Consider the following 144,179-nt stretch of genomic DNA (forward strand, 5'->3'; position numbering starts at 1 on the left):
CACAATCGAAGCGGAAACTAGTTCTAAGCGAAAAATGTAGATTTACATCCGATTCAATTCCAAATATTTATACAAGCCCAAAAGTACATAAACCAAAACCAAAACTAAACTATACAAGATGTACGCCATCCAGCCACACAAAGATCCAAATACAAGGTCTTCCTTTACCTCGATCCCTGTGGGGAGAAGAAGATAATAGGGGGTGAGCTAGAAGCTCAGCGAGTGACCAGTAAAATCAACAGCCAAGTATATTTCACAATAAAGCATTAATATGATGTCATGATGCAGTAATCAAATGTTCATTTATTGCTCATGTGAGCCAGTGAAGTTCTTGTACTTAAATATCCAATGCTCGTTTAGATCATGTAACCATGAAACAGAAGTAAGGAGCCATCGTGCTCCAAAGAACGTGTAAACAATAGTGGAGACATTGGTTCTAAGCACAAGACTTTCCAGGAACTCATTGGAGCCAAATTATGTCATGGCACACACCCGAACCCCCAAATGATATGCAATGGAGTAATAAATGCAAGAATTAGTTCAAAAGTAACTTTGGGACAGTCGAGGGATCACTCACACAAAATATAGTGCTTCAAGTATTCACGTTCAACTATACTCCAGGTTTGAAGTCCAGCTCTGCGATAAAAATCCAATTTGAGAACTTGAAACACGAGTAAGATTCGAAACTTAAACGTTCCGTTCATTAAGAATCAACCAATTGAAATTCATTTGAAAGGCATTCGTGAAACACTTGCTCGCTTTTCAAATCATAAGGTTTTGTAGTATAGATACTTGGAAATAACACTTGAGTTGAAAGTACAAGGAAATACAAGTTTACATTGGCCATTATGTCTTTTCCTCAAGGGTACAAGTTCGGCCAAGTCCTAATGTATAACCCTCGATAAACAAAGTAGCAAAGGTGCTTGCTAGTTCAAGTAATAATCACTTAACTTTACACAAGTTACAAGTCTCGTTTCCTAGTCCTCGAGTATAAATTCGGGCAGCATGCCCTTTGTGTTTACCTAATTTTCCAGCCTTTTAGGCTTCATTGTTTTTCTCAAACACAACCCAACATCATACATATCAGCAATTTATGTCAAGAGCCGTTCCATAGGCTCACAATATCATAATAACAAGAATCGCATTAAGTACAAGTGCAGAAATTCAATTTAGTTCAAGACAGATTTGACGTACAAATGCGGAAATAACATATCCGAGGCTACGCTTATCGGATTAAAACGAAACCTACGCCGTTTCGAAGCTAAGACACAGAGCTACAACATTCATGAAGGTCACTTAGTCCAGTTCCTAATGTAACTTAGTCAAATTCTCGAATTACTAAACCAGAAACCAATTCGTCGGCTGTTTAAATGCAGAACACTGTAATGGACATAACTCAGTGTACAAAAGTCCAATTCAGGTGTTCTTAGAGGCATTTTAAAGCTACTTCAGAACACTACAACTTTCATGTTTTGACCCAGAGCTAAATCAGAATGGATCCTGGTCAAAAAATGCGATAAACTGAACTTAGCTGAAGAAACGGACTGCTGGGAAACAATTAAAACAGTAGGGGTATTTCGGACTTTTCATGACCTACGTTGCTCCGATTGAGCTGAAATTTTATAGGCACCGATAAAATACCATTCTCTACAACTTTCCTTCTTTGACCCAAGGCCAAATCAGCCTCTAACATACAGTTAAAATTTCGGACAGAAAGTTGGCAATAATTTTCCAGATTCTGAAATTTTCGGTTTCTAGTGAATCTTTCCTTAATTTCTTGGTCTAATCACTACCACAACACCTTATGAAACCTCAATTGCAACATATAAGCATCTTACAACAATTTGGGCAGAATTTCCCCAAGCCCTAGTTCATCAAATAAGAAAGGGGAAAACTACTAAAACATGTTAATCATCCATGATTTCACCGTAAAATCAAGTTACCAAGCTTAATTGAACAAGATTGAAACTAAAACTTGGAGAGATAAGCTCTCTTACCTTGGTTAGAGATCACTAAGGGCAGCCCCAAGCTTTCCCTTGCCAAACTTTCACCACCAAACACTATCTAACCCCTCAAAGACAAGATTAATCGGTTTAGTTCTTTGGATTCCTCACTTTGTAGCTTGAATCAAGAAGAAATGAAGAAAGCTCACTCTTGTTCTTCCCTCTCCCTCTCTCGGCTCCCTTGGCAGAAAATGAAGAGAAATGAAGCTGATTTTTGTCTTATAAGAAGTAAGAAGGTTAGAGTTAATTAAGACCACAATTTGGCTAACACTTGGACAATTCTTAGCCACTAATTTTTTCTCTTTCTTCCCCTTGCTTATAAGCCACAAATTTCGGTCCCCTTAGCTGTAATATAAGAAGATATTTTGGCTCAAATATCAATAAGCTTGTGGTGCAAGAAAGTGGTGGTCCAGTGGTGCGTTCAAACGGTAGTGCGCGGGACCCGTCGGTTCGCGCCGTTTTCCTTAAAAACACCCGCACTAGGGTTTTTACTTCCCATTCACTAACTTTATTTCATTTCTCCTAATCACATATTATTTCTCACTTAAAAGTCACTTTTATTCACCAAATTTAATCCTTGCTCCATACCGAAAATTCATCCGGCGAGAAAATCGAGAAAACCTAATTTTGCTCAATTTGAAACCGAAGTGAAAAATCCTATTTTCTAGGTTCATTGGCACTTATTGTGGGGTGATTGAGTAGTATGGCCATTATAAAGTGGTATTTGTCAAAGAAAAGGGAATTTTAAGAAAAATATAAGGAATTTGCACGGCTTCTGGCCGGATTTTCCCACAAAACTCTATTCACCAGAAATTTTTCCCTTTTCTTCTGCCTCGGGGCGTCACAAATAATGCCGGAAACCCTGGAAATAATCTGGGCAATCATGAGGGAGTGGACCGTGCCTTAGAACGGTTTCAAAAATTTGCACCCCCGAAATTCATAGGTGGACCAAGCCCTGACTTAACTGAGGGATGGATGGACCCGCATGATGGATATATTCGCTGCGCTCGGGTATCCAGAGGAACGGCAAGTATCTTTTGCTGTCTTCCAATTTGAGGGACCAGCCCGAGCATGGTGGAATGTAATAAAGGCTAAGTGGGAACGAGAGCAGACCCCCTGGACTTGGGTCAATTTCACCCGTGAGTTTAACGATTGTTCAAGAAAGGCGGGAAGAGGACTTTATCCGCCTGCGTCAAGGGCCGTTAAGTGTGGCAGAGTACGAGACACAATTTACCAAACTCTCTCGTTTTGCTCCAGAATTAGTACTAACAGACCGAAAGAGAATTCGTCGGTTTGTCCAGGGTTTAAACGTGGAAATACAAGAGGCACTGGCGGCTGCCCAGTTGGATACATTCAGCCAGACCCTGGAAAAGGCACAGCGAATAGAGACGGCAAGGAGTCAGGTGAAAGCTTTCCGTGACAAGAAGAGAACACCATCTGATACCTATACCTACACTGGTGGGCAAAGCTCGGGAAGCGAGCCACCTAATAAGAGGAGTAAGGAAGCCGATGGTACACGACCAGTGGGGACTCCGAATCAAGGTAAAACAAGGGAAGATCAGGTAGGAAAAGGGCCCCAAAGTGGTGTCTCACATGGGGAATCGATGTTCGGAACCAGAAGAGTATGTGATGTCTGTGGGGCCACTAACCATACGGAAGATACCTGTTGGAAAAAAGAGAAAAGTCGGCGATGTTTCCGATGTGGAAGCAATGAACACCTAGTTGCTCAGTGCCCTCAGAAGTCGAGGGGAGGAAATAAATCAGGGACGAAGGGAACCATTTCTAGGCCGATCAGGGACACCAAAAGTATGAATTTCGAGGACGAAATTCTTCTAAGAGGGGGAGGTTGTGAGATCCCGATTCGTCCTTAATTTTGAATAAGGATTATTAGTGCTAAATTTTGCTATAAAATTTGATTTTAAGGATGATGGTAATTCTTTACATGTGATTTTGCTTTTAGAATCGAAAAACCTTAATTTGGAATTTTATTAAAACCCTAATTTCGCCAATGTTATAATGGTTGTTTTATTGTTTTTATTATGGAGAAAGTATGATTAAGTATGGGAGGTTAAGATAATAAGGTGATTAGTGAAATGATTAAGTGTGACAAAGTATGTTGGATTAGAATAAGTTGTATCCTATAGAGTTAAGTGCAAGAGTTCCAAACATTTGTGGGCAAGAGTGTGAGAAAACAAAAAGGAAGTTGCAAGGACTAGGAAGTGAATAATCATCTTTTATGTGATTGGTTGGTGGAAAATATCTACTAATGGTCTTGACTAAGTATTAATTCTAGAACATTGCTTGGAACGCTTGAATGATTCTTGCGGGATGTCTTGACTTGTTTAGTACAAGATGGAATGTCGAGGATGACATTCTTTTAAGGGGGGAGATTGTGACGCCCCGAAAAGAATGGTTTTCATTTTATGTATATTTTTGTTGGACGAGCGGAGGAGCACAGTTTTTAAATTGGAAAAGAAACAAAAAATTCTGTGAAAAGCTGAAGGGCCAAATCCGGTCGCAAATCCGGCCGGATCTTGGCCGGATTGCCTGAGGATTTTGAAAAAAATGGGTTTCGCCTCTGGCCAGAATCCAGCCGGATTGTGACGTGTCACAGTCGGTCAGAGGCTATGACCGGCTGTTTCTTTCATTACTTATCCTATTTTGGCCAAAATATCTTCATTTCTTTCCTGGTTCATCCGTGCCTCTTGAGAGAAAAACAAGAAAAGCTCTTCATTTTTCCATCTTCAATTTCTACTCAAATCTTGAGTTTTAACCGATGGTTTTGGAAAATATTTCATGCAAGGGCTCACTATGGTGGTTTAAAGCTGTTGATGGATTGATTTTGGAAGGGAAGCTTTAAGTTGATAGCTTTCTTGAGTTTGAGGTAAGTTGGCTAAACAAGTTCCCTTTTGTTCTAATATTGGTTAATTAATGGTTGTGGTGGTTAAGTATGTTGTATTGTGGAGTATTTAATGGGTTGAAGGAATTTATGGTGAATTTCTGATTTATTAGGGGATTTTCTGATTTTATATTATAATCATGGATTGGTCTTGAATTGATGGATTGTTATGGTGTTAAATGGACTCTTTATACGTTAATTGCAGTTGTTTGCGGAAAATTTCCGCTAGTGGTGTGAATTTCCGGTTTTAGGGTTTAATTTGGGGCTTTCTTATAGATTGGTTATTAAGCTTCTAATTGGCTTGATTGAGGGGTATTGTGGCCCTAATTGGATATGTTTTATCGTTTACGAACCGTATGTGCAAGTGTGGTTAATTGCTATATGATTGGGTATTTGATTGTAGGTTGGACAAATAAAGAAATTAAGGGGAAATGCTGTCCGAACTTTGAAAGTGTTTGATTGCTTTGAGGTTGTGATCTAGGGTTTGGATTTAGGCAAGGCAACGATATGTGATGGATGGTTCCTGAGCCGCGGAGGTGAGTAATCCCAAAACTGTTCCAAAGTTACTTTTGAACGTTTCCTTGCATTATTTACTCGTTTGCATATCATGTGTGCCTGCATGTGAGTTCATGACATGATTTGGCTTCAATGAGTTCTTGGGGAGTCTTGTGCCGAACACCAACGTCTCCACCACTACTCACTGTTCATGTGGAGCAGCAACGGGCTCCCTCTTACTGTTTAACGTTAAATGATCTATTTGAGCGTTGGGTGTTTAAGTGCAATGATCTCACTGGCTCACGAGAGCAATAAACGTACATTGGATTTCGGATTCATAACATCATTAAAATGAATGATTGTGAAACTGATTTGATAACTGATTTTACTGGTTACTCGCTGAGCTTCTAGCTCACCCCAAAATGTTTTATTCCCCTCCACAGGGCTCGAGGCGAAGGAAGCCATTGTGTTAAAGTTCTCTGGGGTCATGATTGGATTATCTCCTGTTCAGTTGAAGTTAGTTTTATCCTGTGTAATAGTTGAGACTGCGATTGTACTTGTAATTATGTGAGAATTGGGGACCTTTGTTTTATTCGGGAAATTAGTATTACTTTTATCTCTTGAGGTTTTAGTTTGTAATGCAATGTAAAGTTGTGGAACATTGATGTAATATTTGAGATTTATATTGTAATTTAATTGAGGACTGTAGTGAACGACTGAGTCCCGGCGAGAGCTGGGCAGACGGTCCGCCGAACCATTTGGTTCGCCTTAGGGGGAGGTGGGGCTGTCACAGTTGGTATCAGAGCTTAGGCTTCAGATCTCTGTAGTGTACCCTGTGACGGCCCCACCTCCCCCTAGGGCGAACCAGAGGGTTCGGCGGGTCGCCTGCCCGGCGCTCGCCGGGACTCAGTCGATCACTACAATCCTCAAATATATTACAATAAAAATCTCAAATTACACATCAAATTCTCCAATAATTACATGTCATAAGCGAAGCGGAAACTAATTCCCAACTATACATCAAATGATTCCAAATCCAAACTATACATGATATCAGCCATCCAGTCACGTGAATAAGCACTACAAGTCCTTCCTTCGTCTTGAGCCCTGTGGGGGGAAAAAAATAGTTTTGGGGTGAGCTAAAAGCTCAGCGAGTAACCAGAAAATCAGTAATCAAATCGGTTTCACAATAGTTCATTTCCATGATGTCATAAATCAATGATGTCATAAATCAAATGATAAGTCCAGAAACAATTACAACTTTTACAAAACATTAAATATGAAGTATCAATAATTCAAGAAACATGTACAATGGAAAGCGATTGTAATATTCATGAAAAGGATACGTTCGTTCTCCTGCCATTTCCTTTCTTTTTCATTTGAAATTGCATTTTTTCCATTCAACCTTTCCCGGACATCGTCCAGGCTCCACCAACCTCCACCAACCTACAAAGGTAATACTCGAGTATACCAAACGTTCACCCAGGTCCCTAATCGCCCGACCGAGTCCGCTTCTGGCTCGAGACGACCGGTAACAAGGGGCAATGGCCAGTTCAGCCCAAAAGGCTTACATTCATGTGCAAGTAGCATTTAATCATTAATCATGAAAATTTCACATTTATTTAGGCCGAGTGCGATAAAGTACACACTCGCCCAGAAAACTCGTTTTAACAATCATTGAAAGCACTTAACACATTATCAATCCATAATAACAAGCCAATAAGTCAAGAAAATATATCAAACAAGGAACACTCTCATATAAGCACGCATGATATGCAAGAAAACAGTTCAAAAGTAACTTTGGAAACAGTTCAAAAGTAAATAATGCAAGAAACGTTTCACAAGTACTTTGGAAATAGTTTAGGGTCACTCACCTCCATGGCTCAGAAATCATCCATCAAATATCATTGCCTTGCTCAAATCCAAGTCTTAGATCACAAACTCAAATCCTTTAAAAGTTCGGACAGCACTTCCCCTAAATTTGCTTACTTTTCCAGCCGTCATGGCTTCATGATTTCCTTATTCCAACCCAAAGGTACACACACAACAACAAGTTCATCCAATAGCCATTCAGCAAGCTCCAAGTAGTACAAAGACAAGTCAAGCTAGGAAAAAGTCTGGAAATGAAAGTTAAGCTCAAAACCAGAAAAATAGGCTTTGACGTCATTTTGCGGTAATGGTACCAACGGCGCTACGATTGTCGGATGAAGGTACAAGATACACCGTTTCGAAGCTAAGAGATAGGGTTACAATATTGCAGAAGGTCACTCAACCCAGTTTCGAGTGTAACCAGGTCAAAAATGCAAGATACCATACCAGAATCACAAAAACAGATTCACAAAACGTATTCTAGCGGAAACATCATAACTCAGGCTCTCCGAGTCCAAATCCAGAAATTCCAAAACCAACCGAAAGCTAAGAAACAGGGATAAATTTCATCAGAAGGCCTCAACATCCAATTCGGAAGCAATTCCAGCCAAAACAACCAATTACAGTCGCAAATCCCAATTTCGGGTAAACCAGAACAGAAATAGTAATTTCGACTTTTCTCACTCTACGCTACTCCGGTTGACCTGAAATTTTGTAGGCACCTCTAAAATGTCATTCCCTACAACTTTCATGTTTTAAGCTAAGGCCAATTACTCCAAAGGAAAATCTTTCATTTCATCTCCAAATCCAACAAATAAGTGAGGAATCGAGCAAAGTAAACCGATTAAACTTGTTTTCTAGTGACTAGCTAGTGAGTTGTGGAGTGATTCTTGAGGGGGAGAGCTTGTGCTACTCTTGGTGACTTTTATTCAAGGTAAGAGAGTTTATCTCTCCAAGTTTTACTTCTAATCTTGTTATATTAAGCCTAGTAACTTGATTTTATGGTGAGATTATGGATGATGAGCATGTTTTAGTAGTTTTCCCCAATTTATTTGATGCACTAGGGCTTATGGAAATTCTGCCCAAATGATTGTATGATATTTATATGTTGCAATTGAGGTGTTATATGGTGTTTTGGTAGTGATTGGACCAAGAAATTGAGGAAAGATTCACTAGAAACTTAAAATTTCCAAAATCTGGAAAATGGTCTTAACATTCTGTCCGAATTTTTATCTATATGTTAGAGGCTGTTTTGGCCTTAGGTCAAAGAATAAAAGTTGTAGAGAATGACATTTTATAGGTGCCTACAAAATTTCAGCTCAAACGGAGCAACGCATAACATGAAAAGTCCAAAATACCCCTACTGTTTTAAGAATTTCCCAGCAGTCCGTTTCTTCAGTTCAGTCCAGTTTATCACGATTTTTGACCCGGATCCATTCTGATTTAGCTCTGGACCAAAACATAAAAGTTGTAGTGTTCTGAAGTAGCTTTAAAATGCCTCAAATAAAACCTGATTCGGACTTGTGTGCACTGAGTTATGTCCATTACAGTGTTCTGCGTTTAAACAGCCGGTGAATTGGTTTCTGGTTTAGTAATCTGAGATTTTGACTAAGTTACATTAGGAAATGGACTAAGTGACCTTCATGAATGTTGTAGCTTTGTGTCTTAGCTTCGAAACGGCATAGGTTTCGCCTTAATCCGATAAGCGTAGCCTCGGACAAGTTATTTCCGCTTTTATACGTCAAATCTGTCTTGTGCCACATTGAATTTCTGCACTTGTACTTGATGCAATTCTTGTTGTTATGATATTGTGAGCCTAGGGAACGGCTCTTGGCTTGAATTGTTTTATGTGTGATGTTGGGTTGTTGTTGAGAAAACAATGAAGCCTAAAAGGCTGGAAAATTAGGTAAACACAAAGGGCATGCTGCCCAAATTTACGCTCGAAGACTAGAGAACTACTTGCAACTTGAGTAAGGGTTAAGAGTGATTATTGCTTGAACCGTCTAGGGTACTTAAGTCTTCTTGTCCCAAGATATATAAATAAGGACTTGGCCGAACTTGTACCCTTGAGAAATGAAATAATGATTGCTCAAAGTACGTTTTCCTTGTACTTTCGACTCGCATGACCATTTCAAGTATAAATGTTACAAAGTTTTATCATTTAAAAAGTGAGCGAGTATTTCACGAGTATTCTCCAAGTGAATTTCCATTTTTTGATTCTTATTGAACGAAATGTATAAGTTTCGAATTCTAGTCATGTTTCAAAGTTCTCAAACTAAGTTTTATCGCAGATTTTGAACTCCGAACCCGGAGTATAACCTGAAAGTGACCAGTGAAGGCACTATATCTTTTGGTGAGTGCTTTCAAATACCGAATTGAACTTGATACTTGAACTTGATATGTGACCAATATGATTACCTGTTATATACGTGAATTGTTAGGGCAAGAGTGTACTTTATCGCACTTGCCCTTACATGATATACACTTGTTTATGGTTGCAATTGACTTGACATACTTGTTATGATGCGCGCACTCCCTGGAATTCCAGAAACCCTGTGGCGAGTTACTCTAGTCGAGCCGGCAAGGGCTTGGTCGATTGGGTAACGAACCCTGGGTCTCTTGTATTGTCGAGTGGAGTGATATCTCCTCGACTAATCGGTATACTCGAGTATTACCACCCATCTTTCTTGAGGATTTTGGGCCCAGCTGGGGGTTTGAACGGTGGACGGAGAGTCGTGTAAGTGGTGTTCTACTGGATTGGTTACTTACTTGAAAGTTGACGGAGTGTCAACTACTACGTGATCAAGCTTCTGGTAATGCAATGGGAATTTGGCTCCTGAGAGCCATCCGTATCCTTATACTTTGGAGTGATTATTGTTTATTGGATTATTATTTCTTTTGAAAAACTTCTACACTCGCTCATTTTAAGATTGCTACTTGACGTGTTATTGCTCACATTTATGAACTCTTCGTGCTCGTTACTTTGCTATATCGAAAACTTGTACTTATAAATAATGGTCAATTTGCTATTTGGAACCTCACTGGGCTTTTAGCTCATACCACGCTATTTGTTTTCCTTACAGGGGGTACGAGTGACGCGTGAGACTTGTAAAAGACTAGCGTAGCCTTTTGTTTTGACTTTTGACTTTTGGTCTTGTACTCGCGCTATTCCTCGAATGGAACATGTTGTACTTGGATTGTATAGGTTTTGAACTAGTTTGGTGTATTGAGGCTTTGTACCTCGATTTCTATCAATGTAAATTATAAGCTTGAATTGCGGATATTATTTATGGTTCATGGATGTGTGTACATGACTCGATTGAGATAGTGAGTGAGTCCTGGCGAGAGCTGGGCAGGCGCTCCGCCGAACCCTTTGGTACGCCTTAGGGGGAGGTGGGGTCGTCACAAATTCGGCCTCTAACCATGAGATACAAAACCGGACAGAATTGGGGATATAAAACCCTAACTTTCTCAAATTCCTTCCAACCCCAAAATTGGTTGCAATTACCAATCATTTACACCTACTAGAGTTATTACACATCATTTCCAACCATCATGGACAGCCACAACATCATGATCAAATTAAACCAGAAAAATCATCAATAAATTAAAAACTTCACCAATTCATCTCAAACCAAGAAATAAACCACAAATTTCAGCACTTTAGCTCCCACTAGGCATAACTTAAGCTTCATTAAGTGTAGGAGGAAGTTCAATCACCACTCACCTTAGCAATAGAAGAGAGAGAACAACTAGGCACCTTAACCTTCCAAATAACTCCACCAAGAGCTTCAATCTTCCTTAGCTAGCAAGTTTTATGGAGTGATTTGCAATTTAATCGGTTGGAACTCAAGATTTGAGCAAAAATTGAAGTTGAAGTTGAAGAAACTCTCTCTTGTTCTTTCCTCACCAAAAATTTCGGCCAAGACAATAAAAATGGAAGAAATTGGGTCAAAATTTGGTTTAGTAAAGGTTAAGACAAGTCCAAGTCAAAGTCAAGGTCCAATAGTTAGGTGACAAATGGTCCTCTAGGATTTTAATCTTATCCTTTTGTCTCTCCAAGATTAAGTAACCTCTAATTATCTCTTAGCACCTTGTAAAATAATATCACTTAATACAAAATTCCAACAAGTTGTCAAAAATATAATGCATTTACCGCACTAGCGGGTCCCACGTCCAAAATACGCTTTTAATTTCTCAAAAACTAACCGATACTAGAAAAATCATTTTAAAACTATTTTTGCTCATAAACTTTATCTGGGAAATTTTTCTAATCAAGCAAATGTAGAAAAGGCGGGCGTTAAAAAAAATAAACCCTAGAAAATTAGAAAATTTCCGGGTTCTCAAACTCATTTTTTTCGGGGCGTAACAATCTCCCCTCCTTAAAAGAATGTCGTCCTCGACATTCCATCTTGTACCAATCAAGTGAAGACATCCCGCAAAAATCTCTCAAGAGTCAAATCAAACCCACAGTCCGGCATCCTAAACTTCAAGGCTGGGATACACTACCGAGATCTGAAGCCTAAGCTCTGATACCAACTGTGACGGCCCCACCTCCCCCTAGGGCGAACCAGAGGGTTCGGCGGGTCGCCTGCCCGGCTCTCGCCGGGACTCAGTCGATCACTACAATCCTCAAATATATTACAATAAAAATCTCAAATTACACATCAAATTCTCCAATAATTACATGTCATAAGCGAAGCGGAAACTAATTCCCAACTATACATCAAATGATTCCAAATCCAAACTATACATGATATCAGCCATCCAGTCACGTGAATAAGCACTACAAGTCCTTCCTTCGTCTTGAGCCCTGTGGGGGGAAAAAATAGTTTTGGGGTGAGCTAGAAGCTCAGCGAGTAACCAGAAAATCAGTAATCAAATCGGTTTCACAATAGTTCATTTCCATGATGTCATAAATCAATGATGTCATAAATCAAATGATAAGTCCAGAGACAATTACAACTTTTACAAAACATTAAATATGAAGTATCAATAATTCAAGAAACATGTACAATGGAAAGCGATTGTAATATTCATGAAAAGGATACGTTCGTTCTCCTGCCATTTCCTTTCTTTTTCATTTGAAATTGCATTTTTTCCATTCAACCTTTCCCGGACATCGTCCAGGCTCCACCAACCTCCACCAACCTACAAAGGTAATACTCGAGCATACCAAACGTTCACCCAGGTCCCTAATCGCCCGACCGAGTCCGCTTCTGGCTCGAGACGACCGGTAACAAGGGGCAATGGCCAGTTCAGCCCAAAAGGCTTACATTCATGTGCAAGTAGCATTTAATCATTAATCATGAAAATTTCACATTTATTTAGGCCGAGTGCGATAAAGTACACACTCGCCCAGAAAACTCGTTTTAACAATCATTGAAAGCACTTAACACATTATCAATCCATAATAACAAGCCAATAAGTCAAGAAAATATATCAAACAAGGAACACTCTCATATAAGCACGCATGATATGCAAGAAAACAGTTCAAAAGTAACTTTGGAAACAGTTCAAAAGTAAATAATGCAAGAAACGTTTCACAAGTACTTTGGAAATAGTTTAGGGTCACTCACCTCCATGGCTCAGAAATCATCCATCAAATATCATTGCCTTGCTCAAATCCAAGTCTTAGATCACAAACTCAAATCCTTTAAAAGTTCGGACAGCACTTCCCCTAAATTTGCTTACTTTTCCAGCCGTCATGGCTTCATGATTTCCTTATTCCAACCCAAAGGTACACACACAACAACAAGTTCATCCAATAGCCATTCAGCAAGCTCCAAGTAGTACAAAGACAAGTCAAGCTAGGAAAAAGTCTGGAAATGAAAGTTAAGCTCAAAACCAGAAAAATAGGCTTTGACGTCATTTTACGGTAATGGTACCAACGGCGCTACGATTGTCGGATGAAGGTACAAGATACACCGTTTCGAAGCTAAGAGATAGGGTTACAATATTGCAGAAGGTCACTCAACCCAGTTTCGAGTGTAACCAGGTCAAAAATGCAAGATACCATACCAGAATCACAAAAACAGATTCACAAAACGTATTCTAGCGGAAACATCATAACTCAGGCTCTCCGAGTCCAAATCCAGAAATTCCAAAACCAACCGAAAGCTAAGAAACAGGGATAAATTTCATCAGAAGGCCTCAACATCCAATTCGGAAGCAATTCCAGCCAAAACAACCAATTACAGTCGCAAATCCCAATTTCGGGTAAACCAGAACAGCAATAGTAATTTCGACTTTTCTCACTCTACGCTACTCCGGTTGACCTGAAATTTTGTAGGCACCTCTAAAATGTCATTCCCTACAACTTTCATGTTTTAAGCTAAGGCCAATTCGGCCTCTAACCATGAGATACAAAACCGGACAGAATTGGGGATATAAAACCCTAACTTTCTCAAATTCCTTCCAACCCCAAAATTGGTTGCAATTACCAATCATTTACACCTACTAGAGTTATTACACATCATTTCCAACCATCATGGACAGCCACAACATCATGATCAAATTAAACCAGAAAAATCATCAATAAATTAAAAACTTCACCAATTCATCTCAAACCAAGAAATAAACCACAAATTTCAGCACTTTAGCTCCCACTAGGCATAACTTAAGCTTCATTAAGTGTAGGAGGAAGTTCAATCACCACTCACCTTAGCAATAGAAGAGAGAGAACAACTAGGCACCTTAACCTTCCAAATAACTCCACCAAGAGCTTCAATCTTCCTTAGCTAGCAAGTTTTATGGAGTGATTTGCAATTTAATCGGTTGGAACTCAAGATTTGAGCAAAAATTGAAGTTGAAGTTGAAGAAACTCTCTCTTGTTCTTTCCTCACCAAAAATTTCGGCCAAGACAATAAAAATGGAAGAAATTGGGTCAAAATTTGGTTTAGTAAAGGTTAAGACAAGTCCAAGTCAAAGTCAAGGTCCAATAGTTAGGTGACAAATGGTCCTCTAGGATTTTAATCTTATCCTTTTGTCTCTCCAAGATTAAGTAACCTCTAATTATCTCTTAGCACCTTGTAAAATAATATCACTTAATACAAAATTCCAACAAGTTGTCAAAAATATAATGCATTTACCGCACTAGCGGGTCCCACGTCCAAAATACGCTTTTAATTTCTCAAAAACTAACCGATACTAGAAAAATCATTTTAAAACTATTTTTGCTCATAAACTTTATCTGGGAAATTTTTCTAATCAAGCAAATGTAGAAAAGGCGGGCGTTAAAAAAAATAAACCCTAGAAAATTAGAAAATTTCCGGGTTCTCAAACTCATTTTTTTCGGGGCGTAACAATCTCCCCTCCTTAAAAGAATGTCGTCCTCGACATTCCATCTTGTACCAATCAAGTCAAGACATCCCGCAAAAATCTCTCAAGAGTCAAATCAAACCCACAGTCCGGCATCCTAAACTTCAAGGCTGGGATACACTACCGAGATCTGAAGCCTAAGCTCTGATACCAACTGTGACGGCCCCACCTCCCCCTAGGGCGAACCAGAGGGTTCGGCGGGTCGCCTGCCCGGCTCTCGCCGGGACTCAGTCGATCACTACAATCCTCAAATATATTACAATAAAAATCTCAAATTACACATCAAATTCTCCAATAATTACATGTCATAAGCGAAGCGGAAACTAATTCCCAACTATACATCAAATGATTCCAAATCCAAACTATACATGATATCAGCCATCCAGTCACGTGAATAAGCACTACAAGTCCTTCCTTCGTCTTGAGCCCTGTGGGGGGAAAAAATAGTTTTGGGGTGAGCTAGAAGCTCAGCGAGTAACCAGAAAATCAGTAATCAAATCGGTTTCACAATAGTTCATTTCCATGATGTCATAAATCAATGATGTCATAAATCAAATGATAAGTCCAGAGACAATTACAACTTTTACAAAACATTAAATATGAAGTATCAATAATTCAAGAAACATGTACAATGGAAAGCGATTGTAATATTCATGAAAAGGATACGTTCGTTCTCCTGCCATTTCCTTTCTTTTTCATTTGAAATTGCATTTTTTCCATTCAACCTTTCCCGGACATCGTCCAGGCTCCACCAACCTCCACCAACCTACAAAGGTAATACTCGAGCATACCAAACGTTCACCCAGGTCCCTAATCGCCCGACCGAGTCCGCTTCTGGCTCGAGACGACCGGTAACAAGGGGCAATGGCCAGTTCAGCCCAAAAGGCTTACATTCATGTGCAAGTAGCATTTAATCATTAATCATGAAAATTTCACATTTATTTAGGCCGAGTGCGATAAAGTACACACTCGCCCAGAAAACTCGTTTTAACAATCATTGAAAGCACTTAACACATTATCAATCCATAATAACAAGCCAATAAGTCAAGAAAATATATCAAACAAGGAACACTCTCATATAAGCACGCATGATATGCAAGAAAACAGTTCAAAAGTAACTTTGGAAACAGTTCAAAAGTAAATAATGCAAGAAACGTTTCACAAGTACTTTGGAAATAGTTTAGGGTCACTCACCTCCATGGCTCAGAAATCATCCATCAAATATCATTGCCTTGCTCAAATCCAAGTCTTAGATCACAAACTCAAATCCTTTAAAAGTTCGGACAGCACTTCCCCTAAATTTGCTTACTTTTCCAGCCGTCATGGCTTCATGATTTCCTTATTCCAACCCAAAGGTACACACACAACAACAAGTTCATCCAATAGCCATTCAGCAAGCTCCAAGTAGTACAAAGACAAGTCAAGCTAGGAAAAAGTCTGGAAATGAAAGTTAAGCTCAAAACCAGAAAAATAGGCTTTGACGTCATTTTGCGGTAATGGTACCAACGGCGCTACGATTGTCGGATGAAGGTACAAGATACACCGTTTCGAAGCTAAGAGATAGGGTTACAATATTGCAGAAGGTCACTCAACCCAGTTTCGAGTGTAACCAGGTCAAAAATGCAAGATACCATACCAGAATCACAAAAACAGATTCACAAAACGTATTCTAGCGGAAACATCATAACTCAGGCTCTCCGAGTCCAAATCCAGAAATTCCAAAACCAACCGAAAGCTAAGAAACAGGGATAAATTTCATCAGAAGGCCTCAACATCCAATTCGGAAGCAATTCCAGCCAAAACAACCAATTACAGTCGCAAATCCCAATTTCGGGTAAACCAGAACAGCAATAGTAATTTCGACTTTTCTCACTCTACGCTACTCCGGTTGACCTGAAATTTTGTAGGCACCTCTAAAATGTCATTCCCTACAACTTTCATGTTTTAAGCTAAGGCCAATTCGGCCTCTAACCATGAGATACAAAACCGGACAGAATTGGGGATATAAAACCCTAACTTTCTCAAATTCCTTCCAACCCCAAAATTGGTTGCAATTACCAATCATTTACACCTACTAGAGTTATTACACATCATTTCCAACCATCATGGACAGCCACAACATCATGATCAAATTAAACCAGAAAAATCATCAATAAATTAAAAACTTCACCAATTCATCTCAAACCAAGAAATAAACCACAAATTTCAGCACTTTAGCTCCCACTAGGCATAACTTAAGCTTCATTAAGTGTAGGAGGAAGTTCAATCACCACTCACCTTAGCAATAGAAGAGAGAGAACAACTAGGCACCTTAACCTTCCAAATAACTCCACCAAGAGCTTCAATCTTCCTTAGCTAGCAAGTTTTATGGAGTGATTTGCAATTTAATCGGTTGGAACTCAAGATTTGAGCAAAAATTGAAGTTGAAGTTGAAGAAACTCTCTCTTGTTCTTTCCTCACCAAAAATTTCGGCCAAGACAATAAAAATGGAAGAAATTGGGTCAAAATTTGGTTTAGTAAAGGTTAAGACAAGTCCAAGTCAAAGTCAAGGTCCAATAGTTAGGTGACAAATGGTCCTCTAGGATTTTAATCTTATCCTTTTGTCTCTCCAAGATTAAACCATCTAAGTAACCTCTAATTATCTCTTAGCACCTTGTAAAATAATATCACTTAATACAAAATTCCAACAAGTTGTCAAAAATATAATGCATTTACCGCACTAGCGGGTCCCACGTCCAAAATACGCTTTTAATTTCTCAAAAACTAACCGATACTAGAAAAATCATTTTAAAACTATTTTTGCTCATAAACTTTATCTGGGAAATTTTTCTAATCAAGCAAATGTAGAAAAGGCGGGCGTTAAAAAAAATAAACCCTAGAAAATTAGAAAATTTCCGGGTTCTCAAACTCATTTTTTTCGGGGCGTAACAATCTCCCCTCCTTAAAAGAATGTCGTCCTCGACATTCCATCTTGTACCAATCAAGTCAAGACATCCCGCAAAAATCTCTCAAGAGTCAAATCAAACCCACAGTCCGGCATCCTAAACTTCAAGGCTGGGATACACTACCGAGATCTGAAGCCTAAGCTCTGATACCAACTGTGACGGCCCCACCTCCCCCTAGGGCGAACCAGAGGGTTCGGCGGGTCGCCTGCCCGGCTCTCGCCGGGACTCAGTCGATCACTACAATCCTCAAATATATTACAATAAAAATCTCAAATTACACATCAAATTCTCCAATAATTACATGTCATAAGCGAAGCGGAAACTAATTCCCAACTATACATCAAATGATTCCAAATCCAAACTATACATGATATCAGCCATCCAGTCACGTGAATAAGCACTACAAGTCCTTCCTTCGTCTTGAGCCCTGTGGGGGGAAAAAATAGTTTTGGGGTGAGCTAGAAGCTCAGCGAGTAACCAGAAAATCAGTAATCAAATCGGTTTCACAATAGTTCATTTCCATGATGTCATAAATCAATGATGTCATAAATCAAATGATAAGTCCAGAGACAATTACAACTTTTACAAAACATTAAATATGAAGTATCAATAATTCAAGAAACATGTACAATGGAAAGCGATTGTAATATTCATGAAAAGGATACGTTCGTTCTCCTGCCATTTCCTTTCTTTTTCATTTGAAATTGCATTTTTTCCATTCAACCTTTCCCGGACATCGTCCAGGCTCCACCAACCTCCACCAACCTACAAAGGTAATACTCGAGCATACCAAACGTTCACCCAGGTCCCTAATCGCCCGACCGAGTCCGCTTCTGGCTCGAGACGACCGGTAACAAGGGGCAATGGCCAGTTCAGCCCAAAAGGCTTACATTCATGTGCAAGTAGCATTTAATCATTAATCATGAAAATTTCACATTTATTTAGGCCGAGTGCGATAAAGTACACACTCGCCCAGAAAACTCGTTTTAACAATCATTGAAAGCACTTAACACATTATCAATCCATAATAACAAGCCAATAAGTCAAGAAAATATATCAAACAAGGAACACTCTCATATAAGCACGCATGATATGCAAGAAAACAGTTCAAAAGTAACTTTGGAAACAGTTCAAAAGTAAATAATGCAAGAAACGTTTCACAAGTACTTTGGAAATAGTTTAGGGTCACTCACCTCCATGGCTCAGAAATCATCCATCAAATATCATTGCCTTGCTCAAATCCAAGTCTTAGATCACAAACTCAAATCCTTTAAAAGTTCGGACAGCACTTCCCCTAAATTTGCTTACTTTTCCAGCCGTCATGGCTTCATGATTTCCTTATTCCAACCCAAAGGTACACACACAACAACAAGTTCATCCAATAGCCATTCAGCAAGCTCCAAGTAGTACAAAGACAAGTCAAGCTAGGAAAAAGTCTGGAAATGAAAGTTAAGCTCAAAACCAGAAAAATAGGCTTTGACGTCATTTTGCGGTAATGGTACCAACGGCGCTACGATTGTCGGATGAAGGTACAAGATACACCGTTTCGAAGCTAAGAGATAGGGTTACAATATTGCAGAAGGTCACTCAACCCAGTTTCGAGTGTAACCAGGTCAAAAATGCAAGATACCATACCAGAATCACAAAAACAGATTCACAAAACGTATTCTAGCGGAAACATCATAACTCAGGCTCTCCGAGTCCAAATCCAGAAATTCCAAAACCAACCGAAAGCTAAGAAACAGGGATAAATTTCATCAGAAGGCCTCAACATCCAATTCGGAAGCAATTCCAGCCAAAACAACCAATTACAGTCGCAAATCCCAATTTCGGGTAAACCAGAACAGCAATAGTAATTTCGACTTTTCTCACTCTACGCTACTCCGGTTGACCTGAAATTTTGTAGGCACCTCTAAAATGTCATTCCCTACAACTTTCATGTTTTAAGCTAAGGCCAATTCGGCCTCTAACCATGAGATACAAAACCGGACAGAATTGGGGATATAAAACCCTAACTTTCTCAAATTCCTTCCAACCCCAAAATTGGTTGCAATTACCAATCATTTACACCTACTAGAGTTATTACACATCATTTCCAACCATCATGGACAGCCACAACATCATGATCAAATTAAACCAGAAAAATCATCAATAAATTAAAAACTTCACCAATTCATCTCAAACCAAGAAATAAACCACAAATTTCAGCACTTTAGCTCCCACTAGGCATAACTTAAGCTTCATTAAGTGTAGGAGGAAGTTCAATCACCACTCACCTTAGCAATAGAAGAGAGAGAACAACTAGGCACCTTAACCTTCCAAATAACTCCACCAAGAGCTTCAATCTTCCTTAGCTAGCAAGTTTTATGGAGTGATTTGCAATTTAATCGGTTGGAACTCAAGATTTGAGCAAAAATTGAAGTTGAAGTTGAAGAAACTCTCTCTTGTTCTTTCCTCACCAAAAATTTCGGCCAAGACAATAAAAATGGAAGAAATTGGGTCAAAATTTGGTTTAGTAAAGGTTAAGACAAGTCCAAGTCAAAGTCAAGGTCCAATAGTTAGGTGACAAATGGTCCTCTAGGATTTTAATCTTATCCTTTTGTCTCTCCAAGATTAAGTAACCTCTAATTATCTCTTAGCACCTTGTAAAATAATATCACTTAATACAAAATTCCAACAAGTTGTCAAAAATATAATGCATTTACCGCACTAGCGGGTCCCACGTCCAAAATACGCTTTTAATTTCTCAAAAACTAACCGATACTAGAAAAATCATTTTAAAACTATTTTTGCTCATAAACTTTATCTGGGAAATTTTTCTAATCAAGCAAATGTAGAAAAGGCGGGCGTTAAAAAAAATAAACCCTAGAAAATTAGAAAATTTCCGGGTTCTCAAACTCATTTTTTTCGGGGCGTAACAATCTCCCCTCCTTAAAAGAATGTCGTCCTCGACATTCCATCTTGTACCAATCAAGTCAAGACATCCCGCAAAAATCTCTCAAGAGTCAAATCAAACCCACAGTCCGGCATCCTAAACTTCAAGGCTGGGATACACTACCGAGATCTGAAGCCTAAGCTCTGATACCAACTGTGACGGCCCCACCTCCCCCTAGGGCGAACCAGAGGGTTCGGCGGGTCGCCTGCCCGGCTCTCGCCGGGACTCAGTCGATCACTACAATCCTCAAATATATTACAATAAAAATCTCAAATTACACATCAAATTCTCCAATAATTACATGTCATAAGCGAAGCGGAAACTAATTCCCAACTATACATCAAATGATTCCAAATCCAAACTATACATGATATCAGCCATCCAGTCACGTGAATAAGCACTACAAGTCCTTCCTTCGTCTTGAGCCCTGTGGGGGGAAAAAATAGTTTTGGGGTGAGCTAGAAGCTCAGCGAGTAACCAGAAAATCAGTAATCAAATCGGTTTCACAATAGTTCATTTCCATGATGTCATAAATCAATGATGTCATAAATCAAATGATAAGTCCAGAGACAATTACAACTTTTACAAAACATTAAATATGAAGTATCAATAATTCAAGAAACATGTACAATGGAAAGCGATTGTAATATTCATGAAAAGGATACGTTCGTTCTCCTGCCATTTCCTTTCTTTTTCATTTGAAATTGCATTTTTTCCATTCAACCTTTCCCGGACATCGTCCAGGCTCCACCAACCTCCACCAACCTACAAAGGTAATACTCGAGCATACCAAACGTTCACCCAGGTCCCTAATCGCCCGACCGAGTCCGCTTCTGGCTCGAGACGACCGGTAACAAGGGGCAATGGCCAGTTCAGCCCAAAAGGCTTACATTCATGTGCAAGTAGCATTTAATCATTAATCATGAAAATTTCACATTTATTTAGGCCGAGTGCGATAAAGTACACACTCGCCCAGAAAACTCGTTTTAACAATCATTGAAAGCACTTAACACATTATCAATCCATAATAACAAGCCAATAAGTCAAGAAAATATATCAAACAAGGAACACTCTCATATAAGCACGCATGATATGCAAGAAAACAGTTCAAAAGTAACTTTGGAAACAGTTCAAAAGTAAATAATGCAAGAAACGTTTCACAAGTACTTTGGAAATAGTTTAGGGTCACTCACCTCCATGGCTCAGAAATCATCCATCAAATATCATTGCCTTGCTCAAATCCAAGTCTTAGATCACAAACTCAAATCCTTTAAAAGTTCGGACAGCACTTCCCCTAAATTTGCTTACTTTTCCAGCCGTCATGGCTTCATGATTTCCTTATTCCAACCCAAAGGTACACACACAACAACAAGTTCATCCAATAGCCATTCAGCAAGCTCCAAGTAGTACAAAGACAAGTCAAGCTAGGAAAAAGTCTGGAAATGAAAGTTAAGCTCAAAACCAGAAAAATAGGCTTTGACGTCATTTTACGGTAATGGTACCAACGGCGCTACGATTGTCGGATGAAGGTACAAGATACACCGTTTCGAAGCTAAGAGATAGGGTTACAATATTGCAGAAGGTCACTCAACCCAGTTTCGAGTGTAACCAGGTCAAAAATGCAAGATACCATACCAGAATCACAAAAACAGATTCACAAAACGTATTCTAGCGGAAACATCATAACTCAGGCTCTCCGAGTCCAAATCCAGAAATTCCAAAACCAACCGAAAGCTAAGAAACAGGGATAAATTTCATCAGAAGGCCTCAACATCCAATTCGGAAGCAATTCCAGCCAAAACAACCAATTACAGTCGCAAATCCCAATTTCGGGTAAACCAGAACAGCAATAGTAATTTCGACTTTTCTCACTCTACGCTACTCCGGTTGACCTGAAATTTTGTAGGCACCTCTAAAATGTCATTCCCTACAACTTTCATGTTTTAAGCTAAGGCCAATTCGGCCTCTAACCATGAGATACAAAACCGGACAGAATTGGGGATATAAAACCCTAACTTTCTCAAATTCCTTCCAACCCCAAAATTGGTTGCAATTACCAATCATTTACACCTACTAGAGTTATTACACATCATTTCCAACCATCATGGACAGCCACAACATCATGATCAAATTAAACCAGAAAAATCATCAATAAATTAAAAACTTCACCAATTCATCTCAAACCAAGAAATAAACCACAAATTTCAGCACTTTAGCTCCCACTAGGCATAACTTAAGCTTCATTAAGTGTAGGAGGAAGTTCAATCACCACTCACCTTAGCAATAGAAGAGAGAGAACAACTAGGCACCTTAACCTTCCAAATAACTCCACCAAGAGCTTCAATCTTCCTTAGCTAGCAAGTTTTATGGAGTGATTTGCAATTTAATCGGTTGGAACTCAAGATTTGAGCAAAAATTGAAGTTGAAGTTGAAGAAACTCTCTCTTGTTCTTTCCTCACCAAAAATTTCGGCCAAGACAATAAAAATGGAAGAAATTGGGTCAAAATTTGGTTTAGTAAAGGTTAAGACAAGTCCAAGTCAAAGTCAAGGTCCAATAGTTAGGTGACAAATGGTCCTCTAGGATTTTAATCTTATCCTTTTGTCTCTCCAAGATTAAGTAACCTCTAATTATCTCTTAGCACCTTGTAAAATAATATCACTTAATACAAAATTCCAACAAGTTGTCAAAAATATAATGCATTTACCGCACTAGCGGGTCCCACGTCCAAAATACGCTTTTAATTTCTCAAAAACTAACCGATACTAGAAAAATCATTTTAAAACTATTTTTGCTCATAAACTTTATCTGGGAAATTTTTCTAATCAAGCAAATGTAGAAAAGGCGGGCGTTAAAAAAAATAAACCCTAGAAAATTAGAAAATTTCCGGGTTCTCAAACTCATTTTTTTCGGGGCGTAACAATCTCCCCTCCTTAAAAGAATGTCGTCCTCGACATTCCATCTTGTACCAATCAAGTCAAGACATCCCGCAAAAATCTCTCAAGAGTCAAATCAAACCCACAGTCCGGCATCCTAAACTTCAAGGCTGGGATACACTACCGAGATCTGAAGCCTAAGCTCTGATACCAACTGTGACGGCCCCACCTCCCCCTAGGGCGAACCAGAGGGTTCGGCGGGTCGCCTGCCCGGCTCTCGCCGGGACTCAGTCGATCACTACAATCCTCAAATATATTACAATAAAAATCTCAAATTACACATCAAATTCTCCAATAATTACATGTCATAAGCGAAGCGGAAACTAATTCCCAACTATACATCAAATGATTCCAAATCCAAACTATACATGATATCAGCCATCCAGTCACGTGAATAAGCACTACAAGTCCTTCCTTCGTCTTGAGCCCTGTGGGGGGAAAAAATAGTTTTGGGGTGAGCTAGAAGCTCAGCGAGTAACCAGAAAATCAGTAATCAAATCGGTTTCACAATAGTTCATTTCCATGATGTCATAAATCAATGATGTCATAAATCAAATGATAAGTCCAGAGACAATTACAACTTTTACAAAACATTAAATATGAAGTATCAATAATTCAAGAAACATGTACAATGGAAAGCGATTGTAATATTCATGAAAAGGATACGTTCGTTCTCCTGCCATTTCCTTTCTTTTTCATTTGAAATTGCATTTTTTCCATTCAACCTTTCCCGGACATCGTCCAGGCTCCACCAACCTCCACCAACCTACAAAGGTAATACTCGAGCATACCAAACGTTCACCCAGGTCCCTAATCGCCCGACCGAGTCCGCTTCTGGCTCGAGACGACCGGTAACAAGGGGCAATGGCCAGTTCAGCCCAAAAGGCTTACATTCATGTGCAAGTAGCATTTAATCATTAATCATGAAAATTTCACATTTATTTAGGCCGAGTGCGATAAAGTACACACTCGCCCAGAAAACTCGTTTTAACAATCATTGAAAGCACTTAACACATTATCAATCCATAATAACAAGCCAATAAGTCAAGAAAATATATCAAACAAGGAACACTCTCATATAAGCACGCATGATATGCAAGAAAACAGTTCAAAAGTAACTTTGGAAACAGTTCAAAAGTAAATAATGCAAGAAACGTTTCACAAGTACTTTGGAAATAGTTTAGGGTCACTCACCTCCATGGCTCAGAAATCATCCATCAAATATCATTGCCTTGCTCAAATCCAAGTCTTAGATCACAAACTCAAATCCTTTAAAAGTTCGGACAGCACTTCCCCTAAATTTGCTTACTTTTCCAGCCGTCATGGCTTCATGATTTCCTTATTCCAACCCAAAGGTACACACACAACAACAAGTTCATCCAATAGCCATTCAGCAAGCTCCAAGTAGTACAAAGACAAGTCAAGCTAGGAAAAAGTCTGGAAATGAAAGTTAAGCTCAAAACCAGAAAAATAGGCTTTGACGTCATTTTACGGTAATGGTACCAACGGCGCTACGATTGTCGGATGAAGGTACAAGATACACCGTTTCGAAGCTAAGAGATAGGGTTACAATATTGCAGAAGGTCACTCAACCCAGTTTCGAGTGTAACCAGGTCAAAAATGCAAGATACCATACCAGAATCACAAAAACAGATTCACAAAACGTATTCTAGCGGAAACATCATAACTCAGGCTCTCCGAGTCCAAATCCAGAAATTCCAAAACCAACCGAAAGCTAAGAAACAGGGATAAATTTCATCAGAAGGCCTCAACATCCAATTCGGAAGCAATTCCAGCCAAAACAACCAATTACAGTCGCAAATCCCAATTTCGGGTAAACCAGAACAGCAATAGTAATTTCGACTTTTCTCACTCTACGCTACTCCGGTTGACCTGAAATTTTGTAGGCACCTCTAAAATGTCATTCCCTACAACTTTCATGTTTTAAGCTAAGGCCAATTCGGCCTCTAACCATGAGATACAAAACCGGACAGAATTGGGGATATAAAACCCTAACTTTCTCAAATTCCTTCCAACCCCAAAATTGGTTGCAATTACCAATCATTTACACCTACTAGAGTTATTACACATCATTTCCAACCATCATGGACAGCCACAACATCATGATCAAATTAAACCAGAAAAATCATCAATAAATTAAAAACTTCACCAATTCATCTCAAACCAAGAAATAAACCACAAATTTCAGCACTTTAGCTCCCACTAGGCATAACTTAAGCTTCATTAAGTGTAGGAGGAAGTTCAATCACCACTCACCTTAGCAATAGAAGAGAGAGAACAACTAGGCACCTTAACCTTCCAAATAACTCCACCAAGAGCTTCAATCTTCCTTAGCTAGCAAGTTTTATGGAGTGATTTGCAATTTAATCGGTTGGAACTCAAGATTTGAGCAAAAATTGAAGTTGAAGTTGAAGAAACTCTCTCTTGTTCTTTCCTCACCAAAAATTTCGGCCAAGACAATAAAAATGGAAGAAATTGGGTCAAAATTTGGTTTAGTAAAGGTTAAGACAAGTCCAAGTCAAAGTCAAGGTCCAATAGTTAGGTGACAAATGGTCCTCTAGGATTTTAATCTTATCCTTTTGTCTCTCCAAGATTAAGTAACCTCTAATTATCTCTTAGCACCTTGTAAAATAATATCACTTAATACAAAATTCCAACAAGTTGTCAAAAATATAATGCATTTACCGCACTAGCGGGTCCCACGTCCAAAATACGCTTTTAATTTCTCAAAAACTAACCGATACTAGAAAAATCATTTTAAAACTATTTTTGCTCATAAACTTTATCTGGGAAATTTTTCTAATCAAGCAAATGTAGAAAAGGCGGGCGTTAAAAAAAATAAACCCTAGAAAATTAGAAAATTTCCGGGTTCTCAAACTCATTTTTTTCGGGGCGTAACAATCTCCCCTCCTTAAAAGAATGTCGTCCTCGACATTCCATCTTGTACCAATCAAGTCAAGACATCCCGCAAAAATCTCTCAAGAGTCAAATCAAACCCACAGTCCGGCATCCTAAACTTCAAGGCTGGGATACACTACCGAGATCTGAAGCCTAAGCTCTGATACCAACTGTGACGGCCCCACCTCCCCCTAGGGCGAACCAGAGGGTTCGGCGGGTCGCCTGCCCGGCTCTCGCCGGGACTCAGTCGATCACTACAATCCTCAAATATATTACAATAAAAATCTCAAATTACACATCAAATTCTCCAATAATTACATGTCATAAGCGAAGCGGAAACTAATTCCCAACTATACATCAAATGATTCCAAATCCAAACTATACATGATATCAGCCATCCAGTCACGTGAATAAGCACTACAAGTCCTTCCTTCGTCTTGAGCCCTGTGGGGGGAAAAAATAGTTTTGGGGTGAGCTAGAAGCTCAGCGAGTAACCAGAAAATCAGTAATCAAATCGGTTTCACAATAGTTCATTTCCATGATGTCATAAATCAATGATGTCATAAATCAAATGATAAGTCCAGAGACAATTACAACTTTTACAAAACATTAAATATGAAGTATCAATAATTCAAGAAACATGTACAATGGAAAGCGATTGTAATATTCATGAAAAGGATACGTTCGTTCTCCTGCCATTTCCTTTCTTTTTCATTTGAAATTGCATTTTTTCCATTCAACCTTTCCCGGACATCGTCCAGGCTCCACCAACCTCCACCAACCTACAAAGGTAATACTCGAGCATACCAAACGTTCACCCAGGTCCCTAATCGCCCGACCGAGTCCGCTTCTGGCTCGAGACGACCGGTAACAAGGGGCAATGGCCAGTTCAGCCCAAAAGGCTTACATTCATGTGCAAGTAGCATTTAATCATTAATCATGAAAATTTCACATTTATTTAGGCCGAGTGCGATAAAGTACACACTCGCCCAGAAAACTCGTTTTAACAATCATTGAAAGCACTTAACACATTATCAATCCATAATAACAAGCCAATAAGTCAAGAAAATATATCAAACAAGGAACACTCTCATATAAGCACGCATGATATGCAAGAAAACAGTTCAAAAGTAACTTTGGAAACAGTTCAAAAGTAAATAATGCAAGAAACGTTTCACAAGTACTTTGGAAATAGTTTAGGGTCACTCACCTCCATGGCTCAGAAATCATCCATCAAATATCATTGCCTTGCTCAAATCCAAGTCTTAGATCACAAACTCAAATCCTTTAAAAGTTCGGACAGCACTTCCCCTAAATTTGCTTACTTTTCCAGCCGTCATGGCTTCATGATTTCCTTATTCCAACCCAAAGGTACACACACAACAACAAGTTCATCCAATAGCCATTCAGCAAGCTCCAAGTAGTACAAAGACAAGTCAAGCTAGGAAAAAGTCTGGAAATGAAAGTTAAGCTCAAAACCAGAAAAATAGGCTTTGACGTCATTTTACGGTAATGGTACCAACGGCGCTACGATTGTCGGATGAAGGTACAAGATACACCGTTTCGAAGCTAAGAGATAGGGTTACAATATTGCAGAAGGTCACTCAACCCAGTTTCGAGTGTAACCAGGTCAAAAATGCAAGATACCATACCAGAATCACAAAAACAGATTCACAAAACGTATTCTAGCGGAAACATCATAACTCAGGCTCTCCGAGTCCAAATCCAGAAATTCCAAAACCAACCGAAAGCTAAGAAACAGGGATAAATTTCATCAGAAGGCCTCAACATCCAATTCGGAAGCAATTCCAGCCAAAACAACCAATTACAGTCGCAAATCCCAATTTCGGGTAAACCAGAACAGCAATAGTAATTTCGACTTTTCTCACTCTACGCTACTCCGGTTGACCTGAAATTTTGTAGGCACCTCTAAAATGTCATTCCCTACAACTTTCATGTTTTAAGCTAAGGCCAATTCGGCCTCTAACCATGAGATACAAAACCGGACAGAATTGGGGATATAAAACCCTAACTTTCTCAAATTCCTTCCAACCCCAAAATTGGTTGCAATTACCAATCATTTACACCTACTAGAGTTATTACACATCATTTCCAACCATCATGGACAGCCACAACATCATGATCAAATTAAACCAGAAAAATCATCAATAAATTAAAAACTTCACCAATTCATCTCAAACCAAGAAATAAACCACAAATTTCAGCACTTTAGCTCCCACTAGGCATAACTTAAGCTTCATTAAGTGTAGGAGGAAGTTCAATCACCACTCACCTTAGCAATAGAAGAGAGAGAACAACTAGGCACCTTAACCTTCCAAATAACTCCACCAAGAGCTTCAATCTTCCTTAGCTAGCAAGTTTTATGGAGTGATTTGCAATTTAATCGGTTGGAACTCAAGATTTGAGCAAAAATTGAAGTTGAAGTTGAAGAAACTCTCTCTTGTTCTTTCCTCACCAAAAATTTCGGCCAAGACAATAAAAATGGAAGAAATTGGGTCAAAATTTGGTTTAGTAAAGGTTAAGACAAGTCCAAGTCAAAGTCAAGGTCCAATAGTTAGGTGACAAATGGTCCTCTAGGATTTTAATCTTATCCTTTTGTCTCTCCAAGATTAAGTAACCTCTAATTATCTCTTAGCACCTTGTAAAATAATATCACTTAATACAAAATTCCAACAAGTTGTCAAAAATATAATGCATTTACCGCACTAGCGGGTCCCACGTCCAAAATACGCTTTTAATTTCTCAAAAACTAACCGATACTAGAAAAATCATTTTAAAACTATTTTTGCTCATAAACTTTATCTGGGAAATTTTTCTAATCAAGCAAATGTAGAAAAGGCGGGCGTTAAAAAAAATAAACCCTAGAAAATTAGAAAATTTCCGGGTTCTCAAACTCATTTTTTTCGGGGCGTAACAATCTCCCCTCCTTAAAAGAATGTCGTCCTCGACATTCCATCTTGTACCAATCAAGTCAAGACATCCCGCAAAAATCTCTCAAGAGTCAAATCAAACCCACAGTCCGGCATCCTAAACTTCAAGGCTGGGATACACTACCGAGATCTGAAGCCTAAGCTCTGATACCAACTGTGACGGCCCCACCTCCCCCTAGGGCGAACCAGAGGGTTCGGCGGGTCGCCTGCCCGGCTCTCGCCGGGACTCAGTCGATCACTACAATCCTCAAATATATTACAATAAAAATCTCAAATTACACATCAAATTCTCCAATAATTACATGTCATAAGCGAAGCGGAAACTAATTCCCAACTATACATCAAATGATTCCAAATCCAAACTATACATGATATCAGCCATCCAGTCACGTGAATAAGCACTACAAGTCCTTCCTTCGTCTTGAGCCCTGTGGGGGGAAAAAATAGTTTTGGGGTGAGCTAGAAGCTCAGCGAGTAACCAGAAAATCAGTAATCAAATCGGTTTCACAATAGTTCATTTCCATGATGTCATAAATCAATGATGTCATAAATCAAATGATAAGTCCAGAGACAATTACAACTTTTACAAAACATTAAATATGAAGTATCAATAATTCAAGAAACATGTACAATGGAAAGCGATTGTAATATTCATGAAAAGGATACGTTCGTTCTCCTGCCATTTCCTTTCTTTTTCATTTGAAATTGCATTTTTTCCATTCAACCTTTCCCGGACATCGTCCAGGCTCCACCAACCTCCACCAACCTACAAAGGTAATACTCGAGCATACCAAACGTTCACCCAGGTCCCTAATCGCCCGACCGAGTCCGCTTCTGGCTCGAGACGACCGGTAACAAGGGGCAATGGCCAGTTCAGCCCAAAAGGCTTACATTCATGTGCAAGTAGCATTTAATCATTAATCATGAAAATTTCACATTTATTTAGGCCGAGTGCGATAAAGTACACACTCGCCCAGAAAACTCGTTTTAACAATCATTGAAAGCACTTAACACATTATCAATCCATAATAACAAGCCAATAAGTCAAGAAAATATATCAAACAAGGAACACTCTCATATAAGCACGCATGATATGCAAGAAAACAGTTCAAAAGTAACTTTGGAAACAGTTCAAAAGTAAATAATGCAAGAAACGTTTCACAAGTACTTTGGAAATAGTTTAGGGTCACTCACCTCCATGGCTCAGAAATCATCCATCAAATATCATTGCCTTGCTCAAATCCAAGTCTTAGATCACAAACTCAAATCCTTTAAAAGTTCGGACAGCACTTCCCCTAAATTTGCTTACTTTTCCAGCCGTCATGGCTTCATGATTTCCTTATTCCAACCCAAAGGTACACACACAACAACAAGTTCATCCAATAGCCATTCAGCAAGCTCCAAGTAGTACAAAGACAAGTCAAGCTAGGAAAAAGTCTGGAAATGAAAGTTAAGCTCAAAACCAGAAAAATAGGCTTTGACGTCATTTTACGGTAATGGTACCAACGGCGCTACGATTGTCGGATGAAGGTACAAGATACACCGTTTCGAAGCTAAGAGATAGGGTTACAATATTGCAGAAGGTCACTCAACCCAGTTTCGAGTGTAACCAGGTCAAAAATGCAAGATACCATACCAGAATCACAAAAACAGATTCACAAAACGTATTCTAGCGGAAACATCATAACTCAGGCTCTCCGAGTCCAAATCCAGAAATTCCAAAACCAACCGAAAGCTAAGAAACAGGGATAAATTTCATCAGAAGGCCTCAACATCCAATTCGGAAGCAATTCCAGCCAAAACAACCAATTACAGTCGCAAATCCCAATTTCGGGTAAACCAGAACAGCAATAGTAATTTCGACTTTTCTCACTCTACGCTACTCCGGTTGACCTGAAATTTTGTAGGCACCTCTAAAATGTCATTCCCTACAACTTTCATGTTTTAAGCTAAGGCCAATTCGGCCTCTAACCATGAGATACAAAACCGGACAGAATTGGGGATATAAAACCCTAACTTTCTCAAATTCCTTCCAACCCCAAAATTGGTTGCAATTACCAATCATTTACACCTACTAGAGTTATTACACATCATTTCCAACCATCATGGACAGCCACAACATCATGATCAAATTAAACCAGAAAAATCATCAATAAATTAAAAACTTCACCAATTCATCTCAAACCAAGAAATAAACCACAAATTTCAGCACTTTAGCTCCCACTAGGCATAACTTAAGCTTCATTAAGTGTAGGAGGAAGTTCAATCACCACTCACCTTAGCAATAGAAGAGAGAGAACAACTAGGCACCTTAACCTTCCAAATAACTCCACCAAGAGCTTCAATCTTCCTTAGCTAGCAAGTTTTATGGAGTGATTTGCAATTTAATCGGTTGGAACTCAAGATTTGAGCAAAAATTGAAGTTGAAGTTGAAGAAACTCTCTCTTGTTCTTTCCTCACCAAAAATTTCGGCCAAGACAATAAAAATGGAAGAAATTGGGTCAAAATTTGGTTTAGTAAAGGTTAAGACAAGTCCAAGTCAAAGTCAAGGTCCAATAGTTAGGTGACAAATGGTCCTCTAGGATTTTAATCTTATCCTTTTGTCTCTCCAAGATTAAGTAACCTCTAATTATCTCTTAGCACCTTGTAAAATAATATCACTTAATACAAAATTCCAACAAGTTGTCAAAAATATAATGCATTTACCGCACTAGCGGGTCCCACGTCCAAAATACGCTTTTAATTTCTCAAAAACTAACCGATACTAGAAAAATCATTTTAAAACTATTTTTGCTCATAAACTTTATCTGGGAAATTTTTCTAATCAAGCAAATGTAGAAAAGGCGGGCGTTAAAAAAAATAAACCCTAGAAAATTAGAAAATTTCCGGGTTCTCAAACTCATTTTTTTCGGGGCGTAACAATCTCCCCTCCTTAAAAGAATGTCGTCCTCGACATTCCATCTTGTACCAATCAAGTCAAGACATCCCGCAAAAATCTCTCAAGAGTCAAATCAAACCCACAGTCCGGCATCCTAAACTTCAAGGCTGGGATACACTACCGAGATCTGAAGCCTAAGCTCTGATACCAACTGTGACGGCCCCACCTCCCCCTAGGGCGAACCAGAGGGTTCGGCGGGTCGCCTGCCCGGCTCTCGCCGGGACTCAGTCGATCACTACAATCCTCAAATATATTACAATAAAAATCTCAAATTACACATCAAATTCTCCAATAATTACATGTCATAAGCGAAGCGGAAACTAATTCCCAACTATACATCAAATGATTCCAAATCCAAACTATACATGATATCAGCCATCCAGTCACGTGAATAAGCACTACAAGTCCTTCCTTCGTCTTGAGCCCTGTGGGGGGAAAAAATAGTTTTGGGGTGAGCTAGAAGCTCAGCGAGTAACCAGAAAATCAGTAATCAAATCGGTTTCACAATAGTTCATTTCCATGATGTCATAAATCAATGATGTCATAAATCAAATGATAAGTCCAGAGACAATTACAACTTTTACAAAACATTAAATATGAAGTATCAATAATTCAAGAAACATGTACAATGGAAAGCGATTGTAATATTCATGAAAAGGATACGTTCGTTCTCCTGCCATTTCCTTTCTTTTTCATTTGAAATTGCATTTTTTCCATTCAACCTTTCCCGGACATCGTCCAGGCTCCACCAACCTCCACCAACCTACAAAGGTAATACTCGAGCATACCAAACGTTCACCCAGGTCCCTAATCGCCCGACCGAGTCCGCTTCTGGCTCGAGACGACCGGTAACAAGGGGCAATGGCCAGTTCAGCCCAAAAGGCTTACATTCATGTGCAAGTAGCATTTAATCATTAATCATGAAAATTTCACATTTATTTAGGCCGAGTGCGATAAAGTACACACTCGCCCAGAAAACTCGTTTTAACAATCATTGAAAGCACTTAACACATTATCAATCCATAATAACAAGCCAATAAGTCAAGAAAATATATCAAACAAGGAACACTCTCATATAAGCACGCATGATATGCAAGAAAACAGTTCAAAAGTAACTTTGGAAACAGTTCAAAAGTAAATAATGCAAGAAACGTTTCACAAGTACTTTGGAAATAGTTTAGGGTCACTCACCTCCATGGCTCAGAAATCATCCATCAAATATCATTGCCTTGCTCAAATCCAAGTCTTAGATCACAAACTCAAATCCTTTAAAAGTTCGGACAGCACTTCCCCTAAATTTGCTTACTTTTCCAGCCGTCATGGCTTCATGATTTCCTTATTCCAACCCAAAGGTACACACACAACAACAAGTTCATCCAATAGCCATTCAGCAAGCTCCAAGTAGTACAAAGACAAGTCAAGCTAGGAAAAAGTCTGGAAATGAAAGTTAAGCTCAAAACCAGAAAAATAGGCTTTGACGTCATTTTACGGTAATGGTACCAACGGCGCTACGATTGTCGGATGAAGGTACAAGATACACCGTTTCGAAGCTAAGAGATAGGGTTACAATATTGCAGAAGGTCACTCAACCCAGTTTCGAGTGTAACCAGGTCAAAAATGCAAGATACCATACCAGAATCACAAAAACAGATTCACAAAACGTATTCTAGCGGAAACATCATAACTCAGGCTCTCCGAGTCCAAATCCAGAAATTCCAAAACCAACCGAAAGCTAAGAAACAGGGATAAATTTCATCAGAAGGCCTCAACATCCAATTCGGAAGCAATTCCAGCCAAAACAACCAATTACAGTCGCAAATCCCAATTTCGGGTAAACCAGAACAGCAATAGTAATTTCGACTTTTCTCACTCTACGCTACTCCGGTTGACCTGAAATTTTGTAGGCACCTCTAAAATGTCATTCCCTACAACTTTCATGTTTTAAGCTAAGGCCAATTCGGCCTCTAACCATGAGATACAAAACCGGACAGAATTGGGGATATAAAACCCTAACTTTCTCAAATTCCTTCCAACCCCAAAATTGGTTGCAATTACCAATCATTTACACCTACTAGAGTTATTACACATCATTTCCAACCATCATGGACAGCCACAACATCATGATCAAATTAAACCAGAAAAATCATCAATAAATTAAAAACTTCACCAATTCATCTCAAACCAAGAAATAAACCACAAATTTCAGCACTTTAGCTCCCACTAGGCATAACTTAAGCTTCATTAAGTGTAGGAGGAAGTTCAATCACCACTCACCTTAGCAATAGAAGAGAGAGAACAACTAGGCACCTTAACCTTCCAAATAACTCCACCAAGAGCTTCAATCTTCCTTAGCTAGCAAGTTTTATGGAGTGATTTGCAATTTAATCGGTTGGAACTCAAGATTTGAGCAAAAATTGAAGTTGAAGTTGAAGAAACTCTCTCTTGTTCTTTCCTCACCAAAAATTTCGGCCAAGACAATAAAAATGGAAGAAATTGGGTCAAAATTTGGTTTAGTAAAGGTTAAGACAAGTCCAAGTCAAAGTCAAGGTCCAATAGTTAGGTGACAAATGGTCCTCTAGGATTTTAATCTTATCCTTTTGTCTCTCCAAGATTAAGTAACCTCTAATTATCTCTTAGCACCTTGTAAAATAATATCACTTAATACAAAATTCCAACAAGTTGTCAAAAATATAATGCATTTACCGCACTAGCGGGTCCCACGTCCAAAATACGCTTTTAATTTCTCAAAAACTAACCGATACTAGAAAAATCATTTTAAAACTATTTTTGCTCATAAACTTTATCTGGGAAATTTTTCTAATCAAGCAAATGTAGAAAAGGCGGGCGTTAAAAAAAATAAACCCTAGAAAATTAGAAAATTTCCGGGTTCTCAAACTCATTTTTTTCGGGGCGTAACAATCTCCCCTCCTTAAAAGAATGTCGTCCTCGACATTCCATCTTGTACCAATCAAGTCAAGACATCCCGCAAAAATCTCTCAAGAGTCAAATCAAACCCACAGTCCGGCATCCTAAACTTCAAGGCTGGGATACACTACCGAGATCTGAAGCCTAAGCTCTGATACCAACTGTGACGGCCCCACCTCCCCCTAGGGCGAACCAGAGGGTTCGGCGGGTCGCCTGCCCGGCTCTCGCCGGGACTCAGTCGATCACTACAATCCTCAAATATATTACAATAAAAATCTCAAATTACACATCAAATTCTCCAATAATTACATGTCATAAGCGAAGCGGAAACTAATTCCCAACTATACATCAAATGATTCCAAATCCAAACTATACATGATATCAGCCATCCAGTCACGTGAATAAGCACTACAAGTCCTTCCTTCGTCTTGAGCCCTGTGGGGGGAAAAAATAGTTTTGGGGTGAGCTAGAAGCTCAGCGAGTAACCAGAAAATCAGTAATCAAATCGGTTTCACAATAGTTCATTTCCATGATGTCATAAATCAATGATGTCATAAATCAAATGATAAGTCCAGAGACAATTACAACTTTTACAAAACATTAAATATGAAGTATCAATAATTCAAGAAACATGTACAATGGAAAGCGATTGTAATATTCATGAAAAGGATACGTTCGTTCTCCTGCCATTTCCTTTCTTTTTCATTTGAAATTGCATTTTTTCCATTCAACCTTTCCCGGACATCGTCCAGGCTCCACCAACCTCCACCAACCTACAAAGGTAATACTCGAGCATACCAAACGTTCACCCAGGTCCCTAATCGCCCGACCGAGTCCGCTTCTGGCTCGAGACGACCGGTAACAAGGGGCAATGGCCAGTTCAGCCCAAAAGGCTTACATTCATGTGCAAGTAGCATTTAATCATTAATCATGAAAATTTCACATTTATTTAGGCCGAGTGCGATAAAGTACACACTCGCCCAGAAAACTCGTTTTAACAATCATTGAAAGCACTTAACACATTATCAATCCATAATAACAAGCCAATAAGTCAAGAAAATATATCAAACAAGGAACACTCTCATATAAGCACGCATGATATGCAAGAAAACAGTTCAAAAGTAACTTTGGAAACAGTTCAAAAGTAAATAATGCAAGAAACGTTTCACAAGTACTTTGGAAATAGTTTAGGGTCACTCACCTCCATGGCTCAGAAATCATCCATCAAATATCATTGCCTTGCTCAAATCCAAGTCTTAGATCACAAACTCAAATCCTTTAAAAGTTCGGACAGCACTTCCCCTAAATTTGCTTACTTTTCCAGCCGTCATGGCTTCATGATTTCCTTATTCCAACCCAAAGGTACACACACAACAACAAGTTCATCCAATAGCCATTCAGCAAGCTCCAAGTAGTACAAAGACAAGTCAAGCTAGGAAAAAGTCTGGAAATGAAAGTTAAGCTCAAAACCAGAAAAATAGGCTTTGACGTCATTTTACGGTAATGGTACCAACGGCGCTACGATTGTCGGATGAAGGTACAAGATACACCGTTTCGAAGCTAAGAGATAGGGTTACAATATTGCAGAAGGTCACTCAACCCAGTTTCGAGTGTAACCAGGTCAAAAATGCAAGATACCATACCAGAATCACAAAAACAGATTCACAAAACGTATTCTAGCGGAAACATCATAACTCAGGCTCTCCGAGTCCAAATCCAGAAATTCCAAAACCAACCGAAAGCTAAGAAACAGGGATAAATTTCATCAGAAGGCCTCAACATCCAATTCGGAAGCAATTCCAGCCAAAACAACCAATTACAGTCGCAAATCCCAATTTCGGGTAAACCAGAACAGCAATAGTAATTTCGACTTTTCTCACTCTACGCTACTCCGGTTGACCTGAAATTTTGTAGGCACCTCTAAAATGTCATTCCCTACAACTTTCATGTTTTAAGCTAAGGCCAATTCGGCCTCTAACCATGAGATACAAAACCGGACAGAATTGGGGATATAAAACCCTAACTTTCTCAAATTCCTTCCAACCCCAAAATTGGTTGCAATTACCAATCATTTACACCTACTAGAGTTATTACACATCATTTCCAACCATCATGGACAGCCACAACATCATGATCAAATTAAACCAGAAAAATCATCAATAAATTAAAAACTTCACCAATTCATCTCAAACCAAGAAATAAACCACAAATTTCAGCACTTTAGCTCCCACTAGGCATAACTTAAGCTTCATTAAGTGTAGGAGGAAGTTCAATCACCACTCACCTTAGCAATAGAAGAGAGAGAACAACTAGGCACCTTAACCTTCCAAATAACTCCACCAAGAGCTTCAATCTTCCTTAGCTAGCAAGTTTTATGGAGTGATTTGCAATTTAATCGGTTGGAACTCAAGATTTGAGCAAAAATTGAAGTTGAAGTTGAAGAAACTCTCTCTTGTTCTTTCCTCACCAAAAATTTCGGCCAAGACAATAAAAATGGAAGAAATTGGGTCAAAATTTGGTTTAGTAAAGGTTAAGACAAGTCCAAGTCAAAGTCAAGGTCCAATAGTTAGGTGACAAATGGTCCTCTAGGATTTTAATCTTATCCTTTTGTCTCTCCAAGATTAAGTAACCTCTAATTATCTCTTAGCACCTTGTAAAATAATATCACTTAATACAAAATTCCAACAAGTTGTCAAAAATATAATGCATTTACCGCACTAGCGGGTCCCACGTCCAAAATACGCTTTTAATTTCTCAAAAACTAACCGATACTAGAAAAATCATTTTAAAACTATTTTTGCTCATAAACTTTATCTGGGAAATTTTTCTAATCAAGCAAATGTAGAAAAGGCGGGCGTTAAAAAAAATAAACCCTAGAAAATTAGAAAATTTCCGGGTTCTCAAACTCATTTTTTTCGGGGCGTAACAATCTCCCCTCCTTAAAAGAATGTCGTCCTCGACATTCCATCTTGTACCAATCAAGTCAAGACATCCCGCAAAAATCTCTCAAGAGTCAAATCAAACCCACAGTCCGGCATCCTAAACTTCAAGGCTGGGATACACTACCGAGATCTGAAGCCTAAGCTCTGATACCAACTGTGACGGCCCCACCTCCCCCTAGGGCGAACCAGAGGGTTCGGCGGGTCGCCTGCCCGGCTCTCGCCGGGACTCAGTCGATCACTACAATCCTCAAATATATTACAATAAAAATCTCAAATTACACATCAAATTCTCCAATAATTACATGTCATAAGCGAAGCGGAAACTAATTCCCAACTATACATCAAATGATTCCAAATCCAAACTATACATGATATCAGCCATCCAGTCACGTGAATAAGCACTACAAGTCCTTCCTTCGTCTTGAGCCCTGTGGGGGGAAAAAATAGTTTTGGGGTGAGCTAGAAGCTCAGCGAGTAACCAGAAAATCAGTAATCAAATCGGTTTCACAATAGTTCATTTCCATGATGTCATAAATCAATGATGTCATAAATCAAATGATAAGTCCAGAGACAATTACAACTTTTACAAAACATTAAATATGAAGTATCAATAATTCAAGAAACATGTACAATGGAAAGCGATTGTAATATTCATGAAAAGGATACGTTCGTTCTCCTGCCATTTCCTTTCTTTTTCATTTGAAATTGCATTTTTTCCATTCAACCTTTCCCGGACATCGTCCAGGCTCCACCAACCTCCACCAACCTACAAAGGTAATACTCGAGCATACCAAACGTTCACCCAGGTCCCTAATCGCCCGACCGAGTCCGCTTCTGGCTCGAGACGACCGGTAACAAGGGGCAATGGCCAGTTCAGCCCAAAAGGCTTACATTCATGTGCAAGTAGCATTTAATCATTAATCATGAAAATTTCACATTTATTTAGGCCGAGTGCGATAAAGTACACACTCGCCCAGAAAACTCGTTTTAACAATCATTGAAAGCACTTAACACATTATCAATCCATAATAACAAGCCAATAAGTCAAGAAAATATATCAAACAAGGAACACTCTCATATAAGCACGCATGATATGCAAGAAAACAGTTCAAAAGTAACTTTGGAAACAGTTCAAAAGTAAATAATGCAAGAAACGTTTCACAAGTACTTTGGAAATAGTTTAGGGTCACTCACCTCCATGGCTCAGAAATCATCCATCAAATATCATTGCCTTGCTCAAATCCAAGTCTTAGATCACAAACTCAAATCCTTTAAAAGTTCGGACAGCACTTCCCCTAAATTTGCTTACTTTTCCAGCCGTCATGGCTTCATGATTTCCTTATTCCAACCCAAAGGTACACACACAACAACAAGTTCATCCAATAGCCATTCAGCAAGCTCCAAGTAGTACAAAGACAAGTCAAGCTAGGAAAAAGTCTGGAAATGAAAGTTAAGCTCAAAACCAGAAAAATAGGCTTTGACGTCATTTTACGGTAATGGTACCAACGGCGCTACGATTGTCGGATGAAGGTACAAGATACACCGTTTCGAAGCTAAGAGATAGGGTTACAATATTGCAGAAGGTCACTCAACCCAGTTTCGAGTGTAACCAGGTCAAAAATGCAAGATACCATACCAGAATCACAAAAACAGATTCACAAAACGTATTCTAGCGGAAACATCATAACTCAGGCTCTCCGAGTCCAAATCCAGAAATTCCAAAACCAACCGAAAGCTAAGAAACAGGGATAAATTTCATCAGAAGGCCTCAACATCCAATTCGGAAGCAATTCCAGCCAAAACAACCAATTACAGTCGCAAATCCCAATTTCGGGTAAACCAGAACAGCAATAGTAATTTCGACTTTTCTCACTCTACGCTACTCCGGTTGACCTGAAATTTTGTAGGCACCTCTAAAATGTCATTCCCTACAACTTTCATGTTTTAAGCTAAGGCCAATTCGGCCTCTAACCATGAGATACAAAACCGGACAGAATTGGGGATATAAAACCCTAACTTTCTCAAATTCCTTCCAACCCCAAAATTGGTTGCAATTACCAATCATTTACACCTACTAGAGTTATTACACATCATTTCCAACCATCATGGACAGCCACAACATCATGATCAAATTAAACCAGAAAAATCATCAATAAATTAAAAACTTCACCAATTCATCTCAAACCAAGAAATAAACCACAAATTTCAGCACTTTAGCTCCCACTAGGCATAACTTAAGCTTCATTAAGTGTAGGAGGAAGTTCAATCACCACTCACCTTAGCAATAGAAGAGAGAGAACAACTAGGCACCTTAACCTTCCAAATAACTCCACCAAGAGCTTCAATCTTCCTTAGCTAGCAAGTTTTATGGAGTGATTTGCAATTTAATCGGTTGGAACTCAAGATTTGAGCAAAAATTGAAGTTGAAGTTGAAGAAACTCTCTCTTGTTCTTTCCTCACCAAAAATTTCGGCCAAGACAATAAAAATGGAAGAAATTGGGTCAAAATTTGGTTTAGTAAAGGTTAAGACAAGTCCAAGTCAAAGTCAAGGTCCAATAGTTAGGTGACAAATGGTCCTCTAGGATTTTAATCTTATCCTTTTGTCTCTCCAAGATTAAGTAACCTCTAATTATCTCTTAGCACCTTGTAAAATAATATCACTTAATACAAAATTCCAACAAGTTGTCAAAAATATAATGCATTTACCGCACTAGCGGGTCCCACGTCCAAAATACGCTTTTAATTTCTCAAAAACTAACCGATACTAGAAAAATCATTTTAAAACTATTTTTGCTCATAAACTTTATCTGGGAAATTTTTCTAATCAAGCAAATGTAGAAAAGGCGGGCGTTAAAAAAAATAAACCCTAGAAAATTAGAAAATTTCCGGGTTCTCAAACTCATTTTTTTCGGGGCGTAACAATCTCCCCTCCTTAAAAGAATGTCGTCCTCGACATTCCATCTTGTACCAATCAAGTCAAGACATCCCGCAAAAATCTCTCAAGAGTCAAATCAAACCCACAGTCCGGCATCCTAAACTTCAAGGCTGGGATACACTACCGAGATCTGAAGCCTAAGCTCTGATACCAACTGTGACGGCCCCACCTCCCCCTAGGGCGAACCAGAGGGTTCGGCGGGTCGCCTGCCCGGCTCTCGCCGGGACTCAGTCGATCACTACAATCCTCAAATATATTACAATAAAAATCTCAAATTACACATCAAATTCTCCAATAATTACATGTCATAAGCGAAGCGGAAACTAATTCCCAACTATACATCAAATGATTCCAAATCCAAACTATACATGATATCAGCCATCCAGTCACGTGAATAAGCACTACAAGTCCTTCCTTCGTCTTGAGCCCTGTGGGGGGAAAAAATAGTTTTGGGGTGAGCTAGAAGCTCAGCGAGTAACCAGAAAATCAGTAATCAAATCGGTTTCACAATAGTTCATTTCCATGATGTCATAAATCAATGATGTCATAAATCAAATGATAAGTCCAGAGACAATTACAACTTTTACAAAACATTAAATATGAAGTATCAATAATTCAAGAAACATGTACAATGGAAAGCGATTGTAATATTCATGAAAAGGATACGTTCGTTCTCCTGCCATTTCCTTTCTTTTTCATTTGAAATTGCATTTTTTCCATTCAACCTTTCCCGGACATCGTCCAGGCTCCACCAACCTCCACCAACCTACAAAGGTAATACTCGAGCATACCAAACGTTCACCCAGGTCCCTAATCGCCCGACCGAGTCCGCTTCTGGCTCGAGACGACCGGTAACAAGGGGCAATGGCCAGTTCAGCCCAAAAGGCTTACATTCATGTGCAAGTAGCATTTAATCATTAATCATGAAAATTTCACATTTATTTAGGCCGAGTGCGATAAAGTACACACTCGCCCAGAAAACTCGTTTTAACAATCATTGAAAGCACTTAACACATTATCAATCCATAATAACAAGCCAATAAGTCAAGAAAATATATCAAACAAGGAACACTCTCATATAAGCACGCATGATATGCAAGAAAACAGTTCAAAAGTAACTTTGGAAACAGTTCAAAAGTAAATAATGCAAGAAACGTTTCACAAGTACTTTGGAAATAGTTTAGGGTCACTCACCTCCATGGCTCAGAAATCATCCATCAAATATCATTGCCTTGCTCAAATCCAAGTCTTAGATCACAAACTCAAATCCTTTAAAAGTTCGGACAGCACTTCCCCTAAATTTGCTTACTTTTCCAGCCGTCATGGCTTCATGATTTCCTTATTCCAACCCAAAGGTACACACACAACAACAAGTTCATCCAATAGCCATTCAGCAAGCTCCAAGTAGTACAAAGACAAGTCAAGCTAGGAAAAAGTCTGGAAATGAAAGTTAAGCTCAAAACCAGAAAAATAGGCTTTGACGTCATTTTACGGTAATGGTACCAACGGCGCTACGATTGTCGGATGAAGGTACAAGATACACCGTTTCGAAGCTAAGAGATAGGGTTACAATATTGCAGAAGGTCACTCAACCCAGTTTCGAGTGTAACCAGGTCAAAAATGCAAGATACCATACCAGAATCACAAAAACAGATTCACAAAACGTATTCTAGCGGAAACATCATAACTCAGGCTCTCCGAGTCCAAATCCAGAAATTCCAAAACCAACCGAAAGCTAAGAAACAGGGATAAATTTCATCAGAAGGCCTCAACATCCAATTCGGAAGCAATTCCAGCCAAAACAACCAATTACAGTCGCAAATCCCAATTTCGGGTAAACCAGAACAGCAATAGTAATTTCGACTTTTCTCACTCTACGCTACTCCGGTTGACCTGAAATTTTGTAGGCACCTCGAAAATGTCATTCCCTACAACTTTCATGTTTTAAGCTAAGGCCAATTCGGCCTCTAACCATGAGATACAAAACCGGACAGAATTGGGGATATAAAACCCTAACTTTCTCAAATTCCTTCCAACCCCAAAATTGGTTGCAATTACCAATCATTTACACCTACTAGAGTTATTACACATCATTTCCAACCATCATGGACAGCCACAACATCATGATCAAATTAAACCAGAAAAATCATCAATAAATTAAAAACTTCACCAATTCATCTCAAACCAAGAAATAAACCACAAATTTCAGCACTTTAGCTCCCACTAGGCATAACTTAAGCTTCATTAAGTGTAGGAGGAAGTTCAATCACCACTCACCTTAGCAATAGAAGAGAGAGAACAACTAGGCACCTTAACCTTCCAAATAACTCCACCAAGAGCTTCAATCTTCCTTAGCTAGCAAGTTTTATGGAGTGATTTGCAATTTAATCGGTTGGAACTCAAGATTTGAGCAAAAATTGAAGTTGAAGTTGAAGAAACTCTCTCTTGTTCTTTCCTCACCAAAAATTTCGGCCAAGACAATAAAAATGGAAGAAATTGGGTCAAAATTTGGTTTAGTAAAGGTTAAGACAAGTCCAAGTCAAAGTCAAGGTCCAATAGTTAGGTGACAAATGGTCCTCTAGGATTTTAATCTTATCCTTTTGTCTCTCCAAGATTAAACCATCTAAGTAACCTCTAATTATCTCTTAGCACCTTGTAAAATAATATCACTTAATACAAAATTCCAACAAGTTGTCAAAAATATAATGCATTTACCGCACTAGCGGGTCCCACGTCCAAAATACGCTTTTAATTTCTCAAAAACTAACCGATACTAGAAAAATCATTTTAAAACTATTTTTGCTCATAAACTTTATCTGGGAAATCTTTCTAATCAAGCAAATGTAGAAAAGGCGGGCGTTAAAAAAAAATAAACCCTAGAAAATTAGAAAATTTCCGGGTTCTCAAACTCATTTTTTTCGGGGCGTCACAATCTCCCCTCCTTAAAAGAATGTCGTCCTCGACATTCCATCTTGTACCAATCAAGTCAAGACATCCCGCAAAAATCTCTCAAGAGTCAAATCAAACCCACAGTCCGGCATCCTAAACTTCAAGCCTAGGATACACTACAGAGATCTGAAGCCTAAGCTCTGATACCAACTGTGACGGCCCCACCTCCCCCTAGGGCGAACCAGAGGGTTCGGCGGGTCGCCTGCCCGGCTCTCGCCGGGACTCAGTCGATCACTACAATCCTCAAATATATTACAATAAAAATCTCAAATTACACATCAAATTCTCCAATAATTACATGTCATAAGCGAAGCGGAAACTAATTCCCAACTATACATCAAATGATTCCAAATCCAAACTATACATGATATCAGCCATCCAGTCACGTGAATAAGCACTACAAGTCCTTCCTTCGTCTTGAGCCCTGTGGGGGGGAAAAATAGTTTTGGGGTGAGCTAGAAGCTCAGCGAGTAACCAGAAAATCAGTAATCAAATCGGTTTCACAATAGTTCATTTCCATGATGTCATAAATCAATGATGTCATAAATCAAATGATAAGTCCAGAAACAATTACAACTTTTACAAAACATTAAATATGAAGTATCAATAATTCAAGAAACATGTACAATGGAAAGCGATTGTAATATTCATGAAAAGGATACGTTCGTTCTCCTGCCATTTCCTTTCTTTTTCATTTGAAATTGCATTTTTTCCATTCAACCTTTCCCGGACATCGTCCAGGCTCCACCAACCTCCACCAACCTACAAAGGTAATACTCGAGCATACCAAACGTTCACCCAGGTCCCTAATCGCCCGACCGAGTCCGCTTCTGGCTCGAGACGACCGGTAACAAGGGGCAATGGCCAGTTCAGCCCAAAAGGCTTACATTCATGTGCAAGTAGCATTTAATCATTAATCATGAAAATTTCACATTTATTTAGGCCGAGTGCGATAAAGTACACACTCGCCCAGAAAACTCGTTTTAACAATCATTGAAAGCACTTAACACATTATCAATCCATAATAACAAGCCAATAAGTCAAGAAAATATATCAAACAAGGAACACTCTCATATAAGCACGCATGATATGCAAGAAAACAGTTCAAAAGTAACTTTGGAAACAGTTCAAAAGTAAATAATGCAAGAAACGTTTCACAAGTACTTTGGAAATAGTTTAGGGTCACTCACCTCCATGGCTCAGAAATCATCCATCAAATATCATTGCCTTGCTCAAATCCAAGTCTTAGATCACAAACTCAAATCCTTTAAAAGTTCGGACAGCACTTCCCCTAAATTTGCTTACTTTTCCAGCCGTCATGGCTTCATGATTTCCTTATTCCAACCCAAAGGTACACACACAACAACAAGTTCATCCAATAGCCATTCAGCAAGCTCCAAGTAGTACAAAGACAAGTCAAGCTAGGAAAAAGTCTGGAAATGAAAGTTAAGCTCAAAACCAGAAAAATAGGCTTTGACGTCATTTTACGGTAATGGTACCAACGGCGCTACGATTGTCGGATGAAGGTACAAGATACACCGTTTCGAAGCTAAGAGATAGGGTTACAATATTGCAGAAGGTCACTCAACCCAGTTTCGAGTGTAACCAGGTCAAAAATGCAAGATACCATACCAGAATCACAAAAACAGATTCACAAAACGTATTCTAGCGGAAACATCATAACTCAGGCTCTCCGAGTCCAAATCCAGAAATTCCAAAACCAACCGAAAGCTAAGAAACAGGGATAAATTTCATCAGAAGGCCTCAACATCCAATTCGGAAGCAATTCCAGCCAAAACAACCAATTACAGTCGCAAATCCCAATTTCGGGTAAACCAGAACAGCAATAGTAATTTCGACTTTTCTCACTCTACGCTACTCCGGTTGACCTGAAATTTTGTAGGCACCTCGAAAATGTCATTCCCTACAACTTTCATGTTTTAAGCTAAGGCCAATTCGGCCTCTAACCATGAGATACAAAACCGGACAGAATTGGGGATATAAAACCCTAACTTTCTCAAATTCCTTCCAACCCCAAAATTGGTTGCAATTACCAATCATTTACACCTACTAGAGTTATTACACATCATTTCCAACCATCATGGACAGCCACAACATCATGATCAAATTAAACCAGAAAAATCATCAATAAATTAAAAACTTCACCAATTCATCTCAAACCAAGAAATAAACCACAAATTTCAGCACTTTAGCTCCCACTAGGCATAACTTAAGCTTCATTAAGTGTAGGAGGAAGTTCAATCACCACTCACCTTAGCAATAGAAGAGAGAGAACAACTAGGCACCTTAACCTTCCAAATAACTCCACCAAGAGCTTCAATCTTCCTTAGCTAGCAAGTTTTATGGAGTGATTTGCAATTTAATCGGTTGGAACTCAAGATTTGAGCAAAAATTGAAGTTGAAGTTGAAGAAACTCTCTCTTGTTCTTTCCTCACCAAAAATTTCGGCCAAGACAATAAAAATGGAAGAAATTGGGTCAAAATTTGGTTTAGTAAAGGTTAAGACAAGTCCAAGTCAAAGTCAAGGTCCAATAGTTAGGTGACAAATGGTCCTCTAGGATTTTAATCTTATCCTTTTGTCTCTCCAAGATTAAACCATCTAAGTAACCTCTAATTATCTCTTAGCACCTTGTAAAATAATATCACTTAATACAAAATTCCAACAAGTTGTCAAAAATATAATGCATTTACCGCACTAGCGGGTCCCACGTCCAAAATACGCTTTTAATTTCTCAAAAACTAACCGATACTAGAAAAATCATTTTAAAACTATTTTTGCTCATAAACTTTATCTGGGAAATCTTTCTAATCAAGCAAATGTAGAAAAGGCGGGCGTTAAAAAAAAATAAACCCTAGAAAATTAGAAAATTTCCGGGTTCTCAAACTCATTTTTTTCGGGGCGTCACAATCTCCCCTCCTTAAAAGAATGTCGTCCTCGACATTCCATCTTGTACCAATCAAGTCAAGACATCCCGCAAAAATCTCTCAAGAGTCAAATCAAACCCACAGTCCGGCATCCTAAACTTCAAGCCTAGGATACACTACAGAGATCTGAAGCCTAAGCTCTGATACCAACTGTGACGGCCCCACCTCCCCCTAGGGCGAACCAGAGGGTTCGGCGGGTCGTCTGCCCGGCTCTCGCCGGGACTCAGTCGATCACTACAATCCTCAAATATATTACAATAAAAATCTCAAATTACACATCAAATTCTCCAATAATTACATGTCATAAGCGAAGCGGAAACCCAACTATACATCAAATGATTCCAAATCCAAACTATACATGATATCAGCCATCCAGTCACGTGAATAAGCACTACAAGTCCTTCCTTCGTCTTGAGCCCTGTGGGGGGGAAAAATAGTTTTGGGGTGAGCTAGAAGCTCAGCGAGTAACCAGAAAATCAGTAATCAAATCGGTTTCACAATAGTTCATTTCCATGATGTCATAAATCAATGATGTCATAAATCAAATGATAAGTCCAGAAACAATTACAACTTTTACAAAACATTAAATATGAAGTATCAATAATTCAAGAAACATGTACAATGGAAAGCGATTGTAATATTCATGAAAAGGATACGTTCGTTCTCCTGCCATTTCCTTTCTTTTTCATTTGAAATTGCATTTTTTCCATTCAACCTTTCCCGGACATCGTCCAGGCTCCACCAACCTCCACCAACCTACAAAGGTAATACTCGAGCATACCAAACGTTCACCCAGGTCCCTAATCGCCCGACCGAGTCCGCTTCTGGCTCGAGACGACCGGTAACAAGGGGCAATGGCCAGTTCAGCCCAAAAGGCTTACATTCATGTGCAAGTAGCATTTAATCATTAATCATGAAAATTTCACATTTATTTAGGCCGAGTGCGATAAAGTACACACTCGCCCAGAAAACTCGTTTTAACAATCATTGAAAGCACTTAACACATTATCAATCCATAATAACAAGCCAATAAGTCAAGAAAATATATCAAACAAGGAACACTCTCATATAAGCACGCATGATATGCAAGAAAACAGTTCAAAAGTAACTTTGGAAACAGTTCAAAAGTAAATAATGCAAGAAACGTTTCACAAGTACTTTGGAAATAGTTTAGGGTCACTCACCTCCATGGCTCAGAAATCATCCATCAAATATCATTGCCTTGCTCAAATCCAAGTCTTAGATCACAAACTCAAATCCTTTAAAAGTTCGGACAGCACTTCCCCTAAATTTGCTTACTTTTCCAGCCGTCATGGCTTCATGATTTCCTTATTCCAACCCAAAGGTACACACACAACAACAAGTTCATCCAATAGCCATTCAGCAAGCTCCAAGTAGTACAAAGACAAGTCAAGCTAGGAAAAAGTCTGGAAATGAAAGTTAAGCTCAAAACCAGAAAAATAGGCTTTGACGTCATTTTACGGTAATGGTACCAACGGCGCTACGATTGTCGGATGAAGGTACAAGATACACCGTTTCGAAGCTAAGAGATAGGGTTACAATATTGCAGAAGGTCACTCAACCCAGTTTCGAGTGTAACCAGGTCAAAAATGCAAGATACCATACCAGAATCACAAAAACAGATTCACAAAACGTATTCTAGCGGAAACATCATAACTCAGGCTCTCCGAGTCCAAATCCAGAAATTCCAAAACCAACCGAAAGCTAAGAAACAGGGATAAATTTCATCAGAAGGCCTCAACATCCAATTCGGAAGCAATTCCAGCCAAAACAACCAATTACAGTCGCAAATCCCAATTTCGGGTAAACCAGAACAGCAATAGTAATTTCGACTTTTCTCACTCTACGCTACTCCGGTTGACCTGAAATTTTGTAGGCACCTCGAAAATGTCATTCCCTACAACTTTCATGTTTTAAGCTAAGGCCAATTCGGCCTCTAACCATGAGATACAAAACCGGACAGAATTGGGGATATAAAACCCTAACTTTCTCAAATTCCTTCCAACCCCAAAATTGGTTGCAATTACCAATCATTTACACCTACTAGAGTTATTACACATCATTTCCAACCATCATGGACAGCCACAACATCATGATCAAATTAAACCAGAAAAATCATCAATAAATTAAAAACTTCACCAATTCATCTCAAACCAAGAAATAAACCACAAATTTCAGCACTTTAGCTCCCACTAGGCATAACTTAAGCTTCATTAAGTGTAGGAGGAAGTTCAATCACCACTCACCTTAGCAATAGAAGAGAGAGAACAACTAGGCACCTTAACCTTCCAAATAACTCCACCAAGAGCTTCAATCTTCCTTAGCTAGCAAGTTTTATGGAGTGATTTGCAATTTAATCGGTTGGAACTCAAGATTTGAGCAAAAATTGAAGTTGAAGTTGAAGAAACTCTCTCTTGTTCTTTCCTCACCAAAAATTTCGGCCAAGACAATAAAAATGGAAGAAATTGGGTCAAAATTTGGTTTAGTAAAGGTTAAGACAAGTCCAAGTCAAAGTCAAGGTCCAATAGTTAGGTGACAAATGGTCCTCTAGGATTTTAATCTTATCCTTTTGTCTCTCCAAGATTAAACCATCTAAGTAACCTCTAATTATCTCTTAGCACCTTGTAAAATAATATCACTTAATACAAAATTCCAACAAGTTGTCAAAAATATAATGCATTTACCGCACTAGCGGGTCCCACGTCCAAAATACGCTTTTAATTTCTCAAAAACTAACCGATACTAGAAAAATCATTTTAAAACTATTTTTGCTCATAAACTTTATCTGGGAAATCTTTCTAATCAAGCAAATGTAGAAAAGGCGGGCGTTAAAAAAAAATAAACCCTAGAAAATTAGAAAATTTCCGGGTTCTCAAACTCATTTTTTTCGGGGCGTCACAATCTCCCCTCCTTAAAAGAATGTCGTCCTCGACATTCCATCTTGTACCAATCAAGTCAAGACATCCCGCAAAAATCTCTCAAGAGTCAAATCAAACCCACAGTCCGGCATCCTAAACTTCAAGCCTAGGATACACTACAGAGATCTGAAGCCTAAGCTCTGATACCAACTGTGACGGCCCCACCTCCCCCTAGGGCGAACCAGAGGGTTCGGCGGGTCGTCTGCCCGGCTCTCGCCGGGACTCAGTCGATCACTACAATCCTCAAATATATTACAATAAAAATCTCAAATTACACATCAAATTCTCCAATAATTACATGTCATAAGCGAAGCGGAAACCCAACTATACATCAAATGATTCCAAATCCAAACTATACATGATATCAGCCATCCAGTCACGTGAATAAGCACTACAAGTCCTTCCTTCGTCTTGAGCCCTGTGGGGGGGAAAAATAGTTTTGGGGTGAGCTAGAAGCTCAGCGAGTAACCAGAAAATCAGTAATCAAATCGGTTTCACAATAGTTCATTTCCATGATGTCATAAATCAATGATGTCATAAATCAAATGATAAGTCCAGAAACAATTACAACTTTTACAAAACATTAAATATGAAGTATCAATAATTCAAGAAACATGTACAATGGAAAGCGATTGTAATATTCATGAAAAGGATACGTTCGTTCTCCTGCCATTTCCTTTCTTTTTCATTTGAAATTGCATTTTTTCCATTCAACCTTTCCCGGACATCGTCCAGGCTCCACCAACCTCCACCAACCTACAAAGGTAATACTCGAGCATACCAAACGTTCACCCAGGTCCCTAATCGCCCGACCGAGTCCGCTTCTGGCTCGAGACGACCGGTAACAAGGGGCAATGGCCAGTTCAGCCCAAAAGGCTTACATTCATGTGCAAGTAGCATTTAATCATTAATCATGAAAATTTCACATTTATTTAGGCCGAGTGCGATAAAGTACACACTCGCCCAGAAAACTCGTTTTAACAATCATTGAAAGCACTTAACACATTATCAATCCATAATAACAAGCCAATAAGTCAAGAAAATATATCAAACAAGGAACACTCTCATATAAGCACGCATGATATGCAAGAAAACAGTTCAAAAGTAACTTTGGAAACAGTTCAAAAGTAAATAATGCAAGAAACGTTTCACAAGTACTTTGGAAATAGTTTAGGGTCACTCACCTCCATGGCTCAGAAATCATCCATCAAATATCATTGCCTTGCTCAAATCCAAGTCTTAGATCACAAACTCAAATCCTTTAAAAGTTCGGACAGCACTTCCCCTAAATTTGCTTACTTTTCCAGCCGTCATGGCTTCATGATTTCCTTATTCCAACCCAAAGGTACACACACAACAACAAGTTCATCCAATAGCCATTCAGCAAGCTCCAAGTAGTACAAAGACAAGTCAAGCTAGGAAAAAGTCTGGAAATGAAAGTTAAGCTCAAAACCAGAAAAATAGGCTTTGACGTCATTTTACGGTAATGGTACCAACGGCGCTACGATTGTCGGATGAAGGTACAAGATACACCGTTTCGAAGCTAAGAGATAGGGTTACAATATTGCAGAAGGTCACTCAACCCAGTTTCGAGTGTAACCAGGTCAAAAATGCAAGATACCATACCAGAATCACAAAAACAGATTCACAAAACGTATTCTAGCGGAAACATCATAACTCAGGCTCTCCGAGTCCAAATCCAGAAATTCCAAAACCAACCGAAAGCTAAGAAACAGGGATAAATTTCATCAGAAGGCCTCAACATCCAATTCGGAAGCAATTCCAGCCAAAACAACCAATTACAGTCGCAAATCCCAATTTCGGGTAAACCAGAACAGCAATAGTAATTTCGACTTTTCTCACTCTACGCTACTCCGGTTGACCTGAAATTTTGTAGGCACCTCGAAAATGTCATTCCCTACAACTTTCATGTTTTAAGCTAAGGCCAATTCGGCCTCTAACCATGAGATACAAAACCGGACAGAATTGGGGATATAAAACCCTAACTTTCTCAAATTCCTTCCAACCCCAAAATTGGTTGCAATTACCAATCATTTACACCTACTAGAGTTATTACACATCATTTCCAACCATCATGGACAGCCACAACATCATGATCAAATTAAACCAGAAAAATCATCAATAAATTAAAAACTTCACCAATTCATCTCAAACCAAGAAATAAACCACAAATTTCAGCACTTTAGCTCCCACTAGGCATAACTTAAGCTTCATTAAGTGTAGGAGGAAGTTCAATCACCACTCACCTTAGCAATAGAAGAGAGAGAACAACTAGGCACCTTAACCTTCCAAATAACTCCACCAAGAGCTTCAATCTTCCTTAGCTAGCAAGTTTTATGGAGTGATTTGCAATTTAATCGGTTGGAACTCAAGATTTGAGCAAAAATTGAAGTTGAAGTTGAAGAAACTCTCTCTTGTTCTTTCCTCACCAAAAATTTCGGCCAAGACAATAAAAATGGAAGAAATTGGGTCAAAATTTGGTTTAGTAAAGGTTAAGACAAGTCCAAGTCAAAGTCAAGGTCCAATAGTTAGGTGACAAATGGTCCTCTAGGATTTTAATCTTATCCTTTTGTCTCTCCAAGATTAAACCATCTAAGTAACCTCTAATTATCTCTTAGCACCTTGTAAAATAATATCACTTAATACAAAATTCCAACAAGTTGTCAAAAATATAATGCATTTACCGCACTAGCGGGTCCCACGTCCAAAATACGCTTTTAATTTCTCAAAAACTAACCGATACTAGAAAAATCATTTTAAAACTATTTTTGCTCATAAACTTTATCTGGGAAATCTTTCTAATCAAGCAAATGTAGAAAAGGCGGGCGTTAAAAAAAAATAAACCCTAGAAAATTAGAAAATTTCCGGGTTCTCAAACTCATTTTTTTCGGGGCGTCACAATCTCCCCTCCTTAAAAGAATGTCGTCCTCGACATTCCATCTTGTACCAATCAAGTCAAGACATCCCGCAAAAATCTCTCAAGAGTCAAATCAAACCCACAGTCCGGCATCCTAAACTTCAAGCCTAGGATACACTACAGAGATCTGAAGCCTAAGCTCTGATACCAACTGTGACGGCCCCACCTCCCCCTAGGGCGAACCAGAGGGTTCGGCGGGTCGTCTGCCCGGCTCTCGCCGGGACTCAGTCGATCACTACAATCCTCAAATATATTACAATAAAAATCTCAAATTACACATCAAATTCTCCAATAATTACATGTCATAAGCGAAGCGGAAACCCAACTATACATCAAATGATTCCAAATCCAAACTATACATGATATCAGCCATCCAGTCACGTGAATAAGCACTACAAGTCCTTCCTTCGTCTTGAGCCCTGTGGGGGGGAAAAATAGTTTTGGGGTGAGCTAGAAGCTCAGCGAGTAACCAGAAAATCAGTAATCAAATCGGTTTCACAATAGTTCATTTCCATGATGTCATAAATCAATGATGTCATAAATCAAATGATAAGTCCAGAAACAATTACAACTTTTACAAAACATTAAATATGAAGTATCAATAATTCAAGAAACATGTACAATGGAAAGCGATTGTAATATTCATGAAAAGGATACGTTCGTTCTCCTGCCATTTCCTTTCTTTTTCATTTGAAATTGCATTTTTTCCATTCAACCTTTCCCGGACATCGTCCAGGCTCCACCAACCTCCACCAACCTACAAAGGTAATACTCGAGCATACCAAACGTTCACCCAGGTCCCTAATCGCCCGACCGAGTCCGCTTCTGGCTCGAGACGACCGGTAACAAGGGGCAATGGCCAGTTCAGCCCAAAAGGCTTACATTCATGTGCAAGTAGCATTTAATCATTAATCATGAAAATTTCACATTTATTTAGGCCGAGTGCGATAAAGTACACACTCGCCCAGAAAACTCGTTTTAACAATCATTGAAAGCACTTAACACATTATCAATCCATAATAACAAGCCAATAAGTCAAGAAAATATATCAAACAAGGAACACTCTCATATAAGCACGCATGATATGCAAGAAAACAGTTCAAAAGTAACTTTGGAAACAGTTCAAAAGTAAATAATGCAAGAAACGTTTCACAAGTACTTTGGAAATAGTTTAGGGTCACTCACCTCCATGGCTCAGAAATCATCCATCAAATATCATTGCCTTGCTCAAATCCAAGTCTTAGATCACAAACTCAAATCCTTTAAAAGTTCGGACAGCACTTCCCCTAAATTTGCTTACTTTTCCAGCCGTCATGGCTTCATGATTTCCTTATTCCAACCCAAAGGTACACACACAACAACAAGTTCATCCAATAGCCATTCAGCAAGCTCCAAGTAGTACAAAGACAAGTCAAGCTAGGAAAAAGTCTGGAAATGAAAGTTAAGCTCAAAACCAGAAAAATAGGCTTTGACGTCATTTTACGGTAATGGTACCAACGGCGCTACGATTGTCGGATGAAGGTACAAGATACACCGTTTCGAAGCTAAGAGATAGGGTTACAATATTGCAGAAGGTCACTCAACCCAGTTTCGAGTGTAACCAGGTCAAAAATGCAAGATACCATACCAGAATCACAAAAACAGATTCACAAAACGTATTCTAGCGGAAACATCATAACTCAGGCTCTCCGAGTCCAAATCCAGAAATTCCAAAACCAACCGAAAGCTAAGAAACAGGGATAAATTTCATCAGAAGGCCTCAACATCCAATTCGGAAGCAATTCCAGCCAAAACAACCAATTACAGTCGCAAATCCCAATTTCGGGTAAACCAGAACAGCAATAGTAATTTCGACTTTTCTCACTCTACGCTACTCCGGTTGACCTGAAATTTTGTAGGCACCTCGAAAATGTCATTCCCTACAACTTTCATGTTTTAAGCTAAGGCCAATTCGGCCTCTAACCATGAGATACAAAACCGGACAGAATTGGGGATATAAAACCCTAACTTTCTCAAATTCCTTCCAACCCCAAAATTGGTTGCAATTACCAATCATTTACACCTACTAGAGTTATTACACATCATTTCCAACCATCATGGACAGCCACAACATCATGATCAAATTAAACCAGAAAAATCATCAATAAATTAAAAACTTCACCAATTCATCTCAAACCAAGAAATAAACCACAAATTTCAGCACTTTAGCTCCCACTAGGCATAACTTAAGCTTCATTAAGTGTAGGAGGAAGTTCAATCACCACTCACCTTAGCAATAGAAGAGAGAGAACAACTAGGCACCTTAACCTTCCAAATAACTCCACCAAGAGCTTCAATCTTCCTTAGCTAGCAAGTTTTATGGAGTGATTTGCAATTTAATCGGTTGGAACTCAAGATTTGAGCAAAAATTGAAGTTGAAGTTGAAGAAACTCTCTCTTGTTCTTTCCTCACCAAAAATTTCGGCCAAGACAATAAAAATGGAAGAAATTGGGTCAAAATTTGGTTTAGTAAAGGTTAAGACAAGTCCAAGTCAAAGTCAAGGTCCAATAGTTAGGTGACAAATGGTCCTCTAGGATTTTAATCTTATCCTTTTGTCTCTCCAAGATTAAACCATCTAAGTAACCTCTAATTATCTCTTAGCACCTTGTAAAATAATATCACTTAATACAAAATTCCAACAAGTTGTCAAAAATATAATGCATTTACCGCACTAGCGGGTCCCACGTCCAAAATACGCTTTTAATTTCTCAAAAACTAACCGATACTAGAAAAATCATTTTAAAATTATTTTTGCTCATAAACTTTATCTGGGAAATCTTTCTAATCAAGCAAATGTAGAAAAGGCGGGCGTTAAAAAAAAATAAACCCTAGAAAATTAGAAAATTTCCGGGTTCTCAAACTCATTTTTTTCGGGGCGTCACAATCTCCCCTCCTTAAAAGAATGTCGTCCTCGACATTCCATCTTGTACCAATCAAGTCAAGACATCCCGCAAAAATCTCTCAAGAGTCAAATCAAACCCACAGTCCGGCATCCTAAACTTCAAGCCTAGGATACACTACAGAGATCTGAAGCCTAAGCTCTGATACCAACTGTGACGGCCCCACCTCCCCCTAGGGCGAACCAGAGGGTTCGGCGGGTCGTCTGCCCGGCTCTCGCCGGGACTCAGTCGATCACTACAATCCTCAAATATATTACAATAAAAATCTCAAATTACACATCAAATTCTCCAATAATTACATGTCATAAGCGAAGCGGAAACCCAACTATACATCAAATGATTCCAAATCCAAACTATACATGATATCAGCCATCCAGTCACGTGAATAAGCACTACAAGTCCTTCCTTCGTCTTGAGCCCTGTGGGGGGGAAAAATAGTTTTGGGGTGAGCTAGAAGCTCAGCGAGTAACCAGAAAATCAGTAATCAAATCGGTTTCACAATAGTTCATTTCCATGATGTCATAAATCAATGATGTCATAAATCAAATGATAAGTCCAGAAACAATTACAACTTTTACAAAACATTAAATATGAAGTATCAATAATTCAAGAAACATGTACAATGGAAAGCGATTGTAATATTCATGAAAAGGATACGTTCGTTCTCCTGCCATTTCCTTTCTTTTTCATTTGAAATTGCATTTTTTCCATTCAACCTTTCCCGGACATCGTCCAGGCTCCACCAACCTCCACCAACCTACAAAGGTAATACTCGAGCATACCAAACGTTCACCCAGGTCCCTAATCGCCCGACCGAGTCCGCTTCTGGCTCGAGACGACCGGTAACAAGGGGCAATGGCCAGTTCAGCCCAAAAGGCTTACATTCATGTGCAAGTAGCATTTAATCATTAATCATGAAAATTTCACATTTATTTAGGCCGAGTGCGATAAAGTACACACTCGCCCAGAAAACTCGTTTTAACAATCATTGAAAGCACTTAACACATTATCAATCCATAATAACAAGCCAATAAGTCAAGAAAATATATCAAACAAGGAACACTCTCATATAAGCACGCATGATATGCAAGAAAACAGTTCAAAAGTAACTTTGGAAACAGTTCAAAAGTAAATAATGCAAGAAACGTTTCACAAGTACTTTGGAAATAGTTTAGGGTCACTCACCTCCATGGCTCAGAAATCATCCATCAAATATCATTGCCTTGCTCAAATCCAAGTCTTAGATCACAAACTCAAATCCTTTAAAAGTTCGGACAGCACTTCCCCTAAATTTGCTTACTTTTCCAGCCGTCATGGCTTCATGATTTCCTTATTCCAACCCAAAGGTACACACACAACAACAAGTTCATCCAATAGCCATTCAGCAAGCTCCAAGTAGTACAAAGACAAGTCAAGCTAGGAAAAAGTCTGGAAATGAAAGTTAAGCTCAAAACCAGAAAAATAGGCTTTGACGTCATTTTACGGTAATGGTACCAACGGCGCTACGATTGTCGGATGAAGGTACAAGATACACCGTTTCGAAGCTAAGAGATAGGGTTACAATATTGCAGAAGGTCACTCAACCCAGTTTCGAGTGTAACCAGGTCAAAAATGCAAGATACCATACCAGAATCACAAAAACAGATTCACAAAACGTATTCTAGCGGAAACATCATAACTCAGGCTCTCCGAGTCCAAATCCAGAAATTCCAAAACCAACCGAAAGCTAAGAAACAGGGATAAATTTCATCAGAAGGCCTCAACATCCAATTCGGAAGCAATTCCAGCCAAAACAACCAATTACAGTCGCAAATCCCAATTTCGGGTAAACCAGAACAGCAATAGTAATTTCGACTTTTCTCACTCTACGCTACTCCGGTTGACCTGAAATTTTGTAGGCACCTCGAAAATGTCATTCCCTACAACTTTCATGTTTTAAGCTAAGGCCAATTCGGCCTCTAACCATGAGATACAAAACCGGACAGAATTGGGGATATAAAACCCTAACTTTCTCAAATTCCTTCCAACCCCAAAATTGGTTGCAATTACCAATCATTTACACCTACTAGAGTTATTACACATCATTTCCAACCATCATGGACAGCCACAACATCATGATCAAATTAAACCAGAAAAATCATCAATAAATTAAAAACTTCACCAATTCATCTCAAACCAAGAAATAAACCACAAATTTCAGCACTTTAGCTCCCACTAGGCATAACTTAAGCTTCATTAAGTGTAGGAGGAAGTTCAATCACCACTCACCTTAGCAATAGAAGAGAGAGAACAACTAGGCACCTTAACCTTCCAAATAACTCCACCAAGAGCTTCAATCTTCCTTAGCTAGCAAGTTTTATGGAGTGATTTGCAATTTAATCGGTTGGAACTCAAGATTTGAGCAAAAATTGAAGTTGAAGTTGAAGAAACTCTCTCTTGTTCTTTCCTCACCAAAAATTTCGGCCAAGACAATAAAAATGGAAGAAATTGGGTCAAAATTTGGTTTAGTAAAGGTTAAGACAAGTCCAAGTCAAAGTCAAGGTCCAATAGTTAGGTGACAAATGGTCCTCTAGGATTTTAATCTTATCCTTTTGTCTCTCCAAGATTAAACCATCTAAGTAACCTCTAATTATCTCTTAGCACCTTGTAAAATAATATCACTTAATACAAAATTCCAACAAGTTGTCAAAAATATAATGCATTTACCGCACTAGCGGGTCCCACGTCCAAAATACGCTTTTAATTTCTCAAAAACTAACCGATACTAGAAAAATCATTTTAAAACTATTTTTGCTCATAAACTTTATCTGGGAAATCTTTCTAATCAAGCAAATGTAGAAAAGGCGGGCGTTAAAAAAAAATAAACCCTAGAAAATTAGAAAATTTCCGGGTTCTCAAACTCATTTTTTTCGGGGCGTCACAATCTCCCCTCCTTAAAAGAATGTCGTCCTCGACATTCCATCTTGTACCAATCAAGTCAAGACATCCCGCAAAAATCTCTCAAGAGTCAAATCAAACCCACAGTCCGGCATCCTAAACTTCAAGCCTAGGATACACTACAGAGATCTGAAGCCTAAGCTCTGATACCAACTGTGACGGCCCCACCTCCCCCTAGGGCGAACCAGAGGGTTCGGCGGGTCGTCTGCCCGGCTCTCGCCGGGACTCAGTCGATCACTACAATCCTCAAATATATTACAATAAAAATCTCAAATTACACATCAAATTCTCCAATAATTACATGTCATAAGCGAAGCGGAAACCCAACTATACATCAAATGATTCCAAATCCAAACTATACATGATATCAGCCATCCAGTCACGTGAATAAGCACTACAAGTCCTTCCTTCGTCTTGAGCCCTGTGGGGGGGAAAAATAGTTTTGGGGTGAGCTAGAAGCTCAGCGAGTAACCAGAAAATCAGTAATCAAATCGGTTTCACAATAGTTCATTTCCATGATGTCATAAATCAATGATGTCATAAATCAAATGATAAGTCCAGAAACAATTACAACTTTTACAAAACATTAAATATGAAGTATCAATAATTCAAGAAACATGTACAATGGAAAGCGATTGTAATATTCATGAAAAGGATACGTTCGTTCTCCTGCCATTTCCTTTCTTTTTCATTTGAAATTGCATTTTTTCCATTCAACCTTTCCCGGACATCGTCCAGGCTCCACCAACCTCCACCAACCTACAAAGGTAATACTCGAGCATACCAAACGTTCACCCAGGTCCCTAATCGCCCGACCGAGTCCGCTTCTGGCTCGAGACGACCGGTAACAAGGGGCAATGGCCAGTTCAGCCCAAAAGGCTTACATTCATGTGCAAGTAGCATTTAATCATTAATCATGAAAATTTCACATTTATTTAGGCCGAGTGCGATAAAGTACACACTCGCCCAGAAAACTCGTTTTAACAATCATTGAAAGCACTTAACACATTATCAATCCATAATAACAAGCCAATAAGTCAAGAAAATATATCAAACAAGGAACACTCTCATATAAGCACGCATGATATGCAAGAAAACAGTTCAAAAGTAACTTTGGAAACAGTTCAAAAGTAAATAATGCAAGAAACGTTTCACAAGTACTTTGGAAATAGTTTAGGGTCACTCACCTCCATGGCTCAGAAATCATCCATCAAATATCATTGCCTTGCTCAAATCCAAGTCTTAGATCACAAACTCAAATCCTTTAAAAGTTCGGACAGCACTTCCCCTAAATTTGCTTACTTTTCCAGCCGTCATGGCTTCATGATTTCCTTATTCCAACCCAAAGGTACACACACAACAACAAGTTCATCCAATAGCCATTCAGCAAGCTCCAAGTAGTACAAAGACAAGTCAAGCTAGGAAAAAGTCTGGAAATGAAAGTTAAGCTCAAAACCAGAAAAATAGGCTTTGACGTCATTTTACGGTAATGGTACCAACGGCGCTACGATTGTCGGATGAAGGTACAAGATACACCGTTTCGAAGCTAAGAGATAGGGTTACAATATTGCAGAAGGTCACTCAACCCAGTTTCGAGTGTAACCAGGTCAAAAATGCAAGATACCATACCAGAATCACAAAAACAGATTCACAAAACGTATTCTAGCGGAAACATCATAACTCAGGCTCTCCGAGTCCAAATCCAGAAATTCCAAAACCAACCGAAAGCTAAGAAACAGGGATAAATTTCATCAGAAGGCCTCAACATCCAATTCGGAAGCAATTCCAGCCAAAACAACCAATTACAGTCGCAAATCCCAATTTCGGGTAAACCAGAACAGCAATAGTAATTTCGACTTTTCTCACTCTACGCTACTCCGGTTGACCTGAAATTTTGTAGGCACCTCGAAAATGTCATTCCCTACAACTTTCATGTTTTAAGCTAAGGCCAATTCGGCCTCTAACCATGAGATACAAAACCGGACAGAATTGGGGATATAAAACCCTAACTTTCTCAAATTCCTTCCAACCCCAAAATTGGTTGCAATTACCAATCATTTACACCTACTAGAGTTATTACACATCATTTCCAACCATCATGGACAGCCACAACATCATGATCAAATTAAACCAGAAAAATCATCAATAAATTAAAAACTTCACCAATTCATCTCAAACCAAGAAATAAACCACAAATTTCAGCACTTTAGCTCCCACTAGGCATAACTTAAGCTTCATTAAGTGTAGGAGGAAGTTCAATCACCACTCACCTTAGCAATAGAAGAGAGAGAACAACTAGGCACCTTAACCTTCCAAATAACTCCACCAAGAGCTTCAATCTTCCTTAGCTAGCAAGTTTTATGGAGTGATTTGCAATTTAATCGGTTGGAACTCAAGATTTGAGCAAAAATTGAAGTTGAAGTTGAAGAAACTCTCTCTTGTTCTTTCCTCACCAAAAATTTCGGCCAAGACAATAAAAATGGAAGAAATTGGGTCAAAATTTGGTTTAGTAAAGGTTAAGACAAGTCCAAGTCAAAGTCAAGGTCCAATAGTTAGGTGACAAATGGTCCTCTAGGATTTTAATCTTATCCTTTTGTCTCTCCAAGATTAAACCATCTAAGTAACCTCTAATTATCTCTTAGCACCTTGTAAAATAATATCACTTAATACAAAATTCCAACAAGTTGTCAAAAATATAATGCATTTACCGCACTAGCGGGTCCCACGTCCAAAATACGCTTTTAATTTCTCAAAAACTAACCGATACTAGAAAAATCATTTTAAAACTATTTTTGCTCATAAACTTTATCTGGGAAATTTTTCTAATCAAGCAAATGTAGAAAAGGCGGGCGTTAAAAAAAATAAACCCTAGAAAATTAGAAAATTTCCGGGTTCTCAAACTCATTTTTTTCGGGGCGTCACAATCTCCCCTCCTTAAAAGAATGTCGTCCTCGACATTCCATCTTGTACCAATCAAGTCAAGACATCCCGCAAAAATCTCTCAAGAGTCAAATCAAACCCACAGTCCGGCATCCTAAACTTCAAGGCTGGGATACACTACAGAGATCTGAAGCCTAAGCTCTGATACCAACTGTGACGGCCCCACCTCCCCCTAGGGCGAACCAGAGGGTTCGGCGGGTCACCTGCCCGGCTCTCGCCGGGACTCAGTCGATCACTACAATCCTCAAATATATTACAATAAAAATCTCAAATTACACATCAAATTCTCCAATAATTACATGTCATAAGCGAAGCGGAAACTAATTCCCAACTATACATCAAATGATTCCAAATCCAAACTATACATGATATCAGCCATCCAGTCACGTGAATAAGCACTACAAGTCCTTCCTTCGTCTTGAGCCCTGTGGGGGGAAAAAAATAGTTTTGGGGTGAGCTAGAAGCTCAGCGAGTAACCAGAAAATCAGTAATCAAATCGGTTTCACAATAGTTCATTTCCATGATGTCATAAATCAATGATGTCATAAATCAAATGATAAGTCCAGAAACAATTACAACTTTTACAAAACATTAAATATGAAGTATCAATAATTCAAGAAACATGTACAATGGAAAGCGATTGTAATATTCATGAAAAGGATACGTTCGTTCTCCTGCCATTTCCTTTCTTTTTCATTTGAAATTGCATTTTTTCCATTCAACCTTTCCCGGACATCGTCCAGGCTCCACCAACCTCCACCAACCTACAAAGGTAATACTCGAGCATACCAAACGTTCACCCAGGTCCCTAATCGCCCGACCGAGTCCGCTTCTGGCTCGAGACGACCGGTAACAAGGGGCAATGGCCAGTTCAGCCCAAAAGGCTTACATTCATGTGCAAGTAGCATTTAATCATTAATCATGAAAATTTCACATTTATTTAGGCCGAGTGCGATAAAGTACACACTCGCCCAGAAAACTCGTTTTAACAATCATTGAAAGCACTTAACACATTATCAATCCATAATAACAAGCCAATAAGTCAAGAAAATATATCAAACAAGGAACACTCTCATATAAGCACGCATGATATGCAAGAAAACAGTTCAAAAGTAACTTTGGAAACAGTTCAAAAGTAAATAATGCAAGAAACGTTTCACAAGTACTTTGGAAATAGTTTAGGGTCACTCACCTCCATGGCTCAGAAATCATCCATCAAATATCATTGCCTTGCTCAAATCCAAGTCTTAGATCACAAACTCAAATCCTTTAAAAGTTCGGACAGCACTTCCCCTAAATTTGCTTACTTTTCCAGCCGTCATGGCTTCATGATTTCCTTATTCCAACCCAAAGGTACACACACAACAACAAGTTCATCCAATAGCCATTCAGCAAGCTCCAAGTAGTACAAAGACAAGTCAAGCTAGGAAAAAGTCTGGAAATGAAAGTTAAGCTCAAAACCAGAAAAATAGGCTTTGACGTCATTTTACGGTAATGGTACCAACGGCGCTACGATTGTCGGATGAAGGTACAAGATACACCGTTTCGAAGCTAAGAGATAGGGTTACAATATTGCAGAAGGTCACTCAACCCAGTTTCGAGTGTAACCAGGTCAAAAATGCAAGATACCATACCAGAATCACAAAAACAGATTCACAAAACGTATTCTAGCGGAAACATCATAACTCAGGCTCTCCGAGTCCAAATCCAGAAATTCCAAAACCAACCGAAAGCTAAGAAACAGGGATAAATTTCATCAGAAGGCCTCAACATCCAATTCGGAAGCAATTCCAGCCAAAACAACCAATTACAGTCGCAAATCCCAATTTCGGGTAAACCAGAACAGCAATAGTAATTTCGACTTTTCTCACTCTACGCTACTCCGGTTGACCTGAAATTTTGTAGGCACCTCGAAAATGTCATTCCCTACAACTTTCATGTTTTAAGCTAAGGCCAATTCGGCCTCTAACCATGAGATACAAAACCGGACAGAATTGGGGATATAAAACCCTAACTTTCTCAAATTCCTTCCAACCCCAAAATTGGTTGCAATTACCAATCATTTACACCTACTAGAGTTATTACACATCATTTCCAACCATCATGGACAGCCACAACATCATGATCAAATTAAACCAGAAAAATCATCAATAAATTAAAAACTTCACCAATTCATCTCAAACCAAGAAATAAACCACAAATTTCAGCACTTTAGCTCCCACTAGGCATAACTTAAGCTTCATTAAGTGTAGGAGGAAGTTCAATCACCACTCACCTTAGCAATAGAAGAGAGAGAACAACTAGGCACCTTAACCTTCCAAATAACTCCACCAAGAGCTTCAATCTTCCTTAGCTAGCAAGTTTTATGGAGTGATTTGCAATTTAATCGGTTGGAACTCAAGATTTGAGCAAAAATTGAAGTTGAAGTTGAAGAAACTCTCTCTTGTTCTTTCCTCACCAAAAATTTCGGCCAAGACAATAAAAATGGAAGAAATTGGGTCAAAATTTGGTTTAGTAAAGGTTAAGACAAGTCCAAGTCAAAGTCAAGGTCCAATAGTTAGGTGACAAATGGTCCTCTAGGATTTTAATCTTATCCTTTTGTCTCTCCAAGATTAAACCATCTAAGTAACCTCTAATTATCTCTTAGCACCTTGTAAAATAATATCACTTAATACAAAATTCCAACAAGTTGTCAAAAATATAATGCATTTACCGCACTAGCGGGTCCCACGTCCAAAATACGCTTTTAATTTCTCAAAAACTAACCGATACTAGAAAAATCATTTTAAAACTATTTTTGCTCATAAACTTTATCTGGGAAATCTTTCTAATCAAGCAAATGTAGAAAAGGCGGGCGTTAAAAAAAAATAAACCCTAGAAAATTAGAAAATTTCCGGGTTCTCAAACTCATTTTTTTCGGGGCGTCACAATCTCCCCTCCTTAAAAGAATGTCGTCCTCGACATTCCATCTTGTACCAATCAAGTCAAGACATCCCGCAAAAATCTCTCAAGAGTCAAATCAAACCCACAGTCCGGCATCCTAAACTTCAAGCCTAGGATACACTACAGAGATCTGAAGCCTAAGCTCTGATACCAACTGTGACGGCCCCACCTCCCCCTAGGGCGAACCAGAGGGTTCGGCGGGTCGTCTGCCCGGCTCTCGCCGGGACTCAGTCGATCACTACAATCCTCAAATATATTACAATAAAAATCTCAAATTACACATCAAATTCTCCAATAATTACATGTCATAAGCGAAGCGGAAACCCAACTATACATCAAATGATTCCAAATCCAAACTATACATGATATCAGCCATCCAGTCACGTGAATAAGCACTACAAGTCCTTCCTTCGTCTTGAGCCCTGTGGGGGGGAAAAATAGTTTTGGGGTGAGCTAGAAGCTCAGCGAGTAACCAGAAAATCAGTAATCAAATCGGTTTCACAATAGTTCATTTCCATGATGTCATAAATCAATGATGTCATAAATCAAATGATAAGTCCAGAAACAATTACAACTTTTACAAAACATTAAATATGAAGTATCAATAATTCAAGAAACATGTACAATGGAAAGCGATTGTAATATTCATGAAAAGGATACGTTCGTTCTCCTGCCATTTCCTTTCTTTTTCATTTGAAATTGCATTTTTTCCATTCAACCTTTCCCGGACATCGTCCAGGCTCCACCAACCTCCACCAACCTACAAAGGTAATACTCGAGCATACCAAACGTTCACCCAGGTCCCTAATCGCCCGACCGAGTCCGCTTCTGGCTCGAGACGACCGGTAACAAGGGGCAATGGCCAGTTCAGCCCAAAAGGCTTACATTCATGTGCAAGTAGCATTTAATCATTAATCATGAAAATTTCACATTTATTTAGGCCGAGTGCGATAAAGTACACACTCGCCCAGAAAACTCGTTTTAACAATCATTGAAAGCACTTAACACATTATCAATCCATAATAACAAGCCAATAAGTCAAGAAAATATATCAAACAAGGAACACTCTCATATAAGCACGCATGATATGCAAGAAAACAGTTCAAAAGTAACTTTGGAAACAGTTCAAAAGTAAATAATGCAAGAAACGTTTCACAAGTACTTTGGAAATAGTTTAGGGTCACTCACCTCCATGGCTCAGAAATCATCCATCAAATATCATTGCCTTGCTCAAATCCAAGTCTTAGATCACAAACTCAAATCCTTTAAAAGTTCGGACAGCACTTCCCCTAAATTTGCTTACTTTTCCAGCCGTCATGGCTTCATGATTTCCTTATTCCAACCCAAAGGTACACACACAACAACAAGTTCATCCAATAGCCATTCAGCAAGCTCCAAGTAGTACAAAGACAAGTCAAGCTAGGAAAAAGTCTGGAAATGAAAGTTAAGCTCAAAACCAGAAAAATAGGCTTTGACGTCATTTTACGGTAATGGTACCAACGGCGCTACGATTGTCGGATGAAGGTACAAGATACACCGTTTCGAAGCTAAGAGATAGGGTTACAATATTGCAGAAGGTCACTCAACCCAGTTTCGAGTGTAACCAGGTCAAAAATGCAAGATACCATACCAGAATCACAAAAACAGATTCACAAAACGTATTCTAGCGGAAACATCATAACTCAGGCTCTCCGAGTCCAAATCCAGAAATTCCAAAACCAACCGAAAGCTAAGAAACAGGGATAAATTTCATCAGAAGGCCTCAACATCCAATTCGGAAGCAATTCCAGCCAAAACAACCAATTACAGTCGCAAATCCCAATTTCGGGTAAACCAGAACAGCAATAGTAATTTCGACTTTTCTCACTCTACGCTACTCCGGTTGACCTGAAATTTTGTAGGCACCTCGAAAATGTCATTCCCTACAACTTTCATGTTTTAAGCTAAGGCCAATTCGGCCTCTAACCATGAGATACAAAACCGGACAGAATTGGGGATATAAAACCCTAACTTTCTCAAATTCCTTCCAACCCCAAAATTGGTTGCAATTACCAATCATTTACACCTACTAGAGTTATTACACATCATTTCCAACCATCATGGACAGCCACAACATCATGATCAAATTAAACCAGAAAAATCATCAATAAATTAAAAACTTCACCAATTCATCTCAAACCAAGAAATAAACCACAAATTTCAGCACTTTAGCTCCCACTAGGCATAACTTAAGCTTCATTAAGTGTAGGAGGAAGTTCAATCACCACTCACCTTAGCAATAGAAGAGAGAGAACAACTAGGCACCTTAACCTTCCAAATAACTCCACCAAGAGCTTCAATCTTCCTTAGCTAGCAAGTTTTATGGAGTGATTTGCAATTTAATCGGTTGGAACTCAAGATTTGAGCAAAAATTGAAGTTGAAGTTGAAGAAACTCTCTCTTGTTCTTTCCTCACCAAAAATTTCGGCCAAGACAATAAAAATGGAAGAAATTGGGTCAAAATTTGGTTTAGTAAAGGTTAAGACAAGTCCAAGTCAAAGTCAAGGTCCAATAGTTAGGTGACAAATGGTCCTCTAGGATTTTAATCTTATCCTTTTGTCTCTCCAAGATTAAACCATCTAAGTAACCTCTAATTATCTCTTAGCACCTTGTAAAATAATATCACTTAATACAAAATTCCAACAAGTTGTCAAAAATATAATGCATTTACCGCACTAGCGGGTCCCACGTCCAAAATACGCTTTTAATTTCTCAAAAACTAACCGATACTAGAAAAATCATTTTAAAACTATTTTTGCTCATAAACTTTATCTGGGAAATTTTTCTAATCAAGCAAATGTAGAAAAGGCGGGCGTTAAAAAAAATAAACCCTAGAAAATTAGAAAATTTCCGGGTTCTCAAACTCATTTTTTTCGGGGCGTCACAATCTCCCCTCCTTAAAAGAATGTCGTCCTCGACATTCCATCTTGTACCAATCAAGTCAAGACATCCCGCAAAAATCTCTCAAGAGTCAAATCAAACCCACAGTCCGGCATCCTAAACTTCAAGGCTGGGATACACTACCGAGATCTGAAGCCTAAGCTCTCATACCAACTGTGACGGCCCCACCTCCCCCTAGGGCGAACCAGAGGGTTCGGCTGGTCACCTGCCCGGCTCTCGCCGGGACTCGGTCGATCACTACAATCCTCAAATATATTACAATAAAAATCTCAAATTACACATCAAATTCTCCAATAATTACATGTCATAAGCGAAGCGGAAACTAATTCCCAACTATACATCAAATGATTCCAAATCCAAACTATACATGATATCAGCCATCCAGTCACGTGAATAAGCACTACAAGTCCTTCCTTCGTCTTGAGCCCTGTGGGGGGAAAAAAATAGTTTTGGGGTGAGCTAGAAGCTCAGCGAGTAACCAGAAAATCAGTAATCAAATCGGTTTCACAATAGTTCATTTCCATGATGTCATAAATCAAATGATAAGTCCAGAAACAATTACAACTTTTACAAAACATTAAATATGAAGTATCAATAATTCAAGAAACATGTACAATGGAAAGCGATTGTAATATTCATGAAAAGGATACGTTCGTTCTCCTGCCATTTCCTTTCTTTTTCATTTGAAATTGCATTTTTTCCATTCAACCTTTCCCTGACATCGTCCAGGCTCCACCAACCTCCACCAACCTACAAAGGTAATACTCGAGCATACCAAACGTTCACCCAGGTCCCTAATCGCCCGACCGAGTCCGCTTCTGGCTCGAGACGACCGGTAACAAGGGGCAATGGCCAGTTCAGCCCAAAAGGCATACATTCATGTGCAAGTAGCATTTAATCATTAATCATGAAAATTTCACATTTATTTAGGCCGAGTGCGATAAAGTACACACTCGCCCAGAAAACTCGTTTTAACAATCATTGAAAGCACTTAACACATTATCAATCCATAATAACAAGCCAATAAGTCAAGAAAATATATCAAACAAGGAACACTCTCATATAAGCACGCATGATATGCAAGAAAACAGTTCAAAAGTAACTTTGGAAACAGTTCAAAAGTAAATAATGCAAGAAACGTTTCACAAGTACTTTGGAAATAGTTTAGGGTCACTCACCTCCATGGCTCAGAAATCATCCATCAAATATCATTGCCTTGCTCAAATCCAAGTCTTAGATCACAAACTCAAATCCTTTAAAAGTTCGGACAGCACTTCCCCTAAATTTGCTTACTTTTCCAGCCGTCATGGCTTCATGATTTCCTTATTCCAACCCAAAGGTACACACACAACAACAAGTTCATCCAATAGCCATTCAGCAAGCTCCAAGTAGTACAAAGACAAGTCAAGCTAGGAAAAAGTCTGGAAATGAAAGTTAAGCTCAAAACCAGAAAAATAGGCTTTGACGTCATTTTGCGGTAATGGTACCAACGGCGCTACGATTGTCGGATGAAGGTACAAGATATACCGTTTCGAAGCTAAGAGATAGGGTTACAATATTGCAGAAGGTCACTCAACCCAGTTTCGAGTGTAACCAGGTCAAAAATGCAAGATACCATACCAGAATCACAAAAACAGATTCACAAAACGTATTCTAGCGGAAACATCATAACTCAGGCTCTCCGAGTCCAAATCCAGAAATTCCAAAACCAACCGAAAGCTAAGAAACAGGGATAAATTTCATCAGAAGGCCTCAACATCCAATTCGGAAGCAATTCCAGCCAAAACAACCAATTACAGTCGCAAATCCCAATTACGGGTAAACCAGAACAGTAATAGTAATTTCGACTTTTCTCACTCTACGCTACTCTGGTTGACCTGAAATTTTGTAGGCACCTCTAAAATGCCATTCCCTACAACTTTCATGTTTTAAGCTAAGGCCAATTCGGCCTCTAACCATGAGATACAAAACCGGACAGAATTGGGGATATAAAACCCTAACTTTCTCAAATTCCTTCCAACCCCAAAATTGGTTGCAATTACCAATCATTTACACCTACTAGAGTTATTACACATCATTTCCAACCATCATGGACAGCCACAACATCATGATCAAATTAAACCAGAAAAATCATCAATAAATTAAAAACTTCACCAATTCATCTCAAACCAAGAAATAAACCACAAATTTCAGCACTTTAGCTCCCACTAGGCATAACTTAAGCTTCATTAAGTGTAGGAGGAAGTTCAATCACCACTCACCTTAGCAATAGAAGAGAGAGAACAACTAGGCACCTTAACCTTCCAAATAACTCCACCAAGAGCTTCAATCTTCCTTAGCTAGCAAGTTTTATGGAGTGATTTGCAATTTAATCGGTTGGAACTCAAGATTTGAGCAAAAATTGAAGTTGAAGTTGAAGAAACTCTCTCTTGTTCTTTCCTCACCAAAAATTTCGGCCAAGACAATAAAAATGGAAGAAATTGGGTCAAAATTTGGTTTAGTAAAGGTTAAGACAAGTCCAAGTCAAAGTTAAGGTCCAATAGTTAGGTGACAAATGGTCCTCTAGGATTTTAATCTTATCCTTTTGTCTCTCCAAGATTAAGTAACCTCTAATTATCTCTTAGCACCTTGTAAAATAATATCACTTAATACAAAATTCCAACAAGTTGTCAAAAATATAATGCATTTACCGCACTAGCGGGTCCCACGTCCAAAATACGCTTTTAATTTCTCAAAAACTAACCGATACTAGAAAAATCATTTTAAAACTATTTTTGCTCATAAACTTTATCTGGGAAATTTTTCTAATCAAGCAAATGTAGAAAAGGCGGGCGTTAAAAAAAATTAAACCCTAGAAAATTAGAAAATTTTCAGGTTCTCAAACTCATTTTTTTCGGGGCGTCACATACCCTAGGCTAAAAGTTTAGGATACCGGACTGTGGGTTTAGTTTGAAATATAAGTGATTTCTTGTAGGACTGAAAGGCGGACAAGTAGGTGTTGTTTGACTCTTAGTGCTTGCTTGGAACGCTTGAATGATTCTTACGGGATGTCTTGACTTGTTTAGTACAAGATGGAAATGTCGAGGATGACATTCTTTTAAGGGGGGAGATTGTGACGCCTCGTAAAGAATGGTTTTCATTTTATGTATATTTTTGTTGGACGAGCGGAGGAGCACAGTTTTTAAATTGGAAAAGAAACAAAAAATTCTGTGAAAAGCTGAAGGGCCAAATCCGGTAGCAAATCCGGCCGGATCTTGGCCGGATTGCCTGAGGATTTTGAAAAAAATGGGTTTCGCCTCTGGCCAGAATCCGGCCGGATTGTGACGTGTCACAGTCGGTAAGAGGCTATGACCGGCTGTTTCTTTCATTACTTATCCTATTTTGGCCAAAATATCTTCATTTCTTTCCTGGTTCATCCGTGCCTCTTGAGAGAAAAACAAGAAAAGCTCTTCATTTTTCCATCTTCAATTTCTACTCAAATCTTGAGTTTTAACCGATGGTTTTCGAAAATATTTCATGCAAGGGCTCACTATGGTGGTTTAAAACAAGTTCCCTTTCGTTCTAATATTGGTTAATTAATGGTTGTGGTGGTTAAGTATGTTGTATTGTGGAGTATTTAATGGGTTGAAGGAATTTATGGTGAATTTATGATTTATTAGGGGATTTTCTGATTTTATATTATAATCATGGATTGGTCTTGAATTGATGGATTGTTATGGTGTTAAATGGACTCTTTATACGTTAATTGCAGTTGTTTGCGGAAAATTTCCGCTAGTGGTGTGAAATTCCAGTTTTAGGGTTTAATTTGGGGCTTTCTTATAGATTGGTTATTAAGCTTCTAATTGGCTTGATTGAGGGGTATTGTGGCCCTAATTGGATATGTTTTATCGTTTACGAACCGTATGTGCAAGTGTGGTTAATTGCAATATGATTGGGTATTTGATTGTAGGTTGGACAAATAAAGAAATTAAGGGGGAATGCTGTCCGAACTTTGAAAGTGTTTAGTTGCTTTGAGGTTGTGATCTAGGGTTTGGATTTAGGCAAGGCAACGATATGTGATGGATGGTTCCTGAGCCGCGGAGGTGAGTAATCCCAAAACTGTTCCAAAGTTACTTTTGAACGTTTCCTTGCATTATTTACTCGTTTGCATATCATGTGTGCCTGCATGTGAGTTCCTGACATGATTTGGCTTCAATGAGTTCTTGGGGAGTCTTGTGCCGAACACCAACGTCTCCACCACTACTCACTGTTCATCTGAAGCACCAACGGGCTCCCTCTTACTGTTTAACGTTAAATGATCTATTTGAGCGTTGGGTGTTTAAGTGCAATGATCTCACTGGCTCACGAGAGCAATAAACGTACATTGGATTTCGGATTCATAACATCATTAAAATGAATGATTGTGAAACTGATTTTACTGGTTACTCGCTGAGCTTCTAGCTCACCCCAAAATGTTTTATTCCCCTCCACAGGGCTCGAGGCGAAGGAAGCAATTGTGTTAAAGTTCTCTGGGGTCATGATTGGATTATCTCCTGTTCAGTTGAAGTTAGTTTTATCCTGTGTAATAGTTGAGACTGCGATTGTACTTGTAATTATGTGAGAATTGGGGACCTTTGTTTTATTCGGGAAATTAGTATTACTTTTATCTCTTGAGGTTTTAGTTTGTAATGCAATGTAAAGTTGTGGAACATTGATGTAATGTTTGAGATTTATATTGTAATTTAATTGAGGACTGTAGTGAACGACTGAGTCCCGGCGAGAGCTGGGCAGACGGTCCGCCGAACCATTTGGTTCGCCTTAGGGGGAGGTGGGGCTGTCACAGTTGGTATCAGAGCTTAGGCTTCAGATCTCTGTAGTGTACCCTAGGCTAAAAGTTTATGATGCCGGACTGTGGGTTTAGTTTGAAATATAAGTGATTTCTTGTAGGACTGAAAGGCGGACAAGTAGGTGTTGTTTGACTCTTAGTGCTTGCTTGGAATGCTTGAATGATTCTTGCGGGGATGTCTTGACTTGTTTAGTAGAAGATGGAATGTCGAGGATGACATTCTTTTAAGGGGGGAGATTGTGACGCCCCGAAAAGAATGGTTTTCATTTCATGTATATTTTTGTTGGACGAGCGGAGGAGCACAGTTTTTAAATTGGAAAACAAACAAAAAATTCTGTGAAAAGCTGAAGGGCCAAATCCGGTAGCAAATCCGGCCGGATCTTGGCCGGATTGCCTGAGGATTTTGAAAAAAATGGGTTTCGCCTCTGGCCAGAATCCGGCCGGATTGTGACGTGTCACAGTCGGTAAGAGGCTATGACCGGCTGTTTCTTTCATTACTTATCCTATTTTGGCCAAAATATCTTCATTTCTTTCCTGGTTCATCCGTGCCTCTTGAGAGAAAAACAAGAAAAGCTCTTCATTTTTCCATCTTCAATTTCTACTCAAATCTTGAGTTTTAACCGATGGTTTTGGAAAATATTTCATGCAAGGGCTCACTATGGTGGTTTAAAGCTGTTGATGGATTGATTTTGGAAGGGAAGCTTTAATTCGATAGCTTTCTTGAGTTTGAGGTAAGTTGGCTAAACAAGTTCCCTTTCGTTCTAATATTGGTTAATTAATGGTTGTGGTGGTTAAGTATGTTGTATTGTGGAGTATTTAATGGGTTGAAGGAATTGATGGTGAATTTATGATTTATTAGGGGATTTTCTGATTTTATATTATAATCATGGATTGGTCTTGAATTGATGGATTGTTATGGTGTTAAATGGACTCTTTATACGTTAATTGCAGTTGTTTGCGGAAAATTTCCGCTAGTGGTGTGAAATTCCGGTTTTAGGGTTTAATTTGGGGCTTTCTTATAGATTGGTTATTAAGCTTCTAATTGGCTTGATTGAGGGGTATTGTGGCCCTAATTGGATATGTTTTATCGTTTACGAACCGTATGTGCAAGTGTGGTTAATTGCAATATGATTGGGTATTTGATTGTAGGTTGGACAAATAAAGAAATTAAGGGGGAATGCTGTCCGAACTTTGAAAGTGTTTGGTTGCTTTGAGGTTGTGATCTAGGGTTTGGATTTAGGCAAGGCAACGATATGTGATGGATGGTTCCTGAGCCGCGGAGGTGAGTAATCCCAAAACTGTTCCAAAGTTACTTTTGAACGTTTCCTTGCATTATTTACTCGTTTGCATATCATGTGTGCCTGCATGTGAGTTCATGACATGATTTGGCTTCAATGAGTTCTTGGGGAGTCTTGTGCCGAACACCAACGTCTCCACCACTACTCACTGTTCATCTGGAGCACCAACGGGCTCCCTCTTACTGTTTAACGTTAAATGATCTATTTGAGCGTTGGGTGTTTAAGTGCAATGATCTCACTGGCTCACGAGAGCAATAAACGTACATTGGATTTCGGATTCATAACATCATTAAAATGAATGATTGTGAAACTGATTTTACTGGTTACTCGCTGAGCTTCTAGCTCACCCCAAAATGTTTTATTCCCCTCCACAGGGCTCGAGGCGAAGGAAGCAATTGTGTTAAAGTTCTCTGGGGTCATGATTGGATTATCTCCTGTTCAGTTGAAGTTAGTTTTATCCTGTGTAATAGTTGAGACTGCGATTGTACTTGTAATTATGTGAGAATTGGGGACCTTTGTTTTATTCGAGAAATTAGTATTACTTTTATCTCTTGAGGTTTTAGTTTGTAATGCAATGTAAAGTTGTGGAACATTGATGTAATGTTTGAGATTTATATTGTAATTTAATTGAGGACTGTAGTGAACGACTGAGTCCCGGCGAGAGCTGGGCAGACGGTCCGCCGAACCATTTGGTTCGCCTTAGGGGGAGGCGGGGCTGTCACAGTTGGTATCAGAGCTTAGGCTTCAGATCTCTGTAGTGTACCCTAGGCTAAAAGTTTAGGATGCCGGACTGTGGGTTTAGTTTGAAATATAAGTGATTTCTTGTAGGACTGAAAGGCGGACAAGTAGGTGTTGTTTGACTCTTAGTGCTTGCTTGGAACGCTTGAATGATTCTTGCGGGGATGTCTTGACTTGTTTAGTACAAGATGGAATGTCGAGGATGACATTCTTTTAAGGGGGGAGATTGTGACGCCCCGAAAAGAATGGTTTTCATTTCATGTATATTTTTGTTGGACGAGCGGAGGAGCACAGTTTTTAAATTGGAAAAGAAACAAAAAATTCTGTGAAAAGCTGAAGGGCCAAATCCGGTAGCAAATCCGGCCGGATCTTGGCCGGATTGCCTGAGGATTTTGAAAAAAATGGGTTTCGCCTCTGGCCAGAATCCGGCCGGATTGTGACGTGTCACAGTCGGTAAGAGGCTATGACCGGCTGTTTCTTTCATTACTTATCCTATTTTGGCCAAAATATCTTCATTTCTTTCCTGGTTCATCCGTGCCTCTTGAGAGAAAAACAAGAAAAGCTCTTCATTTTTCCATCTTCAATTTCTACTCAAATCTTGAGTTTTAACCGATGGTTTTCGAAAATATTTCATGCAAGGGCTCACTATGGTGGTTTAAAGCTGTTGATGGATTGATTTTGGAAGGGAAGCTTTAATTTGATAGCTTTCTTGAGTTTGAGGTAAGTTGGCTAAACAAGTTCCCTTTCGTTCTAATATTGGTTAATTAATGGTTGTGGTGGTTAAGTATGTTGTATTGTGGAGTATTTAATGGGTTGAAGGAATTTATGGTGAATTTATGATTTATTAGGGGATTTTCTGATTTTATATTATAATCATGGATTGGTCTTGAATTGATGGATTGTTATGGTGTTAAATGGACTCTTTATACGTTAATTGCAGTTGTTTGCGGAAAATTTCCGCTAGTGGTGTGAAATTCCGGTTTTAGGGTTTAATTTGGGGCTTTCTTATAGATTGGTTATTAAGCTTCTAATTGGCTTGATTGAGGGGTATTGTGGCCCTAATTGGATATGTTTTATCGTTTACGAACCGTATGTGCAAGTGTGGTTAATTGCAATATGATTGGATATTTGATTGTAGGTTGGACAAATAAAGAAATTAAGGGGGAATGCTGTCCGAACTTTGAAAGTGTTTGGTTGCTTTGAGGTTGTGATCTAGGGTTTGGATTTAGGCAAGGCAACGATATGTGATGGATGGTTCCTGAGCCGCGGAGGTGAGTAATCCCAAAACTGTTCCAAAGTTACTTTTGAACGTTTCCTTGCATTATTTACTCGTTTGCATATCATGTGTGCCTGCATGTGAGTTCGTGACATGATTTGGCTTCAATGAGTTCTTGGGGAGTCTTGTGCCGAACACCAACGTCTCCACCACTACTCACTGTTCATCTGGAGCACCAACGGGCTCCCTCTTACTGTTTAACGTTAAATGATCTATTTGAGCGTTGGGTGTTTAAGTGCAATGATCTCACTGGCTCACGAGAGCAATAAACGTACATTGGATTTCGGATTCATAACATCATTAAAATGAATGATTGTGAAACTGATTTTACTGGTTACTCGCTGAGCTTCTAGCTCACCCCAAAATGTTTTATTCCCCTCCACAGGGCTCGAGGCGAAGGAAGCAATTGTGTTAAAGTTCTCTGGGGTCATGATTGGATTATCTCCTGTTCAGTTGAAGTTAGTTTTATCCTGTGTAATAGTTGAGACTGCGATTGTACTTGTAATTATGTGAGAATTGGGGACCTTTGTTTTATTCGAGAAATTAGTATTACTTTTATCTCTTGAGGTTTTAGTTTGTAATGCAATGTAAAGTTGTGGAACATTGATGTAATGTTTGAGATTTATATTGTAATTTAATTGAGGACTGTAGTGAACGACTGAGTCCCGGCGAGAGCTGGGCAGACGGTCCGCCGAACCATTTGGTTCGCCTTAGGGGGAGGCGGGGCTGTCACAGTTGGTATCAGAGCTTAGGCTTCAGATCTCTGTAGTGTACCCTAGGCTAAAAGTTTAGGATGCCGGACTGTGGGTTTAGTTTGAAATATAAGTGATTTCTTGTAGGACTGAAAGGCGGACAAGTAGGTGTTGTTTGACTCTTAGTGCTTGCTTGGAACGCTTGAATGATTCTTGCGGGGATGTCTTGACTTGTTTAGTACAAGATGGAATGTCGAGGATGACATTCTTTTAAGGGGGGAGATTGTGACGCCCCGAAAAGAATGGTTTTCATTTCATGTATATTTTTGTTGGACGAGCGGAGGAGCACAGTTTTTAAATTGGAAAAGAAACAAAAAATTCTGTGAAAAGCTGAAGGGCCAAATCCGGTAGCAAATCCGGCCGGATCTTGGCCGGATTGCCTGAGGATTTTGAAAAAAATGGGTTTCGCCTCTGGCCAGAATCCGGCCGGATTGTGACGTGTCACAGTCGGTAAGAGGCTATGACCGGCTGTTTCTTTCATTACTTATCCTATTTTGGCCAAAATATCTTCATTTCTTTCCTGGTTCATCCGTGCCTCTTGAGAGAAAAACAAGAAAAGCTCTTCATTTTTCCATCTTCAATTTCTACTCAAATCTTGAGTTTTAACCGATGGTTTTCGAAAATATTTCATGCAAGGGCTCACTATGGTGGTTTAAAGCTGTTGATGGATTGATTTTGGAAGGGAAGCTTTAATTTGATAGCTTTCTTGAGTTTGAGGTAAGTTGGCTAAACAAGTTCCCTTTCGTTCTAATATTGGTTAATTAATGGTTGTGGTGGTTAAGTATGTTGTATTGTGGAGTATTTAATGGGTTGAAGGAATTTATGGTGAATTTATGATTTATTAGGGGATTTTCTGATTTTATATTATAATCATGGATTGGTCTTGAATTGATGGATTGTTATGGTGTTAAATGGACTCTTTATACGTTAATTGCAGTTGTTTGCGGAAAATTTCCGCTAGTGGTGTGAAATTCCGGTTTTAGGGTTTAATTTGGGGCTTTCTTATAGATTGGTTATTAAGCTTCTAATTGGCTTGATTGAGGGGTATTGTGGCCCTAATTGGATATGTTTTATCGTTTACGAACCGTATGTGCAAGTGTGGTTAATTGCAATATGATTGGATATTTGATTGTAGGTTGGACAAATAAAGAAATTAAGGGGGAATGCTGTCCGAACTTTGAAAGTGTTTGGTTGCTTTGAGGTTGTGATCTAGGGTTTGGATTTAGGCAAGGCAACGATATGTGATGGATGGTTCCTGAGCCGCGGAGGTGAGTAATCCCAAAACTGTTCCAAAGTTACTTTTGAACGTTTCCTTGCATTATTTACTCGTTTGCATATCATGTGTGCCTGCATGTGAGTTCATGACATGATTTGGCTTCAATGAGTTCTTGGGGAGTCTTGTGCCGAACACCAACGTCTCCACCACTACTCACTGTTCATCTGGAGCACCAACGGGCTCCCTCTTACTGTTTAACGTTAAATGATCTATTTGAGCGTTGGGTGTTTAAGTGCAATGATCTCACTGGCTCACGAGAGCAATAAACGTACATTGGATTTCGGATTCATAACATCATTAAAATGAATGATTGTGAAACTGATTTGATAACTGATTTTACTGGTTACTCGCTGAGCTTCTAGCTCACCCCAAAATGTTTTATTCCCCTCCACAAGGCTCGAGGCGAAGGAAGCAATTGTATTAAAGTTCTCTGGGGTCATGATTGGATTATCTCCTGTTCAGTTGAAGTTAGTTTTATCCTGTGTAATAGTTGAGACTGCGATTGTACTTGTAATTATGTGAGAATTGGGGACCTTTGTTTTATTCGGGAAATTAGTATTACTTTTATCTCTTGAGGTTTTAGTTTGTAATGCAATGTAAAGTTGTGGAACATTGAATGTAATGTTTGAGATTTATATTGTAATTTAATTGAGGACTGTAGTGAACGACTGAGTCCCGGCGAGAGCTGGGCAGACGGTCCGCCGAACCATTTGGTTCGCCTTAGGGGGAGGCGGGGCTGTCACAGTTGGTATCAGAGCTTAGGCTTCAGATCTCTGTAGTGTACCCTAGGCTAAAAGTTTAGGATGCCGGACTGTGGGTTTAGTTTGAAATATAAGTGATTTCTTGTAGGACTGAAAGGCGGACAAGTAGGTGTTGTTTGACTCTTAGTGCTTGCTTGGAACGCTTGAATGATTCTTGCGGGGATGTCTTGACTTGTTTAGTACAAGATGGAATGTCGAGGATGACATTCTTTTAAGGGGGAGATTGTGACGCCCCGAAAAGAATGGTTTTCATTTCATGTATATTTTTGTTGGACGAGCGGAGGAGCACAGTTTTTAAATTGGAAAACAAACAAAAAATTCTGTGAAAAGCTGAAGGGCCAAATCCGGTAGCAAATCCGGCCGGATCTTGGCCGGATTGCCTGAGGATTTTGAAAAAAATGGGTTTCGCCTCTGGCCAGAATCCGGCCGGATTGTGACGTGTCACAGTCGGTAAGAGGCTATGACCGGCTGTTTCTTTCATTACTTATCCTATTTTGGCCAAAATATCTTCATTTCTTTCCTGGTTCATCCGTGCCTCTTGAGAGAAAAACAAGAAAAGCTCTTCATTTTTCCATCTTCAATTTCTACTCAAATCTTGAGTTTTAACCGATGGTTTTCGAAAATATTTCATGCAAGGGCTCACTATGGTGGTTTAAAGCTGTTGATGGATTGATTTTGGAAGGGAAGCTTTAATTTGATAGCTTTCTTGAGTTTGAGGTAAGTTGGCTAAACAAGTTCCCTTTCGTTCTAATATTGGTTAATTAATGGTTGTGGTGGTTAAGTATGTTGTATTGTGGAGTATTTAATGGGTTGAAGGAATTTATGGTGAATTTATGATTTATTAGGGGATTTTCTGATTTTATATTATAATCATGGATTGGTCTTGAATTGATGGATTGTTATGGTGTTAAATGGACTCTTTATACGTTAATTGCAGTTGTTTGCGGAAAATTTCCGCTAGTGGTGTGAAATTCCGGTTTTAGGGTTTAATTTGGGGCTTTCTTATAGATTGGTTATTAAGCTTCTAATTGGCTTGATTGAGGGGTATTGTGGCCCTAATTGGATATGTTTTATCGTTTACGAACCGTATGTGCAAGTGTGGTTAATTGCAATATGATTGGATATTTGATTGTAGGTTGGACAAATAAAGAAATTAAGGGGGAATGCTGTCCGAACTTTGAAAGTGTTTGGTTGCTTTGAGGTTGTGATCTAGGGTTTGGATTTAGGCAAGGCAACGATATGTGATGGATGGTTCCTGAGCCGCGGAGGTGAGTAATCCCAAAACTGTTCCAAAGTTACTTTTGAACGTTTCCTTGCATTATTTACTCGTTTGCATATCATGTGTGCCTGCATGTGAGTTCGTGACATGATTTGGCTTCAATGAGTTCTTGGGGAGTCTTGTGCCGAACACCAACGTCTCCACCACTACTCACTGTTCATCTGGAGCACCAACGGGCTCCCTCTTACTGTTTAACGTTAAATGATCTATTTGAGCGTTGGGTGTTTAAGTGCAATGATCTCACTGGCTCACGAGAGCAATAAACGTACATTGGATTTCGGATTCATAACATCATTAAAATGAATGATTGTGAAACTGATTTTACTGGTTACTCGCTGAGCTTCTAGCTCACCCCAAAATGTTTTATTCCCCTCCACAGGGCTCGAGGCGAAGGAAGCAATTGTGTTAAAGTTCTCTGGGGTCATGATTGGATTATCTCCTGTTCAGTTGAAGTTAGTTTTATCCTGTGTAATAGTTGAGACTGCGATTGTACTTGTAATTATGTGAGAATTGGGGACCTTTGTTTTATTCGAGAAATTAGTATTACTTTTATCTCTTGAGGTTTTAGTTTGTAATGCAATGTAAAGTTGTGGAACATTGATGTAATGTTTGAGATTTATATTGTAATTTAATTGAGGACTGTAGTGAACGACTGAGTCCCGGCGAGAGCTGGGCAGACGGTCCGCCGAACCATTTGGTTCGCCTTAGGGGGAGGCGGGGCTGTCACAGTTGGTATCAGAGCTTAGGCTTCAGATCTCTGTAGTGTACCCTAGGCTAAAAGTTTAGGATGCCGGACTGTGGGTTTAGTTTGAAATATAAGTGATTTCTTGTAGGACTGAAAGGCGGACAAGTAGGTGTTGTTTGACTCTTAGTGCTTGCTTGGAACGCTTGAATGATTCTTGCGGGGATGTCTTGACTTGTTTAGTACAAGATGGAATGTCGAGGATGACATTCTTTTAAGGGGGGAGATTGTGACGCCCCGAAAAGAATGGTTTTCATTTCATGTATATTTTTGTTGGACGAGCGGAGGAGCACAGTTTTTAAATTGGAAAAGAAACAAAAAATTCTGTGAAAAGCTGAAGGGCCAAATCCGGTAGCAAATCCGGCCGGATCTTGGCCGGATTGCCTGAGGATTTTGAAAAAAATGGGTTTCGCCTCTGGCCAGAATCCGGCCGGATTGTGACGTGTCACAGTCGGTAAGAGGCTATGACCGGCTGTTTCTTTCATTACTTATCCTATTTTGGCCAAAATATCTTCATTTCTTTCCTGGTTCATCCGTGCCTCTTGAGAGAAAAACAAGAAAAGCTCTTCATTTTTCCATCTTCAATTTCTACTCAAATCTTGAGTTTTAACCGATGGTTTTCGAAAATATTTCATGCAAGGGCTCACTATGGTGGTTTAAAGCTGTTGATGGATTGATTTTGGAAGGGAAGCTTTAATTTGATAGCTTTCTTGAGTTTGAGGTAAGTTGGCTAAACAAGTTCCCTTTCGTTCTAATATTGGTTAATTAATGGTTGTGGTGGTTAAGTATGTTGTATTGTGGAGTATTTAATGGGTTGAAGGAATTTATGGTGAATTTATGATTTATTAGGGGATTTTCTGATTTTATATTATAATCATGGATTGGTCTTGAATTGATGGATTGTTATGGTGTTAAATGGACTCTTTATACGTTAATTGCAGTTGTTTGCGGAAAATTTCCGCTAGTGGTGTGAAATTCCGGTTTTAGGGTTTAATTTGGGGCTTTCTTATAGATTGGTTATTAAGCTTCTAATTGGCTTGATTGAGGGGTATTGTGGCCCTAATTGGATATGTTTTATCGTTTACGAACCGTATGTGCAAGTGTGGTTAATTGCAATATGATTGGATATTTGATTGTAGGTTGGACAAATAAAGAAATTAAGGGGGAATGCTGTCCGAACTTTGAAAGTGTTTGGTTGCTTTGAGGTTGTGATCTAGGGTTTGGATTTAGGCAAGGCAACGATATGTGATGGATGGTTCCTGAGCCGCGGAGGTGAGTAATCCCAAAACTGTTCCAAAGTTACTTTTGAACGTTTCCTTGCATTATTTACTCGTTTGCATATCATGTGTGCCTGCATGTGAGTTCGTGACATGATTTGGCTTCAATGAGTTCTTGGGGAGTCTTGTGCCGAACACCAACGTCTCCACCACTACTCACTGTTCATCTGGAGCACCAACGGGCTCCCTCTTACTGTTTAACGTTAAATGATCTATTTGAGCGTTGGGTGTTTAAGTGCAATGATCTCACTGGCTCACGAGAGCAATAAACGTACATTGGATTTCGGATTCATAACATCATTAAAATGAATGATTGTGAAACTGATTTTACTGGTTACTCGCTGAGCTTCTAGCTCACCCCAAAATGTTTTATTCCCCTCCACAGGGCTCGAGGCGAAGGAAGCAATTGTGTTAAAGTTCTCTGGGGTCATGATTGGATTATCTCCTGTTCAGTTGAAGTTAGTTTTATCCTGTGTAATAGTTGAGACTGCGATTGTACTTGTAATTATGTGAGAATTGGGGACCTTTGTTTTATTCGAGAAATTAGTATTACTTTTATCTCTTGAGGTTTTAGTTTGTAATGCAATGTAAAGTTGTGGAACATTGATGTAATGTTTGAGATTTATATTGTAATTTAATTGAGGACTGTAGTGAACGACTGAGTCCCGGCGAGAGCTGGGCAGACGGTCCGCCGAACCATTTGGTTCGCCTTAGGGGGAGGCGGGGCTGTCACAGTTGGTATCAGAGCTTAGGCTTCAGATCTCTGTAGTGTACCCTAGGCTAAAAGTTTAGGATGCCGGACTGTGGGTTTAGTTTGAAATATAAGTGATTTCTTGTAGGACTGAAAGGCGGACAAGTAGGTGTTGTTTGACTCTTAGTGCTTGCTTGGAACGCTTGAATGATTCTTGCGGGGATGTCTTGACTTGTTTAGTACAAGATGGAATGTCGAGGATGACATTCTTTTAAGGGGGGAGATTGTGACGCCCCGAAAAGAATGGTTTTCATTTCATGTATATTTTTGTTGGACGAGCGGAGGAGCACAGTTTTTAAATTGGAAAAGAAACAAAAAATTCTGTGAAAAGCTGAAGGGCCAAATCCGGTAGCAAATCCGGCCGGATCTTGGCCGGATTGCCTGAGGATTTTGAAAAAAATGGGTTTCGCCTCTGGCCAGAATCCGGCCGGATTGTGACGTGTCACAGTCGGTAAGAGGCTATGACCGGCTGTTTCTTTCATTACTTATCCTATTTTGGCCAAAATATCTTCATTTCTTTCCTGGTTCATCCGTGCCTCTTGAGAGAAAAACAAGAAAAGCTCTTCATTTTTCCATCTTCAATTTCTACTCAAATCTTGAGTTTTAACCGATGGTTTTCGAAAATATTTCATGCAAGGGCTCACTATGGTGGTTTAAAGCTGTTGATGGATTGATTTTGGAAGGGAAGCTTTAATTTGATAGCTTTCTTGAGTTTGAGGTAAGTTGGCTAAACAAGTTCCCTTTCGTTCTAATATTGGTTAATTAATGGTTGTGGTGGTTAAGTATGTTGTATTGTGGAGTATTTAATGGGTTGAAGGAATTTATGGTGAATTTATGATTTATTAGGGGATTTTCTGATTTTATATTATAATCATGGATTGGTCTTGAATTGATGGATTGTTATGGTGTTAAATGGACTCTTTATACGTTAATTGCAGTTGTTTGCGGAAAATTTCCGCTAGTGGTGTGAAATTCCGGTTTTAGGGTTTAATTTGGGGCTTTCTTATAGATTGGTTATTAAGCTTCTAATTGGCTTGATTGAGGGGTATTGTGGCCCTAATTGGATATGTTTTATCGTTTACGAACCGTATGTGCAAGTGTGGTTAATTGCAATATGATTGGATATTTGATTGTAGGTTGGACAAATAAAGAAATTAAGGGGGAATGCTGTCCGAACTTTGAAAGTGTTTGGTTGCTTTGAGGTTGTGATCTAGGGTTTGGATTTAGGCAAGGCAACGATATGTGATGGATGGTTCCTGAGCCGCGGAGGTGAGTAATCCCAAAACTGTTCCAAAGTTACTTTTGAACGTTTCCTTGCATTATTTACTCGTTTGCATATCATGTGTGCCTGCATGTGAGTTCGTGACATGATTTGGCTTCAATGAGTTCTTGGGGAGTCTTGTGCCGAACACCAACGTCTCCACCACTACTCACTGTTCATCTGGAGCACCAACGGGCTCCCTCTTACTGTTTAACGTTAAATGATCTATTTGAGCGTTGGGTGTTTAAGTGCAATGATCTCACTGGCTCACGAGAGCAATAAACGTACATTGGATTTCGGATTCATAACATCATTAAAATGAATGATTGTGAAACTGATTTTACTGGTTACTCGCTGAGCTTCTAGCTCACCCCAAAATGTTTTATTCCCCTCCACAGGGCTCGAGGCGAAGGAAGCAATTGTGTTAAAGTTCTCTGGGGTCATGATTGGATTATCTCCTGTTCAGTTGAAGTTAGTTTTATCCTGTGTAATAGTTGAGACTGCGATTGTACTTGTAATTATGTGAGAATTGGGGACCTTTGTTTTATTCGAGAAATTAGTATTACTTTTATCTCTTGAGGTTTTAGTTTGTAATGCAATGTAAAGTTGTGGAACATTGATGTAATGTTTGAGATTTATATTGTAATTTAATTGAGGACTGTAGTGAACGACTGAGTCCCGGCGAGAGCTGGGCAGACGGTCCGCCGAACCATTTGGTTCGCCTTAGGGGGAGGCGGGGCTGTCACAGTTGGTATCAGAGCTTAGGCTTCAGATCTCTGTAGTGTACCCTAGGCTAAAAGTTTAGGATGCCGGACTGTGGGTTTAGTTTGAAATATAAGTGATTTCTTGTAGGACTGAAAGGCGGACAAGTAGGTGTTGTTTGACTCTTAGTGCTTGCTTGGAACGCTTGAATGATTCTTGCGGGGATGTCTTGACTTGTTTAGTACAAGATGGAATGTCGAGGATGACATTCTTTTAAGGGGGGAGATTGTGACGCCCCGAAAAGAATGGTTTTCATTTCATGTATATTTTTGTTGGACGAGCGGAGGAGCACAGTTTTTAAATTGGAAAAGAAACAAAAAATTCTGTGAAAAGCTGAAGGGCCAAATCCGGTAGCAAATCCGGCCGGATCTTGGCCGGATTGCCTGAGGATTTTGAAAAAAATGGGTTTCGCCTCTGGCCAGAATCCGGCCGGATTGTGACGTGTCACAGTCGGTAAGAGGCTATGACCGGCTGTTTCTTTCATTACTTATCCTATTTTGGCCAAAATATCTTCATTTCTTTCCTGGTTCATCCGTGCCTCTTGAGAGAAAAACAAGAAAAGCTCTTCATTTTTCCATCTTCAATTTCTACTCAAATCTTGAGTTTTAACCGATGGTTTTCGAAAATATTTCATGCAAGGGCTCACTATGGTGGTTTAAAGCTGTTGATGGATTGATTTTGGAAGGGAAGCTTTAATTTGATAGCTTTCTTGAGTTTGAGGTAAGTTGGCTAAACAAGTTCCCTTTCGTTCTAATATTGGTTAATTAATGGTTGTGGTGGTTAAGTATGTTGTATTGTGGAGTATTTAATGGGTTGAAGGAATTTATGGTGAATTTATGATTTATTAGGGGATTTTCTGATTTTATATTATAATCATGGATTGGTCTTGAATTGATGGATTGTTATGGTGTTAAATGGACTCTTTATACGTTAATTGCAGTTGTTTGCGGAAAATTTCCGCTAGTGGTGTGAAATTCCGGTTTTAGGGTTTAATTTGGGGCTTTCTTATAGATTGGTTATTAAGCTTCTAATTGGCTTGATTGAGGGGTATTGTGGCCCTAATTGGATATGTTTTATCGTTTACGAACCGTATGTGCAAGTGTGGTTAATTGCAATATGATTGGATATTTGATTGTAGGTTGGACAAATAAAGAAATTAAGGGGGAATGCTGTCCGAACTTTGAAAGTGTTTGGTTGCTTTGAGGTTGTGATCTAGGGTTTGGATTTAGGCAAGGCAACGATATGTGATGGATGGTTCCTGAGCCGCGGAGGTGAGTAATCCCAAAACTGTTCCAAAGTTACTTTTGAACGTTTCCTTGCATTATTTACTCGTTTGCATATCATGTGTGCCTGCATGTGAGTTCGTGACATGATTTGGCTTCAATGAGTTCTTGGGGAGTCTTGTGCCGAACACCAACGTCTCCACCACTACTCACTGTTCATCTGGAGCACCAACGGGCTCCCTCTTACTGTTTAACGTTAAATGATCTATTTGAGCGTTGGGTGTTTAAGTGCAATGATCTCACTGGCTCACGAGAGCAATAAACGTACATTGGATTTCGGATTCATAACATCATTAAAATGAATGATTGTGAAACTGATTTTACTGGTTACTCGCTGAGCTTCTAGCTCACCCCAAAATGTTTTATTCCCCTCCACAGGGCTCGAGGCGAAGGAAGCAATTGTGTTAAAGTTCTCTGGGGTCATGATTGGATTATCTCCTGTTCAGTTGAAGTTAGTTTTATCCTGTGTAATAGTTGAGACTGCGATTGTACTTGTAATTATGTGAGAATTGGGGACCTTTGTTTTATTCGGGAAATTAGTATTACTTTTATCTCTTGAGGTTTTAGTTTGTAATGCAATGTAAAGTTGTGGAACATTGATGTAATGTTTGAGATTTATATTGTAATTTAATTGAGGACTGTAGTGAACGACTGAGTCCCGGCGAGAGCTGGGCAGACGGTCCGCCGAACCATTTGGTTCGCCTTAGGGGGAGGCGGGGCTGTCACAGTTGGTATCAGAGCTTAGGCTTCAGATCTCTGTAGTGTACCCTAGGCTAAAAGTTTAGGATGCCGGACTGTGGGTTTAGTTTGAAATATAAGTGATTTCTTGTAGGACTGAAAGGCGGACAAGTAGGTGTTGTTTGACTCTTAGTGCTTGCTTGGAACGCTTGAATGATTCTTGCGGGGATGTCTTGACTTGTTTAGTACAAGATGGAATGTCGAGGATGACATTCTTTTAAGGGGGGAGATTGTGACGCCCCGAAAAGAATGGTTTTCATTTCATGTATATTTTTGTTGGACGAGCGGAGGAGCACAGTTTTTAAATTGGAAAAGAAACAAAAAATTCTGTGAAAAGCTGAAGGGCCAAATCCGGTAGCAAATCCGGCCGGATCTTGGCCGGATTGCCTGAGGATTTTGAAAAAAATGGGTTTCGCCTCTGGCCAGAATCCGGCCGGATTGTGACGTGTCACAGTCGGTAAGAGGCTATGACCGGCTGTTTCTTTCATTACTTATCCTATTTTGGCCAAAATATCTTCATTTCTTTCCTGGTTCATCCGTGCCTCTTGAGAGAAAAACAAGAAAAGCTCTTCATTTTTCCATCTTCAATTTCTACTCAAATCTTGAGTTTTAACCGATGGTTTTCGAAAATATTTCATGCAAGGGCTCACTATGGTGGTTTAAAGCTGTTGATGGATTGATTTTGGAAGGGAAGCTTTAATTTGATAGCTTTCTTGAGTTTGAGGTAAGTTGGCTAAACAAGTTCCCTTTCGTTCTAATATTGGTTAATTAATGGTTGTGGTGGTTAAGTATGTTGTATTGTGGAGTATTTAATGGGTTGAAGGAATTTATGGTGAATTTATGATTTATTAGGGGATTTTCTGATTTTATATTATAATCATGGATTGGTCTTGAATTGATGGATTGTTATGGTGTTAAATGGACTCTTTATACGTTAATTGCAGTTGTTTGCGGAAAATTTCCGCTAGTGGTGTGAAATTCCGGTTTTAGGGTTTAATTTGGGGCTTTCTTATAGATTGGTTATTAAGCTTCTAATTGGCTTGATTGAGGGGTATTGTGGCCCTAATTGGATATGTTTTATCGTTTACGAACCGTATGTGCAAGTGTGGTTAATTGCAATATGATTGGGTATTTGATTGTAGGTTGGACAAATAAAGAAATTAAGGGGGAATGCTGTCCGAACTTTGAAAGTGTTTGGTTGCTTTGAGGTTGTGATCTAGGGTTTGGATTTAGGCAAGGCAACGATATGTGATGGATGGTTCCTGAGCCGCGGAGGTGAGTAATCCCAAAACTGTTCCAAAGTTACTTTTGAACGTTTCCTTGCATTATTTACTCGTTTGCATATCATGTGTGCCTGCATGTGAGTTCGTGACATGATTTGGCTTCAATGAGTTCTTGGGGAGTCTTGTGCCGAACACCAACGTCTCCACCACTACTCACTGTTCATCTGGAGCACCAACGGGCTCCCTCTTACTGTTTAACGTTAAATGATCTATTTGAGCGTTGGGTGTTTAAGTGCAATGATCTCACTGGCTCACGAGAGCAATAAACGTACATTGGATTTCGGATTCATAACATCATTAAAATGAATGATTGTGAAACTGATTTTACTGGTTACTCGCTGAGCTTCTAGCTCACCCCAAAATGTTTTATTCCCCTCCACAGGGCTCGAGGCGAAGGAAGCAATTGTGTTAAAGTTCTCTGGGGTCATGATTGGATTATCTCCTGTTCAGTTGAAGTTAGTTTTATCCTGTGTAATAGTTGAGACTGCGATTGTACTTGTAATTATGTGAGAATTGGGGACCTTTGTTTTATTCGGGAAATTAGTATTACTTTTATCTCTTGAGGTTTTAGTTTGTAATGCAATGTAAAGTTGTGGAACATTGATGTAATGTTTGAGATTTATATTGTAATTTAATTGAGGACTGTAGTGAACGACTGAGTCCCGGCGAGAGCTGGGCAGACGGTCCGCCGAACCATTTGGTTCGCCTTAGGGGGAGGTGGGGCTGTCACAGTTGGTATCAGAGCTTAGGCTTCAGATCTCTGTAGTGTACCCTAGGCTAAAAGTTTAGGATGCCGGACTGTGGGTTTAGTTTGAAATATAAGTGATTTCTTGTAGGACTGAAAGGCGGACAAGTAGGTGTTGTTTGACTCTTAGTGCTTGCTTGGAACGCTTGAATGATTCTTGCGGGGATGTCTTGACTTGTTTAGTACAAGATGGAATGTCGAGGATGACATTCTTTTAAGGGGGGAGATTGTGACGCCCCGAAAAGAATGGTTTTCATTTCATGTATATTTTTGTTGGACGAGCGGAGGAGCACAGTTTTTAAATTGGAAAAGAAACAAAAAATTCTGTGAAAAGCTGAAGGGCCAAATCCGGTAGCAAATCCGGCCGGATCTTGGCCGGATTGCCTGAGGATTTTGAAAAAAATGGGTTTCGCCTCTGGCCAGAATCCGGCCGGATTGTGACGTGTCACAGTCGGTAAGAGGCTATGACCGGCTGTTTCTTTCATTACTTATCCTATTTTGGCCAAAATATCTTCATTTCTTTCCTGGTTCATCCGTGCCTCTTGAGAGAAAAACAAGAAAAGCTCTTCATTTTTCCATCTTCAATTTCTACTCAAATCTTGAGTTTTAACCGATGGTTTTCGAAAATATTTCATGCAAGGGCTCACTATGGTGGTTTAAAGCTGTTGATGGATTGATTTTGGAAGGGAAGCTTTAATTTGATAGCTTTCTTGAGTTTGAGGTAAGTTGGCTAAACAAGTTCCCTTTCGTTCTAATATTGGTTAATTAATGGTTGTGGTGGTTAAGTATGTTGTATTGTGGAGTATTTAATGGGTTGAAGGAATTTATGGTGAATTTATGATTTATTAGGGGATTTTCTGATTTTATATTATAATCATGGATTGGTCTTGAATTGATGGATTGTTATGGTGTTAAATGGACTCTTTATACGTTAATTGCAGTTGTTTGCGGAAAATTTCCGCTAGTGGTGTGAAATTCCGGTTTTAGGGTTTAATTTGGGGCTTTCTTATAGATTGGTTATTAAGCTTCTAATTGGCTTGATTGAGGGGTATTGTGGCCCTAATTGGATATGTTTTATCGTTTACGAACCGTATGTGCAAGTGTGGTTAATTGCAATATGATTGGATATTTGATTGTAGGTTGGACAAATAAAGAAATTAAGGGGGAATGCTGTCCGAACTTTGAAAGTGTTTGGTTGCTTTGAGGTTGTGATCTAGGGTTTGGATTTAGGCAAGGCAACGATATGTGATGGATGGTTCCTGAGCCGCGGAGGTGAGTAATCCCAAAACTGTTCCAAAGTTACTTTTGAACGTTTCCTTGCATTATTTACTCGTTTGCATATCATGTGTGCCTGCATGTGAGTTCGTGACATGATTTGGCTTCAATGAGTTCTTGGGGAGTCTTGTGCCGAACACCAACGTCTCCACCACTACTCACTGTTCATCTGGAGCACCAACGGGCTCCCTCTTACTGTTTAACGTTAAATGATCTATTTGAGCGTTGGGTGTTTAAGTGCAATGATCTCACTGGCTCACGAGAGCAATAAACGTACATTGGATTTCGGATTCATAACATCATTAAAATGAATGATTGTGAAACTGATTTTACTGGTTACTCGCTGAGCTTCTAGCTCACCCCAAAATGTTTTATTCCCCTCCACAGGGCTCGAGGCGAAGGAAGCAATTGTGTTAAAGTTCTCTGGGGTCATGATTGGATTATCTCCTGTTCAGTTGAAGTTAGTTTTATCCTGTGTAATAGTTGAGACTGCGATTGTACTTGTAATTATGTGAGAATTGGGGACCTTTGTTTTATTCGAGAAATTAGTATTACTTTTATCTCTTGAGGTTTTAGTTTGTAATGCAATGTAAAGTTGTGGAACATTGATGTAATGTTTGAGATTTATATTGTAATTTAATTGAGGACTGTAGTGAACGACTGAGTCCCGGCGAGAGCTGGGCAGACGGTCCGCCGAACCATTTGGTTCGCCTTAGGGGGAGGCGGGGCTGTCACAGTTGGTATCAGAGCTTAGGCTTCAGATCTCTGTAGTGTACCCTAGGCTAAAAGTTTAGGATGCCGGACTGTGGGTTTAGTTTGAAATATAAGTGATTTCTTGTAGGACTGAAAGGCGGACAAGTAGGTGTTGTTTGACTCTTAGTGCTTGCTTGGAACGCTTGAATGATTCTTGCGGGGATGTCTTGACTTGTTTAGTACAAGATGGAATGTCGAGGATGACATTCTTTTAAGGGGGGAGATTGTGACGCCCCGAAAAGAATGGTTTTCATTTCATGTATATTTTTGTTGGACGAGCGGAGGAGCACAGTTTTTAAATTGGAAAAGAAACAAAAAATTCTGTGAAAAGCTGAAGGGCCAAATCCGGTAGCAAATCCGGCCGGATCTTGGCCGGATTGCCTGAGGATTTTGAAAAAAATGGGTTTCGCCTCTGGCCAGAATCCGGCCGGATTGTGACGTGTCACAGTCGGTAAGAGGCTATGACCGGCTGTTTCTTTCATTACTTATCCTATTTTGGCCAAAATATCTTCATTTCTTTCCTGGTTCATCCGTGCCTCTTGAGAGAAAAACAAGAAAAGCTCTTCATTTTTCCATCTTCAATTTCTACTCAAATCTTGAGTTTTAACCGATGGTTTTCGAAAATATTTCATGCAAGGGCTCACTATGGTGGTTTAAAGCTGTTGATGGATTGATTTTGGAAGGGAAGCTTTAATTTGATAGCTTTCTTGAGTTTGAGGTAAGTTGGCTAAACAAGTTCCCTTTCGTTCTAATATTGGTTAATTAATGGTTGTGGTGGTTAAGTATGTTGTATTGTGGAGTATTTAATGGGTTGAAGGAATTTATGGTGAATTTATGATTTATTAGGGGATTTTCTGATTTTATATTATAATCATGGATTGGTCTTGAATTGATGGATTGTTATGGTGTTAAATGGACTCTTTATACGTTAATTGCAGTTGTTTGCGGAAAATTTCCGCTAGTGGTGTGAAATTCCGGTTTTAGGGTTTAATTTGGGGCTTTCTTATAGATTGGTTATTAAGCTTCTAATTGGCTTGATTGAGGGGTATTGTGGCCCTAATTGGATATGTTTTATCGTTTACGAACCGTATGTGCAAGTGTGGTTAATTGCAATATGATTGGATATTTGATTGTAGGTTGGACAAATAAAGAAATTAAGGGGGAATGCTGTCCGAACTTTGAAAGTGTTTGGTTGCTTTGAGGTTGTGATCTAGGGTTTGGATTTAGGCAAGGCAACGATATGTGATGGATGGTTCCTGAGCCGCGGAGGTGAGTAATCCCAAAACTGTTCCAAAGTTACTTTTGAACGTTTCCTTGCATTATTTACTCGTTTGCATATCATGTGTGCCTGCATGTGAGTTCGTGACATGATTTGGCTTCAATGAGTTCTTGGGGAGTCTTGTGCCGAACACCAACGTCTCCACCACTACTCACTGTTCATCTGGAGCACCAACGGGCTCCCTCTTACTGTTTAACGTTAAATGATCTATTTGAGCGTTGGGTGTTTAAGTGCAATGATCTCACTGGCTCACGAGAGCAATAAACGTACATTGGATTTCGGATTCATAACATCATTAAAATGAATGATTGTGAAACTGATTTTACTGGTTACTCGCTGAGCTTCTAGCTCACCCCAAAATGTTTTATTCCCCTCCACAGGGCTCGAGGCGAAGGAAGCAATTGTGTTAAAGTTCTCTGGGGTCATGATTGGATTATCTCCTGTTCAGTTGAAGTTAGTTTTATCCTGTGTAATAGTTGAGACTGCGATTGTACTTGTAATTATGTGAGAATTGGGGACCTTTGTTTTATTCGGGAAATTAGTATTACTTTTATCTCTTGAGGTTTTAGTTTGTAATGCAATGTAAAGTTGTGGAACATTGATGTAATGTTTGAGATTTATATTGTAATTTAATTGAGGACTGTAGTGAACGACTGAGTCCCGGCGAGAGCTGGGCAGACGGTCCGCCGAACCATTTGGTTCGCCTTAGGGGGAGGCGGGGCTGTCACAGTTGGTATCAGAGCTTAGGCTTCAGATCTCTGTAGTGTACCCTAGGCTAAAAGTTTAGGATGCCGGACTGTGGGTTTAGTTTGAAATATAAGTGATTTCTTGTAGGACTGAAAGGCGGACAAGTAGGTGTTGTTTGACTCTTAGTGCTTGCTTGGAACGCTTGAATGATTCTTGCGGGGATGTCTTGACTTGTTTAGTACAAGATGGAATGTCGAGGATGACATTCTTTTAAGGGGGGAGATTGTGACGCCCCGAAAAGAATGGTTTTCATTTCATGTATATTTTTGTTGGACGAGCGGAGGAGCACAGTTTTTAAATTGGAAAAGAAACAAAAAATTCTGTGAAAAGCTGAAGGGCCAAATCCGGTAGCAAATCCGGCCGGATCTTGGCCGGATTGCCTGAGGATTTTGAAAAAAATGGGTTTCGCCTCTGGCCAGAATCCGGCCGGATTGTGACGTGTCACAGTCGGTAAGAGGCTATGACCGGCTGTTTCTTTCATTACTTATCCTATTTTGGCCAAAATATCTTCATTTCTTTCCTGGTTCATCCGTGCCTCTTGAGAGAAAAACAAGAAAAGCTCTTCATTTTTCCATCTTCAATTTCTACTCAAATCTTGAGTTTTAACCGATGGTTTTCGAAAATATTTCATGCAAGGGCTCACTATGGTGGTTTAAAGCTGTTGATGGATTGATTTTGGAAGGGAAGCTTTAATTTGATAGCTTTCTTGAGTTTGAGGTAAGTTGGCTAAACAAGTTCCCTTTCGTTCTAATATTGGTTAATTAATGGTTGTGGTGGTTAAGTATGTTGTATTGTGGAGTATTTAATGGGTTGAAGGAATTTATGGTGAATTTATGATTTATTAGGGGATTTTCTGATTTTATATTATAATCATGGATTGGTCTTGAATTGATGGATTGTTATGGTGTTAAATGGACTCTTTATACGTTAATTGCAGTTGTTTGCGGAAAATTTCCGCTAGTGGTGTGAAATTCCGGTTTTAGGGTTTAATTTGGGGCTTTCTTATAGATTGGTTATTAAGCTTCTAATTGGCTTGATTGAGGGGTATTGTGGCCCTAATTGGATATGTTTTATCGTTTACGAACCGTATGTGCAAGTGTGGTTAATTGCAATATGATTGGATATTTGATTGTAGGTTGGACAAATAAAGAAATTAAGGGGGAATGCTGTCCGAACTTTGAAAGTGTTTGATTGCTTTGAGGTTGTGATCTAGGGTTTGGATTTAGGCAAGGCAACGATATGTGATGGATGGTTCCTGAGCCGCGGAGGTGAGTAATCCCAAAACTGTTCCAAAGTTACTTTTGAACGTTTCCTTGCATTATTTACTCGTTTGCATATCATGTGTGCCTGCATGTGAGTTCGTGACATGATTTGGCTTCAATGAGTTCTTGGGGAGTCTTGTGCCGAACACCAACGTCTCCACCACTACTCACTGTTCATCTGGAGCACCAACGGGCTCCCTCTTACTGTTTAACGTTAAATGATCTATTTGAGCGTTGGGTGTTTAAGTGCAATGATCTCACTGGCTCACGAGAGCAATAAACGTACATTGGATTTCGGATTCATAACATCATTAAAATGAATGATTGTGAAACTGATTTTACTGGTTACTCGCTGAGCTTCTAGCTCACCCCAAAATGTTTTATTCCCCTCCACAGGGCTCGAGGCGAAGGAAGCAATTGTGTTAAAGTTCTCTGGGGTCATGATTGGATTATCTCCTGTTCAGTTGAAGTTAGTTTTATCCTGTGTAATAGTTGAGACTGCGATTGTACTTGTAATTATGTGAGAATTGGGGACCTTTGTTTTATTCGGGAAATTAGTATTACTTTTATCTCTTGAGGTTTTAGTTTGTAATGCAATGTAAAGTTGTGGAACATTGATGTAATGTTTGAGATTTATATTGTAATTTAATTGAGGACTGTAGTGAACGACTGAGTCCCGGCGAGAGCTGGGCAGACGGTCCGCCGAACCATTTGGTTCGCCTTAGGGGGAGGTGGGGCTGTCACAGTTGGTATCAGAGCTTAGGCTTCAGATCTCTGTAGTGTACCCTAGGCTAAAAGTTTAGGATGCCGGACTGTGGGTTTAGTTTGAAATATAAGTGATTTCTTGTAGGACTGAAAGGCGGACAAGTAGGTGTTGTTTGACTCTTAGTGCTTGCTTGGAACGCTTGAATGATTCTTGCGGGGATGTCTTGACTTGTTTAGTACAAGATGGAATGTCGAGGATGACATTCTTTTAAGGGGGGAGATTGTGACGCCCCGAAAAGAATGGTTTTCATTTCATGTATATTTTTGTTGGACGAGCGGAGGAGCACAGTTTTTAAATTGGAAAAGAAACAAAAAATTCTGTGAAAAGCTGAAGGGCCAAATCCGGTAGCAAATCCGGCCGGATCTTGGCCGGATTGCCTGAGGATTTTGAAAAAAATGGGTTTCGCCTCTGGCCAGAATCCGGCCGGATTGTGACGTGTCACAGTCGGTAAGAGGCTATGACCGGCTGTTTCTTTCATTACTTATCCTATTTTGGCCAAAATATCTTCATTTCTTTCCTGGTTCATCCGTGCCTCTTGAGAGAAAAACAAGAAAAGCTCTTCATTTTTCCATCTTCAATTTCTACTCAAATCTTGAGTTTTAACCGATGGTTTTCGAAAATATTTCATGCAAGGGCTCACTATGGTGGTTTAAAGCTGTTGATGGATTGATTTTGGAAGGGAAGCTTTAATTTGATAGCTTTCTTGAGTTTGAGGTAAGTTGGCTAAACAAGTTCCCTTTCGTTCTAATATTGGTTAATTAATGGTTGTGGTGGTTAAGTATGTTGTATTGTGGAGTATTTAATGGGTTGAAGGAATTTATGGTGAATTTATGATTTATTAGGGGATTTTCTGATTTTATATTATAATCATGGATTGGTCTTGAATTGATGGATTGTTATGGTGTTAAATGGACTCTTTATACGTTAATTGCAGTTGTTTGCGGAAAATTTCCGCTAGTGGTGTGAAATTCCGGTTTTAGGGTTTAATTTGGGGCTTTCTTATAGATTGGTTATTAAGCTTCTAATTGGCTTGATTGAGGGGTATTGTGGCCCTAATTGGATATGTTTTATCGTTTACGAACCGTATGTGCAAGTGTGGTTAATTGCAATATGATTGGATATTTGATTGTAGGTTGGACAAATAAAGAAATTAAGGGGGAATGCTGTCCGAACTTTGAAAGTGTTTGATTGCTTTGAGGTTGTGATCTAGGGTTTGGATTTAGGCAAGGCAACGATATGTGATGGATGGTTCCTGAGCCGCGGAGGTGAGTAATCCCAAAACTGTTCCAAAGTTACTTTTGAACGTTTCCTTGCATTATTTACTCGTTTGCATATCATGTGTGCCTGCATGTGAGTTCGTGACATGATTTGGCTTCAATGAGTTCTTGGGGAGTCTTGTGCCGAACACCAACGTCTCCACCACTACTCACTGTTCATCTGGAGCACCAACGGGCTCCCTCTTACTGTTTAACGTTAAATGATCTATTTGAGCGTTGGGTGTTTAAGTGCAATGATCTCACTGGCTCACGAGAGCAATAAACGTACATTGGATTTCGGATTCATAACATCATTAAAATGAATGATTGTGAAACTGATTTTACTGGTTACTCGCTGAGCTTCTAGCTCACCCCAAAATGTTTTATTCCCCTCCACAGGGCTCGAGGCGAAGGAAGCAATTGTGTTAAAGTTCTCTGGGGTCATGATTGGATTATCTCCTGTTCAGTTGAAGTTAGTTTTATCCTGTGTAATAGTTGAGACTGCGATTGTACTTGTAATTATGTGAGAATTGGGGACCTTTGTTTTATTCGGGAAATTAGTATTACTTTTATCTCTTGAGGTTTTAGTTTGTAATGCAATGTAAAGTTGTGGAACATTGATGTAATGTTTGAGATTTATATTGTAATTTAATTGAGGACTGTAGTGAACGACTGAGTCCCGGCGAGAGCTGGGCAGACGGTCCGCCGAACCATTTGGTTCGCCTTAGGGGGAGGTGGGGCTGTCACAGTTGGTATCAGAGCTTAGGCTTCAGATCTCTGTAGTGTACCCTAGGCTAAAAGTTTAGGATGCCGGACTGTGGGTTTAGTTTGAAATATAAGTGATTTCTTGTAGGACTGAAAGGCGGACAAGTAGGTGTTGTTTGACTCTTAGTGCTTGCTTGGAACGCTTGAATGATTCTTGCGGGGATGTCTTGACTTGTTTAGTACAAGATGGAATGTCGAGGATGACATTCTTTTAAGGGGGGAGATTGTGACGCCCCGAAAAGAATGGTTTTCATTTCATGTATATTTTTGTTGGACGAGCGGAGGAGCACAGTTTTTAAATTGGAAAAGAAACAAAAAATTCTGTGAAAAGCTGAAGGGCCAAATCCGGTAGCAAATCCGGCCGGATCTTGGCCGGATTGCCTGAGGATTTTGAAAAAAATGGGTTTCGCCTCTGGCCAGAATCCGGCCGGATTGTGACGTGTCACAGTCGGTCAGAGGCTATGACCGGCTGTTTCTTTCATTACTTATCCTATTTTGGCCAAAATATCTTCATTTCTTTCCTGGTTCATCCGTGCCTCTTGAGAGAAAAACAAGAAAAGCTCTTCATTTTTCCATCTTCAATTTCTACTCAAATCTTGAGTTTTAACCGATGGTTTTGGAAAATATTTCATGCAAGGGCTCACTATGGTGGTTTAAAGCTGTTGATGGATTGATTTTGGAAGGGAAGCTTTAATTTGATAGCTTTCTTGAGTTTGAGGTAAGTTGGCTAAACAAGTTCCCTTTCGTTCTAATATTGGTTAATTAATGGTTGTGGTGGTTAAGTATGTTGTATTGTGGAGTATTTAATGGGTTGAAGGAATTTATGGTGAATTTATGATTTATTAGGGGATTTTCTGATTTTATATTATAATCATGGATTGGTCTTGAATTGATGGATTGTTATGGTGTTAAATGGACTCTTTATACGTTAATTGCAGTTGTTTGCGGAAAATTTCCGCTAGTGGTGTGAAATTCCGGTTTTAGGGTTTAATTTGGGGCTTTCTTATAGATTGGTTATTAAGCTTCTAATTGGCTTGATTGAGGGGTATTGTGGCCCTAATTGGATATGTTTTATCGTTTACGAACCGTATGTGCAAGTGTGGTTAATTGCAATATGATTGGGTATTTGATTGTAGGTTGGACAAATAAAGAAATTAAGGGGGAATGCTGTCCGAACTTTGAAAGTGTTTGATTGCTTTGAGGTTGTGATCTAGGGTTTGGATTTAGGCAAGGCAACGATATGTGATGGATGGTTCCTGAGCCGCGGAGGTGAGTAATCCCAAAACTGTTCCAAAGTTACTTTTGAACGTTTCCTTGCATTATTTACTCGTTTGCATATCATGTGTGCCTGCATGTGAGTTCGTGACATGATTTGGCTTCAATGAGTTCTTGGGGAGTCTTGTGCCGAACACCAACGTCTCCACCACTACTCACTGTTCATCTGGAGCACCAACGGGCTCCCTCTTACTGTTTAACGTTAAATGATCTATTTGAGCGTTGGGTGTTTAAGTGCAATGATCTCACTGGCTCACGAGAGCAATAAACGTACATTGGATTTCGGATTCATAACATCATTAAAATGAATGATTGTGAAACTGATTTTACTGGTTACTCGCTGAGCTTCTAGCTCACCCCAAAATGTTTTATTCCCCTCCACAGGGCTCGAGGCGAAGGAAGCAATTGTGTTAAAGTTCTCTGGGGTCATGATTGGATTATCTCCTGTTCAGTTGAAGTTAGTTTTATCCTGTGTAATAGTTGAGACTGCGATTGTACTTGTAATTATGTGAGAATTGGGGACCTTTGTTTTATTCGGGAAATTAGTATTACTTTTATCTCTTGAGGTTTTAGTTTGTAATGCAATGTAAAGTTGTGGAACATTGATGTAATGTTTGAGATTTATATTGTAATTTAATTGAGGACTGTAGTGAACGACTGAGTCCCGGCGAGAGCTGGGCAGACGGTCCGCCGAACCATTTGGTTCGCCTTAGGGGGAGGTGGGGCTGTCACAGTTGGTATCAGAGCTTAGGCTTCAGATCTCTGTAGTGTACCCTAGGCTAAAAGTTTAGGATGCCGGACTGTGGGTTTAGTTTGAAATATAAGTGATTTCTTGTAGGACTGAAAGGCGGACAAGTAGGTGTTGTTTGACTCTTAGTGCTTGCTTGGAACGCTTGAATGATTCTTGCGGGGATGTCTTGACTTGTTTAGTACAAGATGGAATGTCGAGGATGACATTCTTTTAAGGGGGGAGATTGTGACGCCCCGAAAAGAATGGTTTTCATTTTATGTATATTTTTGTTGGACGAGCGGAGGAGCACAGTTTTTAAATTGGAAAAGAAACAAAAAATTCTGTGAAAAGCTGAAGGGCCAAATCCGGTCGCAAATCCGGCCGGATCTTGGCCGGATTGCCTGAGGATTTTGAAAAAAATGGGTTTCGCCTCTGGCCAGAATCCGGCCGGATTGTGACGTGTCACAGTCGGTCAGAGGCTATGACCGGCTGTTTCTTTCATTACTTATCCTATTTTGGCCAAAATATCTTCATTTCTTTCCTGGTTCATCCGTGCCTCTTGAGAGAAAAACAAGAAAAGCTCTTCATTTTTCCATCTTCAATTTCTACTCAAATCTTGAGTTTTAACCGATGGTTTTGGAAAATATTTCATGCAAGGGCTCACTATGGTGGTTTAAAGCTGTTGATGGATTGATTTTGGAAGGGAAGCTTTAATTTGATAGCTTTCTTGAGTTTGAGGTAAGTTGGCTAAACAAGTTCCCTTTCGTTCTAATATTGGTTAATTAATGGTTGTGGTGGTTAAGTATGTTGTATTGTGGAGTATTTAATGGGTTGAAGGAATTTATGGTGAATTTATGATTTATTAGGGGATTTTCTGATTTTATATTATAATCATGGATTGGTCTTGAATTGATGGATTGTTATGGTGTTAAATGGACTCTTTATACGTTAATTGCAGTTGTTTGCGGAAAATTTCCGCTAGTGGTGTGAAATTCCGGTTTTAGGGTTTAATTTGGGGCTTTCTTATAGATTGGTTATTAAGCTTCTAATTGGCTTGATTGAGGGGTATTGTGGCCCTAATTGGATATGTTTTATCGTTTACGAACCGTATGTGCAAGTGTGGTTAATTGCAATATGATTGGGTATTTGATTGTAGGTTGGACAAATAAAGAAATTAAGGGGGAATGCTGTCCGAACTTTGAAAGTGTTTGATTGCTTTGAGGTTGTGATCTAGGGTTTGGATTTAGGCAAGGCAACGATATGTGATGGATGGTTCCTGAGCCGCGGAGGTGAGTAATCCCAAAACTGTTCCAAAGTTACTTTTGAACGTTTCCTTGCATTATTTACTCGTTTGCATATCATGTGTGCCTGCATGTGAGTTCGTGACATGATTTGGCTTCAATGAGTTCTTGGGGAGTCTTGTGCCGAACACCAACGTCTCCACCACTACTCACTGTTCATCTGGAGCACCAACGGGCTCCCTCTTACTGTTTAACGTTAAATGATCTATTTGAGCGTTGGGTGTTTAAGTGCAATGATCTCACTGGCTCACGAGAGCAATAAACGTACATTGGATTTCGGATTCATAACATCATTAAAATGAATGATTGTGAAACTGATTTTACTGGTTACTCGCTGAGCTTCTAGCTCACCCCAAAATGTTTTATTCCCCTCCACAGGGCTCGAGGCGAAGGAAGCAATTGTGTTAAAGTTCTCTGGGGTCATGATTGGATTATCTCCTGTTCAGTTGAAGTTAGTTTTATCCTGTGTAATAGTTGAGACTGCGATTGTACTTGTAATTATGTGAGAATTGGGGACCTTTGTTTTATTCGGGAAATTAGTATTACTTTTATCTCTTGAGGTTTTAGTTTGTAATGCAATGTAAAGTTGTGGAACATTGATGTAATGTTTGAGATTTATATTGTAATTTAATTGAGGACTGTAGTGAACGACTGAGTCCCGGCGAGAGCTGGGCAGACGGTCCGCCGAACCATTTGGTTCGCCTTAGGGGGAGGTGGGGCTGTCACAGTTGGTATCAGAGCTTAGGCTTCAGATCTCTGTAGTGTACCCTAGGCTAAAAGTTTAGGATGCCGGACTGTGGGTTTAGTTTGAAATATAAGTGATTTCTTGTAGGACTGAAAGGCGGACAAGTAGGTGTTGTTTGACTCTTAGTGCTTGCTTGGAACGCTTGAATGATTCTTGCGGGGATGTCTTGACTTGTTTAGTACAAGATGGAATGTCGAGGATGACATTCTTTTAAGGGGGGAGATTGTGACGCCCCGAAAAGAATGGTTTTCATTTTATGTATATTTTTGTTGGACGAGCGGAGGAGCACAGTTTTTAAATTGGAAAAGAAACAAAAAATTCTGTGAAAAGCTGAAGGGCCAAATCCGGTCGCAAATCCGGCCGGATCTTGGCCGGATTGCCTGAGGATTTTGAAAAAAATGGGTTTCGCCTCTGGCCAGAATCCGGCCGGATTGTGACGTGTCACAGTCGGTCAGAGGCTATGACCGGCTGTTTCTTTCATTACTTATGCTATTTTGGCCAAAATATCTTCATTTCTTTCCTGGTTCACCCGTGCCTCTTGAGAGAAAAACAAGAAAAGCTCTTCATTTTTCCATCTTCAATTTCTACTCAAATCTTGAGTTTTAACCGATGGTTTTGGAAAATATTTCATGCAAGGGCTCACTATGGTGGTTTAAAGCTGTTGATGGATTGATTTTGGAAGGGAAGCTTTAATTTGATAGCTTTCTTGAGTTTGAGGTAAGTTGGCTAAACAAGTTCCCTTTCGTTCTAATATTGGTTAATTAATGGTTGTGGTGGTTAAGTATGTTGTATTGTGGAGTATTTAATGGGTTGAAGGAATTTATGGTGAATTTATGATTTATTAGGGGATTTTCTGATTTTATATTATAATCATGGATTGGTCTTGAATTGATGGATTGTTATGGTGTTAAATGGACTCTTTATACGTTAATTGCAGTTGTTTGCGGAAAATTTCCGCTAGTGGTGTGAAATTCCGGTTTTAGGGTTTAATTTGGGGCTTTCTTATAGATTGGTTATTAAGCTTCTAATTGGCTTGATTGAGGGGTATTGTGGCCCTAATTGGATATGTTTTATCGTTTACGAACCGTATGTGCAAGTGTGGTTAATTGCAATATGATTGGGTATTTGATTGTAGGTTGGACAAATAAAGAAATTAAGGGGGAATGCTGTCCGAACTTTGAAAGTGTTTGATTGCTTTGAGGTTGTGATCTAGGGTTTGGATTTAGGCAAGGCAACGATATGTGATGGATGGTTCCTGAGCCGCGGAGGTGAGTAATCCCAAAACTGTTCCAAAGTTACTTTTGAACGTTTCCTTGCATTATTTACTCGTTTGCATATCATGTGTGCCTGCATGTGAGTTCGTGACATGATTTGGCTTCAATGAGTTCTTGGGGAGTCTTGTGCCGAACACCAACGTCTCCACCACTACTCACTGTTCATCTGGAGCACCAACGGGCTCCCTCTTACTGTTTAACGTTAAATGATCTATTTGAGCGTTGGGTGTTTAAGTGCAATGATCTCACTGGCTCACGAGAGCAATAAACGTACATTGGATTTCGGATTCATAACATCATTAAAATGAATGATTGTGAAACTGATTTTACTGGTTACTCGCTGAGCTTCTAGCTCACCCCAAAATGTTTTATTCCCCTCCACAGGGCTCGAGGCGAAGGAAGCAATTGTGTTAAAGTTCTCTGGGGTCATGATTGGATTATCTCCTGTTCAGTTGAAGTTAGTTTTATCCTGTGTAATAGTTGAGACTGCGATTGTACTTGTAATTATGTGAGAATTGGGGACCTTTGTTTTATTCGGGAAATTAGTATTACTTTTATCTCTTGAGGTTTTAGTTTGTAATGCAATGTAAAGTTGTGGAACATTGATGTAATGTTTGAGATTTATATTGTAATTTAATTGAGGACTGTAGTGAACGACTGAGTCCCGGCGAGAGCTGGGCAGACGGTCCGCCGAACCATTTGGTTCGCCTTAGGGGGAGGTGGGGCTGTCACAGTTGGTATCAGAGCTTAGGCTTCAGATCTCTGTAGTGTACCCTAGGCTAAAAGTTTAGGATGCCGGACTGTGGGTTTAGTTTGAAATATAAGTGATTTCTTGTAGGACTGAAAGGCGGACAAGTAGGTGTTGTTTGACTCTTAGTGCTTGCTTGGAACGCTTGAATGATTCTTGCGGGGATGTCTTGACTTGTTTAGTACAAGATGGAATGTCGAGGATGACATTCTTTTAAGGGGGGAGATTGTGACGCCCCGAAAAGAATGGTTTTCATTTTATGTATATTTTTGTTGGACGAGCGGAGGAGCACAGTTTTTAAATTGGAAAAGAAACAAAAAATTCTGTGAAAAGCTGAAGGGCCAAATCCGGTCGCAAATCCGGCCGGATCTTGGCCGGATTGCCTGAGGATTTTGAAAAAAATGGGTTTCGCCTCTGGCCAGAATCCGGCCGGATTGTGACGTGTCACAGTCGGTCAGAGGCTATGACCGGCTGTTTCTTTCATTACTTATCCTATTTTGGCCAAAATATCTTCATTTCTTTCCTGGTTCATCCGTGCCTCTTGAGAGAAAAACAAGAAAAGCTCTTCATTTTTCCATCTTCAATTTCTACTCAAATCTTGAGTTTTAACCGATGGTTTTGGAAAATATTTCATGCAAGGGCTCACTATGGTGGTTTAAAGCTGTTGATGGATTGATTTTGGAAGGGAAGCTTTAATTTGATAGCTTTCTTGAGTTTGAGGTAAGTTGGCTAAACAAGTTCCCTTTCGTTCTAATATTGGTTAATTAATGGTTGTGGTGGTTAAGTATGTTGTATTGTGGAGTATTTAATGGGTTGAAGGAATTTATGGTGAATTTATGATTTATTAGGGGATTTTCTGATTTTATATTATAATCATGGATTGGTCTTGAATTGATGGATTGTTATGGTGTTAAATGGACTCTTTATACGTTAATTGCAGTTGTTTGCGGAAAATTTCCGCTAGTGGTGTGAAATTCCGGTTTTAGGGTTTAATTTGGGGCTTTCTTATAGATTGGTTATTAAGCTTCTAATTGGCTTGATTGAGGGGTATTGTGGCCCTAATTGGATATGTTTTATCGTTTACGAACCGTATGTGCAAGTGTGGTTAATTGCAATATGATTGGGTATTTGATTGTACGTTGGACAAATAAAGAAATTAAGGGGGAATGCTGTCCGAACTTTGAAAGTGTTTGATTGCTTTGAGGTTGTGATCTAGGGTTTGGATTTAGGCAAGGCAACGATATGTGATGGATGGTTCCTGAGCCGCGGAGGTGAGTAATCCCAAAACTGTTCCAAAGTTACTTTTGAACGTTTCCTTGCATTATTTACTCGTTTGCATATCATGTGTGCCTGCATGTGAGTTCGTGACATGATTTGGCTTCAATGAGTTCTTGGGGAGTCTTGTGCCGAACACCAACGTCTCCACCACTACTCACTGTTCATCTGGAGCACCAACGGGCTCCCTCTTACTGTTTAACGTTAAATGATCTATTTGAGCGTTGGGTGTTTAAGTGCAATGATCTCACTGGCTCACGAGAGCAATAAACGTACATTGGATTTCGGATTCATAACATCATTAAAATGAATGATTGTGAAACTGATTTTACTGGTTACTCGCTGAGCTTCTAGCTCACCCCAAAATGTTTTATTCCCCTCCACAGGGCTCGAGGCGAAGGAAGCAATTGTGTTAAAGTTCTCTGGGGTCATGATTGGATTATCTCCTGTTCAGTTGAAGTTAGTTTTATCCTGTGTAATAGTTGAGACTGCGATTGTACTTGTAATTATGTGAGAATTGGGGACCTTTGTTTTATTCGGGAAATTAGTATTACTTTTATCTCTTGAGGTTTTAGTTTGTAATGCAATGTAAAGTTGTGGAACATTGATGTAATGTTTGAGATTTATATTGTAATTTAATTGAGGACTGTAGTGAACGACTGAGTCCCGGCGAGAGCTGGGCAGACGGTCCGCCGAACCATTTGGTTCGCCTTAGGGGGAGGTGGGGCTGTCACAGTTGGTATCAGAGCTTAGGCTTCAGATCTCTGTAGTGTACCCTAGGCTAAAAGTTTAGGATGCCGGACTGTGGGTTTAGTTTGAAATATAAGTGATTTCTTGTAGGACTGAAAGGCGGACAAGTAGGTGTTGTTTGACTCTTAGTGCTTGCTTGGAACGCTTGAATGATTCTTGCGGGGATGTCTTGACTTGTTTAGTACAAGATGGAATGTCGAGGATGACATTCTTTTAAGGGGGGAGATTGTGACGCCCCGAAAAGAATGGTTTTCATTTTATGTATATTTTTGTTGGACGAGCGGAGGAGCACAGTTTTTAAATTGGAAAAGAAACAAAAAATTCTGTGAAAAGCTGAAGGGCCAAATCCGGTAGCAAATCCGGCCGGATCTTGGCCGGATTGCCTGAGGATTTTGAAAAAAATGGGTTTCGCCTCTGGCCAGAATCCGGCCGGATTGTGACGTGTCACAGTCGGTCAGAGGCTATGACCGGCTGTTTCTTTCATTACTTATCCTATTTTGGCCAAAATATCTTCATTTCTTTCCTGGTTCATCCGTGCCTCTTGAGAGAAAAACAAGAAAAGCTCTTCATTTTTCCATCTTCAATTTCTACTCAAATCTTGAGTTTTAACCGATGGTTTTGGAAAATATTTCATGCAAGGGCTCACTATGGTGGTTTAAAGCTGTTGATGGATTGATTTTGGAAGGGAAGCTTTAATTTGATAGCTTTCTTGAGTTTGAGGTAAGTTGGCTAAACAAGTTCCCTTTCGTTCTAATATTGGTTAATTAATGGTTGTGGTGGTTAAGTATGTTGTATTGTGGAGTATTTAATGGGTTGAAGGAATTTATGGTGAATTTATGATTTATTAGGGGATTTTCTGATTTTATATTATAATCATGGATTGGTCTTGAATTGATGGATTGTTATGGTGTTAAATGGACTCTTTATACGTTAATTGCAGTTGTTTGCGGAAAATTTCCGCTAGTGGTGTGAAATTCCGGTTTTAGGGTTTAATTTGGGGCTTTCTTATAGATTGGTTATTAAGCTTCTAATTGGCTTGATTGAGGGGTATTGTGGCCCTAATTGGATATGTTTTATCGTTTACGAACCGTATGTGCAAGTGTGGTTAATTGCAATATGATTGGGTATTTGATTGTACGTTGGACAAATAAAGAAATTAAGGGGGAATGCTGTCCGAACTTTGAAAGTGTTTGATTGCTTTGAGGTTGTGATCTAGGGTTTGGATTTAGGCAAGGCAACGATATGTGATGGATGGTTCCTGAGCCGCGGAGGTGAGTAATCCCAAAACTGTTCCAAAGTTACTTTTGAACGTTTCCTTGCATTATTTACTCGTTTGCATATCATGTGTGCCTGCATGTGAGTTCGTGACATGATTTGGCTTCAATGAGTTCTTGGGGAGTCTTGTGCCGAACACCAACGTCTCCACCACTACTCACTGTTCATCTGGAGCACCAACGGGCTCCCTCTTACTGTTTAACGTTAAATGATCTATTTGAGCGTTGGGTGTTTAAGTGCAATGATCTCACTGGCTCACGAGAGCAATAAACGTACATTGGATTTCGGATTCATAACATCATTAAAATGAATGATTGTGAAACTGATTTTACTGGTTACTCGCTGAGCTTCTAGCTCACCCCAAAATGTTTTATTCCCCTCCACAGGGCTCGAGGCGAAGGAAGCAATTGTGTTAAAGTTCTCTGGGGTCATGATTGGATTATCTCCTGTTCAGTTGAAGTTAGTTTTATCCTGTGTAATAGTTGAGACTGCGATTGTACTTGTAATTATGTGAGAATTGGGGACCTTTGTTTTATTCGGGAAATTAGTATTACTTTTATCTCTTGAGGTTTTAGTTTGTAATGCAATGTAAAGTTGTGGAACATTGATGTAATGTTTGAGATTTATATTGTAATTTAATTGAGGACTGTAGTGAACGACTGAGTCCCGGCGAGAGCCGGGCAGACGGTCCGCCGAACCATTTGGTTCGCCTTAGGGGGAGGTGGGGCTGTCACAGTTGGTATCAGAGCTTAGGCTTCAGATCTCTGTAGTGTACCCTAGGCTAAAAGTTTAGGATGCCGGACTGTGGGTTTAGTTTGAAATATAAGTGATTTCTTGTAGGACTGAAAGGCGGACAAGTAGGTGTTGTTTGACTCTTAGTGCTTGCTTGGAACGCTTGAATGATTCTTGCGGGGATGTCTTGACTTGTTTAGTACAAGATGGAATGTCGAGGATGACATTCTTTTAAGGGGGGAGATTGTGACGCCCCGAAAAGAATGGTTTTCATTTTATGTATATTTTTGTTGGACGAGCGGAGGAGCACAGTTTTTAAATTGGAAAAGAAACAAAAAATTCTGTGAAAAGCTGAAGGGCCAAATCCGGTTGCAAATCCGGCCGGATCTTGGCCGGATTGCCTGAGGATTTTGAAAAAAATGGGTTTCGCCTCTGGCCAGAATCCGGCCGGATTGTGACGTGTCACAGTCGGTCAGAGGCTATGACCGGCTGTTTCTTTCATTACTTATCCTATTTTGGCCAAAATATCTTCATTTCTTTCCTGGTTCATCCGTGCCTCTTGAGAGAAAAACAAGAAAAGCTCTTCATTTTTCCATCTTCAATTTCTACTCAAATCTTGAGTTTTAACCGATGGTTTTGGAAAATATTTCATGCAAGGGCTCACTCTGGTGGTTTAAAGCTGTTGATGGATTGATTTTGGAAGGGAAGCTTTAATTTGATAGCTTTCTTGAGTTTGAGGTAAGTTGGCTAAACAAGTTCCCTTTCGTTCTAATATTGGTTAATTAATGGTTGTGGTGGTTAAGTATGTTGTATTGTGGAGTATTTAATGGGTTGAAGGAATTTATGGTGAATTTATGATTTATTAGGGGATTTTCTGATTTTATATTATAATCATGGATTGGTCTTGAATTGATGGATTGTTATGGTGTTAAATGGACTCTTTATACGTTAATTGCAGTTGTTTGCGGAAAATTTCCGCTAGTGGTGTGAAATTCCGGTTTTAGGGTTTAATTTGGGGCTTTCTTATAGATTGGTTATTAAGCTTCTAATTGGCTTGATTGAGGGGTATTGTGGCCCTAATTGGATATGTTTTATCGTTTACGAACCGTATGTGCAAGTGTGGTTAATTGCAATATGATTGGGTATTTGATTGTACGTTGGACAAATAAAGAAATTAAGGGGGAATGCTGTCCGAACTTTGAAAGTGTTTGATTGCTTTGAGGTTGTGATCTAGGGTTTGGATTTAGGCAAGGCAACGATATGTGATGGATGGTTCCTGAGCCGCGGAGGTGAGTAATCCCAAAACTGTTCCAAAGTTACTTTTGAACGTTTCCTTGCATTATTTACTCGTTTGCATATCATGTGTGCCTGCATGTGAGTTCGTGACATGATTTGGCTTCAATGAGTTCTTGGGGAGTCTTGTGCCGAACACCAACGTCTCCACCACTACTCACTGTTTATCTGGAGCACCAACGGGCTCCCTCTTACTGTTTAACGTTAAATGATCTATTTGAGCGTTGGGTGTTTAAGTGCAATGATCTCACTGGCTCACGAGAGCAATAAACGTACATTGGATTTCGGATTCATAACATCATTAAAATGAATGATTGTGAAACTGATTTGATAACTGATTTTACTGGTTACTCGCTGAGCTTCTAGCTCACCCCAAAATGTTTTATTCCCCTCCACAGGGCTCGAGGCGAAGGAAGCAATTGTGTTAAAGTTCTCTGGGGTCATGATTGGATTATCTCCTGTTCAGTTGAAGTTAGTTTTATCCTGTGTAATAGTTGAGACTGCGATTGTACTTGTAATTATGTGAGAATTGGGGACCTTTGTTTTATTCGGGAAATTAGTATTACTTTTATCTCTTGAGGTTTTAGTTTGTAATGCAATGTAAAGTTGTGGAACATCGATGTAATGTTTGAGATTTATATTGTAATTTAATTGAGGACTGTAGTGAACGACTGAGTCCCGGCGAGAGCTGGGCAGACGGTCCGCCGAGCGATTTGGTTCGCCTTAGGGGGAGGTGGGGCTGTCACAGTTGGTATCAGAGCTTAGGCTTCAGATCTCTGTAGTGTACCCTAGGCTAAAAGTTTAGGATGCCGGACTGTGGATTTAGTTTGAAATATAAGTGATTTCTTGTAGGACTGAAAGGCGGACAAGTAGGTGTTGTTTGACTCTTAGTGCTTGCTTGGAACGCTTGAATGATTCTTGCGGGGATGTCTTGACTTGTTTAGTACAAGATGGAATGTCGAGGATGACATTCTTTTAAGGGGGGAGATTGTGACGCCCCGAAAAGAATGGTTTTCATTTTATGTATATTTTTGTTGGACGAGCGGAGGAGCACAGTTTTTAAATTGGAAAAGAAACAAAAAATTCTGTGAAAAGCTGAAGGGCCAAATCCGGTAGCAAATCCGGCCGGATCTTGGCCGGATTGCCTGAGGATTTTGAAAAAAATGGGTTTCGCCTCTGGCCAGAATCCGGCCGGATTGTGACGTGTCACAGTCGGTAAGAGGCTATGACCGGCTGTTTCTTTCATTACTTATGCTATTTTGGCCAAAATATCTTCATTTCTTTCCTGGTTCACCCGTGCCTCTTGAGAGAAAAACAAGAAAAGCTCTTCATTTTTCCATCTTCAATTTCTACTCAAATCTTGAGTTTTAACCGATGGTTTTGGAAAATATTTCATGCAAGGGCTCACTATGGTGGTTTAAAGCTGTTGATGGATTGATTTTGGAAGGGAAGCTTTAATTTGATAGCTTTCTTGAGTTTGAGGTAAGTTGGCTAAACAAGTTCCCTTTCGTTCTAATATTGGTTAATTAATGGTTGTGGTGGTTAAGTATGTTGTATTGTGGAGTATTTAATGGGTTGAAGGAATTTATGGTGAATTTATGATTTATTAGGGGATTTTCTGATTTTATATTATAATCATGGATTGGTCTTGAATTGATGGATTGTTATGGTGTTAAATGGACTCTTTATACGTTAATTGCAGTTGTTTGCGGAAAATTTCCGCTAGTGGTGTGAAATTCCGGTTTTAGGGTTTAATTTGGGGCTTTCTTATAGATTGGTTATTAAGCTTCTAATTGGCTTGATTGAGGGGTATTGTGGCCCTAATTGGATATGTTTTATCGTTTACGAACCGTATGTGCAAGTGTGGTTAATTGCAATATGATTGGGTATTTGATTGTACGTCGGACAAATAAAGAAATTAAGGGGGAATGCTGTCCGAACTTTGAAAGTGTTTGATTGCTTTGAGGTTGTGATCTAGGGTTTGGATTTAGGCAAGGCAACGATATGTGATGGATGGTTCCTGAGCCGCGGAGGTGAGTAATCCCAAAACTGTTCCAAAGTTACTTTTGAACGTTTCCTTGCATTATTTACTCGTTTGCATATCATGTGTGCCTGCATGTGAGTTCGTGACATGATTTGGCTTCAATGAGTTCTTGGGGAGTCTTGTGCCGAACACCAACGTCTCCACCACTACTCACTGTTCATCTGGAGCACCAACGGGCTCCCTCTTACTGTTTAACGTTAAATGATCTATTTGAGCGTTGGGTGTTTAAGTGCAATGATCTCACTGGCTCACGAGAGCAATAAACGTACATTGGATTTCGGATTCATAACATCATTAAAATGAATGATTGTGAAACTGATTTTACTGGTTACTCGCTGAGCTTCTAGCTCACCCCAAAATGTTTTATTCCCCTCCACAGGGCTCGAGGCGAAGGAAGCAATTGTGTTAAAGTTCTCTGGGGTCATGATTGGATTATCTCCTGTTCAGTTGAAGTTAGTTTTATCCTGTGTAATAGTTGAGACTGCGATTGTACTTGTAATTATGTGAGAATTGGGGACCTTTGTTTTATTCGGGAAATTAGTATTACTTTTATCTCTTGAGGTTTTAGTTTGTAATGCAATGTAAAGTTGTGGAACATTGATGTAATGTTTGAGATTTATATTGTAATTTAATTGAGGACTGTAGTGAACGACTGAGTCCCGGCGAGAGCCGGGCAGACGGTCCGCCGAACCATTTGGTTCGCCTTAGGGGGAGGTGGGGCTGTCACAGTTGGTATCAGAGCTTAGGCTTCAGATCTCTGTAGTGTACCCTAGGCTAAAAGTTTAGGATGCCGGACTGTGGGTTTAGTTTGAAATATAAGTGATTTCTTGTAGGACTGAAAGGCGGACAAGTAGGTGTTGTTTGACTCTTAGTGCTTGCTTGGAACGCTTGAATGATTCTTGCGGGGATGTCTTGACTTGTTTAGTACAAGATGGAATGTCGAGGATGACATTCTTTTAAGGGGGGAGATTGTGACGCCCCGAAAAGAATGGTTTTCATTTTATGTATATTTTTGTTGGACGAGCGGAGGAGCACAGTTTTTAAATTGGAAAAGAAACAAAAAATTCTGTGAAAAGCTGAAGGGCCAAATCCGGTTGCAAATCCGGCCGGATCTTGGCCGGATTGCCTGAGGATTTTGAAAAAAATGGGTTTCGCCTCTGGCCAGAATCCGGCCGGATTGTGACGTGTCACAGTCGGTCAGAGGCTATGACCGGCTGTTTCTTTCATTACTTATCCTATTTTGGCCAAAATATCTTCATTTCTTTCCTGGTTCATCCGTGCCTCTTGAGAGAAAAACAAGAAAAGCTCTTCATTTTTCCATCTTCAATTTCTACTCAAATCTTGAGTTTTAACCGATGGTTTTGGAAAATATTTCATGCAAGGGCTCACTCTGGTGGTTTAAAGCTGTTGATGGATTGATTTTGGAAGGGAAGCTTTAATTTGATAGCTTTCTTGAGTTTGAGGTAAGTTGGCTAAACAAGTTCCCTTTCGTTCTAATATTGGTTAATTAATGGTTGTGGTGGTTAAGTATGTTGTATTGTGGAGTATTTAATGGGTTGAAGGAATTTATGGTGAATTTATGATTTATTAGGGGATTTTCTGATTTTATATTATAATCATGGATTGGTCTTGAATTGATGGATTGTTATGGTGTTAAATGGACTCTTTATACGTTAATTGCAGTTGTTTGCGGAAAATTTCCGCTAGTGGTGTGAAATTCCGGTTTTAGGGTTTAATTTGGGGCTTTCTTATAGATTGGTTATTAAGCTTCTAATTGGCTTGATTGAGGGGTATTGTGGCCCTAATTGGATATGTTTTATCGTTTACGAACCGTATGTGCAAGTGTGGTTAATTGCAATATGATTGGGTATTTGATTGTACGTTGGACAAATAAAGAAATTAAGGGGGAATGCTGTCCGAACTTTGAAAGTGTTTGATTGCTTTGAGGTTGTGATCTAGGGTTTGGATTTAGGCAAGGCAACGATATGTGATGGATGGTTCCTGAGCCGCGGAGGTGAGTAATCCCAAAACTGTTCCAAAGTTACTTTTGAACGTTTCCTTGCATTATTTACTCGTTTGCATATCATGTGTGCCTGCATGTGAGTTCGTGACATGATTTGGCTTCAATGAGTTCTTGGGGAGTCTTGTGCCGAACACCAACGTCTCCACCACTACTCACTGTTCATCTGGAGCACCAACGGGCTCCCTCTTACTGTTTAACGTTAAATGATCTATTTGAGCGTTGGGTGTTTAAGTGCAATGATCTCACTGGCTCACGAGAGCAATAAACGTACATTGGATTTCGGATTCATAACATCATTAAAATGAATGATTGTGAAACTGATTTTACTGGTTACTCGCTGAGCTTCTAGCTCACCCCAAAATGTTTTATTCCCCTCCACAGGGCTCGAGGCGAAGGAAGCAATTGTGTTAAAGTTCTCTGGGGTCATGATTGGATTATCTCCTGTTCAGTTGAAGTTAGTTTTATCCTGTGTAATAGTTGAGACTGCGATTGTACTTGTAATTATGTGAGAATTGGGGACCTTTGTTTTATTCGGGAAATTAGTATTACTTTTATCTCTTGAGGTTTTAGTTTGTAATGCAATGTAAAGTTGTGGAACATCGATGTAATGTTTGAGATTTATATTGTAATTTAATTGAGGACTGTAGTGAACGACTGAGTCCCGGCGAGAGCCGGGCAGACGGTCCGCCGAACCATTTGGTTCGCCTTAGGGGGAGGTGGGGCTGTCACAGTTGGTATCAGAGCTTAGGCTTCAGATCTCTGTAGTGTACCCTAGGCTAAAAGTTTAGGATGCCGGACTGTGGGTTTAGTTTGAAATATAAGTGATTTCTTGTAGGACTGAAAGGCGGACAAGTAGGTGTTGTTTGACTCTTAGTGCTTGCTTGGAACGCTTGAATGATTCTTGCGGGGATGTCTTGACTTGTTTAGTACAAGATGGAATGTCGAGGATGACATTCTTTTAAGGGGGGAGATTGTGACGCCCCGAAAAGAATGGTTTTCATTTTATGTATATTTTTGTTGGACGAGCGGAGGAGCACAGTTTTTAAATTGGAAAAGAAACAAAAAATTCTGTGAAAAGCTGAAGGGCCAAATCCGGTTGCAAATCCGGCCGGATCTTGGCCGGATTGCCTGAGGATTTTGAAAAAAATGGGTTTCGCCTCTGGCCAGAATCCGGCCGGATTGTGACGTGTCACAGTCGGTCAGAGGCTATGACCGGCTGTTTCTTTCATTACTTATCCTATTTTGGCCAAAATATCTTCATTTCTTTCCTGGTTCATCCGTGCCTCTTGAGAGAAAAACAAGAAAAGCTCTTCATTTTTCCATCTTCAATTTCTACTCAAATCTTGAGTTTTAACCGATGGTTTTGGAAAATATTTCATGCAAGGGCTCACTCTGGTGGTTTAAAGCTGTTGATGGATTGATTTTGGAAGGGAAGCTTTAATTTGATAGCTTTCTTGAGTTTGAGGTAAGTTGGCTAAACAAGTTCCCTTTCGTTCTAATATTGGTTAATTAATGGTTGTGGTGGTTAAGTATGTTGTATTGTGGAGTATTTAATGGGTTGAAGGAATTTATGGTGAATTTATGATTTATTAGGGGATTTTCTGATTTTATATTATAATCATGGATTGGTCTTGAATTGATGGATTGTTATGGTGTTAAATGGACTCTTTATACGTTAATTGCAGTTGTTTGCGGAAAATTTCCGCTAGTGGTGTGAAATTCCGGTTTTAGGGTTTAATTTGGGGCTTTCTTATAGATTGGTTATTAAGCTTCTAATTGGCTTGATTGAGGGGTATTGTGGCCCTAATTGGATATGTTTTATCGTTTACGAACCGTATGTGCAAGTGTGGTTAATTGCAATATGATTGGGTATTTGATTGTACGTTGGACAAATAAAGAAATTAAGGGGGAATGCTGTCCGAACTTTGAAAGTGTTTGATTGCTTTGAGGTTGTGATCTAGGGTTTGGATTTAGGCAAGGCAACGATATGTGATGGATGGTTCCTGAGCCGCGGAGGTGAGTAATCCCAAAACTGTTCCAAAGTTACTTTTGAACGTTTCCTTGCATTATTTACTCGTTTGCATATCATGTGTGCCTGCATGTGAGTTCGTGACATGATTTGGCTTCAATGAGTTCTTGGGGAGTCTTGTGCCGAACACCAACGTCTCCACCACTACTCACTGTTCATCTGGAGCACCAACGGGCTCCCTCTTACTGTTTAACGTTAAATGATCTATTTGAGCGTTGGGTGTTTAAGTGCAATGATCTCACTGGCTCACGAGAGCAATAAACGTACATTGGATTTCGGATTCATAACATCATTAAAATGAATGATTGTGAAACTGATTTGATAACTGATTTTACTGGTTACTCGCTGAGCTTCTAGCTCACCCCAAAATGTTTTATTCCCCTCCACAGGGCTCGAGGCGAAGGAAGCAATTGTGTTAAAGTTCTCTGGGGTCATGATTGGATTATCTCCTGTTCAGTTGAAGTTAGTTTTATCCTGTGTAATAGTTGAGACTGCGATTGTACTTGTAATTATGTGAGAATTGGGGACCTTTGTTTTATTCGGGAAATTAGTATTACTTTTATCTCTTGAGGTTTTAGTTTGTAATGCAATGTAAAGTTGTGGAACATCGATGTAATGTTTGAGATTTATATTGTAATTTAATTGAGGACTGTAGTGAACGACTGAGTCCCGGCGAGAGCCGGGCAGACGGTCCGCCGAACCATTTGGTTCGCCTTAGGGGGAGGTGGGGCTGTCACAGTTGGTATCAGAGCTTAGGCTTCAGATCTCTGTAGTGTACCCTAGGCTAAAAGTTTAGGATGCCGGACTGTGGGTTTAGTTTGAAATATAAGTGATTTCTTGTAGGACTGAAAGGCGGACAAGTAGGTGTTGTTTGACTCTTAGTGCTTGCTTGGAACGCTTGAATGATTCTTGCGGGGATGTCTTGACTTGTTTAGTACAAGATGGAATGTCGAGGATGACATTCTTTTAAGGGGGGAGATTGTGACGCCCCGTAAAGAATGGTTTTCATTTTATGTATATTTTTGTTGGACGAGCGGAGGAGCACAGTTTTTAAATTGGAAAAGAAACAAAAAATTCTGTGAAAAGCTGAAGGGCCAAATCCGGTAGCAAATCCGGCCGGATCTTGGCCGGATTGCCTGAGGATTTTGAAAAAAATGGGTTTCGCCTCTGGCCAGAATCCGGCCGGATTGTGACGTGTCACAGTCGGTCAGAGGCTATGACCGGCTGTTTCTTTCATTACTTATCCTATTTTGGCCAAAATATCTTCATTTCTTTCCTGGTTCATCCGTGCCTCTTGAGAGAAAAACAAGAAAAGCTCTTCATTTTTCCATCTTCAATTTCTACTCAAATCTTGAGTTTTAACCGATGGTTTTGGAAAATATTTCATGCAAGGGCTCACTATGGTGGTTTAAAGCTGTTGATGGATTGATTTTGGAAGGGAAGCTTTAATTTGATAGCTTTCTTGAGTTTGAGGTAAGTTGGCTAAACAAGTTCCCTTTCGTTCTAATATTGGTTAATTAATGGTTGTGGTGGTTAAGTATGTTGTATTGTGGAGTATTTAATGGGTTGAAGGAATTTATGGTGAATTTATGATTTATTAGGGGATTTTCTGATTTTATATTATAATCATGGATTGGTCTTGAATTGATGGATTGTTATGGTGTTAAATGGACTCTTTATACGTTAATTGCAGTTGTTTGCGGAAAATTTCCGCTAGTGGTGTGAAATTCCGGTTTTAGGGTTTAATTTGGGGCTTTCTTATAGATTGGTTATTAAGCTTCTAATTGGCTTGATTGAGGGGTATTGTGGCCCTAATTGGATATGTTTTATCGTTTACGAACCGTATGTGCAAGTGTGGTTAATTGCAATATGATTGGGTATTTGATTGTACGTTGGACAAATAAAGAAATTAAGGGGGAATGCTGTCCGAACTTTGAAAGTGTTTGATTGCTTTGAGGTTGTGATCTAGGGTTTGGATTTAGGCAAGGCAACGATATGTGATGGATGGTTCCTGAGCCGCGGAGGTGAGTAATCCCAAAACTGTTCCAAAGTTACTTTTGAACGTTTCCTTGCATTATTTACTCGTTTGCATATCATGTGTGCCTGCATGTGAGTTCGTGACATGATTTGGCTTCAATGAGTTCTTGGGGAGTCTTGTGCCGAACACCAACGTCTCCACCACTACTCACTGTTCATCTGGAGCACCAACGGGCTCCCTCTTACTGTTTAACGTTAAATGATCTATTTGAGCGTTGGGTGTTTAAGTGCAATGATCTCACTGGCTCACGAGAGCAATAAACGTACATTGGATTTCGGATTCATAACATCATTAAAATGAATGATTGTGAAACTGATTTTACTGGTTACTCGCTGAGCTTCTAGCTCACCCCAAAATGTTTTATTCCCCTCCACAGGGCTCGAGGCGAAGGAAGCAATTGTGTTAAAGTTCTCTGGGGTCATGATTGGATTATCTCCTGTTCAGTTGAAGTTAGTTTTATCCTGTGTAATAGTTGAGACTGCGATTGTACTTGTAATTATGTGAGAATTGGGGACCTTTGTTTTATTCGGGAAATTAGTATTACTTTTATCTCTTGAGGTTTTAGTTTGTAATGCAATGTAAAGTTGTGGAACATTGATGTAATGTTTGAGATTTATATTGTAATTTAATTGAGGACTGTAGTGAACGACTGAGTCCCGGCGAGAGCCGGGCAGACGGTCCGCCGAACCATTTGGTTCGCCTTAGGGGGAGGTGGGGCTGTCACAGTTGGTATCAGAGCTTAGGCTTCAGATCTCTGTAGTGTACCCTAGGCTAAAAGTTTAGGATGCCGGACTGTGGGTTTAGTTTGAAATATAAGTGATTTCTTGTAGGACTGAAAGGCGGACAAGTAGGTGTTGTTTGACTCTTAGTGCTTGCTTGGAACGCTTGAATGATTCTTGCGGGGATGTCTTGACTTGTTTAGTACAAGATGGAATGTCGAGGATGACATTCTTTTAAGGGGGGAGATTGTGACGCCCCGAAAAGAATGGTTTTCATTTTATGTATATTTTTGTTGGACGAGCGGAGGAGCACAGTTTTTAAATTGGAAAAGAAACAAAAAATTCTGTGAAAAGCTGAAGGGCCAAATCCGGTTGCAAATCCGGCCGGATCTTGGCCGGATTGCCTGAGGATTTTGAAAAAAATGGGTTTCGCCTCTGGCCAGAATCCGGCCGGATTGTGACGTGTCACAGTCGGTCAGAGGCTATGACCGGCTGTTTCTTTCATTACTTATCCTATTTTGGCCAAAATATCTTCATTTCTTTCCTGGTTCATCCGTGCCTCTTGAGAGAAAAACAAGAAAAGCTCTTCATTTTTCCATCTTCAATTTCTACTCAAATCTTGAGTTTTAACCGATGGTTTTGGAAAATATTTCATGCAAGGGCTCACTATGGTGGTTTAAAGCTGTTGATGGATTGATTTTGGAAGGGAAGCTTTAATTTGATAGCTTTCTTGAGTTTGAGGTAAGTTGGCTAAACAAGTTCCCTTTCGTTCTAATATTGGTTAATTAATGGTTGTGGTGGTTAAGTATGTTGTATTGTGGAGTATTTAATGGGTTGAAGGAATTTATGGTGAATTTATGATTTATTAGGGGATTTTCTGATTTTATATTATAATCATGGATTGGTCTTGAATTGATGGATTGTTATGGTGTTAAATGGACTCTTTATACGTTAATTGCAGTTGTTTGCGGAAAATTTCCGCTAGTGGTGTGAAATTCCGGTTTTAGGGTTTAATTTGGGGCTTTCTTATAGATTGGTTATTAAGCTTCTAATTGGCTTGATTGAGGGGTATTGTGGCCCTAATTGGATATGTTTTATCGTTTACGAACCGTATGTGCAAGTGTGGTTAATTGCAATATGATTGGGTATTTGATTGTACGTTGGACAAATAAAGAAATTAAGGGGGAATGCTGTCCGAACTTTGAAAGTGTTTGATTGCTTTGAGGTTGTGATCTAGGGTTTGGATTTAGGCAAGGCAACGATATGTGATGGATGGTTCCTGAGCCGCGGAGGTGAGTAATCCCAAAACTGTTCCAAAGTTACTTTTGAACGTTTCCTTGCATTATTTACTCGTTTGCATATCATGTGTGCCTGCATGTGAGTTCGTGACATGATTTGGCTTCAATGAGTTCTTGGGGAGTCTTGTGCCGAACACCAACGTCTCCACCACTACTCACTGTTCATCTGGAGCACCAACGGGCTCCCTCTTACTGTTTAACGTTAAATGATCTATTTGAGCGTTGGGTGTTTAAGTGCAATGATCTCACTGGCTCACGAGAGCAATAAACGTACATTGGATTTCGGATTCATAACATCATTAAAATGAATGATTGTGAAACTGATTTGATAACTGATTTTACTGGTTACTCGCTGAGCTTCTAGCTCACCCCAAAATGTTTTATTCCCCTCCACAGGGCTCGAGGCGAAGGAAGCAATTGTGTTAAAGTTCTCTGGGGTCATGATTGGATTATCTCCTGTTCAGTTGAAGTTAGTTTTATCCTGTGTAATAGTTGAGACTGCGATTGTACTTGTAATTATGTGAGAATTGGGGACCTTTGTTTTATTCGGGAAATTAGTATTACTTTTATCTCTTGAGGTTTTAGTTTGTAATGCAATGTAAAGTTGTGGAACATTGATGTAATGTTTGAGATTTATATTGTAATTTAATTGAGGACTGTAGTGAACGACTGAGTCCCGGCGAGAGCCGGGCAGACGGTCCGCCGAACCATTTGGTTCGCCTTAGGGGGAGGTGGGGCTGTCACAGTTGGTATCAGAGCTTAGGCTTCAGATCTCTGTAGTGTACCCTAGGCTAAAAGTTTAGGATGCCGGACTGTGGGTTTAGTTTGAAATATAAGTGATTTCTTGTAGGACTGAAAGGCGGACAAGTAGGTGTTGTTTGACTCTTAGTGCTTGCTTGGAACGCTTGAATGATTCTTGCGGGGATGTCTTGACTTGTTTAGTACAAGATGGAATGTCGAGGATGACATTCTTTTAAGGGGGGAGATTGTGACGCCCCGAAAAGAATGGTTTTCATTTTATGTATATTTTTGTTGGACGAGCGGAGGAGCACAGTTTTTAAATTGGAAAAGAAACAAAAAATTCTGTGAAAAGCTGAAGGGCCAAATCCGGTCGCAAATCCGGCCGGATCTTGGCCGGATTGCCTGAGGATTTTGAAAAAAATGGGTTTCGCCTCTGGCCAGAATCCGGCCGGATTGTGACGTGTCACAGTCGGTCAGAGGCTATGACCGGCTGTTTCTTTCATTACTTATCCTATTTTGGCCAAAATATCTTCATTTCTTTCCTGGTTCATCCGTGCCTCTTGAGAGAAAAACAAGAAAAGCTCTTCATTTTTCCATCTTCAATTTCTACTCAAATCTTGAGTTTTAACCGATGGTTTTGGAAAATATTTCATGCAAGGGCTCACTATGGTGGTTTAAAGCTGTTGATGGATTGATTTTGGAAGGGAAGCTTTAATTTGATAGCTTTCTTGAGTTTGAGGTAAGTTGGCTAAACAAGTTCCCTTTCGTTCTAATATTGGTTAATTAATGGTTGTGGTGGTTAAGTATGTTGTATTGTGGAGTATTTAATGGGTTGAAGGAATTTATGGTGAATTTATGATTTATTAGGGGATTTTCTGATTTTATATTATAATCATGGATTGGTCTTGAATTGATGGATTGTTATGGTGTTAAATGGACTCTTTATACGTTAATTGCAGTTGTTTGCGGAAAATTTCCGCTAGTGGTGTGAAATTCCGGTTTTAGGGTTTAATTTGGGGCTTTCTTATAGATTGGTTATTAAGCTTCTAATTGGCTTGATTGAGGGGTATTGTGGCCCTAATTGGATATGTTTTATCGTTTACGAACCGTATGTGCAAGTGTGGTTAATTGCAATATGATTGGGTATTTGATTGTAGGTTGGACAAATAAAGAAATTAAGGGGGAATGCTGTCCGAACTTTGAAAGTGTTTGATTGCTTTGAGGTTGTGATCTAGGGTTTGGATTTAGGCAAGGCAACGATATGTGATGGATGGTTCCTGAGCCGCGGAGGTGAGTAATCCCAAAACTGTTCCAAAGTTACTTTTGAACGTTTCCTTGCATTATTTACTCGTTTGCATATCATGTGTGCCTGCATGTGAGTTCGTGACATGATTTGGCTTCAATGAGTTCTTGGGGAGTCTTGTGCCGAACACCAACGTCTCCACCACTACTCACTGTTCATCTGGAGCACCAACGGGCTCCCTCTTACTGTTTAACGTTAAATGATCTATTTGAGCGTTGGGTGTTTAAGTGCAATGATCTCACTGGCTCACGAGAGCAATAAACGTACATTGGATTTCGGATTCATAACATCATTAAAATGAATGATTGTGAAACTGATTTGATAACTGATTTTACTGGTTACTCGCTGAGCTTCTAGCTCACCCCAAAATGTTTTATTCCCCTCCACAGGGCTCGAGGCGAAGGAAGCAATTGTGTTAAAGTTCTCTGGGGTCATGATTGGATTATCTCCTGTTCAGTTGAAGTTAGTTTTATCCCGTGTAATAGTTGAGACTGCGATTGTACTTGTAATTATGTGAGAATTGGGGACCTTTGTTTCATTCGGGAAATTAGTAATACTTTTATCTCTTGAGGTTTTAGTTTGTAATGCAATGTAAAGTTGTGGAACATTGATGTAATGTTTGAGATTTATATTGTAATTTAATTGAGGACTGTAGTGAACGACTGAGTCCCGGCGAGAGCTGGGCAGACGGTCCGCCGAACCATTTGGTTCGCCTTAGGGGGAGGTGGGGCTGTCACAGTTGGTATCAGAGCTTAGGCTTCAGATCTCTGTAGTGTACCCTAGGCTAAAAGTTTAGGATGCCGGACTGTGGGTTTAGTTTGAAATATAAGTGATTTCTTGTAGGACTGAAAGGCGGACAAGTAGGTGTTGTTTGACTCTTAGTGCTTGCTTGGAACGCTTGAATGATTCTTGCGGGGATGTCTTGACTTGTTTAGTACAAGATGGAATGTCGAGGATGACATTCTTTTAAGGGGGGAGATTGTGACGCCCCGAAAAGAATGGTTTTCATTTCATGTATATTTTTGTTGGACGAGCGGAGGAGCACAGTTTTTAAATTGGAAAAGAAACAAAAAATTCTGTGAAAAGCTGAAGGGCCAAATCCGGTCGCAAATCCGGCCGGATCTTGGCCGGATTGCCTGAGGATTTTGAAAAAAATGGGTTTCGCCTCTGGCCAGAATCCGGCCGGATTGTGACGTGTCCCAGTCGGTCAGAGGCTATGACCGGCTGTTTCTTTCATTACTTATCCTATTTTGGCCAAAATATCTTCATTTCTTTCCTGGTTCATCCGTGCCTCTTGAGAGAAAAACAAGAAAAGCTCTTCATTTTTCCATCTTCAATTTCTACTCAAATCTTGAGTTTTAACCGATGGTTTTGGAAAATATTTCATGCAAGGGCTCACTATGGTGGTTTAAAGCTGTTGATGGATTGATTTTGGAAGGGAAGCTTTAATTTGATAGCTTTCTTGAGTTTGAGGTAAGTTGGCTAAACAAGTTCCCTTTTGTTCTAATATTGGTTAATTAATGGTTGTGGTGGTTAAGTATGTTGTATTGTGGAGTATTTAATGGGTTGAAGGAATTTATGGTGAATTTCTGATTTATTAGGGGATTTTCTGATTTTATATTATAATCATGGATTGGTCTTGAATTGATGGATTGTTATGGTGTTAAATGGACTCTTTATACGTTAATTGCAGTTGTTTGCGGAAAATTTCCGCTAGTGGTGTGAAATTCCGGTTTTAGGGTTTAATTTGGGGCTTTCTTATAGATTGGTTATTAAGCTTCTAATTGGCTTGATTGAGGGGTATTGTGGCCCTAATTGGATATGTTTTATCGTTTACGAACCGTATGTGCAAGTGTCGTTAATTGCAATATGATTGGGTATTTGATTGTAGGTTGGACAAATAAAGAAATTAAGGGGGAATGCTGTCCGAACTTTGAAAGTGTTTGATTGCTTTGAGGTTGTGATCTAGGGTTTGGATTTAGGCAAGGCAACGATATGTGATGGATGGTTCCTGAGCCGCGGAGGTGAGTAATCCCAAAACTGTTCCAAAGTTACTTTTGAACGTTTCCTTGCATTATTTACTCGTTTGCATATCATGTGTGCCTGCATGTGAGTTCATGACATGATTTGGCTTCAATGAGTTCTTGGGGAGTCTTGTGCCGAACACCAACGTCTCCACCACTACTCACTGTTCATCTGGAGCACCAACGGGCTCCCTCTTACTGTTTAACGTTAAATGATCTATTTGAGCGTTGGGTGTTTAAGTGCAATGATCTCACTGGCTCACGAGAGCAATAAACGTACATTGGATTTCGGATTCATAACATCATTAAAATGAATGATTGTGAAACTGATTTGATAACTGATTTTACTGGTTACTCGCTGAGCTTCTAGCTCACCCCAAAATGTTTTATTCCCCTCCACAGGGCTCGAGGCGAAGGAAGCAATTGTGTTAAAGTTCTCTGGGGTCATGATTGGATTATCTCCTGTTCAGTTGAAGTTAGTTTTATCCCGTGTAATAGTTGAGACTGCGATTGTACTTGTAATTATGTGAGAATTGGGGACCTTTGTTTCATTCGGGAAATTAGTAATACTTTTATCTCTTGAGGTTTTAGTTTGTAATGCAATGTAAAGTTGTGGAACATTGATGTAATGTTTGAGATTTATATTGTAATTTAATTGAGGACTGTAGTGAACGACTGAGTCCCGGCGAGAGCTGGGCAGACGGTCCGCCGAACCATTTGGTTCGCCTTAGGGGGAGGTGGGGCTGTCACAGTTGGTATCAGAGCTTAGGCTTCAGATCTCTGTAGTGTACCCTAGGCTAAAAGTTTAGGATGCCGGACTGTGGGTTTAGTTTGAAATATAAGTGATTTCTTGTAGGACTGAAAGGCGGACAAGTAGGTGTTGTTTGACTCTTAGTGCTTGCTTGGAACGCTTGAATGATTCTTGCGGGATGTCTTGACTTGTTTAGTACAAGATGGAATGTCGAGGATGACATTCTTTTAAGGGGGGAGATTGTGACGCCCCGAAAAGAATGGTTTTCATTTCATGTATATTTTTGTTGGACGAGCGGAGGAGCACAGTTTTTAAATTGGAAAAGAAACAAAAAATTCAGTGAAAAGCTGAAGGGCCAAATCCGGTCGCAAATCCGGCCGGATCTTGGCCGGATTGCCTGAGGATTTTGAAAAAAATGGGTTTCGCCTCTGGCCAGAATCCGGCCGGATTGTGACGTGTCCCAGTCGGTCAGAGGCTATGACCGGCTGTTTCTTTCATTACTTATCCTATTTTGGCCAAAATATCTTCATTTCTTTCCTGGTTCATCCGTGCCTCTTGAGAGAAAAACAAGAAAAGCTCTTCATTTTTCCATCTTCAATTTCTACTCGAATCTTGAGTTTTAACCGATGGTTTTGGAAAATATTTCATGCAAGGGCTCACTATGGTGGTTTAAAGCTGTTGATGGATTGATTTTGGAAGGGAAGCTTTAAGTTGATAGCTTTCTTGAGTTTGAGGTAAGTTGGCTAAACAAGTTCCCTTTTGTTCTAATATTGGTTAATTAATGGTTGTGGTGGTTAAGTATGTTGTATTGTGGAGTATTTAATGGGTTGAAGGAATTTATGGTGAATTTCTGATTTATTAGGGGATTTTCTGATTTTATATTATAATCATGGATTGGTCTTGAATTGATGGATTGTTATGGTGTTAAATGGACTCTTTATACGTTAATTGCAGTTGTTTGCGGAAAATTTCCGCTAGTGGTGTGAATTTCCGGTTTTAGGGTTTAATTTGGGGCTTTCTTATAGATTGGTTATTAAGCTTCTAATTGGCTTGATTGAGGGGTATTGTGGCCCTAATTGGATATGTTTTATCGTTTACGAACCGTATGTGCAAGTGTCGTTAATTGCAATATGATTGGGTATTTGATTGTAGGTTGGACAAATAAAGAAATTAAGGGGGAATGCTGTCCGAACTTTGAAAGTGTTTGATTGCTTTGAGGTTGTGATCTAGGGTTTGGATTTAGGCAAGGCAACGATATGTGATGGATGGTTCCTGAGCCGCGGAGGTGAGTAATCCCAAAACTGTTCCAAAGTTACTTTTGAACGTTTCCTTGCATTATTTACTCGTTTGCATATCATGTGTGCCTGCATGTGAGTTCATGACATGATTTGGCTTCAATGAGTTCTTGGGGAGTCTTGTGCCGAACACCAACGTCTCCACCACTACTCACTGTTCATCTGGAGCACCAACGGGCTCCCTCTTACTGTTTAACGTTAAATGATCTATTTGAGCGTTGGGTGTTTAAGTGCAATGATCTCACTGGCTCACGAGAGCAATAAACGTACATTGGATTTCGGATTCATAACATCATTAAAATGAATGATTGTGAAACTGATTTGATAACTGATTTTACTGGTTACTCGCTGAGCTTCTAGCTCACCCCAAAATGTTTTATTCCCCTCCACAGGGCTCGAGGCGAAGGAAGCAATTGTGTTAAAGTTCTCTGGGGTCATGATTGGATTATCTCCTGTTCAGTTGAAGTTAGTTTTATCCCGTGTAATAGTTGAGACTGCGATTGTACTTGTAATTATGTGAGAATTGGGGACCTTTGTTTCATTCGGGAAATTAGTAATACTTTTATCTCTTGAGGTTTTAGTTTGTAATGCAATGTAAAGTTGTGGAACATTGATGTAATGTTTGAGATTTATATTGTAATTTAATTGAGGACTGTAGTGAACGACTGAGTCCCGGCGAGAGCTGGGCAGACGGTCCGCCGAACCATTTGGTTCGCCTTAGGGGGAGGTGGGGCTGTCACAGTTGGTATCAGAGCTTAGGCTTCAGATCTCTGTAGTGTACCCTAGGCTAAAAGTTTAGGATGCCGGACTGTGGGTTTAGTTTGAAATATAAGTGATTTCTTGTAGGACTGAAAGGCGGACAAGTAGGTGTTGTTTGACTCTTAGTGCTTGCTTGGAACGCTTGAATGATTCTTGCGGGATGTCTTGACTTGTTTAGTACAAGATGGAATGTCGAGGATGACATTCTTTTAAGGGGGGAGATTGTGACGCCCCGAAAAGAATGGTTTTCATTTCATGTATATTTTTGTTGGACGAGCGGAGGAGCACAGTTTTTAAATTGGAAAAGAAACAAAAAATTCTGTGAAAAGCTGAAGGGCCAAATCCGGTCGCAAATCCGGCCGGATCTTGGCCGGATTGCCTGAGGATTTTGAAAAAAATGGGTTTCGCCTCTGGCCAGAATCCGGCCGGATTGTGACGTGTCCCAGTCGGTCAGAGGCTATGACCGGCTGTTTCTTTCATTACTTATCCTATTTTGGCCAAAATATCTTCATTTCTTTCCTGGTTCATCCGTGCCTCTTGAGAGAAAAACAAGAAAAGCTCTTCATTTTTCCATCTTCAATTTCTACTCGAATCTTGAGTTTTAACCGATGGTTTTGGAAAATATTTCATGCAAGGGCTCACTATGGTGGTTTAAAGCTGTTGATGGATTGATTTTGGAAGGGAAGCTTTAAGTTGATAGCTTTCTTGAGTTTGAGGTAAGTTGGCTAAACAAGTTCCCTTTTGTTCTAATATTGGTTAATTAATGGTTGTGGTGGTTAAGTATGTTGTATTGTGGAGTATTTAATGGGTTGAAGGAATTTATGGTGAATTTCTGATTTATTAGGGGATTTTCTGATTTTATATTATAATCATGGATTGGTCTTGAATTGATGGATTGTTATGGTGTTAAATGGACTCTTTATACGTTAATTGCAGTTGTTTGCGGAAAATTTCCGCTAGTGGTGTGAATTTCCGGTTTTAGGGTTTAATTTGGGGCTTTCTTATAGATTGGTTATTAAGCTTCTAATTGGCTTGATTGAGGGGTATTGTGGCCCTAATTGGATATGTTTTATCGTTTACGAACCGTATGTGCAAGTGTCGTTAATTGCAATATGATTGGGTATTTGATTGTAGGTTGGACAAATAAAGAAATTAAGGGGGAATGCTGTCCGAACTTTGAAAGTGTTTGATTGCTTTGAGGTTGTGATCTAGGGTTTGGATTTAGGCAAGGCAACGATATGTGATGGATGGTTCCTGAGCCGCGGAGGTGAGTAATCCCAAAACTGTTCCAAAGTTACTTTTGAACGTTTCCTTGCATTATTTACTCGTTTGCATATCATGTGTGCCTGCATGTGAGTTCATGACATGATTTGGCTTCAATGAGTTCTTGGGGAGTCTTGTGCCGAACACCAACGTCTCCACCACTACTCACTGTTCATCTGGAGCACCAACGGGCTCCCTCTTACTGTTTAACGTTAAATGATCTATTTGAGCGTTGGGTGTTTAAGTGCAATGATCTCACTGGCTCACGAGAGCAATAAACGTACATTGGATTTCGGATTCATAACATCATTAAAATGAATGATTGTGAAACTGATTTGATAACTGATTTTACTGGTTACTCGCTGAGCTTCTAGCTCACCCCAAAATGTTTTATTCCCCTCCACAGGGCTCGAGGCGAAGGAAGCAATTGTGTTAAAGTTCTCTGGGGTCATGATTGGATTATCTCCTGTTCAGTTGAAGTTAGTTTTATCCCGTGTAATAGTTGAGACTGCGATTGTACTTGTAATTATGTGAGAATTGGGGACCTTTGTTTCATTCGGGAAATTAGTAATACTTTTATCTCTTGAGGTTTTAGTTTGTAATGCAATGTAAAGTTGTGGAACATTGATGTAATGTTTGAGATTTATATTGTAATTTAATTGAGGACTGTAGTGAACGACTGAGTCCCGGCGAGAGCTGGGCAGACGGTCCGCCGAACCATTTGGTTCGCCTTAGGGGGAGGTGGGGCTGTCACAGTTGGTATCAGAGCTTAGGCTTCAGATCTCTGTAGTGTACCCTAGGCTAAAAGTTTAGGATGCCGGACTGTGGGTTTAGTTTGAAATATAAGTGATTTCTTGTAGGACTGAAAGGCGGACAAGTAGGTGTTGTTTGACTCTTAGTGCTTGCTTGGAACGCTTGAATGATTCTTGCGGGATGTCTTGACTTGTTTAGTACAAGATGGAATGTCGAGGATGACATTCTTTTAAGGGGGGAGATTGTGACGCCCCGAAAAGAATGGTTTTCATTTCATGTATATTTTTGTTGGACGAGCGGAGGAGCACAGTTTTTAAATTGGAAAAGAAACAAAAAATTCTGTGAAAAGCTGAAGGGCCAAATCCGGTCGCAAATCCGGCCGGATCTTGGCCGGATTGCCTGAGGATTTTGAAAAAAATGGGTTTCGCCTCTGGCCAGAATCCGGCCGGATTGTGACGTGTCCCAGTCGGTCAGAGGCTATGACCGGCTGTTTCTTTCATTACTTATCCTATTTTGGCCAAAATATCTTCATTTCTTTCCTGGTTCATCCGTGCCTCTTGAGAGAAAAACAAGAAAAGCTCTTCATTTTTCCATCTTCAATTTCTACTCGAATCTTGAGTTTTAACCGATGGTTTTGGAAAATATTTCATGCAAGGGCTCACTATGGTGGTTTAAAGCTGTTGATGGATTGATTTTGGAAGGGAAGCTTTAAGTTGATAGCTTTCTTGAGTTTGAGGTAAGTTGGCTAAACAAGTTCCCTTTTGTTCTAATATTGGTTAATTAATGGTTGTGGTGGTTAAGTATGTTGTATTGTGGAGTATTTAATGGGTTGAAGGAATTTATGGTGAATTTCTGATTTATTAGGGGATTTTCTGATTTTATATTATAATCATGGATTGGTCTTGAATTGATGGATTGTTATGGTGTTAAATGGACTCTTTATACGTTAATTGCAGTTGTTTGCGGAAAATTTCCGCTAGTGGTGTGAATTTCCGGTTTTAGGGTTTAATTTGGGGCTTTCTTATAGATTGGTTATTAAGCTTCTAATTGGCTTGATTGAGGGGTATTGTGGCCCTAATTGGATATGTTTTATCGTTTACGAACCGTATGTGCAAGTGTCGTTAATTGCAATATGATTGGGTATTTGATTGTAGGTTGGACAAATAAAGAAATTAAGGGGGAATGCTGTCCGAACTTTGAAAGTGTTTGATTGCTTTGAGGCTGTGATCTAGGGTTTGGATTTAGGCAAGGCAACGATATGTGATGGATGGTTCCTGAGCCGCGGAGGTGAGTAATCCCAAAACTGTTCCAAAGTTACTTTTGAACGTTTCCTTGCATTATTTACTCGTTTGCATATCATGTGTGCCTGCATGTGAGTTCATGACATGATTTGGCTTCAATGAGTTCTTGGGGAGTCTTGTGCCGAACACCAACGTCTCCACCACTACTCACTGTTCATCTGGAGCACCAACGGGCTCCCTCTTACTGTTTAACGTTAAATGATCTATTTGAGCGTTGGGTGTTTAAGTGCAATGATCTCACTGGCTCACGAGAGCAATAAACGTACATTGGATTTCGGATTCATAACATCATTAAAATGAATGATTGTGAAACTGATTTGATAACTGATTTTACTGGTTACTCGCTGAGCTTCTAGCTCACCCCAAAATGTTTTATTCCCCTCCACAGGGCTCGAGGCGAAGGAAGCAATTGTGTTAAAGTTCTCTGGGGTCATGATTGGATTATCTCCTGTTCAGTTGAAGTTAGTTTTATCCCGTGTAATAGTTGAGACTGCGATTGTACTTGTAATTATGTGAGAATTGGGGACCTTTGTTTCATTCGGGAAATTAGTAATACTTTTATCTCTTGAGGTTTTAGTTTGTAATGCAATGTAAAGTTGTGGAACATTGATGTAATGTTTGAGATTTATATTGTAATTTAATTGAGGACTGTAGTGAACGACTGAGTCCCGGCGAGAGCTGGGCAGACGGTCCGCCGAACCATTTGGTTCGCCTTAGGGGGAGGTGGGGCTGTCACAGTTGGTATCAGAGCTTAGGCTTCAGATCTCTGTAGTGTACCCTAGGCTAAAAGTTTAGGATGCCGGACTGTGGGTTTAGTTTGAAATATAAGTGATTTCTTGTAGGACTGAAAGGCGGACAAGTAGGTGTTGTTTGACTCTTAGTGCTTGCTTGGAACGCTTGAATGATTCTTGCGGGATGTCTTGACTTGTTTAGTACAAGATGGAATGTCGAGGATGACATTCTTTTAAGGGGGGAGATTGTGACGCCCCGAAAAGAATGGTTTTCATTTCATGTATATTTTTGTTGGACGAGCGGAGGAGCACAGTTTTTAAATTGGAAAAGAAACAAAAAATTCTGTGAAAAGCTGAAGGGCCAAATCCGGTCGCAAATCCGGCCGGATCTTGGCCGCATTGCCTGAGGATTTTGAAAAAAATGGGTTTCGCCTCTGGCCAGAATCCGGCCGGATTGTGACGTGTCCCAGTCGGTCAGAGGCTATGACCGGCTGTTTCTTTCATTACTTATCCTATTTTGGCCAAAATATCTTCATTTCTTTCCTGGTTCATCCGTGCCTCTTGAGAGAAAAACAAGAAAAGCTCTTCATTTTTCCATCTTCAATTTCTACTCGAATCTTGAGTTTTAACCGATGGTTTTGGAAAATATTTCATGCAAGGGCTCACTATGGTGGTTTAAAGCTGTTGATGGATTGATTTTGGAAGGGAAGCTTTAAGTTGATAGCTTTCTTGAGTTTGAGGTAAGTTGGCTAAACAAGTTCCCTTTTGTTCTAATATTGGTTAATTAATGGTTGTGGTGGTTAAGTATGTTGTATTGTGGAGTATTTAATGGGTTGAAGGAATTTATGGTGAATTTCTGATTTATTAGGGGATTTTCTGATTTTATATTATAATCATGGATTGGTCTTGAATTGATGGATTGTTATGGTGTTAAATGGACTCTTTATACGTTAATTGCAGTTGTTTGCGGAAAATTTCCGCTAGTGGTGTGAATTTCCGGTTTTAGGGTTTAATTTGGGGCTTTCTTATAGATTGGTTATTAAGCTTCTAATTGGCTTGATTGAGGGGTATTGTGGCCCTAATTGGATATGTTTTATCGTTTACGAACCGTATGTGCAAGTGTCGTTAATTGCAATATGATTGGGTATTTGATTGTAGGTTGGACAAATAAAGAAATTAAGGGGGAATGCTGTCCGAACTTTGAAAGTGTTTGATTGCTTTGAGGCTGTGATCTAGGGTTTGGATTTAGGCAAGGCAACGATATGTGATGGATGGTTCCTGAGCCGCGGAGGTGAGTAATCCCAAAACTGTTCCAAAGTTACTTTTGAACGTTTCCTTGCATTATTTACTCGTTTGCATATCATGTGTGCCTGCATGTGAGTTCATGACATGATTTGGCTTCAATGAGTTCTTGGGGAGTCTTGTGCCGAACACCAACGTCTCCACCACTACTCACTGTTCATCTGGAGCACCAACGGGCTCCCTCTTACTGTTTAACGTTAAATGATCTATTTGAGCGTTGGGTGTTTAAGTGCAATGATCTCACTGGCTCACGAGAGCAATAAACGTACATTGGATTTCGGATTCATAACATCATTAAAATGAATGATTGTGAAACTGATTTGATAACTGATTTTACTGGTTACTCGCTGAGCTTCTAGCTCACCCCAAAATGTTTTATTCCCCTCCACAGGGCTCGAGGCGAAGGAAGCAATTGTGTTAAAGTTCTCTGGGGTCATGATTGGATTATCTCCTGTTCAGTTGAAGTTAGTTTTATCCCGTGTAATAGTTGAGACTGCGATTGTACTTGTAATTATGTGAGAATTGGGGACCTTTGTTTCATTCGGGAAATTAGTAATACTTTTATCTCTTGAGGTTTTAGTTTGTAATGCAATGTAAAGTTGTGGAACATTGATGTAATGTTTGAGATTTATATTGTAATTTAATTGAGGACTGTAGTGAACGACTGAGTCCCGGCGAGAGCTGGGCAGACGGTCCGCCGAACCATTTGGTTCGCCTTAGGGGGAGGTGGGGCTGTCACAGTTGGTATCAGAGCTTAGGCTTCAGATCTCTGTAGTGTACCCTAGGCTAAAAGTTTAGGATGCCGGACTGTGGGTTTAGTTTGAAATATAAGTGATTTCTTGTAGGACTGAAAGGCGGACAAGTAGGTGTTGTTTGACTCTTAGTGCTTGCTTGGAACGCTTGAATGATTCTTGCGGGATGTCTTGACTTGTTTAGTACAAGATGGAATGTCGAGGATGACATTCTTTTAAGGGGGGAGATTGTGACGCCCCGAAAAGAATGGTTTTCATTTCATGTATATTTTTGTTGGACGAGCGGAGGAGCACAGTTTTTAAATTGGAAAAGAAACAAAAAATTCTGTGAAAAGCTGAAGGGCCAAATCCGGTCGCAAATCCGGCCGGATCTTGGCCGCATTGCCTGAGGATTTTGAAAAAAATGGGTTTCGCCTCTGGCCAGAATCCGGCCGGATTGTGACGTGTCCCAGTCGGTCAGAGGCTATGACCGGCTGTTTCTTTCATTACTTATCCTATTTTGGCCAAAATATCTTCATTTCTTTCCTGGTTCATCCGTGCCTCTTGAGAGAAAAACAAGAAAAGCTCTTCATTTTTCCATCTTCAATTTCTACTCGAATCTTGAGTTTTAACCGATGGTTTTGGAAAATATTTCATGCAAGGGCTCACTATGGTGGTTTAAAGCTGTTGATGGATTGATTTTGGAAGGGAAGCTTTAAGTTGATAGCTTTCTTGAGTTTGAGGTAAGTTGGCTAAACAAGTTCCCTTTTGTTCTAATATTGGTTAATTAATGGTTGTGGTGGTTAAGTATGTTGTATTGTGGAGTATTTAATGGGTTGAAGGAATTTATGGTGAATTTCTGATTTATTAGGGGATTTTCTGATTTTATATTATAATCATGGATTGGTCTTGAATTGATGGATTGTTATGGTGTTAAATGGACTCTTTATACGTTAATTGCAGTTGTTTGCGGAAAATTTCCGCTAGTGGTGTGAATTTCCGGTTTTAGGGTTTAATTTGGGGCTTTCTTATAGATTGGTTATTAAGCTTCTAATTGGCTTGATTGAGGGGTATTGTGGCCCTAATTGGATATGTTTTATCGTTTACGAACCGTATGTGCAAGTGTCGTTAATTGCAATATGATTGGGTATTTGATTGTAGGTTGGACAAATAAAGAAATTAAGGGGGAATGCTGTCCGAACTTTGAAAGTGTTTGATTGCTTTGAGGCTGTGATCTAGGGTTTGGATTTAGGCAAGGCAACGATATGTGATGGATGGTTCCTGAGCCGCGGAGGTGAGTAATCCCAAAACTGTTCCAAAGTTACTTTTGAACGTTTCCTTGCATTATTTACTCGTTTGCATATCATGTGTGCCTGCATGTGAGTTCATGACATGATTTGGCTTCAATGAGTTCTTGGGGAGTCTTGTGCCGAACACCAACGTCTCCACCACTACTCACTGTTCATCTGGAGCACCAACGGGCTCCCTCTTACTGTTTAACGTTAAATGATCTATTTGAGCGTTGGGTGTTTAAGTGCAATGATCTCACTGGCTCACGAGAGCAATAAACGTACATTGGATTTCGGATTCATAACATCATTAAAATGAATGATTGTGAAACTGATTTGATAACTGATTTTACTGGTTACTCGCTGAGCTTCTAGCTCACCCCAAAATGTTTTATTCCCCTCCACAGGGCTCGAGGCGAAGGAAGCAATTGTGTTAAAGTTCTCTGGGGTCATGATTGGATTATCTCCTGTTCAGTTGAAGTTAGTTTTATCCCGTGTAATAGTTGAGACTGCGATTGTACTTGTAATTATGTGAGAATTGGGGACCTTTGTTTCATTCGGGAAATTAGTAATACTTTTATCTCTTGAGGTTTTAGTTTGTAATGCAATGTAAAGTTGTGGAACATTGATGTAATGTTTGAGATTTATATTGTAATTTAATTGAGGACTGTAGTGAACGACTGAGTCCCGGCGAGAGCTGGGCAGACGGTCCGCCGAACCATTTGGTTCGCCTTAGGGGGAGGTGGGGCTGTCACAGTTGGTATCAGAGCTTAGGCTTCAGATCTCTGTAGTGTACCCTAGGCTAAAAGTTTAGGATGCCGGACTGTGGGTTTAGTTTGAAATATAAGTGATTTCTTGTAGGACTGAAAGGCGGACAAGTAGGTGTTGTTTGACTCTTAGTGCTTGCTTGGAACGCTTGAATGATTCTTGCGGGATGTCTTGACTTGTTTAGTACAAGATGGAATGTCGAGGATGACATTCTTTTAAGGGGGGAGATTGTGACGCCCCGAAAAGAATGGTTTTCATTTCATGTATATTTTTGTTGGACGAGCGGAGGAGCACAGTTTTTAAATTGGAAAAGAAACAAAAAATTCTGTGAAAAGCTGAAGGGCCAAATCCGGTCGCAAATCCGGCCGGATCTTGGCCGCATTGCCTGAGGATTTTGAAAAAAATGGGTTTCGCCTCTGGCCAGAATCCGGCCGGATTGTGACGTGTCCCAGTCGGTCAGAGGCTATGACCGGCTGTTTCTTTCATTACTTATCCTATTTTGGCCAAAATATCTTCATTTCTTTCCTGGTTCATCCGTGCCTCTTGAGAGAAAAACAAGAAAAGCTCTTCATTTTTCCATCTTCAATTTCTACTCGAATCTTGAGTTTTAACCGATGGTTTTGGAAAATATTTCATGCAAGGGCTCACTATGGTGGTTTAAAGCTGTTGATGGATTGATTTTGGAAGGGAAGCTTTAAGTTGATAGCTTTCTTGAGTTTGAGGTAAGTTGGCTAAACAAGTTCCCTTTTGTTCTAATATTGGTTAATTAATGGTTGTGGTGGTTAAGTATGTTGTATTGTGGAGTATTTAATGGGTTGAAGGAATTTATGGTGAATTTCTGATTTATTAGGGGATTTTCTGATTTTATATTATAATCATGGATTGGTCTTGAATTGATGGATTGTTATGGTGTTAAATGGACTCTTTATACGTTAATTGCAGTTGTTTGCGGAAAATTTCCGCTAGTGGTGTGAATTTCCGGTTTTAGGGTTTAATTTGGGGCTTTCTTATAGATTGGTTATTAAGCTTCTAATTGGCTTGATTGAGGGGTATTGTGGCCCTAATTGGATATGTTTTATCGTTTACGAACCGTATGTGCAAGTGTCGTTAATTGCAATATGATTGGGTATTTGATTGTAGGTTGGACAAATAAAGAAATTAAGGGGGAATGCTGTCCGAACTTTGAAAGTGTTTGATTGCTTTGAGGCTGTGATCTAGGGTTTGGATTTAGGCAAGGCAACGATATGTGATGGATGGTTCCTGAGCCGCGGAGGTGAGTAATCCCAAAACTGTTCCAAAGTTACTTTTGAACGTTTCCTTGCATTATTTACTCGTTTGCATATCATGTGTGCCTGCATGTGAGTTCATGACATGATTTGGCTTCAATGAGTTCTTGGGGAGTCTTGTGCCGAACACCAACGTCTCCACCACTACTCACTGTTCATCTGGAGCACCAACGGGCTCCCTCTTACTGTTTAACGTTAAATGATCTATTTGAGCGTTGGGTGTTTAAGTGCAATGATCTCACTGGCTCACGAGAGCAATAAACGTACATTGGATTTCGGATTCATAACATCATTAAAATGAATGATTGTGAAACTGATTTGATAACTGATTTTACTGGTTACTCGCTGAGCTTCTAGCTCACCCCAAAATGTTTTATTCCCCTCCACAGGGCTCGAGGCGAAGGAAGCAATTGTGTTAAAGTTCTCTGGGGTCATGATTGGATTATCTCCTGTTCAGTTGAAGTTAGTTTTATCCCGTGTAATAGTTGAGACTGCGATTGTACTTGTAATTATGTGAGAATTGGGGACCTTTGTTTCATTCGGGAAATTAGTAATACTTTTATCTCTTGAGGTTTTAGTTTGTAATGCAATGTAAAGTTGTGGAACATTGATGTAATGTTTGAGATTTATATTGTAATTTAATTGAGGACTGTAGTGAACGACTGAGTCCCGGCGAGAGCTGGGCAGACGGTCCGCCGAACCATTTGGTTCGCCTTAGGGGGAGGTGGGGCTGTCACAGTTGGTATCAGAGCTTAGGCTTCAGATCTCTGTAGTGTACCCTAGGCTAAAAGTTTAGGATGCCGGACTGTGGGTTTAGTTTGAAATATAAGTGATTTCTTGTAGGACTGAAAGGCGGACAAGTAGGTGTTGTTTGACTCTTAGTGCTTGCTTGGAACGCTTGAATGATTCTTGCGGGATGTCTTGACTTGTTTAGTACAAGATGGAATGTCGAGGATGACATTCTTTTAAGGGGGGAGATTGTGACGCCCCGAAAAGAATGGTTTTCATTTCATGTATATTTTTGTTGGACGAGCGGAGGAGCACAGTTTTTAAATTGGAAAAGAAACAAAAAATTCTGTGAAAAGCTGAAGGGCCAAATCCGGTCGCAAATCCGGCCGGATCTTGGCCGCATTGCCTGAGGATTTTGAAAAAAATGGGTTTCGCCTCTGGCCAGAATCCGGCCGGATTGTGACGTGTCCCAGTCGGTCAGAGGCTATGACCGGCTGTTTCTTTCATTACTTATCCTATTTTGGCCAAAATATCTTCATTTCTTTCCTGGTTCATCCGTGCCTCTTGAGAGAAAAACAAGAAAAGCTCTTCATTTTTCCATCTTCAATTTCTACTCGAATCTTGAGTTTTAACCGATGGTTTTGGAAAATATTTCATGCAAGGGCTCACTATGGTGGTTTAAAGCTGTTGATGGATTGATTTTGGAAGGGAAGCTTTAAGTTGATAGCTTTCTTGAGTTTGAGGTAAGTTGGCTAAACAAGTTCCCTTTTGTTCTAATATTGGTTAATTAATGGTTGTGGTGGTTAAGTATGTTGTATTGTGGAGTATTTAATGGGTTGAAGGAATTTATGGTGAATTTCTGATTTATTAGGGGATTTTCTGATTTTATATTATAATCATGGATTGGTCTTGAATTGATGGATTGTTATGGTGTTAAATGGACTCTTTATACGTTAATTGCAGTTGTTTGCGGAAAATTTCCGCTAGTGGTGTGAATTTCCGGTTTTAGGGTTTAATTTGGGGCTTTCTTATAGATTGGTTATTAAGCTTCTAATTGGCTTGATTGAGGGGTATTGTGGCCCTAATTGGATATGTTTTATCGTTTACGAACCGTATGTGCAAGTGTCGTTAATTGCAATATGATTGGGTATTTGATTGTAGGTTGGACAAATAAAGAAATTAAGGGGGAATGCTGTCCGAACTTTGAAAGTGTTTGATTGCTTTGAGGCTGTGATCTAGGGTTTGGATTTAGGCAAGGCAACGATATGTGATGGATGGTTCCTGAGCCGCGGAGGTGAGTAATCCCAAAACTGTTCCAAAGTTACTTTTGAACGTTTCCTTGCATTATTTACTCGTTTGCATATCATGTGTGCCTGCATGTGAGTTCATGACATGATTTGGCTTCAATGAGTTCTTGGGGAGTCTTGTGCCGAACACCAACGTCTCCACCACTACTCACTGTTCATCTGGAGCACCAACGGGCTCCCTCTTACTGTTTAACGTTAAATGATCTATTTGAGCGTTGGGTGTTTAAGTGCAATGATCTCACTGGCTCACGAGAGCAATAAACGTACATTGGATTTCGGATTCATAACATCATTAAAATGAATGATTGTGAAACTGATTTGATAACTGATTTTACTGGTTACTCGCTGAGCTTCTAGCTCACCCCAAAATGTTTTATTCCCCTCCACAGGGCTCGAGGCGAAGGAAGCAATTGTGTTAAAGTTCTCTGGGGTCATGATTGGATTATCTCCTGTTCAGTTGAAGTTAGTTTTATCCCGTGTAATAGTTGAGACTGCGATTGTACTTGTAATTATGTGAGAATTGGGGACCTTTGTTTCATTCGGGAAATTAGTAATACTTTTATCTCTTGAGGTTTTAGTTTGTAATGCAATGTAAAGTTGTGGAACATTGATGTAATGTTTGAGATTTATATTGTAATTTAATTGAGGACTGTAGTGAACGACTGAGTCCCGGCGAGAGCTGGGCAGACGGTCCGCCGAACCATTTGGTTCGCCTTAGGGGGAGGTGGGGCTGTCACAGTTGGTATCAGAGCTTAGGCTTCAGATCTCTGTAGTGTACCCTAGGCTAAAAGTTTAGGATGCCGGACTGTGGGTTTAGTTTGAAATATAAGTGATTTCTTGTAGGACTGAAAGGCGGACAAGTAGGTGTTGTTTGACTCTTAGTGCTTGCTTGGAACGCTTGAATGATTCTTGCGGGATGTCTTGACTTGTTTAGTACAAGATGGAATGTCGAGGATGACATTCTTTTAAGGGGGGAGATTGTGACGCCCCGAAAAGAATGGTTTTCATTTCATGTATATTTTTGTTGGACGAGCGGAGGAGCACAGTTTTTAAATTGGAAAAGAAACAAAAAATTCTGTGAAAAGCTGAAGGGCCAAATCCGGTCGCAAATCCGGCCGGATCTTGGCCGCATTGCCTGAGGATTTTGAAAAAAATGGGTTTCGCCTCTGGCCAGAATCCGGCCGGATTGTGACGTGTCCCAGTCGGTCAGAGGCTATGACCGGCTGTTTCTTTCATTACTTATCCTATTTTGGCCAAAATATCTTCATTTCTTTCCTGGTTCATCCGTGCCTCTTGAGAGAAAAACAAGAAAAGCTCTTCATTTTTCCATCTTCAATTTCTACTCGAATCTTGAGTTTTAACCGATGGTTTTGGAAAATATTTCATGCAAGGGCTCACTATGGTGGTTTAAAGCTGTTGATGGATTGATTTTGGAAGGGAAGCTTTAAGTTGATAGCTTTCTTGAGTTTGAGGTAAGTTGGCTAAACAAGTTCCCTTTTGTTCTAATATTGGTTAATTAATGGTTGTGGTGGTTAAGTATGTTGTATTGTGGAGTATTTAATGGGTTGAAGGAATTTATGGTGAATTTCTGATTTATTAGGGGATTTTCTGATTTTATATTATAATCATGGATTGGTCTTGAATTGATGGATTGTTATGGTGTTAAATGGACTCTTTATACGTTAATTGCAGTTGTTTGCGGAAAATTTCCGCTAGTGGTGTGAATTTCCGGTTTTAGGGTTTAATTTGGGGCTTTCTTATAGATTGGTTATTAAGCTTCTAATTGGCTTGATTGAGGGGTATTGTGGCCCTAATTGGATATGTTTTATCGTTTACGAACCGTATGTGCAAGTGTCGTTAATTGCAATATGATTGGGTATTTGATTGTAGGTTGGACAAATAAAGAAATTAAGGGGGAATGCTGTCCGAACTTTGAAAGTGTTTGATTGCTTTGAGGCTGTGATCTAGGGTTTGGATTTAGGCAAGGCAACGATATGTGATGGATGGTTCCTGAGCCGCGGAGGTGAGTAATCCCAAAACTGTTCCAAAGTTACTTTTGAACGTTTCCTTGCATTATTTACTCGTTTGCATATCATGTGTGCCTGCATGTGAGTTCATGACATGATTTGGCTTCAATGAGTTCTTGGGGAGTCTTGTGCCGAACACCAACGTCTCCACCACTACTCACTGTTCATCTGGAGCACCAACGGGCTCCCTCTTACTGTTTAACGTTAAATGATCTATTTGAGCGTTGGGTGTTTAAGTGCAATGATCTCACTGGCTCACGAGAGCAATAAACGTACATTGGATTTCGGATTCATAACATCATTAAAATGAATGATTGTGAAACTGATTTGATAACTGATTTTACTGGTTACTCGCTGAGCTTCTAGCTCACCCCAAAATGTTTTATTCCCCTCCACAGGGCTCGAGGCGAAGGAAGCAATTGTGTTAAAGTTCTCTGGGGTCATGATTGGATTATCTCCTGTTCAGTTGAAGTTAGTTTTATCCCGTGTAATAGTTGAGACTGCGATTGTACTTGTAATTATGTGAGAATTGGGGACCTTTGTTTCATTCGGGAAATTAGTAATACTTTTATCTCTTGAGGTTTTAGTTTGTAATGCAATGTAAAGTTGTGGAACATTGATGTAATGTTTGAGATTTATATTGTAATTTAATTGAGGACTGTAGTGAACGACTGAGTCCCGGCGAGAGCTGGGCAGACGGTCCGCCGAACCATTTGGTTCGCCTTAGGGGGAGGTGGGGCTGTCACAGTTGGTATCAGAGCTTAGGCTTCAGATCTCTGTAGTGTACCCTAGGCTAAAAGTTTAGGATGCCGGACTGTGGGTTTAGTTTGAAATATAAGTGATTTCTTGTAGGACTGAAAGGCGGACAAGTAGGTGTTGTTTGACTCTTAGTGCTTGCTTGGAACGCTTGAATGATTCTTGCGGGATGTCTTGACTTGTTTAGTACAAGATGGAATGTCGAGGATGACATTCTTTTAAGGGGGGAGATTGTGACGCCCCGAAAAGAATGGTTTTCATTTCATGTATATTTTTGTTGGACGAGCGGAGGAGCACAGTTTTTAAATTGGAAAAGAAACAAAAAATTCTGTGAAAAGCTGAAGGGCCAAATCCGGTCGCAAATCCGGCCGGATCTTGGCCGCATTGCCTGAGGATTTTGAAAAAAATGGGTTTCGCCTCTGGCCAGAATCCGGCCGGATTGTGACGTGTCCCAGTCGGTCAGAGGCTATGACCGGCTGTTTCTTTCATTACTTATCCTATTTTGGCCAAAATATCTTCATTTCTTTCCTGGTTCATCCGTGCCTCTTGAGAGAAAAACAAGAAAAGCTCTTCATTTTTCCATCTTCAATTTCTACTCGAATCTTGAGTTTTAACCGATGGTTTTGGAAAATATTTCATGCAAGGGCTCACTATGGTGGTTTAAAGCTGTTGATGGATTGATTTTGGAAGGGAAGCTTTAAGTTGATAGCTTTCTTGAGTTTGAGGTAAGTTGGCTAAACAAGTTCCCTTTTGTTCTAATATTGGTTAATTAATGGTTGTGGTGGTTAAGTATGTTGTATTGTGGAGTATTTAATGGGTTGAAGGAATTTATGGTGAATTTCTGATTTATTAGGGGATTTTCTGATTTTATATTATAATCATGGATTGGTCTTGAATTGATGGATTGTTATGGTGTTAAATGGACTCTTTATACGTTAATTGCAGTTGTTTGCGGAAAATTTCCGCTAGTGGTGTGAATTTCCGGTTTTAGGGTTTAATTTGGGGCTTTCTTATAGATTGGTTATTAAGCTTCTAATTGGCTTGATTGAGGGGTATTGTGGCCCTAATTGGATATGTTTTATCGTTTACGAACCGTATGTGCAAGTGTGGTTAATTGCAATATGATTGGGTATTTGATTGTAGGTTGGACAAATAAAGAAATTAAGGGGGAATGCTGTCCGAACTTTGAAAGTGTTTGATTGCTTTGAGGTTGTGATCTAGGGTTTGGATTTAGGCAAGGCAACGATATGTGATGGATGGTTCCTGAGCCGCGGAGGTGAGTAATCCCAAAACTGTTCCAAAGTTACTTTTGAACGTTTCCTTGCATTATTTACTCGTTTGCATATCATGTGTGCCTGCATGTGAGTTCATGACATGATTTGGCTTCAATGAGTTCTTGGGGAGTCTTGTGCCGAACACCAACGTCTCCACCACTACTCACTGTTCATCTGGAGCACCAACGGGCTCCCTCTTACTGTTTAACGTTAAATGATCTATTTGAGCGTTGGGTGTTTAAGTGCAATGATCTCACTGGCTCACGAGAGCAATAAACGTACATTGGATTTCGGATTCATAACATCATTAAAATGAATGATTGTGAAACTGATTTGATAACTGATTTTACTGGTTACTCGCTGAGCTTCTAGCTCACCCCAAAATGTTTTATTCCCCTCCACAGGGCTCGAGGCGAAGGAAGCAATTGTGTTAAAGTTCTCTGGGGTCATGATTGGATTATCTCCTGTTCAGTTGAAGTTAGTTTTATCCCGTGTAATAGTTGAGACTGCGATTGTACTTGTAATTATGTGAGAATTGGGGACCTTTGTTTCATTCGGGAAATTAGTAATACTTTTATCTCTTGAGGTTTTAGTTTGTAATGCAATGTAAAGTTGTGGAACATTGATGTAATGTTTGAGATTTATATTGTAATTTTATTGAGGACTGTAGTGAACGACTGAGTCCCGGCGAGAGCTGGGCAGACGGTCCGCCGAACCATTTGGTTCGCCTTAGGGGGAGGTGGGGCTGTCACAGTTGGTATCAGAGCTTAGGCTTCAGATCTCTGTAGTGTACCCTAGGCTAAAAGTTTAGGATGCCGGACTGTGGGTTTAGTTTGAAATATAAGTGATTTCTTGTAGGACTGAAAGGCGGACAAGTAGGTGTTGTTTGACTCTTAGTGCTTGCTTGGAACGCTTGAATGATTCTTGCGGGATGTCTTGACTTGTTTAGTACAAGATGGAATGTCGAGGATGACATTCTTTTAAGGGGGGAGATTGTGACGCCCCGAAAAGAATGGTTTTCATTTCATGTATATTTTTGTTGGACGAGCGGAGGAGCACAGTTTTTAAATTGGAAAAGAAACAAAAAATTCTGTGAAAAGCTGAAGGGCCAAATCCGGTCGCAAATCCGGCCGGATCTTGGCCGGATTGCCTGAGGATTTTGAAAAAAATGGGTTTCGCCTCTGGCCAGAATCCGGCCGGATTGTGACGTGTCCCAGTCGGTCAGAGGCTATGACCGGCTGTTTCTTTCATTACTTATCCTATTTTGGCCAAAATATCTTCATTTCTTTCCTGGTTCATCCGTGCCTCTTGAGAGAAAAACAAGAAAAGCTCTTCATTTTTCCATCTTCAATTTCTACTCGAATCTTGAGTTTTAACCGATGGTTTTGGAAAATATTTCATGCAAGGGCTCACTATGGTGGTTTAAAGCTGTTGATGGATTGATTTTGGAAGGGAAGCTTTAAGTTGATAGCTTTCTTGAGTTTGAGGTAAGTTGGCTAAACAAGTTCCCTTTTGTTCTAATATTGGTTAATTAATGGTTGTGGTGGTTAAGTATGTTGTATTGTGGAGTATTTAATGGGTTGAAGGAATTTATGGTGAATTTCTGATTTATTAGGGGATTTTCTGATTTTATATTATAATCATGGATTGGTCTTGAATTGATGGATTGTTATGGTGTTAAATGGACTCTTTATACGTTAATTGCAGTTGTTTGCGGAAAATTTCCGCTAGTGGTGTGAATTTCCGGTTTTAGGGTTTAATTTGGGGCTTTCTTATAGATTGGTTATTAAGCTTCTAATTGGCTTGATTGAGGGGTATTGTGGCCCTAATTGGATATGTTTTATCGTTTACGAACCGTATGTGCAAGTGTGGTTAATTGCAATATGATTGGGTATTTGATTGTAGGTTGGACAAATAAAGAAATTAAGGGGGAATGCTGTCCGAACTTTGAAAGTGTTTGATTGCTTTGAGGTTGTGATCTAGGGTTTGGATTTAGGCAAGGCAACGATATGTGATGGATGGTTCCTGAGCCGCGGAGGTGAGTAATCCCAAAACTGTTCCAAAGTTACTTTTGAACGTTTCCTTGCATTATTTACTCGTTTGCATATCATGTGTGCCTGCATGTGAGTTCATGACATGATTTGGCTTCAATGAGTTCTTGGGGAGTCTTGTGCCGAACACCAACGTCTCCACCACTACTCACTGTTCATCTGGAGCACCAACGGGCTCCCTCTTACTGTTTAACGTTAAATGATCTATTTGAGCGTTGGGTGTTTAAGTGCAATGATCTCACTGGCTCACGAGAGCAATAAACGTACATTGGATTTCGGATTCATAACATCATTAAAATGAATGATTGTGAAACTGATTTGATAACTGATTTTACTGGTTACTCGCTGAGCTTCTAGCTCACCCCAAAATGTTTTATTCCCCTCCACAGGGCTCGAGGCGAAGGAAGCAATTGTGTTAAAGTTCTCTGGGGTCATGATTGGATTATCTCCTGTTCAGTTGAAGTTAGTTTTATCCCGTGTAATAGTTGAGACTGCGATTGTACTTGTAATTATGTGAGAATTGGGGACCTTTGTTTCATTCGGGAAATTAGTAATACTTTTATCTCTTGAGGTTTTAGTTTGTAATGCAATGTAAAGTTGTGGAACATTGATGTAATGTTTGAGATTTATATTGTAATTTTATTGAGGACTGTAGTGAACGACTGAGTCCCGGCGAGAGCTGGGCAGACGGTCCGCCGAACCATTTGGTTCGCCTTAGGGGGAGGTGGGGCTGTCACAGTTGGTATCAGAGCTTAGGCTTCAGATCTCTGTAGTGTACCCTAGGCTAAAAGTTTAGGATGCCGGACTGTGGGTTTAGTTTGAAATATAAGTGATTTCTTGTAGGACTGAAAGGCGGACAAGTAGGTGTTGTTTGACTCTTAGTGCTTGCTTGGAACGCTTGAATGATTCTTGCGGGATGTCTTGACTTGTTTAGTACAAGATGGAATGTCGAGGATGACATTCTTTTAAGGGGGGAGATTGTGACGCCCCGAAAAGAATGGTTTTCATTTCATGTATATTTTTGTTGGACGAGCGGAGGAGCACAGTTTTTAAATTGGAAAAGAAACAAAAAATTCTGTGAAAAGCTGAAGGGCCAAATCCGGTCGCAAATCCGGCCGGATCTTGGCCGGATTGCCTGAGGATTTTGAAAAAAATGGGTTTCGCCTCTGGCCAGAATCCGGCCGGATTGTGACGTGTCCCAGTCGGTCAGAGGCTATGACCGGCTGTTTCTTTCATTACTTATCCTATTTTGGCCAAAATATCTTCATTTCTTTCCTGGTTCATCCGTGCCTCTTGAGAGAAAAACAAGAAAAGCTCTTCATTTTTCCATCTTCAATTTCTACTCGAATCTTGAGTTTTAACCGATGGTTTTGGAAAATATTTCATGCAAGGGCTCACTATGGTGGTTTAAAGCTGTTGATGGATTGATTTTGGAAGGGAAGCTTTAAGTTGATAGCTTTCTTGAGTTTGAGGTAAGTTGGCTAAACAAGTTCCCTTTTGTTCTAATATTGGTTAATTAATGGTTGTGGTGGTTAAGTATGTTGTATTGTGGAGTATTTA

Source organism: Coffea arabica, chromosome 1c, assembly GCF_036785885.1.
Source record: "Coffea arabica cultivar ET-39 chromosome 1c, Coffea Arabica ET-39 HiFi, whole genome shotgun sequence".
Classification (NCBI taxonomy): domain Eukaryota; kingdom Viridiplantae; phylum Streptophyta; class Magnoliopsida; order Gentianales; family Rubiaceae; genus Coffea; species Coffea arabica.